Below are 144,179 nucleotides of genomic sequence, written 5' to 3' on the forward strand. Positions count from 1 at the left end.
CTAACTGGAAACATAGTAGCTGCTACTTTGTTCTTGCATTTGGTGGAGGTTACGGGCATCATTGGTGTGAAATCTCAGCATTATGCCACCAATAGTTATGCTGCTACAACCCATTTAAGTAAATTCCAAATGTTTTTGCAAATCCTACACATTAATATAGTGATTCTTGTCCTTGTGATCTACATTATCCATTATATTAGACAGTTTACACAGAACATCCTCCAGCCCTCTGCACAAAGCCTGGACTGTCTGAGATCTGTCAGCAAATATTCAGCCCCTGTCACTCCAAGATGAATGGAATTGTCACAGGTGAGAAGTTACATCTAAAAGGGTACATTTAACATCAAAGTGAGCAGGGAAGTTTTCTGTGTTATCGCGTCAATCATGTTTACCAATGAATTCCATGAAATGGACACTGGGTTCTGACACAGATAAATATGGGACTAGAGGACATAATCACAGGACCAAGGGTTAACAGCTACACTCAGTGTGAGCACTCTATTATAGAATGGTAGAGTTGGAAGGGACCTATAGGGTCATCGGGTCCAACCCCCTGCCTTTTAGTTCCATCTTATTGCTTCCAGTTTTTCCTTCTGCAAATGAAAATAGGGCTGATCCCTCTACACTGTGACAGCCCTTCAGATATTTGTAGACCGCTATTAAGTCTCCTGTCAGCCTTCTTTTTTGCAAGCTAAACATTCCCAGATCCTTTAACCGTTCGTCATAGGACATGATTTGCAAACCGCTCACCATCTTGGTAACTCTTCTCTGAACTTGCTCCAGTTTGTCGATTTATTTTTTGAATTGGGGTGCCCAGAACTGGACCCAGTATTCCAGATGAGGTCTGACTAAGGAAGAATAGAGGGAGATAATTAAAGGGGTTGTCCCGCGGCAGCAAGTGGGTCTATACACTTCTGTATGGCCATATTAATGCACTTTGTAATGTACATTGTGCATTAATTATGAGCCATACAGAAGTTATAAAAAGTTTTATACTTACCTGCTCCGTTGCTGGCGTCCTCGTCTCCATGGTGCCGACTAATTTTCGGCCTCCGATGGCCAAATTAGCCGCGCTTGCGCAGTCCGGGTCTTCTGCGGTCTTCAATGGGGCCGCTCGTGCAGAATGCCGGCTCCGTGTAGCTCCGCCCCGTCATGTGCCGATTCCAGCCAATGAGGAGGCTGGAATCGGCAATGGACCGCACAGAAGAGCTGCGGTCCACGGAGGGAGCAGACCCCGGCGCCCATCTTCAGCAGGTGAGTATGAAGACGCCGGACCGCCGGGATTCAGGTAAGCACTCTCTGGTTTGTTTTTTTAACCCCTGCATCGGGGTTGTCTCGCGCCGAACGGGGGGGGGGGGGGTTAAAAAAAACAAAAACCCCTTTCGGCGCGGGACAACCCCTTTAACTCATGTGATCTAGACTCTATGCTTCTCTTAATACATCCTAGAATTGTGTTTGCCTTTTTGGCTGCTTCATCACATTTTTGACTCATGTTCAGTCTATGATCTATTAGCATACCCAAGTCTTTTTCAAATGTGCTCCCATTGTGTTCTAGAGTGCAGTAGAGTGTAGGTGAGAGCAGTGGAATGCAGTACAGTTGAATAGGAACTACTACACTGCAGTAAGGAATAAAAGAATGCAGTATGAATTAGCAGAATGTAGTAGAGAGTAGACGAATGTAGTAGAGTGCTGTACGGTGTAATAGAGTAAAGTAGGAAGTAATAAGGTGTAGAAGAGTGTAGTAGAGTGCAGAAAAGAGTAGTAGACATATTTGTAGTAGAGTATAGTAGGAAATTGTTGTGAGTAGAAGAGTGCAGTAAGGAGTAGTTGGGAATAATAGAGTGTAGTAGGAAATGGTTGGAAGTACTGGAGTTTAGTAGGGAAGGTGGGATAGTACTACAATGCAGTAGAGAGTGGTTGGGGGTAGTGAAGTGTAGGAGAAAATGGTTGGTAGTAATGGAGTGTAGTAGGGAGTGGTTGGAAGTAGTGGAGTGTAATAGGATGTGGTTGGGAGTAGTACATTGTAGCAGGAAGTGGTTGGGAGTAGTGGAGTATAGTATGGAGTAGATTGTACAAAAGTATAGTGGGGATCATTAGAAAGTAGTAAAGTGTTGTAGGGAGTAATACATAGTGTAGTAGATTGTAAGGAATAGTTGAGTGTATTAGGGAGTAATAGAGATTCGTAAACAGTAGTAGAGAGTAGTAAAGAGGAGACAACAGTAGAGTGCAGTATGGTGCAGGTCTTGACCTAGAATAACCACTTACTCAAGGAAGCTCAATAAAGGATGTCATCTGTAATGCAAATCAATGGTATCATGACTGAGATACTTGTAATCGTGGCTCTGAGGAAAGAATAAAGATTGGTTTCCCGTGAAGTGAGTAGAATACATAACATCAGAAATACACTAAAATCAATAGGACTTACTGGATTTCAGGGGTCCACCGAAAGGCATGTAATGTATTAGTCAGACTTACTTTATAATGGGATTCACATACTTTAATCAGACATAACATTAAATCCAGCTGCTTTATATATTGTAGCTCCCCCTTGTGCAGGCAAAACAACTCTGACGCCTCGAGGCCTGGACTCCAGAAGGACTCTGTGTCCTGTGGTATCTGTCACAAGACATTAAAATCACAGAGGTGAGAGAAATAAACATACAAATACATAACTCACAGAAAAGAAGCCAAATCTGCATCCCCTGATACGTGGCAGGACAGGCTCAATCACCGTGTTCCTTGATAGCATGCAGAGGGCCAGATTGCAATAAGAGGCAGCAATTGGTCAGTGCAGACTAAAATGCAGCCACACATCTCCAACCAAATTGGAGGAGGGGTGACTGCGGACAAAACAGTCTGTACATGTGAACCAATACCAAAGATGTCAGCCATAGATAAGTGCGCCACATTATACAGGATTACAACCCCTACTGGCAAAACAGTGGATTGCTGCTTCTACTCATTGAACTTGGTTTTCCAGCACACCCCACAGGCAATCGGATGAGATCTGGGGATTTGAAGGACAGGTCATCACCTCCATCTCTTTGTCCTGTTCCTGAACAGTTCCTGCCACGCAGCTGGACACATTATCCTTCTGAGGGGGCTGCCATTAGGGAGTATCGCTGCCACAAAGAGGGTACTTGTCTATATAATGTTAGGTAGGTGGGACGTGTCACATCCACATGATGCCAGGACCGGAATGCCCAACAAAACACTGCCCATCACGATGCCTCCACTTGATTATCTTTTCCCATAGTGCATCCTGGTACATTTTCTTTCCCAGGTAAGCGATGCACCCGATGTGAAATGTGATCCATCAGACCAGGCACTTCCTACTTTGTTCCAGTTCTGAAGCTCATATGCCCACTGTAGGCACTTCTAGGGTTGGACAGAGGTCACATGGGCACTCTGACCGATCTGTAACTCCACCACCCCATAGGCAGCGAGCTGCAATGTCCTGTGTGATCGGACACCTTTCTATCACCAACAGGACCTTCATCAGTAATTTGTTGCTCTTCTGTTGGATTGGCCATGATGGGATCATACTTCATGTCCATCACCAGGAGAATGAATGGGCCGGCATCCTCAGCAGCGGAGGACCGGATGGTGCTTGTTGGTTTAAGGAATTTCATTTAGGGGGTGAAAGGTGCAGGAGGGGCGTATAAACAAGATGACAGATTTGTAGTATAGGGGAGCTGCAAATAAACAGATCTCTGTGAAATATGGCTTCCACATTCCATCAGCTATTGCTCGGTGCCATCAACCAGTGCTTGTATAGCATTCATCTTACTCGCTGAATGTTAATTAGTGTTGTCCCTGCCTGAATACAGATGATGTTAACATAATTTGTACACAACAGGTACTAGATCTTGAAACTGATTGCCACTACAGATATATCAGAGCTGAGCTTCTTAGTTAACTCTATAATGCTGCTTGATAACATGGAAGGTTTTCATTTAAAACCATTGATAAGACATAATTACATCACATGACAAACTCAGATCTATCTATCTCATATCTATCTATTTATCTATCTCATATCTATCTATCTCATATCTATCTATCTATTTATCTATCTATCTATCTATCTCATATCTATCTATCTATCTATCTATCTATCTATCTATCTATCTATCTATCTATCTATCTATCTACCACATATCTATCTATCTATCTATCTATCTATCTATCTCATATCTATGTATCTATCTATCTATCTATCTATCTCATATCTATGTATCTATCTATCTATCTCGTATCTATGTATCTATCTATCTCATATCTATGTATCTATCTATCTATCTCATATCTATCTATCTATCTATCTATCTATCATCTATCTATCTATCTCATATCTATCTATCTCATATCTATCTATCTATCTCCTATCTATCTATCTATCTATCTATCTATCTATCTATCTATCTATCTATCTATCTATCTATCTATCTATCTCTATCTACTTATCTATCTATCTCATATCTATCTATCTGTCCACCTCCTATCTATGTATCTATCAATCTATCTATCTCCTATCTATCTATCTGTCCATCTCCTATCTATGTATCTATCTATCTCATATCTATCTATCTCTCTAGCTATCTCTCTATCTATCTATCTATCTCACATCGCTCTCTCTCTCATATCTATCTATCTATCTCCTATCTATCTCTCTATCTATCTATCTATCTCACATCGCTCTCTCTCTCTCATATCTATCTATCTATCTCCTATCTATCTATCTATCTATCTATCTATCTATCTATCTATCTATCTATCTCATATCTATCCCATATCTATCTATCTATCTATCTATCTATCTATTTATCTATCTATCAGCATAAACAGAATTCTGTTGGCCCCAGTGTTTCCACCCTCCCCCAACAAAGTATGGAAAATAATATATACATATATAAGTATATATAATTTACAAAATGTCTAAGTAATTATAGAATCATAGACTGGTAGAGTTGGAAGGGACCTCCAGGGTCATTGGGTCCAGCCCCCTGCTCAGTGCAGGATTCACTAAGTCGTCCCAGACAGATATCTGTCCAGCTTCTGTTTGAAGACTTCCATTGAAGGAGAACTCGCCACCTCCTGTGGTAACCTGTTCCATTCATTGATCCCTCTCCCTGTCTAATATATAATTTGTGTCTCCTCCCTTTCAGCTTCATCCCATTGCGTCTAGCTTTTCCTTGTGCAGATGAGAATAGTACTGATCCCTCTGCACTGTGACAGGCCTTCAGATATTTGTACAATTAAATTGAAAGGCCACAGGTATATTCTCTATGACTGTGGTCAATAACTTTCATTTTTCTTCACCATCTGGCCTAGACCACCATAACGACTTCTTTCAACCACAACTGATCTCTAAAGAGTTAAATATACAGACATTTTTGGATCCTCTTTATTTCAGCGCATCTCTACCTTTACACAAGTACTTAGTGTCCCAGACTGTAACAATATCCCCTTTGGTGCCTCATAGAGTAACAGTATTCCCTCAATAGTGTTCCCCTTGTGTCTCCATATAGTACTACTTCTCCCTTTGTGCCCCCATAAAGTTACCACTGCTCCATTTGTATCCCCATAGAGTAATAGTGTCTTCTTTGTGCCCCTATAGAATAATAGTGCACCCTTTGTGCCCTCATATAGTAAGAATGCCCCCTGTCTGTCTACATACAGTGATATTTCCCTTTTTGTTCCCCCATACAGTATTATTGCCATTTTTATGACTCCGTAAATTAACAGTGCCCCCGTTATGCCACCATATAGTAATAGTGTCCTCCTTGTGCCATCATATAATAGTGCCCTCATAGAACAATACTGCCCAAATATATTAATAGTGTTCCCATTGTGCCACCTCATAATAGTAATATACCTGTATAGAAATAGTCCCCTATAAAGTATTACCTCTGCCAACTAAAATAAAGAACTGAAGCTCACCTACTCCATTCCTCTGCAGCCACACATACAAGGCACAATACAGCAATGTCAATCCACCCAGAAAAGACTGCTCCAAGTTCTGGTGCAGGAAGCCAATGACTAGCTACACGGCCTTAATTTTCAAGTAGATCTGAGTGCTAAGCGCATAGATCCAGTTGCAAGCTCAGCTCAATCAGGTAAGCCCACATCCCCTCCGCACACCCACATATTATGCCCCTATATGTATCTGTCTATAGTATCTATCTTTCTATATATCTATCTAATATCTATTTATGTATCGATTTAAGGCATAAAAGTCCATTCATGTTATAGAAACTCGATTGATGCATGATTATCAGTGTAGAGTACACTGGATACAATTGTATCCACTCCTCAGCTGAGAGCAGGACTAGCTATGTACAATGTATCAGTCTGGAGTCTGGGCTGTTTAGCTCACAGAGCATTGTCTACACTGGATACAATTGTATCCACTTCTCAGCTGAGAGCAGGACTAGCTATGTACAATGTATCAGTCTGGAGTCCGGGCTGTTTAGCTCACAGAGCATTGTCTACACTGGATACAATTGTACCCACTTCTCAGCTGAGAGCAGGACTAGCTATGTACAATGTATCAGTCTGGAGTCCAGCTGTTTAGCTCACAGAGCATTGTCTACACTGGATACAATTGTATCCACTTCTCAGCTGAGAGCAGGTCTAGTTATTTACAATGTATCAGTCTGGAGTCCGGGCTGTTTAGCTCACAGAGCATTGTTTACAATGGATACAATTGTATCCACTTCTCAGCTGAGAGCAGGACAAGCTATGTACAGGCTTACTGTCTCTGAATGGAAATACCAGTGTTCTAATTTACTGACAGCAAACACAGATCTTGGAAATGGTGAGGACTTCCATTCCATTTTTCATTGGTATGGTGATTACACTTTATGTATACAACTCTAAGGCTGGGTTCACACACACCGGAATCCCCGCGGAAATCTCGCGGTTTGGCCACAGCACTTAGCCGCGGGTTTTTAAGCGGCCTGGCCACTCACTCTTCTGCTGCGGCTGAATCTTCCATAGAGAAGAGCGCAGCCGCAGCCGAAAAAGAAAAAAAATGAACATGCTGTGGCCGGCGAATCCGCGCTGCTGCGCCAGCTTCTGCCGCCGCAGATTCGCCGTCCCGTGTGGACGAGATTTCTGAGAAATCTCGTCTACATGGCTGGCTAATCCTGGAATTAGCGGCCGCAGGCGGACTTGCTGCGGCGAAACTCCAGACGGACTTTCCCGGGCAAATCCGCCCAGTGTAAACCCAGCCTAAACCCCATCTCTCCATTATCTTATCATCTGTGTCTTGGTGTACATACTAGTGAGGCATCCACTGATCATAAATCAGATAGACAGTGCCAGGTCAAGGGAGATGGAAGCCCCTCACAAAAAAAAACCAAAATCGTGATGAAAGGGCAGCTCCCCAGGAATTGTCATATAATGTACAGCTAATTTATTAAGTAATTGTGAGTAGACTCCTTCAATGCTTTCAGGATCTGCCAATAACCCAACATGTATGCAGATGGAATCACTGGACTCCCAGGTTGGAGAATTAAAAAAATTAATTAAATCTTGTTATTTGTATAGTGCCAACTTATTCTGCAGCGCTTTCAGGTAATTTCTTCATTTATTACCCCCTACCAAGCTGGGTACTCATTTTACTGACCTCGGAAGAATGGAAGGCTGAGTTGACCTTGAGCTGCCTAAACCATTCGGGGATTGAACTTGCAAGCTTCAGGAGAAAGCATGGAATGGATATGGCCAGAAAGCAGAGCAATAGAGTAGAGGAAAGACTGTCTCCCCAATAAGTCATTGTTGTCAGAAACCCCCCCTCTATGATATTTTTAGGATTGTAAGGGCATATTGAAAGGGGTTGTCTTCATAAAATATTCCCTTTAACAGTATCATGTACAGAAGTCCGTGAGGTGCACTTTCAGCCAATAGCTGCGGAGCAGGAAGTACTGTCAAAAAAGGGGCAGGCAGAGCAGGAAGTGTGTGAGGTGCACTTTCAGCCAATAGCTGCGGAGCAGGAAGTGATGTCAGAGAAGGGGTGTGGTCATGACAATTTCTGTTGTACAGTCCTGCAACATGCCGCGGTAGCTGTTATTCCCTGTGATGTTAAAGACAAGAACCTTGCAGAGTGGAGAAATTATTGGCCCTGATATATCACATGACCCTTCTAGTCCTGCTTTACTAAATCTGACCAGCAGAACTATGTGTGCCCCTTCAGTGCTCTGCAGGACCTGTGTCTGAGCAGACTGAGGCAGATAAGTGTGATAGACACACCGAATTCATAAGCCAAGCAATTACAGAACTAATTAGCATGCCTGATGCAATATGTAAATGTGTGGAGTACACCTGTCAGCTGGGGCCCCAAGGGCTCAGGAGAAACCGTCGCTGAAGAGCGCGATCCTGCACTAATATTCCAGAATGACTTCATGAAATGCTAATGCTCTGAAGGATCCTCCAGCTGCCTCTGTGTACAAAATGTAACCAGCTCCGATTGATGTTCTTCTCTTTAATTATCAAAGAAAAGAACAAAAGAAATATTTTTTATTATTTTGGCCAATGAAAATTAAAAACTAATCATCTATCTCATATCTACCGGTATCTCCAGTGTCTATCTCATATCTATTTACAGAATATCTATCGATAATCTATGAACATATCTATTGCAGGGGAATTAGCTTGGGACATGCACACCGCAGGTCACACCGTCGAGGCAAACAGCCCGAATCTGGGCTTGCTAACTCAAAAATGATATTTTATTCTCTTTAACTCAAGGTGAAGCTTTACAGACATCAACCACATCAGGCCATATACAAAATACCCGCTGCCTGCCGGCCTCTAACTTTACATGACTCGGTCCTAACTACTGACTGGTGGAATAGCCCTCCCAGCCTAACTAAATAAACAGAAGTCCACATATGAAGCCTGTACTCCCAGAGAGCAGAGCAGCCAGCGCACATTTACATCCACCCACTAGAACAAATAATTAGTTACCTGGCCGTTGAGACTGCTGCCTGACAGAATGATAGCAGTCAGGGACAAGTATACCTCCAATCCACTCCCTGTCCTGTTATCCTGTAATACTATCTATCTATCTATCTATCTATCTATCTATCTATCTATCTATCTATCTATCTATCTATCTAGTTCATATCCGTCATATCTCTCTCTCATATCTATTTATCTATCTATCTATCTAATATCTATTTATATCACATCTATCTTCTATCTATCTATCTATCTATCTATCTATCTATCTATCTATCTATCTATCTATCTATCTCATATTTATCTATCTATCTCATATTTATCTATCTCATATCTATTAATCTCATGTCTATCTATCTCATATCTATCTATCTATTTCATATCTCTCCTATCTATCTATCTATCTATCTATCTATCTATCTATCTATCTATCTATCTATCTATCTATCTATCACTCTCTCATATCTATCTATCTATCTATCTATCTATCTAATATCTATCTCATATCTTTTTTATATCACATCTATCTTCTATCTATCTATCTCATATTTATCTATCTAATATTTATCTATCTCATGTCTATCTATCAATCTCATGTCTATCTATCTACTCATATCTATCTCATATCTATCTATCAATCTCATGTCTATCTATCTACTCATATCTATCTATCTATTTCATATATCTCCTATCTCTCTCTCTCATATCTATCTATCTATCTATCTATCTATCTATCTATCTATCTATCTATCTATCTATCTCTCTCTCATATCTATTTATCTATCTATCTAATATCTATTTATATCACATCTATCTTCTTTCTATCTATCTATCTCATATCTATCTATCTATCTATCTATCTATCTATCTATCTCATATCTATCTATCTATTTATCTATCTCATATCTATCTATCTATCTCCTATGTATCTATCTATCTCATATCTATCTATCACTCACATATCTATCTATCTATCTCATATCTATCTATCGCTCACATATCTATCTATCTATCTCATGTCTATCTTTCTATCTCATATCTATCTATCTATCTATCTCATATCTATCTATCTATTAGAGATGAGCGAACGTACTCGTAATGAGTACTTACGCACCCGAGTACCGCCATTTTCGAGTACTTCAGTACTCGGGCGTAAAGATTCGGGGGGCGCCGGGGGGCGGGGAGAGGCGCGGCGGTGCGGAGGGGAGCAGCGGGGAACAGGGGGGAGCCCTCTCTCTCTCCCTCTCCCCCCCACTTCCCACTGCAACCCCCCGTGCCGCCACGGCGCCCCCCGAATCTTTACGCGCGAGTACTGCTGTACTCGAAAATGGCGGTGCTCGGGTGCGTAAGTACTCGTAACGAGTACGTTCGCTCATCTCTACTATCTGTCTATCTCATATCTATCTATCTATCTATCTATCTATCTATCTATCTATCTATCTATCTATCTCATATCTATCTATCTCCTATCTATCTATCTCTCACCTATCTATCTATCTATCTATCTATCTATCTATCTATCTATCTATCTATCTATCTATCTATCTATCTATCTATCTATCTATCTATCTCATATCTATCTATCTCCTATCTATCTATCTCTCACCTATCTATCTATCTATCTATCTATCTATCTATCTATCTATCTATCTCATATCTATCTATCTCCTATCTATCTATCTCTCACCTATCTATCTATCTATCTATCTATCTATCTATCTCCTATCTATCTATCTGATATTTATCTATCTAATATTTATCTATCTCATATCTATCTATCTATCTATCTATCTATCTATCTATCTATCTATCTATCTATCTATCTATCTATCTATCTATCTATCTATCTATCTATCTATCTATCTATCTATCTATCCATCATCAATCTATCTATCTTTATCAACCAAACCTAATTGACGCTAGTTTGACACTGAAGGGCCATTTACCCAGGAAGAATATTGTGCAAAATTGGTTCAAACGCAAAAATGCCATAATCGTCACATCTAAATGCCATTGTTTACGATTCGCTTACTTTTCGTTTGTCGCTCACTTTCAACCAGCATAAAAATCATCGCTGGTTCGCTCACTTCACGCCCCTCCAAATGCTTCCCACTCAGCAAGAAGTGAGCGGTACTCAGTGGTGATCTGCCTTGCCTAAATGCTCTGCGCGTGTGCAAACAACCTTAGTGGTGATGTCAGCGCTCATGCGGTCGTGTAACCGACAGTCCCCCTGTGTTAACGGGGCATAAGAAGAGCAGTGTAAGCATACCTATCACTTTACTGCTGTCATGTGCTAGAAATTGTCCGCACATGCTGTATATTAATGACCTGCAAACCATCCGATGGACATTTCAATCGCTCATTCTGGTCCCGGGTTTCTCCTCTCATTCCTCCCAGACTCCTCCCCATTGCCTACCGGTTGGCACCTTCAGTATTGCTGCCGTATTAATTACATTTTTGTACTTTATGTGGAGAATTTCTTGAATTTTAGCGAATGTGAAGGTGATATTTCTGTGCAAGTATTATACATATTGTGATAGGGGGAAAATGACAATAATTGCATTTCTTCTAGAGATGAGGGAACGTACTCGTCCGAGCTTGATACTCGTTCGAGTATTAGCGTGTTCGAGATGCTCGTTACTAGAGGCGAGCACCACGCGATGTTTGAGTTACTTTCACTTTCATCTCTGAGACGTTAGCGCGCTTTTCTGGCCAATAGAAAGACAGGGAAGGCATTACAACTTCCCCCTGCGACGTTCAAGCCCTATACCACCCCCCTGCAGTGAGTGGCTGGCGAGATCAGGTGTCACCCGAGTATATAAATCGGCCCCTCCCGCGGCTCGCCACAGATGCATTCTGACATAGCTCAGGGAAAGTGCTGCTGGTGCCGGAGCTGCTATAGGGAGAGCGTTAGGAGTTATTTTAGGCTTCAAGAGCCCCAACGGTCCTTCTTAGGGCCACATCTGACCGTGTGCAGTACTGTTGAGGCTGCTTTTAGCAGTGTTGCACAATTTTTTTTTTTGTATATCGGCCGTGCAGAGCATTGCGTCCGCAGTCTGCAGTCATTGTACAGAGTATAGGGCCAGTACTGGTGAGGCAGGGACAGTGGGAAAGGTGAAAGAGATATACTGTCTATATAGGCAGTGGGCTTTTTCCAAACAATTGGGGAAAAATACTATATTTGGGCTGCCTGTGACCGTCTTCAGTTTACTGCGTGTCTGCTGGGGGTAGTAGTCCTAATTAATAAGCAGCTAAGCGTTACAGCAGGCTTGCGCAAAATTGTTTCCTGGATCTGCTGTCTCTGTTACATCAGCGCTGTCATCCCGCCAGAGGGAAAGAGTATACATAATATTATACGCTGCCTACAGTATCTATCTGCTGGGGGTAGTAGTCCTAATTAATACGCAGCTAAGCGTTACAGCAGGCTTGCGCTAAATTGTTTCCTGGATCTGCTGTCTCTGTTACATGATCACCGTCATCCCGCCAGAGGGAAACAGTATACATAATATTATACGCTGCCTACAGTATCTATCTGCTGGGGGTAGTAGTCCTAATTAATACGCAGCTAAGCGTTACAGCAGGCTTGCGCAAAATTGTTTCCTGGATCTGCTGTCTCTGTTACATGATCGCCGTCATCCCGCCAGACGGAAAGAGTATACATAATATTATACGCTGCCTACAGTATCTATCTGCTGGGGGTAGTAGTCCTAATTAATACGCAGCTAAGCGTTACAGCAGGCTTGCGCAAAATTGTTTCCTGGATCTGCTGTCTCTGTTACATGATCGCCGTCATCCCGCCAGACGGAAAGAGTATACATAATATTATACGCTGCCTACAGTATCTATCTGCTGGGGGTAGTAGTCCTAATTAATACGCAGCTAAGCGTTACAGCAGGCTTGCGCAAAATTGTTTCCTGGATCTGCTGTCTCTGTTACATGATCGCCGTCATCCCGCCAGACGGAAAGAGTATACATAATATTATACGCTGCCTACAGTATCTATCTGCTGGGGGTAGTAGTCCTAATTAATACGCAGCTAAGCGTTACAGCAGGCTTGCGCAAAATTGTTTCCTGGATCTGCTGTCTCTGTTACATGATCGCCGTCTTCCCGCCAGAGGCAAAGAGTATACATAATATTATACGCTGCCTACAGTATCTATCTGCTGGGGGTAGTAGTCGTAATTAATACGCAGCTAAGCGTTACAGCAGGCTTGCGCAAAATTGTTTCCTGGATCTGCTGTCTCTGTTACATCAGCGCTGTCATCCCGCCAGAGTGAAAGAGTATACATAATATTATACGCTGCCTACAGTATCTATCTGCTGGGGGTAGTAGTCCTAATTAATACGCAGCTAAGCGTTACAGCAGGCTTGCGCAAAATTGTTTCCTGGATCTGCTGTCTCTGTTACATCAACGCTGTCATCCCGCCAGAGGGAAACAGTATACATAATATTATACGCTGCCTACAGTATCTATCTGCTGTATCAGCTCAGCATTTTTAAAAAAATAGAAGCAAAATACTTAAAGCCTACTACTGGCCTTTGGCAACTTGACTGCTTCTGCGCTGTGAACTCCACTAGCACAGTCATACGCACCTACGTCTCACTACAGGCGTGCGCAAAATTTTTTCCTGGCTCTGCTGTGCGTTCCGTAAGGGAAGTCAGCCTCCAACCACAGGCCAATAAGCGGCACATTTAATTACAGCGTTCTGTTTCTGCACTACTGGTAATACAGCTTGCTGAGGGGTAGGGGTAGGCCTAGAGGACGTGGACGCGGGCGAGGACGCGGAGGCCCAAGTCAGGGTGTGGGCACAGGCCGAGCTCCTGATCCAGGTGTATCGCAGCCGACTGCTGCGGGATTAGGAGAGAGGCACGTTTCTGGCGTCCCCACATTCATCTCACAATTAATGGGTCCACGCAGTAGACCTTTATTAGAAAATGAGCAGTGTAAGCAGGTCCTGTCGTGGATGGCAGAAAGTGCATCCAGCAATCTATCGACCACCCAGAGTTCTACGCCGTCCACTGCTGCAACTCTGAATCCTCTGGCTGCTGCTCCTCCTTCCTTCCAGCCTCCTCACTCCATTACAATGACACATTCTGAGGAGCAGGCAGACTCCCAGGAACTGTTCTCGGGCCCCGGCCCAGAATGGGCAGCAATGGTTCCGAATCCTCTCGCACTGGAGGAGTTTGTCGCGACCGATGCCCAACCTTTGGAAAGTTCCCGGGGTCCGGGGGATGAGGCTGGGGACTTCCGGCAACTGTCTCAAGAGCTTTCAGTGGGTGAGGAGGACGATGACGATGAGACACGGTTGTCTATCACTCAGGTAGTAGTAATTGGAGTAAGTACGAGGGAGGAGCGGACAGAGGATTCGGAGGAAGAGCAGCAGGACGATGAGGTGACTGACCCCACCTGGTTTGCTACGCCTACTGAGGACACGTCTTCAGAGGAGGAGGCAAGTGCAGCAGCAGGGCAGGTTGGAAGAGGCAGTGCGGTGGCCAGGGGTAGAGGCAGGGCCAGACCGAATAATCCACCAACTGTTTCCTAAAGCGCCCGCTCGCGCCATGCCACCCTGCAGAGGCCGAGGTGTTCAAAGGTGTGGCAGTTTTTCACTGAGAGTGCAGACGACCGACGAACAGTGGTGTGCAACCTTTGTCGCGCCAAGATCAGCCGGGGAGCCACCACCACCAGCCTCACCACCACCAGCATGCGCAGACATATGATGGCCAAGCACCCCACAAGGTGGGACGAAGGCTGTTCACCGCCTCCGGTTTGCACCACTGCCTCTCCCCCTGTGCCCCAACCTGCCACTGAGATCCAACCCCCCTCTCAGGACACAGGCACTACCGGCTCCTGGCCTGCACCCACACCCTCACCTCCGCTGTGCTCGGCCCCATCCAGCAATGTCTCTCAGCGCACCGTCCAGCCGTCGCTAGCGCAAGTGTTGGAGCGCAAGCGCAAGTACGCCGCCACGCACCCGCACGCTCAAGAGTTAAACGTGCACATAGCCAAATTTATCAGCCTGGAGATGCTGCCGTATAGGCTTGTGGAAACGGAGGCTTTCAAAGGTATGATGGCGGCGGCGGCCCCGCGCTACTCAGCTCCCAGTCGCCACTACTTTTCCCGATGTGCCGTCCCAGCCCTGCTCGACCACGTCTCCCGCAACATTGTACGCGCCCTCACCAACGCGGTTACTGCCAAGGTTCACTTAACAACGGACACGTGGACAAGCACAGGCGGGCAGGGCCACTATATCTCCCTGACGGCACATTGGGTGAATTTAGTGGAGGCTGGGAAAGAGTCAGAGCCTTGGACCGCTCACGTCCTACCCACCCCCAGAATTGCGGGCCCCAGCTCGGTGGTGGTATCTGCGGCGGTGTATGCTTCCTCCACTAAACCACCCTCCTCCTCCTCCTACGCAACCTCTGTCTCGCAATCAAGATGTGTCAGCAGCAGCACGTTGCCAGCAGTCGGTGTCGCGCGGCACGGCAGCACAGCGGTGGGCAAGCGTCAGCAGGCCGTGCTGAAACTACGCAGCTTAGGAGAGAAGAGGCACATGGCCCACGAACTGCTGCAGGGTCTGACAGAGCAGACCGACCGCTGGCTTGCGCCGCGGAGCCTCCAACCGGGCATGGTCGTGTGTGACAACGGCCGTAACCTGGTGGTGGCTCTGCAGCTCGGCAGCCTCACGCACGTGCCATGCCTGGCCCACGTCTTTAATTTGGTGGTTCAGCGCTTTCTGAAAAGCTACCCACGCTTGTCAGACCTGCTTGGAAAGGTGCGCCGGCTCTGCGCACATTTCCACAAGTCCCACACGGACGCTGCCACCCTGCGCACCCTGCAACATCGGTTTCATCTGCCAGTGCACTGACTGCTGTGCGACGTGCCCACATGGTGGAACTCTACGCTCCACATGTTGGCCAGGCTCTATGAGCAGCGTAGAGCTATAGTGGAATACCAACTCCAACATGGGCGGCGCAGTGGGAGTCAGCCTCCTCAATTCTTTACAGAAGAGTGGGCCTGGTTGGCAGACATCTGCCAGGTCCTTGGAAACTTTGAGGAGTCTACCCAGATGGTGAGCGGCGATGCTGCAATCATTAGCGTCACCACTCCTCTGCTATGCCTCTTGAGAAGTTCCCTGCAAAGCGTAATTGCTGTTTGCCTGTCATCCTTTTAGCGTGTATGGCCTGAGGAGGAGGAGGAGGAGGAGGAGGAGGAGGATCCTGAAAGTGATCTTCCTAGTGAGGACAGCCATGTGTTGCGTACAGGTACCCTGGGACACATGGCTGACTTCATGTTAGGATGCCTTTCTCGTGACCCTCGCGTTACACGCATTCTGGCCACTACGGATTACTGGGTGTACACACTGCTCGACCCACGGTATAAGGAGAACCTTTCCACTCTCATACCCGAAGAGGAAAGGGGTTCGAGAGTGATGCTATACCACAGGACCCTGGCGGACAAACTGATGGTAAAGTTCCCATCCGACAGCGCTAGTGGTCGAAGGCGCAGTTCCGAGTGCCAGGTAGCAGGGGAGGCGCAGAGATCAGGCAGCATGTACAGCACAGGCAGGGGAACACTCTCTAAGGCCTTTGACAGCTTTCTGGCTCCCCAGCAAGACTGTGTCACCACTCCCCAGTCAAGGCTGAGTCGGCGGGAGCACTGTAAAAGGATGGTGAGGGAGTACGTAGCCGATCGCACGACCATCCTCCGTGACACCTCTGCCCCCTACAACTACTGGGTGTCGAAGCTGGACACGTGGCCTGAACTCGCGCTGTATGCCCTGGAGGTGCTTGCTTGTCCTGCGGCTAGCGTCTTGTCAGAGAGGGTGTTTAGTGCGGCTGGGGGAATCATCACAGATAAGCGTACCCGCCTGTCAACCGACAGTGCCGACAGGCTTACACTCATCAAGATGAACAAAGCCTGGATTTCCCCAGACTTCTCTTCTCCACCAGCGGACAGCAGCGATACCTAAACAATACGTAGGCTGCACCCGCGGATGGAAGCATCGTTCTCTATCACCATCAAAAACGGGGACCTTTTCGCTTCATCAATCTGTGTATAATATTCATCCTCCTCCTCCTGCTCCTCCTCCTGAAACCTGACGTAATCACGCCGAACGGGCAATTTTTCTTAGGCCCACAAGGCTCAGTCATATAATTTTTGTAAACAATGTTTATACGTTTCAATGCTCATTAAAGCGTTGAAACTTGCACCTGAACCAATTTTTATTTTAACTGGGCTGCCTCCAGGCCTAGTTACAAATTAAACCACATTAACCAAAGCGATTAATGGGTTTCACCTGCTCTCTTGGTTGGGCATGGGCAATTTTTCTGACGTACATTAGTACTGTTGGTACACCAATTTTTGTGGGCCCTCGCCTACAGTGTAATCCAATTAATTTTTTGCCCACCTGCATTAAAGCTGACGTTACATCAGCTGTGCTGGGCACTGCAATGGGATATATTTATGTACCGCCGGTGGGTTCCAGGGAGCCACCCATGCTGTGGGTCCACAGGGAGTTGTAACTGCATGTGTCCACTTCTAAAGAACCCCAGTCTGACTGGGGCATGCAGTGTGGGCCGAAGCCCACCTGCATTTAATTGGACGTTTCCTCAGCTGTGATGGGCACTGCAATGGGATACATTTATGTACAGCCGGTGGGTTCCAGGGAGCCACCCATGCTGTGGGTCCACAGGGAGTTGTAACTGCATGTGTCCACTTCTAAAGAACCCCAGTCTGACTGGGCCATGCAGTGTGGGCCGAAGCCCACCTGCATTAAACATGACATTACCTCAGCTGTGATGGGCAATGCAATGGGATATATTTATGTACCGCCGGTGGCTTCCTGGCACCCACCCATGCTGTGGGTCCACACGGACTTCACAATAGGGAGTTGTACCTGCCTGTGTCTATGAATTAAAAACCCCGGTCAGGTTGGGGCATGCAGTGTGGGCCGAAGCCCACCTGCATTTAATCGGACGTTACATCAGCTGTGATGGGCACTGCAATGGGATACATTAATGTACAGCCGGTGGGTTCCAGGGAGCCACCCATGCTGTGGGTGCACACGGAATTCCCATTGCGGAGTTGTACCTGCCTGTAACTATTTATAAAAAACTGGGGCATGCAGACACCTTGACAGAATGAATAGTGTGTGGCACATAGGTTCCCCATTGCTATGCCCACGTGTGCAGCTCCAGATGGAGGTGGCACAGGATTGGATTTCTCATTGCTTCTGTACAGCATTGTGGGCTATCGCCCCGCCCCTTTTAAAGAGGGTCGCTGCCTGGCCGTGCCAACCCTCTGCAGTGTGTGCCTGCAGTTCCTCCTCATGGCAGACGCACTTATAAATAGACATGAGGGTGGCGTGGCATGAGGGCAGCTGAAGGCTGCGCAAGGACACTTTGGTGTGCGCTGTGGACACTGCGTCGTGCGGGGGGGGGGGGTTGGGCAGCATGTAACCCAGGAGAAGTGGCAGCGGAGTGTCATGCAGGCAGTGATTGTGCTTTGTTGGAGGTAGTGTGGTGCTTAGCTAAGGTATGCCTTGCTAATGAGGGCTTTTCAGAAGTAAAAGTTGTTAGGGGGGGGCCACTCTTGCCGCTATTGTGGCTTAATAGTGGGACCTGGGAACTTGAGATGCAGCCCAACATGTAGCCCCTCGCCTGCCCTATCCGTTGCTGTGTCGTTCCCATCACTTGAATTGCCCAGATTTTCACAAATGGAAACCTTAGCGAGCATCGGCGATATACAAAAATGCTCGAGTCGCCCATTGACTTCAATGGGGTTCGTTACTCGAAACGAACCCTCGAGCATCGCGATAATTTTGTCCTGAGTAACGAGCACCCGAGCATTTTGGTGCTCGCTCATCTCTAATTTCTTCACTTCTTCCATCCATATTCCGGTCATGCACGATCCGCCACCTGCTGCGCCATTCAGAGGATTCCTGATTTCTCACAAGACTTGGGTTACATTGATTTATGTAGCTCAGTCTTGTTGAGTGCATTTTCCTTCCGTCTTTGCTCATAAAATGGAAATCTCTCCTTTATCCATTGATGACAAACAAGTGAATATATTGCTGCATAGAGGAGGACTGCGGAGCGCGCCGGACCACATCAATCCTCTATAATTGATTAGTAAGGCCTGGAAGACGATAGTTAAAAGTGCATTATATTCTTAAATGGATTTGACTGACTTATACGATATTCCTCTTATGTGGATTTCCTTTTTGGCCTCAGATTTTCTGACAAATTGCTTGTTTTGCATTTTATGAAATCCTCATTCCCAAAGGATATGATGATGATGGAGGCCGCCATGAGCGTATTAAGCAGACCACAGGTCACAATGTTACCATTCCTCAAGAATACTGCAATTTTGTTTCATGTTCTGTAAACATAAGCAAGAAACGTGCACTGAATATACATCACATATATACAGCATATACAGTGTATTCAAATCATACATGTACGACATATAAGATATATACATCCATCACATCTACCATTTATAAATACTATATATACACACATCAGATATCTTTCCTATAAACTTATACAATGCTGTAGAAAAATATCACATACACTCTTTGTCAAAAAAAAGTCAAGCTCCTAAAAAAAGTTGTTATTTTGCTGCAAATCCCGTCCGCAGATCCATCTCAGGCAGATATACAAATGATAAGAGTTGTGGTGATTAGATGAATGGTCTTGTCACCGGAGGCCCTAAAAGTGGTTCCCCCCTTGGCCTATAAGAGGCTCTCGGAGGCTCCTTGTGTGTAGTGACCTCTTCTTCCGCTTGTGTAGAGCTTGTTGACCACTAGACGCCTCTACGACGCAGAGAAGAGATTTCACCCCGCTACCAGAGTCTGAGAGGGGCGCATTATTGGGATGTGAGAAGCTGGATGGTCGCAAGGTGACCAGGTTCAGGACGTCCTCGAAAGACCACCAGTAGAGAGGAGCATCTGACCAGACTGTTAGGAGGTGATGGGTCCAGTGGATGTGTGAGGGCACACAAGGTGACCGGGCTCAGGACCCCCTGACAGACCACCAGTAGAGAGGAGCGTCTGACCAGACTGTTAGGAGGTGATGGGTCCAGTGGATGTGTGAGGGCACACAAGGTGACCGGGCTCAGGACCCCCTGACAGACCACCAGTAGAGAGGAGCGTCTGACCAGACTGTTAGGAGGTGATGGGTCCAGTGGATGTGTGGGGGCACACAAGGTGACAGGGCTCAGGACCCCCTGACAGACCACCAGTAGAGAGGAGCATCTGACCAGACTGTTAGGAGGTGTTTGGACCAGTGGGTGTGTGGGGGCACACAAGGTGACCGGGCTCAGGACCCCCTGACAGACCACCAGTAGAGAGGAGCATCTGACCAGACTGTTAGGAGGTGATGGGTCCAGTGGATGTGTGAGGGCACACAAGGTGACCGGGCTCAGGACCCCCTGACAGACCACCAGTAGAGAGGAGCATCTGACCAGACTGTTAGGAGGTGATGGGTCCAGTGGATGTGTGAGGGCACACAAGGTGACAGGGCTCAGGACCCCCCGACAGACCACCAGTAGAGAGGAGCATCTGACCAGACTGTTAGGAGGTGTTTGGACCAGTGGGTGTGTGGGGGCACACAAGGTGACCGGGCTCAGGACCCCCCGACAGACCACCAGTAGAGAGGAGCATCTGATCATCCGACAAGTACAAACAACTCTAACTGTTTCACTGTCCATCATCCAGAGACAGGTGGTGTAATCATTACACTCCCGTGTCTGTCAGAGCCATTTCCAGGCGAGTGGCAGAAGAACATTTGGTCTCATGCCACCCATTACATGTACGGCCTTTGTCACCTACCTACCGTCACCTCGTTTGCAATGGTATCGTGAATGACAACACTGGACTGCTGCGGAGTGGAGCCCGGTTGTCTTCAGTGATGAATCCAGGTTTAGTTTGGACACTGATGACGTCCGTGTTCAGGTCTGGAGACCTCGGGGTGAGCGTCTCAATCCTGCCTTTCCGTGGAGCGGCTCACTGCCCCCTGCTGGTGTGATGGTCTGGGGGGCTTCCAAAGAGGCATCCAGCAGAATAATGCTCAACCGCACACACATGGGGGTCACAGGAAGCCCTTACAACATTGTCACACTTCCATGGCTGCCCGATCACCAGATTTATCACCAATAGAACATGTATGGGACCATCTTGGACGCCAACTTCCACAACCTATGAGTTTGTACGATCCAGAGGCTCAGTTACAGCATATATGGAGCGATATGCAGCAGGATACCATAGACAACCCGTATACTTACATGCTCACCCGTATCATATCTTGTATCCGAACTAGAAGTGGTACAACAGGGTACTAGAGCCTTCATGCCCATCCGTATCACATCCAGTATCCAAGCTAGAGGAGGTACAACAGGGGACTAGAACCTGCATACCAGCCCGTATCACATCTTTTATCCAAGCTGGAGATTATCCAACAGGATATTAGAGCCTCCATGCCCACCCATATCACATCTCGAATAAAAACTAGAGGCAGTACAACAGGGTACTAGAGCCTTTATGCCCATCCTTATCACATCTTGTATCCAAGCTAGAAGTGGTAAAACAGGGTACTAGAGCCTTCATGCCCACCCTTATCAAATCTTGTATCCAAGCTACAGGCGGTACAACAGGGTGTTAGGGAGGTGTGGAGATAAGACTGGGAGTCCCTACAAACCACCCACTCCTCTGACCGTACCTACTTGCCTCGCCCTGGCTAAACCCGGGGGAACAACTAGGCGGCAGTCCCTATACTGTCTGGGGATAACCTGATACTATAGGGGGAAAACGGAGCACAAAACTAAGAAAGAAATTACCACGGAGAAACACAAAAGGCTCAATGAAACTACAGCAAAGGAAGGCAAGGATTAAAGCACAAGGACTAAGAGGACCAGAGAGACCTAGTTAACCTCACCAGATACAAACAAACACTGGCAATGAAACTTGCCAGCTGTTGCCTCTTTTCAAAGAGGGGTGGAGCCAATGACATGCTGGTGGGTTGAGGAAGAAGACTCACCACCCACTCACATCCGAAAAGGCTCCCAGACCACGCGGCTGCCCTAAGGGAAACAGCGCCGGACCCGGAAGGAAGAACGCTGTGCCTGCACCCCCGCAGCTGGACTGGCGTGCTGCAGAGACCCGACCGCGCTCCTGGTAAGTTTCCTCCTAACACAGGGTACTAGAGCCTCCATGTCCCCCGTATCACATCTTGTATCCAAGCTAGAGGCAGTTCAACAGGATACTAGTGCCTCCATGTCCACCCGTATCACATCTTGTATCCAAGCTAGAAGTGGTACAACAGGGTACTAGAGCCTTTATGCCCACCATTATCACATCTTGTATCCAAGCTAGAGGCAGTACAGCAGGGTACTAGAGCCTCCATGTCCACCCTTATCACATCTTTTATCCAAACTAGAGGGGGTATCACAGGTTACTAGAGCCTCTATGTCCACCGTATCACATCTTGTATACAAGCTAGAGGTGGTACAACAGGGTACTAGAGCCTCCATGCCCACCTGTATCACATCTCGTATCCAAACTAGAAGTAGTACAACAGGGTACTAGAGCCTTTATGCCCACCCTTATCACATCTTGTATCCAAGCTAGAGGCAGTACAACAGGGTACTAGAGCCTCCATGCCCACCTGTATCACATCTTATATCCAAGCTAGAGGCGGTTCAACAGGATACAAGATGTGATATTTCCACCCGTATCAAATCTTGTATCCAAGCTAGAGGCAGTGCAACAGGGTAATAGATCCTCCATGCCCACCCGTATCACATCTTGTATCCAAGCTAGAAGTAGTACAAAAGGGTACTAGAGCCTCCATGCCCGCCTGTATCACATCTTGTATCCAAGCTAGAGGCAGTACAACCGTTTACTAGAGCCTCCATGTCCCCCGTATCACACCTTGTATACAACCTCTTCACAGAGGCAGTAAGGTCCCAATTACTTAATTAAGCTCACTTTTAGGACCCAAAAATATAAATTCATAAAAATTAACTTTTAATAAATATTGCTTAAAAACCTTATGGACACACAAACAACAAAAAAAAAATCAAAAAAAAAAAAATCCACTATCCGGTAGGGAATGTGAAATTGTATCATACAGTAACACTTCAAGATCAGTATCGATCTTGGACGTTTTCTTTATTATGTCTTTTACGTCCAAAAGATAGCTCTTTTTTTGGGGGGGTTTCTTGGTTTTAATGTTCCAAAAAACCTATGCATTTTTTCCGAACCTGAACATGATGTCGTAATCAGCCGGAATCTACATGCAACTCATATAGTCCAATGTATAATAGACATGAGATGTTTTTATGTACAGAATAGACCTTGTAATTGCCCAGATGTTTTTATGTACAAAATAGACCTTGTAATTGCCCTACGCGTTTCGCCCACTGCGTGGGCTCCTCAGGGGCTCAAGTATCTCCTGGGATGATTCCCTGGAGAAAGGGTCTAATAGACAGCGATGTATTACCTGGGGAACTTTTTTTAGTGCGCAGACTATCTGGGTATTGACCAAGACATCACTCTAAGTGATAACTGGGCACTGTTCCTCTAGGAGATATTATTAGGCTATCAAGTACCGCATATCAGCTTAGGAGGAATTATTGCAGCGATCACTCCTCATAGTGGGGTGCTAATTCAATACAGTACCTTACCTATACTTACTCATTGCTTCTAATGGATTATAGTCCTAATCTATAAACAATTTTCTATACTCAGTTGATGACTGATAACCCTTTCTCCAGGGAATCATCCCAGGAGATACTTGAGCCCCTGAGGAGCCCACGCAGTGGGCGAAACGCGTAGGGAAATTACAAGGTCTATTTTGTACATAAAAACATCTGGGCAATTACAAGGTCTATTCTGTACATAAAAACATCTCATGTCTATTATACATTGGACTATATGAGTTGCATGTAGATTCCGGCTGATTACGACATCATGTTCAGGTTCGGAAAAAATGCATAGGTTTTTTGGAACATTAAAACCAAGAAACCCCCCCAAAAAAAGAGCTATCTTTTGGACGTAAAAGACATAATAAAGAAAACGTCCAAGATCGATACTGATCTTGAAGTGTTACTGTATGATACAATTTCACATTCCCTACCGGATAGTGGATTTTTTTTTTTTTGATTTTTTTTTTTTTGTTGTTGTTTGTGTGTCCATAAGGTTTTTAAGCAATATTTATTAAAAGTTAATTTTTATGAATTTATATTTTTGGGTCCTAAAAGTGAGCTTGTATACAACCTAGAGGAGATACAACAGGGTACTAGAGCCTCCCTGCCTGATTGTATCACATCTTATATGCAAGCTAGAGGCAGTACAACAGGGTACTAGAGCCTTTATGCCCACCTGTATTACATCTTATATCCAAGCTAGAGGCAGTACAACAGGGTACTAGAGCCTCCATGCCCACCCGTATCACATCTTGTATCCAAGCTAGAGGCGGTGCAACAGGGTAATAGATCCTCCATGCCCACCCGTATCACATCTTGTATCCAAGCTAGAAGTAGTACAACAGGGTACTAGAGCCTTTATGCCCACTCCTATCACATCTTGTATCCAAGCTACAGGCGGTACAACAGGGTACTAGAGCCTCCATGCCTGCCTGTATCACATCTTGTATCCAAGCTAGAGCTGGTACAACAGGGTACTAGAGCCTCCATGTCCACCTGTATCACATCTTATATTCAAACTAGAGGTGGTACAACAGGGTACTAGATCCTCCATGCCTGCCCGTATCACATCTTGTATCACAACTAGAAGCGATACAACAGCGTACTAAAGCCTCCATGTTCACCTGTATCACATCTTGTATCCAAGCTAGAGGCAGTACAACAGGGTACTAGAGCCTCCATGCCCACCCGTATCACATCTTGTATCCAAGCTAGAAGTAGTACAACAGGGTACTAGAGCCTTTATGCCCACTCCTATCACATCTTGTATCCAAGCTACAGGCGGTACAACAGGGTACTAGAGCCTCCATGCCCATCTGTATCACATCTTGTATCCAAGCTAGAGCCGGTACAGCAGGGTACTAGAGCCTCCATGTTCACCTGTATCACATCTTGTATCCAAGCTAGAGGCAGTACAACAGGGTACTAGAGCCTCCATGCCCACCCGTATCACATCTTGTATCCAAGCTAGAAGTAGTACAACAGGGTACTAGAGCCTTTATGCTCACTCCTATCACATCTTGTATCCAAGCTACAGGCGGTACAACAGGGTACTAGAGCCTCCATGCCTGCCTGTATCACATCTTGTATCCAAGCTAGAGCCGGTACAACAGGGTACTAGAGCCTCCATGTCCACCTGTATCACATCTTATATTCAAACTAGAGGTGGTACAACAGGGTACTAGATCCTCCATGCCCGCCCGTATCACATCTTGTATACAAACTAGAGGCAGTACAACAGGGTAGTAGAGTCTCTATGCCGCCCGTATCACATCTTGTACACAAGCTAGAGGCGGTACAACAGGGTACTAGAGCCTCCATGCCTCCCACATGACATCTTGTATCCAAGCTAGAGGCGGTACAACAGTGTACTAGATCCTCCATGCCTGCCCGTATCACATCTTGTATCACAACTAGAAGCGATACAACAGCGTACTAAAGCCTCCATGTTCACCTGTATCACATCTTGTATCCAAGCTAGAGGCAGTACAGCAGGGTACTAGAGCCTCCATGTCCACCTGTATCACATCTTTTATCCAAACAAGAGGTGGTATCACAGGTTACTAGAGCCTTTAGTCCCCCGTATCACATCTTGCATCCAAGCTAGAGGCAGTACAACAGGGTACTAGAGCCTCCATGCCCACCCGTATCACATCTTATATCCAAGCTAGAGGCGGTACAACAGGGTACTAGAGCCTCCATGTCCCCCGTATCACATCTTGTATACAACCTAGAGGAGATACAACAGGGTACTAGAGCCTCCATGCCCCCTGTATCACATCTTATATCCAAGCTAGAGGTGGTACAACAGGGTACTAGAGCCTCCATGCCCACCTGTATCACATCTTAAATCCAAGCTAGAGGCGGTTTAACAGGATACTAGAGCCTCCATGTCCATCCGTATCACATCTTGTATCCAAGTTAGAAGTGTTACTACAGAGTACTAGAGCCTCCATGCCTGCCTGTATCACATCTTGTATCTAAGCTAGAGGCGGTACAACAGGGTACTAGAGCCTCCATGCCAACCCTTATTACATCTTGTATCCAAGCTAGAGGCGGTACAACAGGGTACTAGAGCCTCCATGCCTGCCTGTATCACATCTTGTATCCAAGCTAGAGGCAGTACAACAGGGTACTAGAGCCTCCATGCCTGCCTGTATCACATCTTGTATCCAAGCTAGAGGCGGTACAACAGGGTACTAGAGCCTCCATGGCTGCCTGTATCACATCTTGTATCCAAGCTAGAGGCGGTACAACAGGGTACTAGAGCCTCCCTACAGGGGGTCGGTTTTCCATAATAAATGATGCTTGTGCTCTGATATTGTAACCCCTTATATGAAAGTTACAATCACGCAAAGTTTCATGCAATCCCGGCAAATCCTTCTAAGGCCTCCTTCCCACGAACGGATTTCCGCCGCGTAATTCGCGGCGAAAATCCGCTGCGTTGCCCGCAGCTATTAGGTTCTATTGAACCTAATAGCACAATGCTCACGATGCGTAATTCCAGTGCGGAATTACGCACCGCGATTTCTCCCGTCCTCACCCGCAGCATGCTCTATTTTCTGCGGGTGAGGACGGGCTGTACGCACTGACGGCTTCCATTGCAGTCAATGGAAGCCGTCCGTTCACGCTATCTCCCGCTGTAACCAGCGGGAGATAGCGTGAAAAAACGCTTTCCCGCCCACCGCCGCGCGTCATCTGACGCCAAATGACGCGGCCGGCCGCGTCACGTGACACGCTCGGTGACGCGGCGGTGGTGGGCGGTGACGGGCGGTGACGCGGCGGTGGTGGGCGGGGAAGCGATTTCACGCTATCTCCCGCAGGTAAGTATAGGGGCTCTGGGGGGCGCCGTGACGGGCTTCACTGCGTAATATTACGCGGCGGACCCCGTCACGCTCGTGGGAAGGAGGCCTTAGGCAGTGATGGCGAATCTTTTAGAGACCAAGTGCCCAAACTGCAACCCAAACCCTACTTATTTATCGCAAAGTGCCAACACATCAGGGGGCGGGGCTTATCACTACGTATGATTTTACCCCCATCATTTTAAAAAGGACAGGTTCATTTCTAAATTGACAGTGAGGAACGCCCTGTGGTTGTTACTTAGCTGGAGCACTGGAGTAGTTTTGGTACGAATTGGTGGAAATCAGCCACGTATTCGCAGCTCATTTCATAACATGCGTCACTCCCCCTCATCTCCTCCGAAGACTTCCCGCTATCAGCACATCTCGACTTCTGTTTCCTAGCGGTCTTTAGTGTCCTCACCTGACCAGCATCACATGACCAGTGACGCAGGACCGGAGGCCTGGGAGCACTGACAGCGGGAATCCTTCAGAGGAGGTGAGGGAGAGCGCCGCATAGTATGAAATCAGCTGCGGATATGCTGTTGATTTCCAGTCAAAATCCGCACCAATGCTTTTTTCGATGCAGAATTTTCCCACAGAAATCTCCGCTGAGGATGTTCCACTGCATTTCCACCATGTGTAAACACACCCTAAATCAGCTTGAGGTACGCTGCCATGTGAAGACTTGCCTTAATAGTAATAGTGTCCCCTATATTTGCCCTAGTAGTAATAGCATCCACTATATTGGCCTCAGTAGTAATAGTATCCCCTATAAAAGCCCCAGTACAAATAGTGACCCCCACAGTGGCCTCAGTAGTAATAGTGTCCCCTATATTGGCCCCAGTATTAATAGTGTACCCGCAAATTAGAGTGCTGTGGCATGACCTAAAGAGGGATGTGCACACAGGACATCCCAGAAATATTGATTTACTGAAACACATTCGCAGGCAGGAAGGGTCCAAAATTCTTCCTCAATGTTGTACAAATCATATTTGCAGCTACAGAAACATTTGGTGGAGATGATTGATGCTAGAGGGAGATCTACTACAGGTTATAACATTTAATGGTTCACTTACTTTTTTTTCCCAGCTCTGTAAATGTTGCTCAATGTGCTCAATGAAAGACATGAATGGTACACTTGACTGCATATTATTAGTTTTATTGTGTTCATCTATAATTGTGACTTAGACAACAATCAGACCACATTTTATTAGTAATCAATGAAATCCAGGGAATTTCAAAGGGTTCACTTATTTTTTCTTGCAATTATACCTCATTTTACACAGACTGTTCCCTATGCCTCCTCTCTCACAGACATCTTCATTGGCTGATCTGTATGCTTCCATACTCCCGCTATCCTCCAGGATAGCTTCTGTATGGAGCAGGAAGCTGCACTTTGATAGTTCAGCTTCCTGTTTCCTCTCTATCTTTCCGTTAGTGCAGGGAGGATAGAGAGGACTGTATGGCCACTATTGGACTGGGATTGCCTGCAAAACGGGTCATATAGTGGGCAGACTGTCTCTAAATTTGCATAAAAATAGGCACTTCTATCATTTTGTATAGATGTTCTGTGTCCCATGAATCAGGTTGAAAATGTTGGGTGATGCGGTTCTTGCTATGATCAGGCATAGTGATTCAGGAACACTCTGCCCGATCATTAAGGGGGCTGTAGACTTTCGCTCATTGGGAAGAGTTATTTTAGCGTTGCTTCCACGCGCCTTAACCACTTCAGGACCACATAGTACCGTATATTGTTTGGAAAAACGTTTACAAATTTTGAAAAAAATTGTGCAATTGCGCCATTTTTTGTGGGTTTAGTGTTTACAGTTCAGTAAGAATGACATATGAACTTTATTGTATGGGTTCGTACGATTACGGGGGATACCAAAGTTATAGTTTTGTAATAGTAAGTACATTTTTTTCTTAAACAAAAGTTGCTATCCGTCATATTCTGAGACCCCTAACTTTTTTACATTTTTTAAAATCGGGCTGGGGTACATTATTTTTTTTGATACTTTTTAGTCAAAGCTGGGATACTAATGCAATTCTGGTATTCTGTTTTTCATTTTGTGGGATAAATATTTTGATATTTTAATAGTTCGGACTTTTATGTACTTGGTGATACTAAATATGAGGTTTTTTTTCATTTAGTCTTTAATGGAAAAAGGTTGTTTTTTAAATTTTTAATATTTTGTAACTTAAAATAAACTATATAAACCTAATTCTACACTTTGATTTGATCACTTGTACTATATGCTGCAGTACTTCAGTATTGCAGTATATAACGATTTTTGATGTTGCTTTTCAAGGCCTGCCACAGACAGAACTTGAAAGCCATCTATGCAGGGCAGTCCTGGGCGGCTTAAGTAGGCTATAGGCTGCCATGCTAGCCTATCAGCAGCCCCCAATCATTCTGCAAAGGATGCCTATGTGGTGGGAGGGAGTCCTCCTGCTGACTGCTTAGATGCGCAATCAGTTTTAAACAGTTTACTGTCACAATCAGAGCTTACTCTGATCATGGCAGTTACTGGCTGCTGTCAGCTGTCAGAAACAGTTGATAGCCACCGGGTATGGAGCGGACGGCAGGATGTTTATATGCATTTGGTGCTCCTGAAGTGGTTAAAGGGGACGTTGATTGGTCAGAGACTGAGGATGCCTACCCACTAGCGTTTTTTTCTCTAGCGATGAGATATCGAGTGCCTCGCAGCACAGAGAAAATGCTGCAATATCGCAGCGATATCGCTCATTGGCAGCAGCGCCAGCCCCATTAAAAACATAGGGAGTACATTGCGGACGTCTGCCACAGCTGTGCAAAAAGTCCATGATGCTATCCCATTTCTTTCAATGGAGCCGGCACTGCTGCGGCTCCATTGAAAGCAGTGGATTGCAGGCAACCACCGCAGCAATGATTTTTCACGGAAGGGCTTGAAATATAAGCCCTTTCCTGAAAATCAGCCCTAGCTGTAAAAAAAAGTTATATATATATATATATATATATATATATATATACTCACCTAGAAGAGCTGTCCCGCTCTTCTCTCCTGCCCCGGGGGTTCTCTTCTGTGTTCTGGAGGCCGGGGATTGAAAAATTCATTGAAAAAAAATTGATGAATAGATAAATAAATTAGGGCAGCGCTCCTCTACATTGGATGCAATAGAATATAAAATAAATAAAGTAATTGGAAGGGACTAGTGGAGTAGCGACAAAAGACTCCACTAGCACCTCCACATCCCGGTGTGCATGTAATAATTTTAGGAGGAATCCTTCTGGTCGTCCCTCTATCCTGCCGAACAGGAGGCCTGTCGAATTGCTGTGTCCTCTAGTACAGAAGACCCAGTATACGAAATAGACTGACTGAGAAAAAAAACTTCCGCGCTCCCAGGAACAGACCCGAATATCCTCCGTAGTTGTAAATACAACCCTTTTATTCCAGTGCAACGCGTTTCGACGCCCAAAATCGTGACTTTATCAAGCATCAAGTGATTTTGGGCGACGCAACGCTTCGCACTGGAATAAAAGAGTTGTATTTACAACTACAGAGGATATTTGGGCCTGTTCTTGAGAGCGCAGACGCTTTTTTTCCTGTTAGTCTAATTCATTGATGAATGGCTGAGGGCTGCCTGTGATTGGCTGAGTGCTGTGACCAATCACAAGCAGCCCTCGGCTGTCATTCAATGGCTGAGGGCTGTCTGTGATTGGCTGAGGGCTAAGCCAATGAGACTAGCGCTTTCTGGAGGCGGGGATTTTTCAATCCCGGGCCTCCAGAACACAGAAGACAACTGTCGGGGCAGGAGAGAAGAGCCGGATGGGGAGTATATATATATATATATATATATATATAATTTTAATTTTTTTTTACAGCTAGGGCTGATTTTCAAGGAAGTGCTTAGAGTTCAACCCCTGCCCCGAAAATCATTGCTGCATGGGCTGCCTGCAACCCACTGCTTTCAATGGGGCTGCAGCAGTGCCGGCCCCATTGAAAGAAATGGGATAGCATCACGGACTTCTGCCATAGCTGTTGCAGCTGTGGCAGAAGTCCGCAATGCACTCCGTATGTTTTCAATGGGGCTGGCGCTCGTAGAACATGTATGGTGTAATATTTCATCGCTTCGTAACTTGGTTGGACATGTGACTTTGTTTTTGTTTTCGCACCAGTAGCGACGTATGGACAGGGAGTGATAGAATAACTGATCATCTGCTGCTTGCTGCTAACGTGTAAACAGATGGCTGATTTTCTGGCTTAAAGATGAAGGTCCCAGCACTTGCTGACAATGAACTGGCAGACTCCAGAAAACAGCAGAGTAATCATGAACGCGGCACATGTTCTGGGTGCTGGAGTATTGGACGTGGAGTCAGATTGAGGTCTGTGTCTATGTTTATGGCTAATTTGCTCCTCTGATCAAGCATCAAGGGTTGCAGAGTAGTGCTGGAAGAAAACCCCCTCCAAGGAGATCTTATAGCACACAAGGAAGCGGTTCTCCGCTCCAAGTCTGCGCTCTCTTCTACTAAACAGGACAACTTCACTACAGCCACATCTTCTCAATCTCTTCTCCATCCCCAGGACTCCCTTCCACAACTATCCTCTCAGTCGAGGGCTTTGCGACACAAGATCGACATCAGGGATGCTCTGTCCTCCATCACCAACTTCTCCACCATTGCTGAAGAAAGGCTTTCCAAATTAGACCTTGCCACCTGTGCACCTGACCTAATCCCATCCCACCTCATACACAGCCTTACTATTGTATCTCTCCTGGCCCCAGTAGCAAATGGGCCCACAGGATAAGGGGGCCTGCCCGGATGTCTGGGCAAGCAATGCTTTTCAACAGAATCGTTATCTCAAGTTAAACTTTGCTACCTTTGTAGCTAGCCCTGTTGTCAGCTGAGAAGTGGATAGACGATGCTCTGTGAGCTAAACAGCCGAACTCCAGACTGATACTTTATAGCAAGCTAGCAAAGAGATTTGTGCAACTGCTGTTGATGTGTTTAGCTCACAGAGCACAGTGTAGACTGGATACAATTGTAGCAGGACTAGCCATGTACAATGTATCAGTCTGCAGTCTGGGCTGTTTAGCTCACAGAGCATTGCCTACACTGGATACAATTGTGTCTACTGTTCAGCTGAGAGCAGGACTAGCTATGTACAATATATCACTCTGGAGTTTGGGCTGTTTAGCTCACAGAGCATTGTCTACACTGGATACAATTGTATCTACTTCTCAGCTGAGAGCAGGACTAGCTATGTACAATGTATCAGTCTGGAGTCTGGGCTGTTTAGCTCACAGAGCATTGTCTACACTAGATACAACTGTATCCACTTCTCAGCTGAGAGCAGGACGTTTTTATTACTATTCTGTAGAAGCAGAATGAACAGAATATGGCTATTTTGGCATTTTCTTGTTTAAGTTGTTTCTATGGACTCAAAAGGAGGAATTTTTTATTTTTTATTTTTTGTAAAAACATGTAGATGTCACAGTCAGCAATGACTGTTGTATCTGAAGGGAGAAATGACCCCCATATGTGACAGGCAGCAACGAAGAATTATTGATGGTCCTCTGCTGCCAATACCCCTCTGCTCTGCACACAGGGCACATGCCCAATCTGCCCCCCTATAGCTACACCCCTGGTTAAGAATTTCAACATATGGGGTAGCGTTAAGCAAACACAAACAACACTTTTTGGATTGAACTTTGCCAAAAGTAAGGGTTCGCCGCAAACCCGAACCTCAAGCAGTTCAGCTCAGCTGAACCCGCTAAAATTCTTCTTCTTTTCCCTTCTTTTTCTTCTATTTCCTTCTACTTCTTTTTCTTTTTAAAAAAGAGAAAGAAAGACAATCTTTTTCCTTCTTTTTTTTCCCTTCTTTTTTCCTCTTTTTGTTCATTAACTTTATCTTTTAAGCAGCTCTAAAGTCCTTAGATACCCTTCTAGGTGACTTATGACTGCTATACAGGGCTTTTATGGCTCTTAGATAGCTTTATACACCAATTTTAGGGCTATTGGTGAAATTTTGGTTCAGTTCGAAGTAATTCAGATCGAACAAAACCTTTACCCGCAATTTGGCAAACTGGTCAAATCAAACTTTTCAAAAGCTTCCTCATCACTAATATTGTGACATATTTACTTAGACTAGCATTTCATATGCTCAAGCCTCTTAATCCATTTGTAGCATCAGCCAGCACCTCTGCGCAGTCAGCCAAAAACTGTAAGCTACGAGTTGGAGTAAGTTTCAACTATAATTTACACCAGCTTCTGTCATAAATTATAGTAAGTGTGATGGGCCATGTGCATACACACTACCTAATGCAAGATCCACTTACTTTTTCAAAACGTATGGCTATCTGGCATAATCCCCCAAAATGTTGCAATTTTTTGTTGCCCGAATTGTAGTGTAGGCTCATCTTCCTGTCCAGTCGCTACTCGGACGCCTCTGCCCTGTGCCAGTCATTGCACTGGCTGCCCGTTAAATACAGAATTTAATTTAAACTCGCTACCTTCATCCACAAAGCCCTCAGCAGTGCAGCGCCCCCCTATTGCCTCCCTCATCTCAATCCATCACCCAGCCCGGGCTCTCCGCTCTGCTAACGAAACCAGACTGAGAGCCCCTTTAATTCGAACTTCTCATTCCCGCCGTTTCCCGCCTCAAGACTTCTCCAGAGCAGCACCGGTCCTCTGGAACGCACTACCAAAGACTATCCGGGCAATCCAGGACTCGCAGAACTTCATGCGTGCTCTAAAAACGCACCTTTTCAGGGAGGCATACCGCATTCCCTAAACAAACCCCTCTGTACTCTGCCTGATAACATGCTCCCTGACCTACTGACTGCAATCCCTGCTAGCCATCATAAACCGCTCCTGCAGTCATACTGTTTCTGCCGTCACACGGCTAAATGTCTGACCATTGTCTATGTGTATATCACCCCTCACTCTCCACCTCGCCACACTGTGCACATCTCCAGCCCCTTTACCTTCTGTATCACCCCATTACTTGTATGTAAGCTCGTTGGAGCAGGACCCTCACCCCTATTGTTTCCATCAACTGATTACTATATGTAACCGTGGTTCTGTAATGTTTGTATTTTGTCTTTCTGTATCCCCCCTGTCTATGTAATCGCTGCGGAATATGTTGGCGCTATACAAATAAAGTTTATTATTAGTGTAATGGGTTTTCTACATATGTCCCAAGATTTATGAAAAAGTTGTAAAACTTTTCATTTATACAGGGAGTGATTACACTTTATTTACATAAAACTGCATTATTTACATATATATCTACATACATACATGTATTGCTTGAAAGTTTGTGAACTCTTCAGAATTTTTCACATTTCTGCTTTTATTTACCTTAAACTACATATGATTTTCACAGAAATCCTAAAAGTAAAAAAGGAGAACGAAATCAAACAAATATAAGACTTGATTATTTATTAATTGAGGAATATGATCCAATATCACATGTCTGTGAATGCCAAAAGTATGTGAACCCCTGGTTTCAGTATCTGGTGGGACCACCTTGTAAACATTTCTGGTAATTATTGATTAGTCATGCACATCGGCTTGGAGCAATTTTAGCCCATTCCTCTGACCAAAAAAACTTCATCTCTGTTATATTGGTGGGTTTCCTCCCATTAATGCTAACTTCAGGTCTCTCTACCACATTTCTGTAGGATTAGGGCCAGGACTTTGACTTGGCCATTCCAGAACTTCACTATTATTCCGTCAATGATAGCAAGCTGTCCTGGCCCAAATGTTGGTTCAAATTATGATACTTCCATCATCGTGTTTCACGCATGGGATGAGTTTTTTATGATGTAATAGAATTTTTTTTCTACAAATATGACACTTATTTAAGCCAAAAAGCTCTATTTTGGTCTTATCCATTCACAAAATGTTGTTCCGATAGTCCTCTTGCTTGTCCAGGTGATCTTTAGCAAACTGCAATCGGGTAGCAATATTCCTTTTGGAGAGCAATAGCTATCCCATTGCAATCCTGCCATGCACACCATTGTTGTTCAGTGTCCTCGGGATGATAGAATCATCAACATTAACATTAGCTAATGTGAGAAAGGCTTCAAGATGCATAGAGGTTACCTTGGGTTGCTTCCTAGCAGACTATTAAATGCCTTGCTTTTGCCATGATATTTGTTTGTTGACCATTCCTAGGGAGGGTAACAATGATTTTGCAACCGTTTCCAGCCTGATGAGCATCCACAACAATTTTTTTTCTGAGATCCTCAGAAATCTCTTTGTTCTTACCATGATACACTTCCACAAATGTATTGTGAGGATCAGCCTTTGATAGTTCCATGCTCTATGAATATTCAAACTTTCCTATAGGCTCACATGCTTTTGTCACTCACAGGCATGTGCAATTAGATCACTTTCCTCAATAAATACATAGTATGCAAGGCTGAAAAAAGACAAATATCCATCCAGTTCAGCCTGTTTCCTGATTTAGCTTACAGTTTTACCCATTTCCGGAATCCCTTTGGTTTACTAATGAAAGGGCATTTTCTAATCAAACACATTATCATTGGCGCAGAGTATCACTTACTAATACAAACACGGGACTCTCAATAGGGGATATGCCCCGGTTGTACAGTGAATGAGCTGCACTCCTCATCCTCATTGTGCATGAATGAAACATAAGCCATATAATATATATTACAAGCCAGAAGCCATTGTTCTCCTCATGAATGTAGAACTGCAATGTCAGCCATTGTGTCGGTACAATACATTAAATGAAGCACCATCCGTGGTTCTGATAGTGGCAGGAGCTCCACAAACACAACCGGCATCTCCATTTATTGGTTTCTCGCTTAGAGAAAATTTTAACAGTTAAAATCAGGACTTTTTATTTTGGGGCTCGGCAGAATTTTCTATTATTTTCATCTTTTTACTATAATTTATGCCATTGGAAAATCTCAAATTATATCACTTATTAAAAAAAAACATGAACAAGAGACTCTCCATTGTCTCCTTTGTATGATCATCGGTGTGTCCAAGCAGTAAAGCGCCCGGATCACATTCAATGAGGAAACTGAATGAAATATACACGGCCAATCAATAATCTACCTGCATTTAAAAGAGCACAGTGATGATCATATAAAGAAGACAAAGGAGAATCTCTCGCTCAGTCCATCAGGGTAGATGGTTTGGAGATGGAAGATTCAGGACGTCTTTTTCTGGAGAAATTTCCTATCATAAGACTGTTTGTGTCTTTTCTTGAGAAAAATCCATAGTGCGGGGAGAAAATGTAAATGGACCTCTGTGTTAATGACTTCTCCAAGAGCTAACTGGTAAAAGGCGTTTTGGTCAAGAAGAAAGATTGGAAGTGCGGGTTCACAGGTGCCTTGCCCATTAAATAAAAGTGCACATAGCCTGGTTACTGACAAATCTGCTCTTCTCAAGAAAGATTGATTAATGTGAGTCATGCCTTGATACAAACATCTTTTAGAAGACCCCAGAAGATATGCTTTAAAGGCGCATCAAGCTGAAAAAGCTACAGACCTTGGTGTACATAAATCCGTGGTTATTATCTATAGATGGAGGACATTCTGGACTTATCTACTCTTTCTAGAGAAGAGCACAACAAGTAATCCTGAAAGAGGTGAGAAAAAAATCGAAGAGAAACAGCAAAAGAGCTACAGAAGACTCTTCAAACTGCAAAACCCTCTGTTCACATTTCCACTATTAAAGAACACGGACCAAGAATGGTGATAATGAAAGGACACCACAAAGGAAGATGCTATTGGCCAGAAAAAAAAAACATTGCAGCCTGTAAAAGTTTGCCTGAGACAACCTGGATATTCCACTCTTCTAGAAAGATAAGACAAAAGTTGCACAAATGAAAAATGCTATGTTTGGAAGAAAAACAGCACAGCACATCAACATCAACTCCTCATCCAACTATGAAGCCTAGTGGAGGGGAATCATGGTTTGGGGCTATGACGGTTAGGACAGCATGGTTTGGGGCTTTGTTGGAGGGTGCATCATGGTTTAGGGCTATAGTGCAGGATCCATCATGCATTAGGGCTATGTTCGAGGGGTATCAGGTTTTTAGACTATGGTGAAGTGGACATCATGGTTTGTGGCTATAATGGAGGGGCATCATGGTTTGGGGCTATGCTGGAAAGAACATCATGGTTTGAGGCTATATCAAAGAGGCAGCAAGGTTTGAAGTTATGGTGGAGGGGGTCAATATAGTTTTTGACTATGTTTAAGGAGCAGCAAGGTTTACGACTTAAGGGGAGGGGACATCATGGTTTGGGGCTATGGTGGAGGGGACATCATGGTTTGGGGCTATGGTGGAGGGGAAATCATGATTTAGGACTGTAGTGCAGGGAACATCATGGTGTTGGGCTGTGTTGGAGGGCACATCATGGGTTAGAGCTATGGTAGAGGGGCCATCATGATTTGTGATTATACTGGAGTGGGCATCATGGTTTGAGGCTATATCGAAGAGGCAGCAAGGTTTGAGGCTATAGTGGAAGGGACATCATGGTTTTGGGCTATGGTGGAGGGAACATAATGGTTTGGGTTTATGATGGAGGGGCATCATGGATTGTGGCTATGGTGGGGGAGGCATCATGGCTTGAGGCTGTTTAAGATACATTATGTATTAAGGCTATGGTGGAGACATCATGGTTTGGGGCTATGGTGGAGGGGACATCATGGTTTGAGGCTATAGTGTAGGAGACATCCTGGTTTGATGCTATAGTGAAGGAGACATTATAGTTTGCGGCTATAGTGGAGGGGAAATCAGGGTGTGGGTTTATGGTGAAGGGGCATCATGGACTAGGGCTGTGGTGAAGAGGGCATCATAGTTTGGAGCTGCTTTGCTCCACAGGGTCTGGACACCTTGTGATCACTGAGGAAACAAGGAATTCTAAGGTGGATCAGAACATCTTACAAGAGAATGCAGAGGTGGCAGTCCATGACCTCAAGCTGAAGAGATGCTGGCTGATGCAACAAGACAATGGTCCAAAGCACACGAGTAGTAAACTAAAGAATGGAGGAAAACAATTTATATTTTGGAATGACATTTTTCTGTTCATTGACCCCCATTCATTACAGCTGCTGTAAAACGCGCACATCCTGCTGCTGTATATATACAGATGATGGACGTATGTCTCCACTATGGCCGCCATCAGGTAGGTTTTTAATAATACAGAAAAAATAGCTACAAGTAAGCCACGCTCTAATGTCGGTGCTAAAAATTTGTGCACATCTCTTAGGCCTCCTGTCCACGGGCAATTTTTCACTGTGTTTCCCACAGGGATAATCCGGCCGCGGGAAACGCAGAGAACGCTCTCCATAGACTTACTATGGAAAGCGCAGCCCTGCTGTCCACGAGCGGAGAATCATACCGATTCGCCGCTCGCGGGATTTAAATCGCAGCATGCTGCGACTTGCCAATATTCTCCGCGGTGAGATATTTGTCAGATAGGCTTAGCGCGGAGAGCTATCAGCTCCCCCTGCTCCCCAGTGGTGGCCCCCCGCAGCGGAGATCTGCCGCAGGATATCGCTACGCCGTGGACAGGATGCCTTCAGGGATTGTGCCAAGTTATAAAGTTATCACCTATCGACAGAACAGTGGATAATATAATGATTAAGGGCTCCGCCTGCTGGGATCCCCACTGATCCCAAGAAAAGGGATGCTGAAGGTACCCACATAAATGGAGTGGAGGTCACACATGTGCACTGCTACTCCATTCATTTCAGTGGGAACACTGGAGATTGCCAAACGCTTGTACTTGGCAATTTCAGATGCTCCCATTGAAATGAATGGAGCAGCAGTGGAATGGGGATTACTTTATACCTTGGCACAACCCCTTTAAAATCATCAACAATCATAAAATCGCAACTTTGGACAAAATTGTAACTTTTTGGTGCCAGAAATCTGCTGAAAGTAATAAAATAGATACCCCCTGCTGTTCCTCTTCTACAAACTGAAATGTAATAAATGAAACTAAAACTCGACTCATGAGACGTCCATTCTAAGGGATGCATCCTCATTCAAAAAACAAATCAGAGTGTTAAGGCAGCAGTATGCAGTCCTAAGCTCTCGCTCACAACCTGAAGGTTGCAGGTTCAATCCCCGCGTGGTTCAGGTGGCCGGTTCAAGGTTGACTCAGCCTTCCATCCTTCCGAGGTCGGTAAAATGAGAACCCAGCTTGGTGGCGGTAATAAATAAAATTACTGGAATAAATTGGCGCTATACAGATAACAAGTCCCTTTCCTCTTTAACCCCCGAACCACCCTAAAAACTCAAGGACACATCCCTCCCGTATTTGGTTGACCAATGACTGAGGAGTTGCGCTGATAGAGGTGAGGCTTAGCATCCCTCCTACAACATACAGTAAGTAATTAGGATGAGCGGACATCTGTAAAAGCCGTGGCACTGTGATCCTTACAATATATAAGTAAGTTAAATATGGGGGGTAAATGTGCATTAGATGAACAGGAGCCACCTAGTGGCTGCAATTGTCACTACACTATGTGTTCTTATTTCCCCCTTCCCCCACCTTTTCCTATTATACTGCAAAAGCCATAGCTCAATGATACCTAAAGATAACTATCTATAGTGTGTTCACAGTTCACCTCTTCGAAATGGGGATTCCTTGCTGTTCAGTGATTATATCCATCATTCTGCCCTAGTACAGCCTACAAATACTACACTGTGTGTTATAATACACTGTAGATGCCGAGTCAGTCAGTGGGTTCTACATCGCCCTCTTGTGGTTATACAGTAATTGCTGTATTTCTGAAGAACTTTCATCTAGTTGGTTGTGAGGTTTAACATCTACTTGAATTTTACCTTTTATTGGGACAACACCTTTGATATTGATGAAAATCATGGGAGTGTCAGAAACACTTCCCAATAACAGCTCGACTACACATTATAAGCAAACCAACTCTTCTGCATCTAGGTTTACATTATTGAAAAGATAGATAGATAGATAGATATAAGATAGATAGATATAAGATAGATAGATAGATATAAGATAGATAGATAGATAGATAGATAGATAGATAGATAGATAGATAGATAGATAGATAGGAGATAGATAGATAGATAGATAGATAGATAGATAGATAGATATGAGATAGATTTATATGAGATAGATAGATATGAAATAGATAGATATGAGATAGATAGATAGATAGATACATAGATAGATATGAGATAGAAGAGATATTAGATAGATAGATAGATAGATAGATAGATAGATAGATATTAGATAGATAGATAGATAGATAGATATGAGATAGAAGAGATATTAGATAGATAGATAGATAGATAGATAGATAGATAGATAGATATTAGATAGATATGAGATAGAAGAGATATTAGATAGATAGATAGATAGATAGATAGATAGATAGATAGATAGATAGATAGATAGATAGACAGATAGATAGGAGAGATAGATACATAATAGATAGATAGATAGATAGATAGATAGATATGAGATAGATAGATAGATAGCTATGAGATAGACAAGATATTAGATATTAGATAGATATATAGATAGATATGAGATAGATGGATAGATAGATATGAGATAAAAGAGATATTAGATAGATAGATATGAGAGATAGATAGATAGATAGATATAAGATAGAAGAGATATTAGATAGATAGATAGATAGATAGATAGATAGATAGATAGATATTAGATAGATAGATAGATATTAGATAGATGGATAGATAGATATGAGATAGAAGAGATATTAGATAGATAGATAGATAGATAGATAGATAGATAGATAGATAGATAAATAGATAAATAGATAGATATGAGATAGATGGATAGATAGATATGAGATAGAAGAGATATTAGATAGATAGATAGATATGAGAGATAGATAGCTATTAGATAGATAGATATGAGATAGATAGATAGATATTAGATGGATAGATAGATATGAGATAGAAGAGATATTAGACAGATAGATATGAGATAGATAGATATTAGATGGATAGATAGATATGAGATAGAAGAGATATTAGATAGATAGATATGAAATAGCTAGATAGGAGATAGATAGATAGGAGAGATAGATAGATATTAGATAGATAGATATGAGATAGATATTAGATGAATAGATAGATATGAGATAGAAGAGATATTAGATAGATAGATAGATAGATAGATAGATAGATAGATAGATAGATAGATAGATAGATGGATAGGAGAGATAGCTAGATAGATATTAGATAGTTAGATAATTGATAGATAGATAGATAGATAGATAGATAGATAGATAGATAGATAGAAGAGAGATAGATAGATAGGAGAGAGATAGATATTAGATAGATAGATAGATAGATAGATAGATAGGAGAGAGATAGATAGATAGGAGAGAGATAGATATTAGATAGATAGATAGATAAATATGAGATAGATAGATATTAAATGGATAGATAAATATGAGATAGATATTAGACTGATAGACAAACAGATAGATATGAAATAGGTCCCACCAACCACACGCCAAAAAACACCAAAATTAAAAAAGATGATTCTTGTAGAAAAAATTATGCTCTTTCCAGCGGTATAACAAAAAGTTAATTTGGAGCGGTCCCACATTGATATTTGACTTTGAAATTGGGTTAGATTTGGCTTTTAAGCGTTTTGCACCATGTTTGTGTGTTAATATCTCCACAAACATGCGAGGCTTTGTTCTGATGTTGCAGCCATATATTGTCATGCAGATGGTTAGTAGACTGGTAAAAGCAGAACCTACCAACTGCTTTTGTTTTTGAGTTGTACACTGTCAAAATTTGGCCTGCGCATTACACAACGTGATTTTGAAGCCACTTTGAGGTTAAATTGCGAGTCCCATATTGTTATGTGAGTGTTGATAGTACATTTTTCGTGTTTACAGGCACAAGTTGGGCTCGTATGTTGAATTTCAGCATCACAGCTACCGTGGTTCTGCAATGGCCATATGTCAAACTTTGGAAAATCTTTGCTGCTGATGCGGTGTGGTTGGTGGGACCTCCACGCTAAGGGCTGTGGGGCTACATGATATCTGGAGCTAAAAGTTTACAGAACCTCGTTTCAAACCTATATGTACACCCATGTAAATTTCCAGCAAAATTGGAGATGGTTGAGTGGGGACCCCTGGTCCAGGTGACATGGGATGATCCCTATTTTATACACCTATTTATCTTTCTCATATTAATCTGTCACATATCTATCCATCTATCTCCTATCTATCTATCTATCCATCTATCTCATATCTATCTATCTCATATCCATCTATCCATCTAATATCTATCCATCTATCTCCTATCTATCTATCTATCTATCTATCTATCTATCTATCTATCTATCTATCTATCTATCTATCCATCTATCTCATATCTATCTCATAACTATCTATCTTACATCTATCTATCTATTCGTTTATCCATCCCATGTCTATCTATCTCATATCTATCTATCTATCTATTTATCTATCTATCTATCTATCTATCTCATATCTATCTATCCATCTTATATCTATCTTTCTATCTATCTACCTATCTATCCATCTATCTCCTATCTATCTATCTATCTATCTATCTCATATCTATCTATCTATCTATCTATCTATCTCATATCTATCTATCTATCTATTTAATATCTATCTATCTCATATCTATCTATCTATCTCTATCTATCTATCTATCTATCTATTTCATATCTATCTCATATCTATCTCATATCTATCTATCTATCTATCTCATATCTATCTATCTATCTATCTCATATCTATCTATCTATCTCATATCTATCTATCTATCTATCTATCTGATATCTATCTATCTATCTATCTCATATCTATCTATCTATTTAATATCTATCTATCTCATATCTATCTATCTCTATCTATCTATCTATCTATCTATCTATCTATCTATCTATCTATCTATTTCATATCTATCTCATATCTATCTCATATCTATCTATCTATCTATCTATCTATCTATCTATCTATCTATCTATCTCATATCTATCTATCTATCTATCTCATATCTATCTATCTATCTATCTCATATCTATCTATCTATCTATCTTCTATCTATCTATCTATCTATCTATCTATCTATCTATCTCATATCTATCTATCTATCTCATATCTATCTATCTCGTATCTATCTATCTATCTATCTATCTATCTATCTATCTCCTATCTATCTATCCATCTATCTCCTATCTATCTATCTATCTATCTATCTATCTATCTATCTCGTATCTATCTATCTATCTATTTATCTATCTATCTATCTATCTCATATCTATCTATCTCGTATCTATCTATCTATCTATCTATCTATCTATCTATCTATCTCATATCTATCTATCTATCTATTTGATTTCTTCATTTAACAAATCAAAGCGCTTTCTCCTGTACATGAGTGGAAATCAATTGTGATTTTCCGGTTGCGAAGGAAAAATCACAGCATGCTCTATTTTAGTGCGGTGTCCGCACGGGACGGCTTCCATTGAAGTAAATGGAAGCAGTCAGGTTCTGCGTAATCGCCTAGCAACGGCGCTAGAAAAACTGTACTGTGCATGCTCAGCGGTGAGACATCCTACCATACGCAGCACAGATAAAGAAGACAGCTGACAGGTGTGCAGAGTCACCGGCCGGGCACAGGGTCAGCTTCCGCCGTGGGATCCCGTATCTAGAATCCGACCTGGTCGTGTGCAGCCAGCCTAAGTAATAGTGAGTGCAGCTCTGGAGTATAATACAGGATGTAACTCAGGATCAGTACAGGATAAGTAATGTACATACACAGTTATTCCACCAGCAGAATAGTGAGTGCAGCTCTGGAGTATAATACACGATGTAACTCAGGATCAGTACAGGATAAGTAATGTATGTACACAGTGACTCCACCAACAGATTAGTGAGTGCAGCTCTGGGGTATAATACAAGATGTAACTCAGGATCAGTACAGGATAAGGAATGTAAGTACACACTGACTCCACCAGCAGAATAGTGAGTGCAGCTCTGGAGTATAATAAAGGATGTAACTCAGGATCAGTACAGGATAAGTAATGTATGTACACAGTGACTCCACCAGCAGAATAGTGTGTGCAGCTCTGGAGTATAATAAAGGATGTAAATCAGGATCAGTACAGCATAAGTAATGTATGTACACAGTGACTCCACCAACAGATTAGTGAGTGCAGCTCTGGAGCATAATAAAGGATGTAACAGGATCAGTACAGGATAAGTAATGTATGTACACAGTGACTCCACCAGCAGAATAGTGAGTGCAGCTCTGGAGTATAATAAAGGATGTAACTCAGGATCAGTGCAGAATAAGTAATGTACGTACACAGTTATTCCACCAGCAGAATAGTGAGTGCCGCTCTGGAGTATAATACAGGATGTAACTCAGGATCAGTACAGAATAAGTAATGTATGTACACAGTGACTCCACTAGCAGAATAGTGAGTGCAGCTCTGGGGTATAATACAGGATGTAACTCAGGATCAGTACAGGATAAGTAATGTATGTACACAGTGACTCCACCAGCAGAATAGTGAGTACAGCTCTGCAGTATAATACAGGATGTAACTCAGGATCAGTGTAGGATAAGTAATGTATGTACGCAGTGACACCACCAGCAGAATAGTGAGTGCAGCTCTGGAGTATAAGACAGGATGTAACACAGGAGCAGTACAGGATAAGTAATGAATATACACAAGGACAACACCAGCAGAATAGTGAAATGCAGCTCTGGAGTATAATACAGGATGTAACTCAGGAGCAGTAAAGGATAAGTAATGTGTGTACACAGTGACTCCACCAGCAGAATAGTGAGTACAGCTCTGAGTTTATTACAAAAGTAATGTATGTACACAGTGAATCTACCTGCAGAATAATGAGTGCAGCTCTGGAGTATAAAACAGGATGTAACTCAGGATCAGTACAGGATAAATGATGTATGTACACACTGACTCCACCAGCAGAATAGTGAGTGCAGCTCTGAGTTTATTACATAAGTAATGTATGTACACAGTGAATCTACCTGCAGAATAATGAATGCAGCTCTGGAGTATAATACAGGATGTAACTCAGGATCAGTACAGGATAAGTAATGTATGTTCTCAGTGACTCCACCAGCAGAATAGTGAGTGCAGCGCCAAAGTAGAATTAGATAGATATATAGATATGAGAACCAACAAAGCTTAAAGAGTTTCCTACTGAATAATTAGAAGGGAAACTGTGATCCTTGCCTCACTTCCCCTTTAATACACCACTGATAACACAGTAGTTTGCACTGTGTTCAGTAACAGAAAACTGACTTGTCTGGGGTCCTGCTGGACATTACAGGGATTTCCTACAACATCTGTATGAACATTTTACACAGCCTCAGATTCGTCCAAGTGACACTCACATTGGTATTTGTGTACAATAACCTGAGTAGGGAAATGCCCCTGAGGTCAGTGCAGAGTAGATGCCACCCTTGTACGATGCCCTGCATGCATCCAGCGCTGCATGGTTTTAGAGCCTGACTTCACCCAGCAGATATTCAGAAACTCTGTGGAGAGGTCCTGGATGTGCAGGAGAACCAATCAGAAGAGGGCTGGATGAGTAGTCACACCCAGGGAGCCTATAAATCCATTCCCCCTGCTTCTTGTCTTGGCAAATATTCCCTTTCATGTGTGGAGTGCAGCACATCTGCCCTCCAGCTTGTGAGTGCATTGTGCAGGTAGAGCCAACCTCTACAGCTTAGGACCTTGCAGGATTAGGAGTCATCTACTTCTTTTTCTTCTTCACACTGGAAGGAGTTTGCATTACAGAAGTCATCCATCTCTACACATTCCACTTGGATCTTACCCTGCAGAAAGTCTTGTTTTGCGCCAATCTAGAGTCCTTGTGGAGACCAAGCTCCCTGTGAACCCCTCAGCTGTCTGTTGGCCCCCTCTGTGGTTATCTTTGGACCAGCTGCTGTTACAGGAGCCCCCATGTCTTCATTTGACTCCCCACAGTTGTTGATGGTGTGTGATCCTTGGATTCCTCAGCAGGATTGTAGCATCCACATCTACACTGTGCAGAATTGCTGCTGTGTTTTCTCCTACTGATCACTGGAGTGAAGGAGAACAGAGCAGCTGGAGCATTTCAGGGACAGGTCTGCTGAACCTGGTAGGCAGACCACCTGCCCAAAATTGTGATTTGGTTTTTGCTCTCCTCCAAGACCAGTTTTAAGTTCTCTGGACTCCTAGCAGGTCACCACTCATCCTCAGGAGGTCGGATTAATGTCCTTCTTAGGGCTAGAGAGGCCAGACAAACGGTAGGTGTCTTGTGGAGTGTAGCCTTTCACCTCTACACCCAGCCATCAACTAATATGCAACAATGTTTTCATAAGTAAAAGTGCAACAATGTATCACATTCCATATGAAAATGTACAATGTATCAACTGCAATATGAAACAATGTATCAAGAACTACAAGCAGTTATGTATCAAAAAATTACATAAAGCACTGTCAAACCAGAATGGGAAAACAAACCTAGATGTGACAATGTGTCAAGTAGTAACATGCTACAATGTATTAATTAACATGTAACCAGCTTAATGTGTAAGGCTGTATCAAGTACTAACATGAAACAGTGTATCAAATGTGAACAAGTAACAATCCGAACATGAAATAATCTATCAACTGCTCACTTGTACCAAGCCTAACACACAGCAATGTATCATATTCTGACATTTAACAAGCCTACCGTGAAGCAGTGCATCAAATCTAAACAAATAACAACCCTGACATGAAATAATGTAACAATTACCCACAAGTAACACGAATAACATGTAACAATGTATCCAAAAGTCATATTAACAAGCCTAACATGAAAGACTTCATCACATATGAACAAGAAACAACTGTATCATGTGATAATGTATCAGGTATTCCCATTTAGCAAGAAACAGTGTATCATATCCTCACATGTAACAATGTATCAAGTTCTAATAATGTAGCGGAAACCATAATGTAAAACAAAGACACAAAGCATCAAAGCAAACTTTTTCCTTGTTTCATGTATATATGGCTGTTTTTTCCCCTTCTAACAATACTAGATATATAAAAAAATATCAAGTATCCCGTAAATATAATTTTTTGACTAAAAGTAAAATAACAAGATCTAGAATAGCTCAAGATGAGAGAAGAATAAGGCCGGTTTTGGATGAGTATATTACGGGCGCGTAATACGGACGTGCATCCAAGCCTGACCTTGGGTTTTACTGACCCAAATTCAGAGCATCATAGGCCCCTATGATGCTCTGAGTTTGGGTCAGTAAACATTGTGGTCTGGCCAGGACACGCATCCGTATTATCAATGTGTATCCGTATTATGAATGCGCGTAATACGCTTGTGTGAAACCTACCTAATAGAGAGACTTTATATGGACAATGTGTGGTTATATACAGGCACTACACTAGAAGGTCCAGCAAGAAAGCTCCTTAAAACACCAATCAACAGATGTAGGGGTGGTCAGTTTGTAATGACTTTTAGGTAGGATTATAGGACTTACATAGGACTATAATACAGAGTCTTACATAGGACTTACATAGGACTACAGCACTTACATAGGACTGCAGGAACACGTACTATATGATCTAAATGTAGCCTGGATACATCTATATGTAAATGATTGTATGGTGTTTATTTCTGATTTTATCAGGTTTTGTACTGATCTGTGGATGGCAAGGGCGTCTCTCTAGGGCCACTTTCAGATGAGCGTATTTTAGCCCCGTATTTGTCCATGTTTTGTGGACCGTCATACTGAGCTAATATGAATCTATGTAGCTATTCACATGGCAACATTTTTCATTGACGTTTTTTTAAAACGCAGCATGACCTATTTTTTGCGTTTCTGTCTCCGTATTGCTATTATTTATATTGGATGGAAACGGAATAGTATTTGCCCAATAGAAAATAAGACATATGGGGACAAATACTGATGACATATGGCGTAATGTCATCTGGAACGCATCCCTAATATGGATTCATATTACAAACATAGTTGCATGCATTTTGTTTGAAACTGGCCTATATAACATGCCAATTAGTCATCTGTGCGGTCAGTTTAGTAGTAAAAGTCTACATCTTTTTGCCTTACTGACATGGCAATACAATATGTTTACCTGCAGTCCCATGTAAACCCCCAAAGACGTGCCAGGTGACATACTCAGTTTTTCTGCATATGAACAGCTCACTGTGCATTGTTTCACATGTGCCATCTACAGTGTTTTCTTCTGCGGACATGCTGAGGTCCTTTGATCAGCAGCCACTCCATTACAGTATATTCACATAAGTTAATTCTTTTTTACGGTTTTCCCCATATTTGTCTTCACTGCAAAGTAGTTGCAGTTTTTTCAAAAAAATGGCACAGATTACAAAAATCTTGGCAAAAAAGGTAGAAGCTGAAACTGTCTTTTTCTAGAAGTCAACCAGTATTAAAATCAAGTGATGATGCATCAATGGGGGGATTATCCATAGTTGTCCCGGTGATTACATCCGATGACGGGAGATCCGAATAGAAACAAACCCTCCGATCAGCAAGAAATTCATATCTACACGGTAGAAGAAATCCTCATTATCTACTAAAAGATTTTGATTGGTGTTGTAGTCATCATAGACATTGTTCTCTCCTGCCCTCTAGTGGTCAGTTTGTGGAAGTACACTTATCGGATAACTACCTTCAATATCGTGGATGATACAGTCAATTTTTCCCCAGTTTTGCGACAGTCAAAGCTAAATAATATAGGGTAGCTATGTCAGCCCCCCACCCTTTATTCCACAAGCCCCCAAATAACTAATTACTAATTAATTAAGTTAATTGCTGTTACTGCACAATGTATCTGCTTCCTGTTCTGTACAGGATAACAGCAGGCCAGCGAATAGCTGATCAGCCAGGGTTCCAGGTGGCGGACCCCATTGATTAGCTAACGATGACCTTCCCTGTGGACCGCTCATCACAGTTTCATAGCTGGAAAACTCCTAAATTAAGTTATTTTATGACAGCTATGATACTTTAACCCCTTAGTGACACGGCCTATTTTGGCATAAGGGCGCAACAATGTTTGGGGCATTTTTGGAAGGCGAAATGAACAAAAACAGCATTTTGCCTTCATCTCTTGCCTTTTTTTAATAGCATTCGCGATGCAGGATAAAAAGTGTGTTCTATTCACTGTACAGTACATTATGGATGCGCCGATACCAAACATGGTTTTTAACTTTTTTTTTTAAGCAAGAGAGAGGAAAGTGCACAAAAAGTTTGTTTTTAAACTATATTTTACGTTTTGTTTTACTATTTTTTTAAGTTTTGTATGTCCTCGTAGGGGACTTGAACCTGTGATGTTATGATCACTCTGATAATACTCTGCAGTACTTCTATACTGCAATGCATTATTGCTTTTCATAGTGATCACCGGCCATGATGGCACACCCGGACACCATTGACTGGCGTCATTGACTGGAGAGGCAATGACATCACACAAGCAGCACCCTCCCTCTGAAAAACCATTATCATGCTGTAATGAACATTGGTAGCTACATGTAAGGGGTTAACAGTGGAGATTGGTTTTCTCCCCAATTCCCATTGTTGTAGCAGGAGGCTGGCTGTCAGTCACATTTGGCTCCTGCTTCAGATGACGCTGTAGATCCATTCGCAGGAACCCCTTCTTACCCAAGGCCTATATATACATCCTGCAGTGAGATGGGGTTAAAGGGGTTGTTTATTTGTAAGTTACTGATATCTATCCACCGGAATCGAATCGAAAGGGGTCCATCTCCAGTGATGGCCACCAATCTGCAGTTTTCTGTATCGCTGCGCTCATGCAGTGAACTGATTTCTATAGGAAGCAGACAGAGCTGTTTGCACTGTATGGCGGGGCTTGGTATTGCAGGCCAAGCTTCCATTAATTTCAGTAGTTTACAACCCGATAACCCCTATAAATTGGGGGCTGATGAGCACAAGAACTGCAGGGGGTATATCCAATCCTTATCTTACTCCTTATTGGCTAATCTTCCTAGTCATTAAGCCCTTCTTCTTTAACTAGTCAGATTGGACTCTCGACACATTAAGAAATTGGGCAACAACTGCTACAGGAATTCCTATACTGCCCGTATTGGCTGACACCCAACTTTCCCAAGAGTAGATAAATATAACTTAAACAGCCGATAGAATGTTTAACAGCTTGATAGAACTTAATTTCTATATTGATACAGCTTATTAATTAGATTGTTCTGTTCTATCGCTTCATTTATCGCCACCACGCGTTTCGGTCTCTCGACTGTAATCACATATATAAATATTATAAGTTCTTACCGCCAAACCGTGCAACATAGATCAGGGAGGAGGCAGCACAAGTGGCTTTTATTAAAGTATAGTGTTTCAAAACACCAAAATATACACACCCCGCTCCCTCCAGAGCTCACGCACATGTGGTTCTTTTTTCTCAATAACCAGACGCAGATTTGGGGATAAGAAAAGAATATGCGATAGAATCAAAGTGATATGGTGAGATCTACATAAGGCAGGTCGGACAGATGAAGCAGAGCTGAACTTGTAACTCAACTTTGTTGTATCACTTACCGCCATAACTCTGCTGCAGTCCTATGTAAATCTCAGATAATTTATCAGTAAGGGAGGGGGGGGCATTCCATAATGTCACAAAATGCATCAGTTTATGGCGGTGGATGATAAAAATGATACAAGCTGAGAAAATGTATCAAAATGGCCTATACGTAATGGTACAGTTTGCTAAACATGTCAGATGGTTTCCTCTTCCCTGTGGCACCTCATGGCTAGTACTGTGTACTGCAATACAGATTTGCACCAACTCCCAGCCCCAGTCATTGTTACAAGGCTTGATAAATGGTCTGACACTGCCTTCCAATAGGTGGCGCTGCCAAGGTATTGTTCCATCTTTTCATTTACATATTTCCCAGAGGAGCATGCATGACTTATAAGTCTGCTCACACCTGCTAGTTGCTCTCCCTAAGGAGAAACCATAGCGGTCCTGACCCTTAAAAAAGCATGGCTGCTTTCTCCCTGAAACAGCGCCACAGCTTTCCACAGGTCGTGTGTGGTATTTCACCTTAGCTCTATTGAAGTATGTCTGAAAAATAAGTGACTCTACTTCATTGGTATGTGCATATATGGAGTATTCATACTTCTATATAGAAAGTGATGGCTACAAAGAAATCATCTTGTATTTGAGGGTAATGCAAAATCTGTAACAGGACCCCCACCTACCCTGTACTATTTATAATATTGGACCCTCTTGCACCCCTACAGCTATCACCCCAGCTCTGTTTTCTCTCCGATCACCTACTGAACCCAAATGACACCAAAAGCAGAACCAGTGCTACAGCCGGTTTAGGAACACTAAATTTACACCTGTCATCTTCTATTGTGTGTGCAGAGGAGAGAGGGGGAGACCAGGGGCAGCAGAGAAGATCTGTGATTCTCCTGTATTCTAGGGATAGGGGGAAATAAAGTTTGTTTATGTTATCACCAACTCACCCCCCACCCCTCCCACCATCAATCAGAACACAAAAGGGGATGCAATTTACTGGCTCTAAAGGCTAAAATCAGTTATGACACTAAAGGGTTAAAAATGCAATTAAGCCGACTGAGTTCTGCATCAAATCTATTAACATGAGACATAAATTCAAAATCTACAATAAAAAAGTGACATTTTCAGGAGGGGTTTTCCAGTTTTAATGTAACTGTTGGTGGTTTAACCAGCACTAGAAGGGGGCCCATTACTGATTTTTGCATAATGTGATTATTCCCAGTGAGAGAAACCAGGTGATCTTGTAGATATGATACCTTTTAATGGCTAACAAAAATACATCATGTTATAGCGAGCTTTCAAATCTCTCAGGGTTCTTCCTCAGGCATAATGAAATAGATCCGAAGAGGAATATATATATATATACATACTTATGACAAGGCACAGACATGGATCTGATTAATTTGCACTTAAAAGAATACCCCAACAGGATGAGTAGAGGAATAAATACTTAAATAGTCCACTAACAAAGATGTAAAGGTTTTACGGTCCCTTAATTAGTGTTAGGAGATCGCCAGGCCAGCAGTGTTATCTGTGCTATAGATGTCTTGCATTGCAGCCCCTTCTCTTCTGCACACACCCCTGATCCATCATGGACGCTATACCCTTTCCATACCCACTGCACAATGTTCAGTGCCCAATTGCTTTCCTATGGGGGTCATGTAGATTTAACTGAAATTGAGTTTTGGTACTTGGAGAAGGGGAAGCAAGACTTGAGGTTTGTGCTCGGAGGGCACAGAGATCATTTGCTCTGGGGTTGGTTTGGCTCATTTTTCTGCACTGTGTCATCCTTCGGCCATTCTGTTTAACCAGAGATGCTGACAGCATGTCATTAGTCGTAGTAGTGTTGGAAGCTTAGGGCTGGTCTGTACTTTACTAGTCATTAGCCTTAGGGCTCACTCACACAGGTGTATTCAGTTTCGGTCCGTAAGATACTCAAAACTGTGTGTATTCCCAGATATTGCGGGTTTATTTGTGCGTTCATGCATTATGTTTTTCATGGATCCGAAAGGGTATCATTTCTACTTAAGGAGAGCACCTAGGTGTGAGGAGACTTACATCCATGCTCCTCTGGGAAATATGCAAATAGGAGGATGGAACAATGTCTCTACAGAGCCACCTATTGGAAGGCGGCATTCCTGCAAGTCAATGCCAGACCTTTTTAACAAATCTTGGAACAATGACTGGCTCATAATTCCCAGTCATTGTTAAAAGGCTTGTTAAAATGTCTGACATTGACTTGCAGGAATCATGACTTCCAATGGGTGGCGCTGTAGAGGTATTGTTCAATCTTCCCATTTGCGTTTTTCACGCGTGCAAAAAAAATGTATTGATTTGATGTATATTCACTGCATATTTACATAGGCCCATTGACTTGAATTGACTATTTTGGTTCGTAACAGGGACCAAAGTACGACACGTTGTGTTTTTTTGTCATGCGTAAATACGCACATAGGTAAAAAAGTGGTTTATATATCTGTTTTCCCCTATTTTGTAAGCGCTGCAGAATATGTTGGCGCTATATAAATAAAGATTATTAGTATTATACCCCAATGTAAATAAATAAGCCTTAGTGAAAGATGCCTCTACCTTAGTAACTATGGGGGTCCTATAGATCAGTCCACCCAGTACGTCAGTCAGTTGGTCAATCCCTGTCGTTTATGACCATTTTTATGATGGCGGTTCGTAAGACTTACAGATGGCTGGTTCTGTTTTCTCCCCAAAAAATGTAAAAAGTTCCCCAATTTTTTTTACCGGACACGTTTTTTTATGCACCCCATTATTGGGATAGTAGCATAGTAACAAAGTTCATAAGGCTGAATGAAGACAATGTCCATCTAGTCCAGCCTGTCTAGCCTCCTGTGTTGTTGATCCAGAGGAAGGCAAAAAAAACCAAGAGCAGAAGCCAATTAGCCCTTTTAGGGGAAAAATTCCTTCCCGACTCCCTAATGGCAATCAGACTAATCCCTGGATCAACCCCTAATAGTTCCTACCTGCCTATATACCAGGATTGACAATTAACCTAAGATTTATATCCTATAATATCCTTCCCCTCCAGAAAGACATCAAGTCCCCTTTTAAACTCCTCTATGGATTTTGCCATCACCACGTCCTCAGGCAGAGAGTTCCACAGTCTAACTGCTCTTACAGTAAAGAATCCCCTTTCTATGTTGGTGATGAAACCTGCTTTCCTCTAAACGTAGCGGATGTCCTCTTGTTACTGTCGCAGTCCTGGGTATAAACAGATCCTGGGAGAGATCCTTGTATTGTCCCCTGAAATCCACATCATTTTGTGCAGTTTTTGACGTATATTTTAACGCCGATTTGGGTGTAAAATTCTCGCCCTCATTTAAAGAGGTGGATTTCGCACCTCAAATCCGCTGCAGCCAATGGACATGGTGCAGATTTAAATTCTGCACCGCATGTCAAGTTGCGCAAGGATTATTATAAGCGGAGGTTCTCTGCAGCGGGAGATTTTGAACATTTCACTCATATTGCTGCTACCGTAAATTCTGTAGATTTTTCGCTCGGAAAATCCACAGCCATTCTGCCCCGCGCGGGCGAACCCTAAAGCAGCCCAAAACTCAGTAAATGCCTCCTAGAACAGAAGGTAATTACATAGCCTATGCCAAAAACATGATGGGGAAAGTCTAGTATTCTTTATAGGTCAGATTTCTGGTGTATAAAAGTTGCTATTATGAAGCCTGCGCCAAAATTGCAACTTTTCATGCTTTGCCACTTATTCAAAAAGTGGGCATGTCCTAGCTTTTATGGGGCACAGCTCGCATGTTATGTCAGATTTACTATAATGCATGCCAGAAACTGGATCCCAACTGGCATAGGTTTCATGGAAGCGCCATCAGATGGGACAAGTGTATTTAGAGGCTTGCAATTCTTAACACATTGGTCACAATTAGTCCGGCACATAATTTACTTAGACTGGCGTAAGAAATGGCGGTCTAAGTAAATATCCCCAGATATATTTAAGTCTTTTCTAGTAAGGGATATCACGGACGATACCTTCTGATTCCCACTTTTTGAAGTGGTTTATCAAAATGACAAGTACAGGATAGGGTATAACTTGTTGATCAGTGGAGGACCCTCGCTGATCCCAGAGGACTCCTGTGCCCCCCTCTCCTGTCACTGCAGGGATCGTTTCTCCCACCCGCAGAGACATCAGTACAGAAGGAGCGCTGGTTGAGCATGAGCAGTCAGCACTCCATTCATTTCAATGGGCTTACAGAAATACCCGATTGGATGCCGCTCAGTCCTATTGACAGTGAATGGAGCAGTAGTGCACATCCAGTGTTCTATTCAGTGGGTACAATAGCTCCACGGTGCGGAGTACAGGGAACACAGGACTGCCAATCTCGAGATTGTCAATGAGACCCCCAGTGATCACCAAATTATCCCCTGTCCTGTGGATAGGTGATAGCTTTCGATTCTGTTATAACCCCTTTAGTGAAGAGTTGGGAGCATTTGCTGAAATTAGCCGTCAAGACTTGCTTCCATCTCCTGAAACCAGAAGTTGGTTGTCAGTCCCTTAGGGACCTTTCACATGGGAAGGAATTAGTCCGCATGGACATTTCTGGACCACAATGTTATCCCTATGAGGCTTCAATTCTGCACCTGTTAAAATCCGCACGTCTTTACTTCAAATGCGCCAGATTACATTCTGGAGCAGAAAAGCTTTCTGTTGCAGAATTAAGGACGTCTTGTGGAATTCTTGGAGATTTCTAACATACAGGAGATGGAGTTCTGTAATTAAAGTCTGCAAGACGTTCCGCAGAACACAACAAAATCCCAACTAATTGACAAAATCCGCACGTGCGCTGCCTCCTGTGACAATTCCAACCCGTGGAAAGGTCCCTTAAAGGGGTTTCCAGTATTCCCAAATCTTCCACACATCTTCTGGCATTACAAGTCAGCTGTATTGAAGTGAATGGACCTGAGTTGCAATACCACACACAACCTGTGAGCAGTAGTGGAGCTGTTTTCTAGAGAAAGCAGCCACGTTTTTCTCCTCCGGGACTTTGATCCAGGACCAGACTGGTAGGTCCCAGTGCCCCCATGGACTGCACGTTGCTGTTGTATATCTGGTCATATATCATCCAGTATGTTTCCTTAGTCCCATGCTTATAAATAGTAGCAGTAAAATGCATATTGCGCTCATCAGTCCCGGCAGGAAGGTATAGGACTTGTATAAACACGAGGCGAGGCGCTGTGCAATCTCCATGTGTGACATGTTCTGCTGAGATTAACTCCACAGCTCCAGTTACAAACCACAAGCAGAAGGATCTGCAATACCAGCAAGATGGGTGAAATGGGAAGACGTGAAACCTGTCCACCCGCTGCCCGCAACCCCCTCACACGCTAATCCCATACAAGATGCACATTGTTTACAACCCAGCACACTATAAGCAAAATGGTTAACATCCATGCAACACTCAGAGGTGTAGCAGAGTTGTGTTTGTCATTTGGCACAACTCTAATCTGTAATCAAACCTCCTTCATTATCTTGGAGAGATATAGCAGTGCATATAGAGTTAAATGACATAGTCAGCTTCACCCGGGTAGCAGATATTTGCTACCTAAAGGGGTCAGAGAGGAAGCCCCCCCATGTAGCGACCGGTGCTCATAATTGCAGGTGCAGCTTTCATTGAAATCAATGGGAGCTGCACTTGTAATTGAAGGCTGGGGTCCAATTGATTTCAATGACGGCTGCACCTGCTATTATGAGCGCCAGCCACTACACAGGGGTTGGAGACCCCAATATATTCCGTCACTGATAGCAGGTGCTGCCTGGAAAACCCCTTTAAGAGGTTGTCTGGTGTATCAGTTTTCCCTCCTTCATACCCACCATCAATAACTCACAGCGGGGATTAGCTGCAAAGGGCGTCTCTCTCTGGAGGACCCAGGATGTCCATGCATTGCACAGACATCCCATTAATTTCCATAGACACCATGTAATACCTCATTTCTCCTGTGAAAGCACTGTAGGGGAATTGAACACTTATAACTGGGCTCTCCTACTGAGTAGAGCGGATTGCTTCGCGTCTTAGCAGCCGGGCTGAAGAGATCTAGAGAGGAACTGGCCAAGAGGGGCCTTAGGGATACTATTTCAATAGTACCTTGCCATTGTTATTGGCTGCGGCTCTAGACCGAGCAGCATGTCCCCACACCGCTACAGGTTCCACTTTCTGGGTGGCAGGGAATGGTATCCAATAAGGGAGAAAAACTGAGGCTCCTTGATTACCATGCTAAAGCCCTTCCAGCCCCAGGACGCAAACTTATGCCCTGGGTGGGAAGCAGCTCCTGCAAATGGATGTACCCGTACGTCCTATGGATGGCACGGGCTCAGAAGCTGAGCCCGCGCCATCCACAGCGGGAGTCGGCTGTGACTGACAGCTGGCCTCCCGCTGTTATATCCTTACATGCCACAATCTGGCTTGATCACGGCATGTAAAGGGTTCACAGAGGAAGGCCGTTCTCTGTGTGATGTCATCAGCCTGGCGCAGAGGGCCGATGGGTTGCCATGTTCTGGGACTGCCATGGCCTATGATTGCTATGAGAAGCAATAATGCATTGCAGAAGAACATGTTCTAAGAATCATACCAGAATAGGACATGCTGCTATTTTTTTTTGCACTGACCATAGGTTCATGAACAAAATTGCACGTGTCGATACGCACATTGACTTTCATGGGTCCGAGTTCTGGCAGTTTCAAGCTTGGACAGAACTCGGACATTAAAGTCATCTGTGTGGTGTGAACGAGCCTTAATTGTTTAATAATCAATTGGTTCCATGCTTCCACGGCAATGCGATGTCTTCAAGGGTCTTCTTCTGACTGTGCTCCTCTCGGTGTGATATGGTTAATCATCCGCTTCTGTTTAGAGCAGACAGAAGAGAACAATTGTGGATATTGCACTGCAGTGAACATAGAAAACCAACTGAGTACCCAGATGAATGGAGGGGGTCATTGGGTGACCGGGGGAAGGAGCACAGAACCTGTGTGACTCCCAGGAACTGTTACATGCCTGGGAATGATGGGCAGTGGGGTACATAACCATAGAAGACTATGTCCCATAGGTTCACTTACATAGTTTGGTAAGATTATTCAGCCCATGTGCTGCAGGGATCGAAGGGGTAAAGACAACAGGAGCAAGCATCTATTTTTACTTTGCATATCCTGGGCTCAAGTGTTTCCCAACCAGAGTATTTTCGTAGTGTAAACTTTGCTTTCACTGCATTCTTCTGGACATGCGATCACTTTGTGAACTGACTGCTAGAGTTTCCCAACAGTTCAGAGTGACACCATGTTGTAAGCGGCTCACCACCGTGCACAGTCACCCAGTTACTAATTGCCTCGTGGCTACAAGACCATCACAAGCAAACCTCATCAAGTTTTAGAACATGACCTAAACTACAAATATGGTGGTCACATAGGCAGGAAGTAAGTGGTCTCTGGGTAATCCCAGGTCTTGTGTCCTGCAGGAGACACTGGAGCGTACTGGACAATGCTTCCAGAATGTTTAGGAGGTTTCAAGAAATGGGGAGACCTTCTGGACTACCAGAATGGCTGTCAAATGTCCTGGGTGCAGCGTCCTGACTCGTCTCACCATTCCTGCAGGTCCTTTCTATTCCAGGTGTTATTGACAGAGAACATCCTGGCATCTAAGCCAATATCAGAACATTGTCTATGGCAGACCCCGGGACTGATCTAGGGTCTATATTCATTTAGGGGTCTGGTCTGGGGTCCATCTTTGTTTAGGGGGTCTGTCTGGGGTCTTGGTCTAGCAAGTCTGATTTGGGTCTCCATTTATTTACGGGTCTGTATTTGTTTTGATGGGGGTCTGTTTTGGGGCCTGTATTTGATTAGGGGTCTAGTCTGTGGTCTATATTTGTTTAGGGAGTCTAGGGTCTGTATTAGTTTAGAGGGTTTGGTCTGGGGTCTGTATTAGTGTGGGGCTTTGGTTTATGGTTTGTATTAGTTTATGGGGTCTGGGGTCTGTATTAGTTTAGAGGGTCTGCAGTCTGTATTAGTTTAGGAGGTGTAGTCTGGAGGACTGTAATGGTTTAGAAGTCTCTTCTTCTGGGGTCTTCATTAGTTTGGGGGTCTGATCTGCAGTCTGTATTAATTTAGAGGTTTTGGGGTCTGTGTTAGTATACAGGGTCTGGTACGGGGTCTCTTTTTAGGGGGTACATATTAGTTTAGAGGTCTGGTCTGTGGTCTGCATTAGTTTAGAGGTTCTGGGGTCTCTATTAGTTTAGATGGTCTGTGGTCTAAATTAGTTTAGGGGGTCTGTGTTAGTTTACAAGGTCTGGTACGGGCTCTCTTTTTAGGGGGTACATATTAGTTTACAGGTCTGTTCTGGGTCTGTATTTGTTTCAAGAGTCTGTGGTCTGCATTAGTTTAGGGGGTCTCTTATGGGGTCTGTGGTCTGTATTTGTATAGAGGGTCTTCAGTCTGTATTAGTTTAGAGGGTCTGGAGTCTGTAATAGTTTAGTGTGTCTGGTTTGGGGTCTGTATTAGTTTAGAGGGTCTGGTCTTGGGTCTATATTACTTCAGAGGGTTTGATATGGGGTCTCTTTTTAAGAGTATATATCAATATATAGGTCTGGTCTGAGACTATTTATTTCAAGAGTTTGTGTTCTGCATTAGTTTAGGGGGTCTAATATGGGCCTTGTATTTGTTTAAGGCAGTCTATTATGGAGTCTCTAGAGGCTCTGGTCTGGGTCTGCATTTATTTAGGGGGTCTGAGGTCTATATTTTTGGTGGGGTCTCTTCTAACGTTTATATGTATTAAGGAGGTCTGGATTTTTTCAGAAAGGGTCTGAGGTCTGTATTAAGTCAGAAGGGCTGGAAATATTTAGAATGTCTGAATTGGGGTCTCTATTTGTGTTGGAGATCTGTTATTGGTTCTGTATTTGTTTAGGGGATCTGGTCTGGAGTCTCTAGTTATTTAGGGGGTCTTTATATAGGGGGTCTGGTCTGACTCTACATTTATTTAGGGGGTCTGGTTTGGAGTCTCTGGTTATTTAGGGGGTCTGTATTTGTATAGGGGTCTGAGTCTGCATTTGTGTAGGGGGTCTCGTCTCGGTTATATTTGTTTAGGGGGCTGTATGGCCATGCAGAGGTTCAGTATGACTTATGAATCTTGACTTCTAGGCTGCACTCTGTGCATAGACATCGCAGTATGATGAGAATAGCAATGAAAGTAAATACTGACTTCATCTGAAGAAACAGCTTAATGACAAATTTAGCTCTGCTACTTCTCCCAGATTTCACATTTATAAAAGGAAATGAAAACATTTTAGAAGTCATTCGATATCTTGATCCATAACAATCCAATCTTGGATAAGCAAATAGCTACTAACACACATCAGCTAAAATAATCACTCATTTCCAAATGTTTATCTAAGCCATTAGCTTGCAGATGTAGCAGAGCTGAGTGGATCTGATGTGGAAAAATTGTATTTGCACGACTCATCATTGTATTCTGTAACTCAGCCCCAAGAATTAAGTAACAAACTCATCTCTGCTACATCTATGCATGCAACCAGTTTATAGCACTAACTGATAGGTTGTTTCCAACGTATCAATTTCAGCGGATTTGGGCTGCGTCCTGTGGCGTAATTCCGCCTGGTGTGAAAGATCCCTATTGGCATTTTAATGGGGTTTTGCCATTACTTTATGATCAGTCGGGATCACCACTGATCATCAGGATGATGGTACAATGTGACCTCTTTGCAGTTGTTCCCTTCACATTGGGGTTTCTGGTTACTTGCTGTACACAGAATAAGCCAAACAGACTTTGGCCCCTGGAACGTTGGGGGTCTCGGAGGTCATACCACCACCAATCACAATGTTTGGCTATATCATTGGGATCTGGCGTAATATTAGAAAATAGTAATACCGCATAAATAGGTGAAACCGAGATACCAACAGTTGTAACCCACATGGTAAGAGAATGATGAGATGTAAGAAAGCCGTAATAGATACATTGTACCTAAAATGTATGCTCCCTCAGAAATACTAAGAAGTTCTCTTCTTCTTGTCTCCTGGAAGGTCCCTTTCTTGGAAGCCTTTCTAAGATGAAGTTATGGGCTATCTTGGCTGTCTCCATTTTGCTGTTGAGATCCGTGTCCAATACTCCGTTGCCTTCAAGCTGGTTAGCTGGTAAAAAGAGATCAAGTCAAGAATCCTTGTTGGAAGACGAGAACAGAGTTTTGGGGATGTATGAAGCTGATTCTGAGCGTCCTACTATCGTGCAGGGGCAACGAGATGTCCAACATTATTGTAAGTATCATACGCTGTGGGGGGAATTCATGAAGCATTTTGTACAAGAATTTCGGTTTTCAAGAAGTTGCAAGAACGTGTGATTTGTTTTTTTGCCACTTTTCTGAAAGGGGGGCATGACTTGTCAGGAGGGGGAGTGGGCACCCCAGACCAAAAGATTTCTGTAAAATTTATGCCAGGGTGTTTAGTTTAGAGTATTATGTAGACTGGATACAATTGTATCCACTTCTTAGCTGAGAGCAGGACTAGCTATGTACAATGTATCAGTCTGGAGTCCGGGCTGTTTAGCTCACAGAGCATTGTCTACACTGGATACAATTGTATCCACTTCTCAGCTGAGAGCAGGACTAGCTATGTACAATGTATCAGTCTGGAGTCCGGGCTGTTTAGCTCACAGAGCATTATCTACACTGGATACAATTGTATCCACTTCTCAGCTGAGATCAGGACTAGCTATATACAATGTATCAGTCTGGAGTCCAGGCTGTAGAGCTCACAGAGCATTGTCTACACTAGATACAATTGTAACCACTTTTCAGCTGTGAGCTGGACTATGTATACACAGATTAACTACCTCTGAATGGAAATAGGAGTATTCTCATTCACTGAAATCAAATTGTGTTTCAGATTTTCACTTTTATCATGATATCTGTTTTGTGTCAGTGAATGAGAATACTGCTGTTGATATTCAGAGGCATTAACCTTATGCTAGCCCTGCTCTCAAATGACAAGTGGATACAATTGTATCCAGTGTAGACAATGTTCTGTGAGCTAAACAGCCCAGACTCCAGACTGATACATTGTACATAGCTAGTCCTGCTCTCAGCTGAGAAGTGAAGACAATGCTCTGTGAGCTAAACAGCCTGGACTTCAGGCTGATACATTGTACATAGCTAGTCCTGCTCTTAGCTGAGAAGTGGATACAATTGTATCCAGTGTAGACAATGCTCTGTGAGCTAAACAGCCCGGACTCCAGACTGATACATTGTACATAGCCAGTCCTGCTCTCAGCTGAGAAGTGCATACAATTATGTCCAGTGCAGAAAATGCTCTGTGAGCTAAACAGCCCGGACTCCAGGCTGATACATTGTACACAGCTAGTCCTGCTCTCAGCTGAGAAGTGGATACAATTATGTCCAGTGCAGAAAATGCTCTGTGAGCTAAACACATCAGCTGCACAAGTCTCTCTGCTAGTTTGCTACTATGTATCAGTCTGGAGTTAAGACTTTTAGCTCACAGATCATTGTCTGAAAACAATTGTATCGACTTCTCAGCTGAGAGCTGGACTAGCTATGTACATGTTGACTGCCACTAAATGAAAACAAGGGTCTTTTCATTCACTGTTAGCGAACACATATCATGATAGAAGTGAGGAATTAATATTAAAAAGCTGTAGAAATGTTAGGAACGCCACAATGTATCCCTGTTTGAACGAGGCCTCACTGTTGGGGTAAGTGGATGTGAATGAGCTTGGACAGGGCAGAGACACTGTTACTTAATCTGGGGACAGGTGATACCGTGAGCCGGGTCAGTTTAAGCAGGACTTTCGAGCTGTAGGAGGAGGAATCCTGTGTCATTTTGCACTTGAAGAATGAGTGAATGAGCTGGAGAATGAAGCCATTATTAATCACTAAGAATGAGGCTTTGACCTCGGCACCTTTCATGTCATATTCCCTCACTGCGCACAAATGGCGGGGCTCAGCGCTGCTCGGGATTCGCCTCTGGCATGTTCTCCATTATTATGTAGGAGGCCTTTGATGCCTGTGTGGACATGGGTGTAACAAAGACATATATGTATCTATATACATGACTGCAGGCAGAGTGTGCCACTCCTGACAACGTGCAAATAAAGGACAGAATCCAGTGATTATACAGAGTTGTTTGGCAGATGATGACATTGTGTGCAGAAAGTCTTCAGATCCTTTCACTTTTTTTACATTTTGTTATGTTGTGGCCTTCTGCAAATTAAAACAAAATTCTAGTTTTCCTCCTCATTCTGTACTCGGTACCCCATAACAACAAGGTGACAACAGAATGTTAGAGATCTTTGTCAATTTTTCTTTAAATGTACAACTACCATTACGCACTGACATAAGTATTCACACCCTGTACTCAGTACTTAGTTGAAGCACTTTGGCAGTCATTCCAGCCTCCAGTCTTCTTGGGTATGATGCCACAAGGTTTGCACACCTGGATTTGGGGATTTTCTAACATTCTTCTCCACAGATCCTCTCAAGCTCTATCAGGTTGGATGGGGGCACTCTGGCTGGGCCACTCAAGGACATTCACAGAGCTGTCCCTCAGCCCCTCCTGTGATGTCTTGGCTGTGTGTTTAGGGTCAATGTCTTGTTGGAAGGTGAACCTTCTGCCTAGTCTGGCGTCCCTTGTGCTCTGCATCAGGTTTTTGTTAATACCCCTTGTACTTTGCTCCATTCAGCTTTCCATCCACCCTGACCGGTCTCCCTGACCCCCAGCATGACGTTGCCACCACCAGGCATCACTGTAGGGATGGTATTGGGCAGGTGATGAGCGGCGCCTGGTTTCCTTCAGACATAATGCTTAGAATTGAGGTCGAAAAGTTCCATCTTGGTTTCATCAGACCAAAGAATCTTGTTTCTCACAGTCTGAGGGTCCTTTAGGTGCTTTTTGGTAACTCCTCGCGGCTTTCATGTGTCTTTTACTGAGGGGGCTTCTTTCTGCCCCTCTGTCATAAAGCCCAGATTGGTGGAGGCTGCAGTGATGGTTGACCTTCTGGAAGTTTCTCCCATCTGCACACTGGATCTTTGTAGCTCAGCTAGAGTGACCATTGAGTTCTTGGTCACCTCTCATACCATACCAACGCCCTTCTCCCCCGATTACTTAGTTTGGGGCAGCTCTGGGAAGAGTCCTGGTTGTTTCAAACTTCTTCCATGTAAGAATTATTGAGGCCACTGAGCTCTTGGAAGCTTTCAGGGCAGCAGAAATCTGCGCCTCCACACAATCCTGTCTCTGAGCTCTACAGGCAGTTCTTTCCTCTCCTGGCTTGGTTTTGGCTCTGATATGCATTGCGAGCTGTGAGACCTTATATAGACAGGGGGGTATCTTTTAAAATGAAGTCCAATCAACTGAATGCCCCACAGGTGACTCCAATCAAGGTGCAGAAACATCTGAAAGATGATCAAAAAAAAATGGAAGGCCTCCAGAGCTAAATTTCAAGAGTCATACCCACAAGGGTGTAAATACTTAAGTCAATGCAAAATGTTAGTTTTTCATTATTAACATATTTACAGAGATTTCTAACATTCTGTTCTCGTTTTGTCATTATGGGGCACTGAGTGCTGAATGATGGGGGGAAATGGTAGGAAAGCAAGATCATATGCAGAGTTGTTCCATATTTTGTGTTAGACGCTTTGGTGCACTGAAAAATGTGTATTGGTGCATATGGCCTTAAAATACAATGTAGTGTTGTGATCCAACACAATAGCTTTTGAAGGGGAAACTCACATTCCCTGAGCTCCCCACCCATCAGCAGTCTATAGTCTTCATGCCAATTGTAGCAGGGATGCAGGGATGATGGAAGACCTTCCAACTGTATACAGTTAATGGGGTGGGTGTCTGTCATTCATGAGAAGCTGATTGGGGGGGCCGTTACAAGAAGTCGCTGATGGCGGCGGCAGTAAGTGTCGCTGTGCAGTAGTTTAGGTGAGAGGCCACAATTTGCTAGCCATGTGCCGTCTCTAGACATCTGCGGAGCCGTACAGCTGCCGGCCAGATGTTCCCTGCAGTAACCGCACTCCCACCGAGCTCTACTGCTTGATAGAGCTTATCGCATGCTGGATGAACTTCCTAACGTGTCGATGGTGAACCATACAAGGAAAATAGAACCGTATTGCACTCAGTACAACACATACCGCCTGAACTCACATTCCTGTGTCTTTGGAACCATCAGCGCCAGCATATTCTGCAGCACGGTACGCAGATTGCGATTACCCACAACATGGTATATCATTATGTCATATCACTAGAAATGGTCATGACATTCTGATTGTTGGGGGTCTCAACTCTGAGACCACCACTGATCCCAGGAATTATGTTTTTGGAGATCTCTCCATAGCGATGCTGCTGTCCACCCATTGGGTAGGGGACTGCTGCAAGGAAAGGACATAACTAGAGCTGTGGCCCCTTTATTCTCAGGACTGGTATTGGATTTGACTTGCATGATGAAATGAGATAGAGAGATACAAGAGAGATAAATATGACCATGGCCGGCCTTAGTAATGCCATCAGGGTGCCAGCCGCCAGCTTGTGGGGGGGCATTGGAAGATTTAGGGTGGGGGCGATCCTGGTCAGATGATTTTGTGCCTCCATGCAGCATCTTGTGGAACTACATGAATCATTGTCCTCCCAGGTCTGCCTCCTCCACTTTGACACCTTGGGATATCAGAAGGGAGGAGACTGTCAGGAGGAGGAGGATTCATGTAACTGCACAAGATGATGCCATGGGGCACTATTATATAAGGTCAGAAAGTGGGCACTCTTACATTATGGGGACACAAAAAAGAGCAATATCACCTTACGGAGACACAAAGGCAGCAGTGTTACCTTGTGGAAGCTCTATAACTGTGGGGTACAGATGGGTTTTATAGGGGCAAAAATGACAAATGGGCACCAAGGGGACACTGAAGAGAAGGGCACTACAAGAGCAATAAATAGCAAAGGGGCACATAATTTAGTCACCCTTTGCAATTCATTACCTCTTTAAATCCTGTTCACATTACATTAAAGGGGTTATCCAGCTCTGAACTATTGATGGCCTATCCTCAGGACAGGTAATTAATAGTAGATCATGGGGTGAGTCGCTCAGGACCTCCGCCAAACAGTTGTGTACCAAGGCCAGCACACTCGTACACTGAGCTGATTTCTGCTGGAGGCAGACAGCATCATTCTTACCACAGCGCCCAGGTTTATATTTGCAGGCCAAGTTCCCATTCATATCCATGTCTGTAATACCAAGCCTGGCCACTGCAGTAAGAACAGAGCTGTCTGCTTCCTGCCAAAATCAGCTCAGCCTGTGAGTGCACAGACCTGGGGAACAGCTGTTTGGCAGCGGTCCGGGGTGACAGACCCCATTGATCTACTATTTTGCTAAAATCTACTACGATTATGCATCATGAGGACAGGCCATCTATAGTTTACAACTGGACAATCCCTTTAATGGCCTATACTTAGCCGTACGCCAGTAAAAGCTCCTGATGTACATACTAAGCATATGCATAGAGCTCCATTCACCCAAAGGAAGCCAAAAAAGTGTCCTTTTGGAGACATATGCCAATGTACCTTGATATGAGTTTAGTTCTGGTGCTTAATTTATGTTATGGGCTTGGTTCTAGTGGCATATGTATGTCCTGATCTTCGTTCTGGTGCTGTATGTAAGCACTGAGCTTGGCTCTGGTAACATATATATATATATATATATATGTTATGAGTTTGATTGTGGTACTGTATTTATGTGATTGCTTTAATTCTGATGCTGTATTTATGTAATGAGCTTGGTTCTGGTGCTGTATTTATGTACTCCTCCTGCTTCTGGTTCTGTATTTATGTTATGAGCTTACTTCTTATACTGTATTTTTTGTACGGAGTTTGGTTCTGGTACTATATTTATGTACTGAGGTTTGTTCTGGTGCTGTATCTATGTACTGAGGTTGGTTCTGGTTCTGGATTAATGTACTGAGCTTGGTTCTGGTACTATATTCATGTACTGAGGTTGGTTCTGGTTCTGGATTAATGTACTGAGCTTGGTTCTGGTTCTGTATTTATGTACTGAGCTTAGTTCTATCATAAAGCTGGCCCCGGATATGAGTGGCTGAGACTGATAAACATGAGATAAAGTAGATAGATAAAGAGATACGAGATGATAGAGCTATATGAGACAGATGGAGATATTGGAGAACTAAAACTAGACCCAGAACACTCATACCTTGGATGAGTGGACTATGTGAGCGGTCTGTTGGTTCTTTATATCTATTTCCCAGTAGCAGACAACGCTCATCAGTCCCTGTTTTTGAAGGTTGATTGTTATTTTCTAGTACATAGATTGCTGCAAAGTAGTCAGGACTGTATAGAAGCTTCTCTTCTGGCGAGTCCCTATAGATCTGAGTGCTGGATCGGCTTCTCTTTACTGTCAGGGGTATTATAATTCTTCATTCTGTGGCCCCCTCCAATGCTGCAGCTTTGGCAAGAAGGGGGCTGCTCATATTATGACTTAGTATAAAATGAGCCAATTTTAGAAAATTTGATGAAAGAAAAATAACGTATCTAATTCTCCATGGAAGAAAGCGCAGCCCCGGCTGGTATTCCCAAGCCCAGGCGCCAATGATTTCCCTTGATGGCTGACTCATTGGTGATGTCTTATGTTACTGCTGGAGAACTCTGACATAGTTGCTTTAAGTCAAATAGTTTAGGTGACTCAGATGAGAGTAATAGTAATAGCATGACATTCAATACGGACACACGCCATTCCAGTGAATGTACGTCTCTCTGTGTCACTGTGAGGAAGCGTTACACTTTGTGTAGATTAGATAGTTCACTATGTAACCCACAAATCACTCAGCTATAAGCAGGAAACATAGTACTAAATATAAAATGTGGGCAATAAGTCATCCTGCAAACAGGTGGTAGAGGCCCCCAAGCTGGATGGCGCCCTGCTTGGTACCTTCCATCATCGCTCCCTCACAATACAGTGTTGAAATAACTGCACCAAATGGTGCTAAGCATAATTGCCATATACTATGATGCTCATATAGTGCCAAACTTGGTTGCCACTGGTCTGATGGGTATTTCAGTTGCAGGACTGGTCTGGGCTTTCTTCCCCACCATCAGCTCAAAACACCCCGCTTGGCTCTTGGTTGATGTCTCCAGCTTCATTGAACTGGAGATACAGTGTGTTCCACCTACCACTTTGGTGCCTGCATCTGATGTTAGGGAGCTGATGGCTGCAGCAAGGGATGTCAATTTCAGAAGTGTGGCACCAAAGATCTTAAGATCCCACTCTATGACCTAGAATGCAGAGCCACTCAGTAAGAGCAGCTCCCGATCTGGCAGACCTTCTACCATCCTGGTATTACAGGGCGGACATTCATATGAATGGCCATCCTGTAGTACTACAATTCTCCTGCAGCAATCACCCCAGCTTCCTCTGGCAAAATCAGCTCCAGTTGTTATGGGTGCCAAGAGGAAGACTTAAGAAGATCAGCTGTTCACTCCGGACCCAGCATTCTGTGTTGTGCATCTTGGCATGATCCCTTTAAAGATTTTTGATGGGACTTACAAATTGATTGTAGGGTAGGCCCATAATGTTCAGATGGTGGGGGTCGGACCTTCACGGGTCATGAAGGGGCCATGACACTCTTGTGGCCACTGTGTCCCCTTCATTGTTTAGACAGACAGATGTGCTGATCCATATGGGCAGATGAGCCTGGTACTGCTGCTCAACCCCATTCAGTTCTGTTTAAGCGAATTAAATGAATTGCAGAAGCATATGTAGCCACCCCAGTGGAATATCCATAGGAGTTGCAGAGGTCGCACTTATGACCGGGCCTCAAAGCTAGGGGGGCCTACAGGCCCCTCTTGCTGCATTGACAATACCTGCACTGTAATTTTTTAATTGCAACTTCATTGAATCCTTACAACTTGCAAAGCTCGTGCCATGCAGCTGCCACTGTTTGGTATCTTCATTTAACTTCTTCTGTGTGCTTCACTAGAGCACAATGCAGCAGTTCGATATCTTAATGTATTCGATTCTGTCTGCAGTGCTAGCGTAGAACAGACAGAGAAGTCAAATGAAGATGCCAGACTATTGCACTCACACCCCTCGGAGGCTGTAAGGATTCAGTAGAGTTGCTATAAAAAAAAAATAATTAATAATGCTTCATGTACTTCTGAAGGTATGGCTGAGTGTGGGGATAATGGGGGAGGGAGAATTACTTTGTGTCTGGTGGGACAAAGGGCCAATTATTACACTGAGGGGGCATGAAAGGGGCATTATTACTTCATGAAGGTGTAAAATGAGCAGTAAGGGGGCATTATTTGTGGGGATACAAAGAGAGTATTACATAAATGAGGGGTACTAAGGGCGAATTATTTGTAGGGTGTATGAAAAGGTTATTGCTACTTTGTAGGGGACACAAATAGGGCACTATTACCTTGCGGGGGCACAAAGGCGGTACCAGTGCACTATTATCTTCTGTAAGGCACAAAGAGGACATTAATACTTCATGGAGGACTGAAATGGAACACTTTTGCCTTGCGGAAGACACAATGGAGGCATTATTATTTTATGGTGGAATATAGGGGGTAACATTACCTTATGGGGGCGCAACAGAAGAGGTACAAAGGGTGTACTATTACTTTGTGGGTGACATGAAGACAACAATATAACTGTGACTTACAAAGTGGGCATTATCAGCTTGTGAGTACAAAAAAGGACAATATAACTGTGAGGCACTATTATTGTGTGGTGGGCACAATGAGAAAATTATTATTGTCTGGAGACACCATTACTTTGTGGGGCACAAACATGGGCCCTAGTACTGTGTATGGGGCACTGAGAGGGCAGATGGTAGCAGAAGGACAGGGAGAGCGCGTAGAGACAAGCTGTGACTGGAAAAATTTGCCACGGCCATCTTGGCCCAGATAAAAAACATGAAAATGGACATCAATCAGGGTAAATGGGGAAATGTCGCCTATGATCACTGGAGGCAACTGTACTGCAATCACTATCATTGAGTATTATTAGATGATTGCATTATTTAGGGATATACTTGAACTGTGTCATCAAACTTCCCTCATGTTGTCACTGATGCGTGTGTATAATTTATATATATACGAGGGGCTGCTGATAGGTCTTTGGCTTTACCCAGAAAGAAACGAAATAGGAAGATGAAACTTTACATGTATTCCACATACTCTCCACTGATGCCAACACGCTTCTTACATTGGTATTCCAAGTTCTGTAAGCCTTGCAAAAAGAAGGATTTCGGTTGTGCCTCAAACCAGTCATCCGTAGCAGCCATGGCATCAGAAATGGTGTTAAATTTGGTCCCCTTGAGGTGTTTCTTCGGGTTTGGAAACAGATGATAGTCGGAGGGAGCTACCGTAGATCTGGTGAATAAGGTGGGTGGTCAACCATCTGGAAGCCTAGCTCCACCAGTTTTGCCGTGGTCGCTTGTGCAGTGTGAGTGGAGGCGTTGTCTTGCAGGAACAAGATTCCTTTGGACAACTTGCCGCGCCTTTTGGCCTTCATAGCTGCCTTCCATTGGTCTAAAAGCTCAATGTAATACCTTGTATTGATGGTGGAACCATTTTGAAGGTAGTCCACCAGCAGCACGCCCTCCTTATTCCAGAACACAGACGCCATCCCCTTAGTGGCTGAACTTCTTTGGGCGAGGAGAACCACTGTGCCTCCACTCTTTTGACTGCTCCTTGGTTTCAGGGTCATACAAATAAATCCAGGTCTCATCCATAGTGACAGGTCAATCCAGAAAGTTCTTATCAGTCCGGAAACGCTGACAAATGGACCGGGAAGTTTTCACTCGATGCTTTTCTGATCTGTTGTCAAACATTTGGGGACCCACTTTGCAGATCGCTTCTTCATGATCAAATGTTCATGGATGATGACACAAACACGTTCATGAGAAATCTCCATGATGTCTGCTATTCCTGCAGCTGAAATTGGCCGATTCTCCAGTATGAGGTTGTGCACAGCATCGACAATCCCCGGAACAACAACCTCTCTCAGTCGTCCAGGACGTTCCTCATCATTGGTGCTGAAGTGGCCCCTTTTAAATTTGGCAACCCAGTTCTTAACTGTAGAATATGAAGGGTATTGATCCCCCAATGTCTGCGACATATCACCATAAATATCCTTCGCGGACTTTACTTGCAGAAACAAGAATGTTATCACTACTCTGCTCTCATTTGCTGTGAATATCGCCTTAGACTCCGCCATTTTGTTTTCCCGCGTGCCCAGATCACTGTTGCCATAAGCTACAAACACAAAATTTTGAAAACATATATTAGACACATAAGGCTTTCATGTGATGTAACATTCATTACCATAGAAACAAAAAAAGAACACAAAGCCAAAGACTTATCAGCAGCCCCCTCGTATATATATATATATATATATTTATTTATTTTTTTTTATTTTTTTTTTGCTTTTTTAATTGGTGGGTAGCAAACATATTTGAGTCTTGAGACTCTCATCGTGTAGTGACGCCTCTGGCTACTAGTGATTCTTTGATGGGTCACTTAAGAGACCCAGTGATGCAGCTAAAAGTCAGCATGTGCCATGGGCAGTAGCCTAAAGCGACAGAGGTGCACACTTGCTGGGGGAATGGACAAGCTAAACTTTCACACCAAGGGTCATGAGAGTCTAGCTACATCCCTGAGCCACCTATATGTGGTGCTCAAGGTTAGGGCATCAATGTTTTAATTCAGTAGACCCCTTTCAAGGAGGCATATGGTAAAGGGTAGCACAAATTGCCCTTAATGGCAGTCACAAGCTTAAACTATGGAGAGATACCTTGGACATAACCAGATAACTGGACTCGGTAAGCAGATCACACTTGTTCTGGGTGCATTCTCCTACAAAGGACTCTGAGATTGACGACTCGTGTACATTAGTACATTATAATCCCAAGGCTTAAAATACCCGAAAGAGCGGAGCTACGGAGGCATCTATATGGATGTCAGCAGGTGCACGCTCTCCCCTTCCCCCAGGCAACAATGAACGCAGAGCTCTGGTATATATGCATGTATATTTACTCAGGCACGCTCTGTTTAGCTACATGGATCAGGCAGTCGTCATTAGTCAAATGTTAGAATTTGAATGCTGTAGAACATTCCTGCAATAATGGCAATAGGATGGCATGGAATTGGCATCAGAATGACAGTAAAGTAGTCATTTATAGGGTAATATGGGTGGGCATGGAGCACAACTGGGGGAAGCCGTGCTCTGACAAATAGATACGTTTGTATGAAGGCAAGAGGTCCTATAACAATATATGACCCTACATGAACAAAAAGTTGATATCTTGCCATGTCAAAACCCCTTGCCTTGCCCCTTGTTACCCTTGTATGTGTTAGGCAGCTCTATACAGTCCCAAATTGCAGATCGAAAGAAGAGCAACCAAACTGGTTTGATTTTTCCTTTACCTAAACCTGCAGGGGTGGGCTTAAGGTGCTGGGTGCCAGTAAGTGCACCAATAGGCTACATCCCCTGGGCCAGATAATTAAGATACTGATCTAGGGCAGCAGATGGAATCCTTCCCTGGATTACAATCCAATTTTTTTTGCCAGTCATGTTTCAAAGGGTCAGTACTTTTCCTTTTCCTATTTTCACTGTTACCTCCTACTGAGTTGTGGGAGAAAGAAGGTGACAACTATCCAAAGCATATTATAAGTACAGGAAAATTGGTTGTCACTTTCAAAATCAGTTTAACTATTAAACTTTCAAAATAAATGGATTATATTTACTATACCAGTATCATAATACTGCCTGCTATATACAAAAATATAACTACTATAATACTGCCCCCTATGTACAAGAATATAACTACTATAATACTGCTCATATGTACAAGAATATAACTACTATAATACTGCTCCCTATGTACAAGAATATAACTACTATAATACTGTTCCCTATGTACAAGAATATAACCACTATAAGGCTGCCCCCTATGTACAAGAATATAACTACTATAATACTGCCCCCTATATACAAGAATATAACTACTATAATACTGCCCCCTATGTACAAGAATATAACTACTATAATACTGCTCCCTATATACAAGAATATAACTACTATAATACTGCCCCTATGTACAAGAATATAACTACTATAAGGCTGCCTGCTATGTACAAGAATATAACTACTATAATACTGCCCCCTATGTACAAGAATATAACTACTATAATACTGCTCTTATGTACAAGAATATAACTACTATAATACCTCCCACTATGTACAAGAATATAACTACTATAATACTGCCCCCTATGTACAGGAATATAACTACTATAATACTGCCCCCTATGTACAAGAATATAAATACTACAATACTGTCCCCTATCTGGAAGAATATAACTACTATAATACTGCCCCATATGTATATGAATATAACTACTATAATACTGCCCCCTACGTACAAGAATATAACTACTATAATACTGCCCCCTATGTACAAGAATATAACTACTATAATGCTGCCCAATATATACAAGAATATAACTACTATAACACTGCCCCCTATATACAAGAATATAACTACTATAATACTGCTCCCTATGTACAAGAATATAACTACTATAATACTGCCTCCTATGTACAAGAATATAACTACTATAATACTGCCTCCTATGTACAAGTATATACCTACTATAATACTGCTCCCTATGTACAAGAATATAACTACTATAATACTGCCTGCTATATACAAAAATATAACTACTATAATACTGCCCCCTATGTACAAGAATATAACTACTATAATACTGCTCATATGTACAAGAATATAACTACTATAATACTGCTCCCTATGTACAAGAATATAACTACTATAATACTGTTCCCTATGTACAAGAATATAACCACTATAAGGCTGCCCCCTATGTACAAGAATATAACTACTATAATACTGCCCCCTATATACAAGAATATAACTACTATAATACTGCCCCCTATGTACAAGAATATAACTACTATAATACTGCTCCCTATATACAAGAATATAACTACTATAATACTGCCCCTATGTACAAGAATATAACTACTATAAGGCTGCCTGCTATGTACAAGAATATAACTACTATAATACTGCCCCCTATGTACAAGAATATAACTACTATAATACTGCTCTTATGTACAAGAATATAACTACTATAATACCTCCCACTATGTACAAGAATATAACTACTATAATACTGCCCCCTATGTACAGGAATATAACTACTATAATACTGCCCCCTATGTACAAGAATATAAATACTACAATACTGTCCCCTATCTGGAAGAATATAACTACTATAATACTGCCCCATATGTATATGAATATAACTACTATAATACTGCCCCCTACGTACAAGAATATAACTACTATAATACTGCCCCCTATGTACAAGAATATAACTACTATAATGCTGCCCAATATATACAAGAATATAACTACTATAATACTGCCCCCTATATACAAGAATATAACTACTATAATACTGCTCCCTATGTACAAGAATATAACTACTATAATACTGCCTCCTATGTACAAGAATATAACTACTATAATACTGCCTCCTATGTACAAGTATATACCTACTATAATACTGCTCCCTATGTACAAGAATATAACTACTATAATACTGCCCCTATGTACAAGAATATAACTACTATAATACTGCCCCTTATGTACAAGAATATAACTACTATAATACTGCCCCCTATGTACAAGAATATACTATAATACTGCCCCCTATGTACAAGAATATAACTGCTATAATACTGCTCTCTATGTACAAGAATATAACTACTATAATATGGCCCTCTATGTACATGAATATAACTACTATAATACTGCCCCCTATGTACAAGAATATAACTGCTATAATACTGCCCCCTATGTACAAGAATATAACTACTATAATACTGCCCCCTACGTACAAGAATATAACTACTATAATACTGCCCCCTATGTACAAGAATATAACTACTATAATACTGCCCCCTATATACAAGAATATAACTACTATAATACTGCCCCCTATATACAAGAATATAACTACTATAATACTGCTCCCTATGTACAAGAATATAACTACTATAATACTGCCTCCTATGTACAAGAATATAACTACTATAATACTGCCACCTGTGTACAAGAATATACTATAATACTGACCCCTATGTACAAGAATATAACTGCTATAATACTGCTCTCTATGTACAAGAATATAACTACTATAATACTGCCCCCTATGTACAAGACAATAACTACTATAATACTGCTCTTATGTACAAGAATATAACTACTATAATACTGCCCCCTATTTACAAGAATATAACTACTATAATACTGCCCCCTATTTACAAGAATATAACTACTATAATACTGCCCCCTATGTACAAGAATATAACTACTATAATACTGCCCCCTGTGTACAAGAATTTACTATAATACTGACCCCTATGTACAAGAATATAACTGCTATAATACCGCCCCTATATACAAGAATATAACTACTATAATACTGCTCCTATGTACAAGAATATAACTACTATAATAGTGCCCCCTATGTACAAGAATATAACTACTATAATACTGCCTCCTATGTACAAGAATATAACTACTATAATACTGTCCCCTATGTACAAGAATATAACTACTATAATACTGCTCTCTATGTACAAGAATATAACTACTATAATACTGCCCCCTATGTACATGAATATAACTACTATAATACTGCCTCCTATGTACAAGAATATAACTACTATAATACTGCTCTCTATGTACAAGAATATAACTACTATAATACTGCCCCCTATGTACATGAATATAACTACTATAATACTGCTCCTATGTACAAGAATATAACTACTATAATACTGTCCCCTATGTACAAGAATATAACTACTATAATACTGCCTCCTATGTACAAGAATATAACTACTATAATACTGCCCCCTATGTACAAGAATATAACTACTATAATACTGCTCTCTATGTACAAGAATATAACTACTATAATACTGCCCCCTATGTACATGAATATAACTACTATAATACTGCCTCCTATGTACAAGAATATAACTGCTATAATACTGCCCCCTATGTACAAGAATATAACTGCTATAATACTGCCTCCTATGTTCAAGAATATAACTACTATAATACTGCCCCCTATGTACAAGAATATAACTACTATAATACTGCTCCTATATACAAGAATATAACTACTATAATACTGCCCTCTAAGTACAAGAATATAACTGCTATAATACTGCCCTCTATGTGCCAGACTATAACTGCTATAATATTAGGCATGAACCTGAAACCCAGAAATGTGCAATAATAGAAAGTGCATGACAAGTGAAAGTTGTTTTTCCTTTTTCTCAGGACTCTTTGACTCATAGAAGACCAAATTACTGTACCAGCCAGGGGCACAGATTTCCCCGTAATGTATATGCTATTCAGGGCCGGCAGTGGATAAGTTAACATGGTGGATTCATTATTTCAGTAATTACAGACAAAACATTTTCTTCTGCGCATTCCTGAGATTCTGCATGCTACCTCTCCATCACATATGGAATTGGGAAACTGATGAACATGTTTCTCATTTACCAAAAGTTTACTGTTTATGAAATGGAAGATTTGTACGGTACGAACAATGAAATTGTTTTCATATTAATACCGCCCTGTAATTCTTACTGACCTCAAGCACTTGGAAACAACGTTACTTATTTTGTATAACAGTAAAAGGGTCATTTACCCTTACACCATTGACTCGACAACGTAGCCCAATGGAATGGAATTCTCAAGACAACTGCGTTGCTACAGACTCTAATTTTCGTAAAGGTGGTTGTCCAGGTTTAAAAACTAAGGCTGCTATTTTCTAAAAACCGCGCCACACCTGTACACAGGTAATGTGCGGTATTGCAGCTCAACTCCATTCACTTCAAGCAGGTACAACCCAAATGTTTTTCTACTCTTGGACTAACACTTTAAGTTTTCAGCCTTGCTAGCACAGGGTTGTTCTTTGAGGAGAAACAGTGAACTTGCGCCTAAGGGAGCAAACATTGAAAGGTGGCTCCTTTCCTGTAAGCATGCCTGGATATGATTTGCAAAGAAACATTAACAGATTATTAGATATGTTGGGTTGAAACATGTTGGGTGATAGGGCTGGTTTTATAGAAAGTTTGGCCCTCGTAGGATCCCCCCACTTGAAACTTTTAGAAAGTTTTCTGTTAATTTAAGACCAAATGATACCGCTATATTGTGAATAGGTGCTTTCTAGGACTAGAAGTGGCATGGGTCTACACAGTCCATAAAAGAAGAAAGGAATGGCCAAGCACCTTCACAGCAAAGATCAAAGACTCTCGAGTGACCAGTCATAGACCAACAGTCAGGTTTGCTGCTTCTGATATCGATTTGCTTGCCTTTGGGAAATACAGGGCCATAGTGACATTTTTGAGGTTGACCCATTTTATTCTGTGGGATGGCAAGAGTGAATAAGTGGTTTGTTTGTCTTTATTGCTTGCCCAGTTTTGCCCCATCCAATAATTGCATTATGGGCTTTGTGATGCAGTGGAAAATGATTACTATTGGACGATTTATTTGGCAGTGGTGGCGTATTTTTATACCCATTCCCTCATCTTTAGTATTAGGTGGCATTTTATAAGGCTGTATAATATACGGTTTCTGTCTTCCTCTCCAGCAGTTCATCTGAAGTTACACTTGGTCTATGACAGACAGATTTACAGTGTCACGCACATATCTTTCCCTCAAGACTGATATGTGATCAAATTATTTCTAGCCGTCTACTGTCTGGATTAGCCGCCTTCTCTGTTTCACTATAAGTCAAGAAAAAATATCAGAAAGGATTGAGGGACCCAAAGTATGTCGTGACCTGAGCTGCTGGTGCTGGGTGTTACTGCTGCCATGGTACTTCACCATTCTGTTAATACTTTTCGATGTCCAGTTTGGTTTCTTATTGAGTTGAACAGGTCAAGGACACATCATGAAATGTAGAGTAACTGAGCTCCATTGTGCACCATTATGTCTTCAGAACCTGTCATCGGGACCTGTCATGGTCGTAAATTGGTATTGGTGTTGTCCCCACTGACTGATAGAGCATAGGGGCTCAGAGTGCTTGTTTCCTTTCGGCACTTTTGGCCATTCGAGGATTCTTCTGTGGGAAAAAGTTTGGAGGCCACTAGGGTTCTTTTTATAGAAGTGATATACAGTATATATTGTTGAGCGAACTGAAACAATCCAACTTTGTGTTGAGTCAAACTTTGCTAGAACTTTGGCTTGGTGAGGACCCAAGCCTCTCAACTGAATCCGCTAGAGGAAGAAGGAGATGGTTCGGTTCAAACTAATTAAGACTGATTTGGTGAACCTGCTCAACTGAACTCTTCAAAAGTTCACTTATTACTAGTGGTAGGCATGGAAGCACCGACTATAATCTTGGGATCTGAAGTGACCCAATGAGGTTTCTTAAAGGGGTTGTCCAGTTACCAGACAACCTCTTTTCAATAGCACTGTCAGCATTAAAATAAAAAACTCAAAAACACTTTCCCCTTTGCAGCTGCCAGGATCCAGTGCTGCAGCCCCGCTATATACATGGTGGTTGTTGCGATCGTGGATGTTACAGGAACTCAGGGGACTGCTGCGCTTACATGCTGAGCACCATGATTCCAGAACTTTAAGAATGTGACACTTCAAGAGTGGTCATGTAATTTCCTGTGACATCACATGTCACAACATTCATCAAGCACAGGAACACAGCGGCCACGAGGGGTAGGGGGTTGGGAGAGGCGGTAAGTATATCCCTGTTTGTTATTTTAATCCAGGCAGTGCTATTGAAAAGGGGTTGTCCAGTAACCGGACAACCCCTTAAAAAATATATAGAATTAAGAAAACTTTCTCATCCTTTATTCATTTCACTCATATTGCCACCATAATCAGGATCTGGAACCCCCTCTTTCTTCTGAAGCCAATTTTGTGATATATTTGATTGTTTTATGATGTGCCTAATGGACTGACCATCAGTGGAAGGCCGAATATCCCTATGCTTTGCCACCTGTTACCCTGTGCTATGTATAAAGCTGGCCAATACATTTAAGATGTGTCCAATCAATCTTACCAGCAACAGTAACGGGGGTTATCCAGGCTCAGATCCACAGTAAAATAGCATAAAAGAGGTACTATTTACCTGTCCCGCTTCCCTGCCGGTTTCCATTCCTCCAGTGGCTGGTCCCCCACTTATCTTTACTTCCAGGTGCATATCCTGATGGTCCAGTCACTGGATCTTCTGCAGCATGTCCCTATGTTAGGACATGCGTCCAGAAGTGACCTGAGGAGGACTGTTCACCAAAAGAACAGGAGTGGTGAAGGAGTGGGGGCAGGTGAGTATTTCTACTTCTATGTTATAGATTTGAGCAGTTTGGTAAATGATCACCAAGGCTTCGTCAGATCCTGCCATACACTTTCAATCTTGGCCTAAATTTTCCAACAGGATGGGTCAGGTCTTTGGCAGACTGTGGTTCCCCATCGTCCACCGCCAATGATTATTTGCATTACTTTTCAAATGTTGGTCACTTGAAATGGCCAAAATTGGCTATTTCGGGCCACCATTATCTCATATGTATGGCCAATTTAAGGCATATACAACTAATACACTAAACTGTACAATGGAAATTTAGGTAAGGCAAAGTTTCTACAAAATTCAGCAATGTGGGAATCAAAGAGTTAGAATTCGACCAATCGTTTGCTCTGGCCTGTTGCGGTAGAAGACCCATCTAGTAATCTATATCTTGTAAAACTGGCAATGCCCATTTTATCAATCATGATCCTGTGCTTTGCTCTGGATGACAACGTCTCCATTATATGTTACTATTAACTACTATGAGATCCTCCAACTCTGGAACGTGAGCCACAGAACAGAAGTGCCATAGTGTCCTCTGAATCAGGATATTAGCAGGCCCTTAGCACCGCGGTCTGGCACAGTACCTAAACTTTTTGGAATCTTCTGTAACATACCTCACTCAGCTACATTCGGTATGGACTCGCATTGTGCACTGATGATACGTGATATCCTGGTATTCTGAGTTATTTTGGGCTTAGGGCCTTCATTTACATACTGTATCTATGTGTGCTTCTCTGACAGGGGACTGATGCCTCTTTATTACAATAATATTCACTTCAAGCTTTTTGGCATCGGTATTATCACTGTTTTTGACCAAACATAATCATTGACAAGGTCAGAGCTGGCTACAGGTTTATGCGGGCCCTTGGGCATCAAAGTCTCATTGGGCCCCTTTACAATGTTTCATGAGACATACGACAATAAATCTGTAACTGTGCATACAGTTAAGGGTGTAACTATAAGAAATGCAGGGGGTGCGGTTGCACCCGGGCCCACAAGCCTTAAGGGGTCTTAAGGCCTCTCTTCTCCATATAGAGAGTCCAGTACTTTGAATAAAGCATTATAGTTGGGGGCCCTGTTACAGATTTTGCATTGTGGCCCAGAAACATCAAGTTACGCCTCTGCATACAGGGACCACATAACGGCAGTTACCAGCTCTACACAGCTGCTTTGCAGACCATGTAAGTGATTATAGTACCATTATATCCAGTGATCACAGGTGACGTCCTCTCTGACTGGAATCATTCAGTTTCCCTTTTCTTCTGCATCCGGCCCAGACCGCCATGACAACTTCTCTCGGCCACAATATGGCACACTGGCATCTTTGGCTCTTTGCTTTTCCAACACCCTCCCTACATTATGTGCACCTTTAAACAATTCCCTCTTTTATAATACCCAAGATAGTAATAATGCCTCCTGTGGTACCCCACACAACCCACACAGTAGAACGGTCCTAATTTTTTAATTCCCTGTAGGCCCCTCTCAGTAACTGCTGTTTATTGTGACCCTTATACCATAAAAGTTCCCCCACTTAGCAATAATGCCTTCTTTATGTCCTCAATTTGCAATAATACCACTAATAGCCTACACTTGGTAATACTGTCCTTTTTTTGTCTCCATTCACTAATAAAAGCCTTTAGAAATAATGCCCCCTTTTAGAAATAATGCCCCCATTTGTGCCCTTTTGGAAATAATTTCCCCAATGTCCCTTTTAGAAATAATGTCCCCATTTTAGAATTAATGCCCTCTTTGCGCTATCTGAAAAATGATGCCCTCATTTGCCTCCTTAACAAATAATGCCCTCCTTTGAAAAACATCACCCCCAACACCACCTTGTATGTGATAACATTAAAAAAAAGTACATACCTTCATTGCCACAATGTTGTGTGATCATGTGACAATCAAATAGTCGCTGTAGACATTCCTGGCTCTCTAATGCTGAAATCAGTTATTGACTGCAGCAATCATGTGATTGTCACATTGCAGAAGTTAGCGGGGGGCAGAGGGAAGTAATCCTATTACGGCTGCCGGTGGGATGAGTATGTACTTTTTTTAAATTAAACAAATAAAATCAGGGGGGCCTGACTGCTGTGCCTGACCCAGTAGCCTGGGCCCCTCTGTGGCCCATCTCTGGTCAGGAATTAAAGCGGACACCTCCCTGGTTCAGTAGGACGCAGCATCTGCCCGATTTGCCGGGTCCTGACGCTGGGGTTGAACAAGCTCTCCATTTACGTCACAATGATTAGAGGCATGATCTACCTTAGCCAGGGGCGTAACTATAGAGGGTGCAGGGGATGCGGTTGCACCCGGGCCCAGGAGCCTTAGGGGGCCCATAAGGCCTCTCTTCTCCATACAGTGAGCCACGTACTATGAGTTATGCATTATAGTTGGGGGCCCCGTTACAGGTTTTGCATTTGGGCCCGGGAGGTTCAAGTTACGCCTCTGACCAAATACTCAATAGATAGAAAATCTAGTTTGATGTTGTGAAAAGCCTTTTTTGGCGTTTTTAAGTCAAATTTTGCTTTGTTCAGTTTAGAAAAAAATCTTGCAGACTGGTCAGTGACTACCTAAGCCTGCACAGGAGTAAGGAGGTCTCATGTAGTCACCTCCTCTTCTATGTCTGGCACAGACCTGAATATGTTGAGAAATGTCTTGTAGTTATATATTCTGTGGTCAGCCATATTGGAGACATAGGATAGGGAATAACTTGCTGATCAGTGGGGGTCCGACTAATCCCAGGAACGCTGGTCTGTTGCATCATGGGAACAGCTAGATGGGATTGCTAGAGATAGCTGATTTCAAGCACTTCCAGCAGTGAGACCCCCACCAATCAGCAAGGTATTCCGCATCCTGTGGATATAGGATAACCTTCTTTTATGGGACTATCCCTTATTGGTCAAAGAAATGTCAGTAGACTAGACTTTGCTCCCATCTGCACTCATGTTTTTCATAGTTTCCATAAAGAATGGAAATGACCAAAATGCTGGGTCCAGCACTTCACTGGCACAAACGGCATCTGACAGACCCCTTTTACTATAATGGGACCTGTTAGGATTCTAGCATGCCACCAAGCATTTTACCAGGCAAAATAGTGCAGCATGCTGGGATACTGTATTTGGGATTTCGTGCCAGATCTGTGCCTCAGCCTCCGATGGAGATGTGAATATAACCTAATGGAGTCACCAAAGTAAAGGACTGGGATCAGGAGTGACCCTGACGGAAAAAGGCATAATTGGAGCCCAAGAAGTGTAGCTTAATTTCTCTTGTTATATCCAATAAATAACACGTTTCAAGGCAAGATAGCCTCTTCTTCAGATAACTGGGGATGTATACAAGAGTCTGTGAAGACATCTTGTACTAGCATGGATAGGACTCCATGTTCTATCTTATACATAGACATTTTGTAAGCCTGTAGACATCTTCTGCGTCTCTTTTCGCTTTGTCTGTAAGATTTATGGATATTAAATCGTTATTTAGTAAGCCCTGAGTGAATCACTAAGGTTTTTGCTCCAGAGAGATAGCTATATGGCCTTTAGACTGGCGGGTCAAGCTGACGTGTTCCTAAACATTCTCTCTAAACAGCTAAATGTTTAGATTTATTGTTCCAAGAAGTTAATCACGTATGGTAAACTCTGCGCCTGCGTGGGTTAGGATGGCACCTGAGTGTAACTACAGCACGTTTTTCACGGACACCCACAGCTTTCTGAAGAAGAGGCTATCTTGCCTCGAAACGCGTTATTCAGCACATTTAATAAAGAGATATTTAGCTTCACTCTTTGCCCTCCAGTTTGGCCTTTTTCCAGTTTTCTAGACCCCAGTGCTTTCCTTCGGACCCGGTTACATCTTCATGACATTGACATCGCTATAGCTCCTGGCTGCGATCTTGGGTTGCCAGCACCTTTTTCACCTTATGTGCCATAAGTGTCTGCACTTGTTACACCTAAATCTAAAATGAGCATATTTAAGAGGGTGCTACAGTAGCCACGATGAACTCTGCCCCCATGCAGGGACTAATGCTGGAGGAAGAGTTCAGTCTAAACAGGCATACAGTAGGGCTGATGAGGGCAAGAGCATTGACAAGCACTATTCTGAGGCATACCATTTGGAGCTCACCTAACCTTTTGTACATTGACATTGTTGGCTACCTACTGTCTTATGAGCTCTTGCTCTCCTATACTACACCAGTTAATACAGCTCCTCTCCCTAGAGACCAGGGAGTGGCAGGGGAGCTGCATACATAGATATATATCTGCCTTGTCTAGGCCTCCAGCAGTATATTAGATCTGTCAGTAACTCTTCCACCTTTTAATGATAATGAGATGACCCTGCTTAAGCTGTCCCAGTCTACACAGCCATGCCAAAACTGAGCTATAGGAAAAAGAACTTGTCAGATTATTGTGTGTTCTAGTGTGAAAAGTGGAATTTTACAAAGATTTCTTTATATGATTAGCATCCAATTTGCATAACAAATTTCCCAGAGAACATTGCATGGCCTATAAATCTCCTTACGCCTACTTGGCTCTCTTCACAAGGAGAATCAGCACCCCTCTCTAATATGATTAGTCACATAAGCAATAAAAACGTTTTTTAAAAAGTTTATAATGGAAACCTGATGTCCTTTTCTAATGATAGATTCCCTATAAGTGGCCTGCACCTCTACGGGGATCAACAATCCCTATTGTTATTAATGTTAGCGCTGCAGCAGACCACAATGCAGCTTGTGTAAGCCTCGGATACAGAAGAAGCCCTGTACTGACGCAGCCTAAGCCGAGCCTAATTTGCATCATCAAATAGAATATTCATTGGAGCAAGAACTGGTAATCAAGCAAACAAGACATCCTGAATGTCAATGGAACAAAGCAATAACTTGATCCACATTTGTATGCAGCGTATACACAGGAAAGCATCTGGGGACACCTGAGACGACTATTATTTGAACTATCAGCGAGCGGTCTTTTGACTTGCAAACTTAACATCTGGTGATTATACTTGTCTCCAACAGTGACTGTGATTTCACTGGGTTATACATGATAAGAGAAACATGGCTCCTTTTTCTAGAAACAACTCCACACCTGTCCATGGGTGGTGTGTGGTCCTGCAGCTCAGCCTCATTCACTTCAATGGAGCTAAGCTGCAATACCAGATACAACCTGTGCACTGACATGGCACTCTTTTTGGAAGAAATCCACCATGTTTTTTTTTTATTCTATACATTGAGATTAACACAACTAGTGAACCTAAAGTCAATATGTAATGTGATGAAGTATATTTAACTTCTAGGGTAGTAGGTTTGAGAAGTCAAAGTAACCAAAACACATATCTGTGTAATGTTAACTGGAATTGAAGTTTTTTTTCCATGAAATATATACAGGTGAGTCACATTATTATGATCACCAGCTAATATCCAGAGTAACGGCTGTGTGCCACACGGACGGCAGCTAGACGGACTGGGAGTGACTCAATAAGGTGCTAGTAGGTTGTCTCGGGTATCTGAAGCCATTCCACAATTACTGGAGGGTACATGGGTGCGTAGAGCAAGAATGATGATCGAGGTGGTCCCACAGATGGTCAATTGGGTTCAAGTCTGGGGAATTAGGGGTCCGGGGAAGTACTTTGAAGTCTTGGTCATACTCTTCCAACCACTGTTGGACATTTCTAGCTGTCTGACATGTCGCTTTGTCTTGCTGGAAGACGCCATCTGCCTCAGGAAAGACACACAGTATGTATGGGTGGATGGGATGTGCAAGGATGGATTCATAACCCAATGGGTTCAGAATGCCTTCCACATGGATGAGCAGCCCAGAGAATACCCTAGACCATAATGCTGCCACCACCGGCTTGTGTTCTTCCAGCAATGGTTGCAGGGTGTCTGTTCTCTGATGTTTCGCACCTTACATGCCAACGTCTATCTGTTTAATGAAGCAGAAAACGTGACTCATCGGAGAAGACAACCCTTTGCCAATCAACCGCAGTCCACTTTCAATAACGCCGTGTAAATTGAAGCCTTCTCTTCTGATGCACCTTTCTTATCATAAATGCAGTGACCGCCCGTCTGCTTCGGAGCCCCATACACAGTAGGGTTCGCTGTAGATATACGTCTGTTAGCCCCTGGTTCATTCTAATGGAGAGCTGATCTACTGTAACATATCGGTCAGCCCTCGAGCACCTTCATAGCCAATGTTCACCTCTCTTATCACTGGCACCTGGTGCTCTGCAGTTTCCACATTGATTATTCCCAATGGTGCCACTTGTCCCCTTATGATACACTTTCACCACAGCAGCAGGCAAACATTTCACAAACTGCGCTGTTTGAGAAATACTGCTGCCCTTGGCCTGAAACCCAATATTCATCCCTTTTTGCAACTTGCCCCTTTTACCCATGACAACAACAGCCTATTGCACAACTTTTATACCCAGCAAGCCGGCTCACAACACGTCACTTCCTTCATGTGCTGCTGACATCGAAAGTAAGAAGTGCTCATAATAATGTGACTCGACTAAATGGTTCCTATTACAGATGAGCGAACTTACTCGGTTCGGGTTTTTTTACACTCGAGCACCGCTTTTTCCGAGTAACTAACTACTCGGACGAAAAGATTCGGGGGGCGCCGGGGGGCGGCGTGGTGGAGCCGGAGGTAGCAGTGGGGAACAGGGGGGAGCTCTCTCTCTCTCCCCCCACTCCCCTCTGCAACCCCCCGCTCACCCCCGGCGCCCCCCGAATCTTTTCGCCCGAGTAGTCGGTTACTCGGAAAAAGCGGTGCTCGAGTGCAAAAACACCCTAAAGCTAGGGTCACACAGGGCGGATTTGTTGCGGTTTTGCTGCGGTTTTTCCGTTGCGGTTTTGATGCAGCAGAACTGCTTCTGCGCCAAAACCGCTTCAAAGGTTAATTTTGGCTTGCGGATTTTGCTGCGGATTTTCGTGCGGAAAAATCCGCAAGCGTTTTTTTCCGCAGCGTTTTTTTACTTTTGTCGCGTATTTGGTGCGGTTTTGGCTGCGTCCATAGAGGTCTATGGACAAAAAAGCGCTGCGGAAACGACCTAAGAATGAACATGCTGCATCTTTTAAAACCGCGCCGCAGTTGCATTTCCGCACTGCGGCTGTGCGGAAAAAATCCGTCCTGTGAGAACAGCTTTTTGGCAAATCTCATTTGTGCTGCATTGCACTGCAAACGCAGCGGTTTTGCCGCAGTGCGGATATGCAACGGCAATCCGCGGCAAAACCGCGGCAAATCCGCCCTGTGTGAACCCAGCCTAAACGAGTAAGTTCGCTCATCTCTATACCCTATCCACAAGATTCATGGATAAACAACTCATTGCTGGGGGTCCGACTGCTTGGGCCCTCTACAATCCAGAGACTGCTGGGATGGTAATATTCCTTGAAGTTACAACTGTAATGAGCGTGTCCAAGCAATAAAACTCTAATAAAAACATAAAACTCATATTTCCATTCTTTAGTTCTGTCTAAAACGTTTCCCATAAGTCAATTTGTTGACTGTTAGTACAGAGTTGTGTTATTTGCTGATGGATTGTATACATATAACGACTGACCCGTGTCACTAATAGTGCAGATCCGCATTCAAACAGATGGCTGTCATGTGGTCTACATTATATGGTTTGGACCTAACACAGATCTTTTAAATAATCCAGCTAGTCTTGCATATGGTATACTGAATAGTCTTGTGCAATGGATGGATACTTTATTAGAGATCCCATCTAATGGCGTGTTGGACCTCCTTTGGCCTTTAACCCTTTCCAATCTACTGTCTGACCTCTGAAGACATTATGATTTAAGGCTGTACAGCTCTGATGTTGGAAGACGTCCATCTGGGTTCTCTTACTGTATATTGCCAGCCTCTCTGCTGTCGGAGCCTATCCAATGTGTCACCTCATGCAGTATTGACTTTGGCCAGCAGATAGTGGCGTTGTATAATGGCAGAGAAAGAGTAAGCCCCTAGGAAACCCAGGATACAAATTGAATTGGAAAGGGTTAAAGCTGCAGAGATTTGTTGTGGCGCAGATTCCGCTAGGTGCTGGAATTGTTTGGCAGGAATATTGGCTCCTGTGGACAGGAAGCTTCTTGTTGCCGTTGATTAGATGGAGGTGCCGACATGTTCTAACCAGCTGACAGGAAGGGGTCATCGGTTCATGCTGCTTGTACCAAATTCTGACCTCCCATCAGCACGGGGCAACAGAAATCTGGATCCATCTGACCAGGAGATGTTTCTCCGCTGCTCAGTGATACAATTTTTGCGTTCTTTTGCCCCCTGGAGTCTCATCGTCCTGTTTCTCTCAGACAGAATGGCGCTGGAACTGGTCGTGTGCTGGAATGGCAAGTTGTGCAGTGAGACACGTTACCTGAAGCGCCAGCGTTGTATTTGGCTGCTTCTGACGGCAGCACCTGTTTGTCAGAACAATTCCTAACATCCTCCTCTGACCCCTTTTACCTGTGGGTTGTTTCCATCTACAGAAATCACAATACCAACAATTCTGTATTAATGCTCCTCCTTAAACTTTGCCCTGTTTAGTTTCCAATTACCACTACACATTTCATTGCATCTTCCATAAAGCTTTTGGGTAGAATCACTTTAGATGCATATCTATTGAAAACATTTTTACTTTAAATTGAATATTTACCCCAAAATTTACAATTCTACACTCGATTACCCACAAGATTCCTGTGAACCATCTGGATGGAAACTCAGTGATGACTTTTGAGATTACTCACAATAACTATATAGCAAATGCTGGAATAATCTAAGTATCTCCTATTGTAAAATTTGGGAACTGCAATGGGTTCTACAGTAACCCAAAGACAATGCACAGCCCAATTCCAATACTTCATTTGATATTCATACACTGTTCACTGGTGGTAGAATGTATTTTAATGTACTCTGTATGACACATTTCATTGTTATTAGCCAATGTTACAAAATAACTGATTGCGTTATAGTGAGAAATCTGATACTTCAGATCAGAAACGTAAAGGGGTCTTCCCATTACTAAAACTGTTCCACAACCACTCTTTACTTCCTGGTTGCTGCTAACCAGGACCTGTGACAGCTGCAGCCAATCACTGACTACAGCAGTGACCTTCTATAGCCAGTGATTGGATGCAGCAATCACATGTCCTGGTCATTAGCAACCAGGAACTACAAAGTGGCAATGGAACAGTTTTAAGTAAAGGGAAAACCCCTTTAAAATTTTGATAATTATTATGATCCTGTTGCAAAATGTAGGCATAGTGAAATCCTTTATATAGAGTTTTCCAAAAGAACAAAGCGTTTTATAGTTGTACAAAAATTATACAAAATAAAGGGAAATTTTGTATTTTAGCATGAAAGACTTATAAAAAGAAGTCTTTCATGCTGATTGTTCCCCATAAACCTACAGCATGCTAAGTTACCAAGTCAACCAATTTCCATATGCCCTAATGAGTTGTAAGAGGGATCTCCTGCTCGGGACCACCCCTTGACTAGTCACAGTATAGAGCCGCTTTTTGATAGTCCCACTCTGGTAGACCCAGCCCATCCATGAATGACATGGTCCACCATTCAGTTAAATAGTCAACATGTAATACTACTTGTCTCCTGCAGTGGCCACTGTTTTGAAGCAAGACTTGCTTTGATCAGCAGATCACTGGTCCAGCGCCAATCAGCTGAGGAGTTGTCTTGATTGTGCCTGTTTTTATAGGTTTTTGTCTTGCTAGTGTGCTCAGGCTATCAGTATAATAACATTTCACAGAATACACATGGACAAACTTTTTGCCAATGTGATGAAATCTTTGATTAAGGAATGTGGAATGTGTGTTTATTCTACAGTCACGAAAAACAAAGAATTAGTAGAATGTCTCATTTACACATCTAAAAAGAACCAACTTGCTTTACGAGCTGTTGTGGTCTGGTGGTTTAATAATGTCTCTTTCTTTTTTTTTCCCCTTAAAAATGCAGCTGAAGTATCTGAAGACTATCCGGATCAGTTTGATGTGTTGGAGTTTATTCAAGACACCATAAAAAGACTTCGGAGGTCATCCAACAAGCAATCCCTCTCCAGACGAGACAGAGGGAGACTAGCTGCTACAACAGACACTCAGAATTCCAGTAAAAGGACAGTCAAGGAGACTAGAAAAAGGAAAAACAAAGGATGTGTCCTTCGGGAGATACACTTGAATGTGACTGACTTGGGTTTGGGCTATGAAGCCAAGGAAGAACTAAAGTTCCGGTACTGTAGTGGGTCCTGCAATAACCCAGAGACGACTTATGACCAAATTCTAAAAAACTTGACCATCAAGAAAAAGTTGGTTAATGACAAGGTAAAGCAAGCATGTTGCAGACCCATTGCCTTCGATGACGATGTTTCATTTTTGGATGACAATCTAGTTTACCACACCTTGAGGCACCATTCCGCTAAGAAATGTGGATGTATATGATTTCGTTTTTGGATAGCCATGCGGCGGTGTGTATTGCATTCCTGAAATAAGGCAAAGGAAGGGATCAAAGATTCCCCCCTGTAGAGGTCTTCCAGGAGACAGAGATGGAGAAGAGGACCAAGGATGGTTCGGCATGGAGCTATCATGGAAACCTGTTGTGGCATTTATCCATTGAGTGCCAGGATAAAAATACAAAAAAACTCCTCCGCAAGAGAGATGCAGACAGCAGACACTGCTCTTGTACGGTGGATGGATTTTCACCAGTTTTTCTATACATGACTCACCAACAGTGTTGACTGGAAAAATCGATATCCAGCTTTTAAACACCGGCATTTATACATCGTGCATGTCAGGTTTTTCCTGTATATCTTTTTTGTTACATCGAAAAAACAAGTGTATTACATAATCCGTTAGTTCTGTATTTTTAGGGTTTCATTAAAATTTTTGCTACTTTAGTACATATTACTTTACTCCATTGACATACTGTACCAAATACTGTCATCCTCCTGTACGATCTACAGGTAATTGTAATAACGTCACTTCCATTTGATGCTTTTTAGTTCTTTTTATTTTACCCCGAAATTGTAGAAAAGTGGAACTTCCCGAGGCCTGTATAGAGTAAAGCGATCCTCTGGTTTCAGGACAAAATTCTGTCCCAGGAACGGAGGGTGGAGGGGTATTTTACCTACACTTTATCTTCTCTTCTTGGCCCTTTGCTCCATTTTTAGGCAGCCAAGACTGCCACCACTATCTTTAGATTACTAGAGCATCTACAGTACATTGCTAGTGTTAGGACTACCAGTGGACTATAGCTGCTCTGCGATTGGCTAGCTCTGCTCACATGATCAGCATGGAGAAAATGGTGGCCATCTTGGCTGCCTGAAAACCTAGTACCAGACTAGCACAAGGGATGGGCCAGGAAGATAAAAGCAAGTACAGATAAGATACCCCCTCCACTCTCCAGTCCCAGGGCAGAATTTCATCTGGCAACCGGAGGGTCAATTTATTGTGCACAATAGACTATATCATCTTATGGACAATCAAACCAAACTAAGGGAGATCCGGTGGACTACAGCCCTTAGTAAAAGATCAGACCCTCCAAAGCCAAGCTTACATGGGTCATTAATTTTTGTTGGCTATTCGTAGAATCAGTTAAGGATTGGGCTGTATCCAGAGTTAGTAATGAGTACCTCTGACTACACAAAAAGGGAGGGAATAGAACCCTTATTCATGACAGTACATTGGGACATGTGTAAGGGCAGCCAAAACCTAATGCCCAGATTTTTCTTTAAAAGGGTTTTCCAGCTCTGAAAGATTGTTGACTTGCCCTCAGGATTGGTTATCAATAGCTGATTCTGCCACCCCGGACTCTGTACATTGGGCAGTGGCCTGGGATGATATTGTAGGCACAGCTACAATTCACTTCAATGGGATCTGTGCCCGCAATACCGTGCCGCACCATTGCATAATGTATGGAGTTGTCTGCTTCCTGTTCTATACACTCTGACAGTGGCCTGGTGAACAGCTTATCGGTGGGGGTCAAGGATGATGGACCACGTCAATCAGCTATTGATAATCTAACCCAAGGATAGGTCATCAATCTTTCAGAGCTGAACAACCCCTTTAAATTATTTTGGCTGAAGTTGGTCACAACTGTCTGCACAACATATTATACAGGTCTAATAGAATTAGGAAATATATAACACATAGGACCCATGGGTATAGCCATATATCTAGTGTAAAAGGTGGGATCTGATCCCAACCTATGAAATTGGGGAAGCCTATCCCAAAAGATTGGATCTCGTCATTGGCACTGAATATGTGGCTCATGAACAGATCAATCATCCAATGTGCATGAAGTCCAGTGTGAAAAGAATTGGCCATTGTATCTTGTCCATACAAGTCCCTGAGTAGCAGTCGCAGGGTATGCCAGAAGTTGCCTTCAGATTTTCCCACTCGAGTCCTCAGGAAACTACTTTGAAAACCCACCGTATGGTTGTACCCTGCTGAGGACTTCTACTTAAAGGGCTTGTCCACGGTTAGAAAACAACATAGCACCACCCTTGACCATGGGGTTTTGTTTGGTATTTCAGCTCAGCTCTATTGAAGTGAATTGCAGCGGAGCTGCAATACCAACACAAGCCATGGTGGCGCTGTATTTGGAAGAAAGCAGCCATGTTTAACTAACCCTGGTCAACCTCTTTTACTTAGATGGGGTTCAAAAACAACAAAAAAGCCATAAAGGCCTCTATTGGGAGCCACATTGACAACCACAACACCAAATCTATATACAGGACATATTTGGGGGGTTATGTTTTTGGTTTTGTTTTTTGACAGTACGTTGGTAATTGGTCCAAGAGACCGAGCAGACTACTTGATGCCATGCATCCACTCAAATACATGAAGATATAGAATATATTTATTGATTATTAAGTTATTGCTATTTATTACAGTCCAGTTATGAATGTCTCTTTTTTTTCCTATTTATTGCAATTTCTTCTTTGATGGTGCCAAAGCGAAGCATGCTCTCAAGACTACAATGAGACGGATGCAAGCAAGTGTACGTTGGTAGTTGTAGAATCACAGACTTTACCTTTTTTTTTTTTGTTTGTTTCTGGTCTTGCAAGGGTTTGGTCATCTTGAATAAGAGAAATACTCCAGAAAACAGCGCCACCCCTGTCTACAGGTTATATGTGGTATTCATCAATGGAGCTGCAATACCACATACAAACTGTGGGTGCTGTTGCTGGATGAAAGCAGACATGTTTTTTTAATCCGGGACCACCCTTCAAAGCGATCCCATTAGTGGAGAGTCTAAATGCTCATGTGGCATTGTCCATTGGAACGTCTACGCAATGTAATACAAAAATGCTTAATTTTAGCTAACATATCCATGAATTATAGTAGATCAGTAATGGGTTTCAATATTAGAGAAAATGTGTGATATCTATATTATAACTATCAAGAATGAAGAGTTACTGTTCAGGATGGCAGAACTCTGGCCTGACTAACTTTGAAGGGGTTGTCCGCTTTGGACAATAGCTATTTGTTAGAAGAACTCCCAATGATAAGATGATCACATGATGTCCTGCTGATTGGACCTCCAGTGATCAGCTATAATCTATGGAAAAACTTGGCAGGAGTTCAACTTCCCTGCAGTGCCACCACAGGGGTAATGAAGTATTGCACTGTTATGGAAGGGAATAGCCTGTCCATGTAATGCATGGATGTGCCAAGTCCCCTAGAGCAAGAAACATTCTTTATAACCACTCTTTTCTCTGGCTAATAGAAGAATGTTGCAAATAGGGGACTCCTTGTATTAAAGGGGTTCTCCAGTTGTAAAGAATTGATGTCTTATTTGCAAAATAGGTTATTAATACTAATTGACAGGGGTCCGTCAAACAGGACTCTCACTTATCAGCTCTTTGTCAGGCTGATGCTCCTATGCACTGAGCTGATATCTACAGGAAACAGAGAGCTCCGTTCCCACTGCAGTGGCCAGGCTTGGCATTGCAGGCCATTCACTTGAATAGGAACTATGCCTGTAATACAAAGACTGGCTACTGCAGAAAATTGGCTCAGTGCACAAGTGCACCAGCCTGGCAAATAGCTGATCAGCGGGGAACCCAAATGGCAGACTCTCACTGATCTACTATTGATAGCCTTTCCTAAGGATAGGCCATCAATGGCTTACAAATGGAGAACCTCTTTATCTTAGAAGTCCACCATATGGTTGGTCTTACTGGGTTTTCTAAAGCATACATCCCCTAAAATAAGGGTAGAAAATTATTTCTTAGTGCCTTAAAGGAGTTGTCCAGCCACTTAATTTTTTTTTCAAAACCACTCAGAATAATTTAAAATAAGAAAAGTAATGACTCGCCTTATCAATAATCCATCACTCTCTTTCCAACACGTTCCAGCGGTCCCCCACTGGTCTACTGTACTTCCTGGTTCCTGTTGACATAGACATGTGACTGCTGCAGCCAATCACTGTTCATTCTGGTCCCTGAAGACTCAGACATGTGATGACTGCAGCCAATCACTGGCAGTAGCAGATCACTGTTGTGGCCAGAAATTGGTCGCTACAGTCATATATTCATATCAACAGGAAGTACAGAGACTGGGGATGGCCTGGAAAGTGTCAGAGAGAGAGCGGCAGATGAACAGCAGACCAATAGTATGGTTGCACATTAACTGGTACTATTGAGGGGTTGGCTCTCAGTCTTGCAGGGGGGGCTGTGTACCTGCCTTCTGAGGTGTATAGCATTTCTGGGCAGCAAGATTGTAATGTTATGAATGGAGGCAGGAATCCGGAAGAAATTTCCAGCACGTTCTGGCTCTGCTCTGTGTAATGGTACCTTGAGGCGATAACTGCAAATATAATCTTGTAACTGGATGAATGCGGAGTATGTGCAGCCCTCAGTCAGGCAGTTTCAGGATCATGAGGGATAATGGCAACATAGGCATGTACGGATACAAAGCAGGGGGTGCATACTAATGGAAACATGTGAGAGAAAATCTACAGTGTTCCATATGTACAACAATGTTATGGTTCTGATGCACCTAGACTAAAATCAAAGCAGATTTGCAGATGATTTTGATGAAAAATCTCCTACTGTTTTGTGTTTCCAGTTTCTAAGTAGACCTATGTGTCTCCATGGTTACAGACTACAAACAAAACCTGTGTAGTCTGATCTTGCAGTCATACCCCCTTCCACCTATCCTCCTTTTCTTAGTATCCACAAGGTTGTATAGCCCATTCTAAAATTCTGATTTCACATTTAATAGCATCCCCTGCTGGTTCAGTGTCTTGTCAGAGAAGGCTCTGCTATTTTGCACACAGGGAGGTGAAGACTTTAAACCAGACCTGCAGTCCCAATTCTGCTGATTGCTATTGGAAACTGTGAGCAGGCTTGTCAAAAGACACATACTTCTAAGGCTATGTTCACACGGTGGATTTCGCTGCAGAGTTGATGCAGAATCCATGCTGATACCGGGCAAACATCATAGCATATCCACGTCATTAAAGGGGTGTTCCAATGATGAGACCTTTTTTTTCAGTTTTCACCCATCCACTGTGCACTGATTGCTGCACACTTTCTAGAATGAAAAAGACATTGAACCAGCAGGGAATGCTGGGAGATTTCAGCTCTGAAGTCTTCAGAATGTGCTGTATGTTAGAGATTTTTATGGTTTCTTCTGTGGCTTTAATCTTTTTGCTGGATTTATGCTTTGTTTCAATTAGATTTTTATTCTTTTTGATCACTTTATGTCCTAAGAAAAAAAGGGGTAAAGTCTGTGATGTCGTATATATTCTTCCCCAACGGTATGAAGCTATAACTATTTGCTTATCTGAAAGTTTAAATTTCACCTATGAGTTATGTCTTGTTGATTTGTGTTACTCAACCAAAGTTCTCTACAAACTTTATTTTTGTACAATATTCATTTTTTAACTTTTTACAAAATAAAACTCATTTCTATCGTCCTTTGAAGTTTGTGTTTTGCCTCTTTGCAGACCTGTATAAACTGTAGATTACATAGGGGGAGGCAGTCTGTATACAGGGATGTAGCTACACAAATAGCAGTCACACTCAGGCCCTGGTGACTATGGGGTCCAAAGGCACATGATAGGTGGGAGCTTGTTACAAATTTTGCATTAGTACCCGTGAGCATTAGTTACACCACTGACAATAGGTGATAGTCACAGCTCACCTCCTCCTCCCTGAACAGGTAACTAAGTATGCCTACAACATTCTCTCATAGAAGTCTATAGGTGACGGTTACAACTCATCTTCTCCCCTCCCTGCACATTGACAAAGCATGTCAACAGCCTCCCATAGAAGTATACAGGTGAGGGTCACAGCTCACCTCCTCTCCTCCCTCAGCAGGTCACAAAGCATGCCCGCAACACTCTCCAGTAAAAGTCCTCCCCCTCCCTGCACAATCACCTCTGGTTTCTAAGGGAATTAACTAATGTGATAGATAGACCATTTTAAAAAAATATTTAAGAACTCTATAGTGACGGGGTCTCTTCCACTGGATTGGCACATTATTACCAATTTGGTGCCAATATTCAAGTGGAGGTCAAAAAGTGAACCTGGAAACTACAGGCCGGTAAGTCTTACTTCCATTGTGGGTAAAATGCATGCAACAAAAGTAATAAATGGAATAGGCGGACTACAATACCCAGAGAGGGTATCAAAATTAGGGTTATTTAGTTTGGGGAAAAAAACTGCAGAGGGGCGACCTAATAAATATGTGTAATTATATCGGGACAATACAGAGATCTCTCCCATCATCTATTGATACCCAGGCCGATGTAATGAGCATTGATGGACAAGCATGTCAATTGGTTCTCGTTGGGGAACTGCTAGGGGACAAACGATCATTATTACAATCATTCGACCCCATTGGCCGGCTATTCATCTCCCTGTTCGCACGGCTCGGTTCACACTACTTTCATCGGCAGTTCCCTCACATTTATCGGCAGTGCTACTCTCCCCGTCAACATGATGGACACCCAAACAGAACTCCTTGTGACCTATTCTTCTATGAGACTATTCTATAAACCCCCCATCGCTGCGGCTTCCCCTCCTCTGCACTCCGCTGTGTTTGTAAATTCTGCAAATATGTGGCACTTGAGAGATGGCCGAATGCACAGAGAGAGATATTCCAAAGCCATGTCCAGGTCTCGCTGCAGCTATTGACGTCTCTATAAACACAAGTGATGGAGGACAGAGACGTTGGGATTTCAGGCCTTGTGCCTCCATCGTCGCTGCAGAAGATTTACTCTCTGGACTGAGTGGGGCGGATTACATGGATGATAGGGGCCCACGCTAAGGTGTGATCATCAGGGAAACATATCACATGTAGCAGAGCTGACTCTACCATTGTGCATGAAGTGTTGCCTGTGGTTTTACATGGGACTGCAGGAAAGGGCTTGGAGATCAATAATTTTTTTCTACATTCTATCTGTAAATGAAAACGTCAGGCGGTCGTTACGGTGTGCGCCGAGCTTGTCGCCAAGTCTTCCTAAACTACTGAAAAGCAAATGTATTCTACAGATGGGGTTCACAAACTATTTAAGGAGAAGAGATCTTAAAAATGCTGCTGAACATAACACTTGTCCCAGAAGTAGTCGCACTGACACTGTCAGAGGGGTAACATGAAGCTCCTGGTACCGAATGCCAAATTTGCACCAATGCTTCCACTTACTAGACGCCATTTATAAAACTGGTGACTCCTTATTTGACAGAGAAGCCTTTGGGGCTCCTCAGGTACCAGGGCCCGGGAACATCTCAGTTCTCCTTCCATGAGTCTACCTGAGAAGTAAGTGGTCTCTGCTGTGACGTGAACAGAGGACGGCTCCATGTGTTGCGGCTTCACCACCAGCTAAGTGTGGTGTTTCATTTGTGTTTCCTTTTGGCACTTGCTTTGTCCTTTATTTTGTTGGCCAAGTAGTGTTACTTAGGTCCCAGGAACGAGTGCAGGCCCGCATCTATCGAATCGATTAGTCTGCCGTGCTAGCAGGGCCCTCTCCCTCGTCGTCACGCATTTAGGGAAAGACTTCCTGTTTATTTTGTGTTGTTTATTTAGGATGCTGCACTGTGGGCTATAATCGTGCATAATCGCAGGTGCTGCTCCAGCATGTCATTTGCAGATGTAACAAAATTTTAATTGTCACCTACACTAGCTCATAGCTGATGTAGATTTTAGTCTTGCAAATAAAGGTGCCACAGTAAACTTTAATTGGCGCGTGAAAAGCTGTCCTCAATGCTGGCCTTAAGTTAGATGGTGCCAAACATAAGTACGGCATCAGAACCAAGTTCATAACATAAATACAGCACCAGAAGCAAGCTCAGTATAAATCAGCACCAGAAACAAATCCATAACATAAATACAGCACTGGATCCAACCTAAGATCACAGATACAACACCAGAACCAAGTGCAGTCCATAAATACAGCACCAGAAGCAAACTCAGTACATAAATACAGCAGCAGAACAGTTCATAGCATAAATACAGCAATAGAACCAAGGCAGTAACATAAATTCAGTAGCAGAACTGAGTACATCAGAGGGGAGAAGACAGAACTAGGAGGACAGTGTTTCATGTTGCTCCACAAAATGCTGCTGCTTAGAAGAAGATCATCTGGCCCGGAATCTGCCACCCCCCCCCCCCCCCCCCCACACACACACACACATTGGTCACACGTTGCTAATGCCGCCATGACTGTCCTAAGTAAAAATGCCCCAATATTTATTTTTACTTTTTGCCATGCCACCGCTGCCTCCCTAAGCACTGGACTCCATCTCCTGACCTAGGGCAAAATATGGCAGATAGATAGATAGATAGATAGATAGATAGATAGATAGATAGATATGAGATAGATATGAGAGAGAGCGAGAGATAGATATGAGAGAGAGCGAGAGATAGAATGAGAGAGAGCTATGAGAGAGAGAGAGCGAGAGATACATATGAGATAGAAAGCGAGAGAGATATGAGAGAGAGTGATAGATAGATATGAGAGAGATAGAGATATAAGAGAGAGAGAGCCATAGATAGATATGAGAGAGAGAGAGCGATAGAAATATGAGAGAGAGAGAGATATATGAGAGAGAGAGCAATAGATAGATATATGAGACAGAGAGAGAGAGAGATATGAGAGAGAGAGAGATATGAGAGAGAGATATGAGAGAGCGAGAGCTATGAGAGAGAGAGCGAAAGAGAGAGATATGAGAGAGAGAGCGAGAGAGATAGATATAAGAGAGAGAGCGAGAGAGATAGATATGAGAGAGATAGATATGAGAGAGAGAGAAATATGAGAGAGCGATAGATAGATATGAGAGAGAGAGCGAGAGAGATAGATATAAGAGAGAGATATAAGAGAGAGAGCGAGAGAGATAGATATGAGAGAGAGAGATATGAGAGAGAGAGAAATATAAGAGAGCGATAGATATGAGAGAGAGAGATGAGAGAGAGAGCAAGAGATAGATATGAGAGAGAGATATGAGAGAGCGATTTGTAGATATATGAGAGTAAGAGATATGAGAGCGCAATAGATAGATATATGAGAGAGAGAGCGGTAGATAGATATGAGAGAGTGATAGATATATGAGAGAGAGATAGAGAGAGATAGATGTGAGAGAGAGAGAGATATGTGAGAGAGCGATATATATAAGAGAGAGCGATAGATAGATATGAGAGAGTGATAGATATATGAGAGAGAGATAGATGTGAGATAGATAGATAGATATGAAAGAGAGCGATAGATAGATATGAGAGAGAGAGATGAGAGAGAGAGCGATAGATAGATAGATATTAGAGAGAGCAATAGACATGAGAGAGATATGAGGGAGAGAGAGATATGAGAGAGAGCGATTGATATGAGAGAAAGAGGTAGATATGAGAGAGAGAGCGATAGATAGATAGATATTAGAGAGAGCAATAGACATGAGAGAGATATGAGGGAGAGAGATATGAGAGAGAGCGATTGATATGAGAGAAAGAGGTAGATATGAGAGAGAGAGCGATAGATAGATATGAGAGAGAGATAGACATGAGAGAGAGCGATAGATAGATATAAGAGAGATAGATATGAGAGAGAGAGCGATAGATAGAGAGAGAGAGATATGTGATAGATATGAGACAGATATTAGATAGATATGAGAGAGAGATTTTAGATAGATAGATATGAGATTGAGCGATAGATATGAGAGAGAGAGGTAGATATGAAAGAGATAGGTAGATATGAGAGAGAGAAATAGATATGAGAGAGAGAGGTAGATATGAGAGAGATAGATATGAGAGAGAGAGGTAGATATGAGAGAGAGGGGGCGATAGATATGAGAGAGAGAGAGATATGAGAGAGAAAGATATGAAAGAGATAGATATGAGAGAGAGAGCGATAGATATGAGAGAGAGAGCGATAGATAGATATGAGAGAGCGATAGATAGATATGAGAGAGCAATAGATAGATATGAGAGAAAGAGAGAGAGAGTGAGATATGAGAGAGAGGGAGATAGATAGATATGTGATAGATAGATAGATAGATAGATAGATAGATAGATATGAGATAGATAGATATGAGATAGATAGATAGATAGATAGATAGATATGAGATAGATAGATAGATAGATAGATAGATATGAGATAGATAGATAGATAGATAGATAGATAGATAGATGGATAGATATGAGATAGATAGAGAGATAGATAGATAGATAGATAGATAGATAGATAGATAGATAGATAGGAGATAGACAGATAGATAGATATAGATAGATAGATAGATAATTTGCATCGGGTAAAAATCTAATTTTCATTTTTGCTGCTGCTTGATAAACATCTCGCTGCTTTTTCTTATCTTCCCTTCTTATATCGGGGGTTTCTTCAGACCTGCATCCTCCCGGTCACATCTTCATCTTATTTTTAGAGGTGCCAATACACAGGACAGCGTTTTGCTTTTAGATCTGTCTTTCTACAATTGTTTTCCTATCCGCTGCATTAAACTGTCAGGTGCCATAAACAGATCAGCGGCACGCACATCACAAATGACATGAAGCTTCATATCCAAGGCGGAGATCTTCCCGCTGTCAGGGATCTCATTTATAACCTTAGTCTTAAGGACACTCCAGGAAATCATCACTTTTGAACGTGCCCTCGATCACCAATAAATGTTAATCCCTTTACAACTGAGCCAATCTGAGGGCCTTTTTTGTAGGATGAGTTGCACATTCTTCAGGTCTTATGTTTTATTTTATTATTTATGGTAGAATTTAAAGAGGACCTGCACTTTCACCTTCGGAGCGCTTCTGCTCCGTGCGCCGTTTTCAGCTGCTTCCGACAGCTGAAGACGGCCCCATACAGCGCTATATAAGTGCTATATATGGGACCAACTGCAAAAAAGGCCAACAGAGCAGAAGCGCTCCAAAGGTGAAAGTGCAGACCACACATCATCTTCAATTGGTCTAACTTTGGTTCTGTTGCTCACGTGGCCATTGTAGGTATTGTAGGTACTATCAGTGGTGCACAGAGGTCTCCTGGTCACTCTGACCAGTCTGTGTCTCCACACCCCATATCCAGCAAGCTGCAATGTCATGCGATCTGATATCCTTCTATCATCACCGGTGGGGACTTTATCAGTAACTTGTCATACAGTTGCTTTTCTGTGAGATTGGACAAGACCTTCACTTCCCACACACATCATTGCATTTTGGGCGTCCATGACCCTGTCACCAGTCACCGCTTGCCCTTCCTTAGAATGCTTTTGGTAGGTACTGACCACTATATACTGGGAACACACCATAAGACCGAACGTTCTGCAGATACCCCAACCAGTCGTCTACACATCACAATTCGACCCTTGTCACAATCGCTCAAGTGTTTTCACTTCTTCTTTTTTCTTGCTTCAATATCAACTTCAAGAACTGCCCGATCACTTGTGATTAGTGATAATCTGGCACTGCTGTCACCACAATATCACTAATATATTCAATTCACCTGTGGAATTAATGTTAGGGTTGATTGGTATATTCAGAGGCGCCTCTACCATAAGGCGGCAGTCTGCTGGACCTCAGATGGGCGGCACAAGGTTTGCCACCAGGCCAGTAATTAAGCTATTTTTTATTAAGGTTTTTGAGGTGTGTTTTTCCGCCAACATTTAACTCACCCTGTTTGCTGTTCTGCGGTACTCAGCCTGTGACCCCTGACCTATGTAGTGCAAATATCGGCAGTAGAGGTCAGGGTTCACAGACTGATCACAGCAATGGCGGCCACTGTTGGACTGGAGCTACAGCCAGTGTTATTTTTCCGCCCCAAAAAACGGAAACCTGACGTAACGGACGCAAACTGAAGCCTCTGCGTTTGCTTTCTATTATTTGAAACCCCATTGAAATCAATAGGGAAAAAACGGGTCAGATTTTTTTCAGTTTTTTTTATCGGTCTCCAAAAATTGAGGAGAGAGACAGAAATCCCAAACTGACCCTAACGCCGGTGTGAACGCAGCCTCAAGCCTTCATATGATGCAATACGGATGTGATACTGTACAATGATTGATACCAGAGATTGTAATCCATTTCTGTCATATTTTCCATCCTTTGTATCGGTTCGCTGTTAGCACATTACATAGATGAAGCTTCCAATAGAATCACACAGAAACTGAGTTTTCAGAAGTTTCTGCAAAACAAGACATTATGTAGAAGGGGCGCAGTAATGGAAAACATTTAGCCCAAGCATCTATAAAAGGCAAATGCCAGCGTTTCTAGGATTTCGTCTGGATATCAAAGCCAATGAGGTTGAGCGTGAAAAATGCCACTTCCAGCCGACCAATATTAACACATACATGGCATGCAGATAGGAGCTGTGGAGATACGGATGTAGCAGAGCTGGTTGTGTCCCTTCAGCCTTCTTAAATGACGCCTTTCATGAATCTACGGCAATATGCTGTGATATCACTATGTTACCAGCAGTCAGTAGTCTCCAAATATTGCAAAACTACAACTCCCAGCATGCCTTGCAGCCTTTGGCTTTATGAACTACATGTACGGTAATCCACATAAAGTGTTGTGTAACTCTGCTTCGTATATATTAGGCCAGGTTTACATCTGCATTGGAGGTTCCAGCATAAGATCCGGAATGAAATAGTGCAACATGCTGTGCTATTTCATCTGGGACAAAGCTGATCAGATAAGACTTCCTGACGGGGACTTTATTTTTTCGGTGTCTTTCGCTAGGTTACCCCATCCTTCATATGTGACAACTGCTGGTTTTATTCTGGAATTTGCTCCATTCTGCATTAGTCTTTCCCAGCAGCGCCAATGGCTGGCCACTTACAGTAGGTTGCATGGGAGTATTCACTTCAGCCAACACTGGGTAATCCAGGGTCAGGGATGGAGGTCAGGTCTACCTCTGGATTGAGAACAGTAGAGGAATCTTACGAGGCTTCCAAAGCTGACCCTATTGGCAGCCTATGGTCTAAGGCAGGTGGGTAACTGGAAGCACTTGGGCCCAATGCAGAATTTGTAGTATGGGCCCTCAAACTAACATGTTGCCTTATAATACTAGTTTCTTCCCATATGGTAGAGCAGTGTTCCCCAACTCCAGTCCTCAGGGACCCCCAACAGGTGATGTTTTCAGGATTTCCTCAGTATTGCACAGGTGATGTAATTATTGTCGGTGCCTCAGACATTGCCACAGGTGTTCTTACCATAGGAGATCCTGAAAACATGACCTGTTGGTGGTCCCTGAGGGCTGGAGTTGGGGACCCCTGTGGTAGAGGGTCCTTTGGGTGCTGGGATGACTGCTACTTCTACAGACCTGGTCAAAGGGGAGCTCATGCCATGAGTCAGGGAGAGCCTCCTCTCTATCCATCACCCACAGCTTGACTTTCTAGGATTCATGCAGAACATTTTGGATTTTTTTATGCGATGACTCATTTTCTAAACAATTTACAGTAAAAACCTCACTGTTAATCTCCTTGAAATCAGCCGCCGTTTAGCAGAGGATTTCCTCAAGTGGTTGGTTAACCCGTTCTCTACTGATAAACCTTTTCTTAAGGAACATGATGGTGGTGTGAGAAGTTTCAAAGTTTGACAGGTGCTATTACTCATACATAGAGGTTGTAGATTCATGTCGTCCAAGGATAAAGCCCCATGATGGGTCTCACTCATCATTTTTGGTCCAACCTAAGACAACATCTGCATGGAGTAGTAAGAGGGGAATAAGGGTTGCTTATACTCTAGATATAAGATGTAATACAATTATTGCCAGCACCAATCCTTCCCCTAGAAGTTGTCAGAATCAGATGACATTTTCTCTGTGTGATTGTAATGTTGTTTTAAATAAGTGGTTACAATATCAGAGCAAAAGCATCATATATTGGCTGTCATGGAGGTTCTAGTACCCTCTTGTATGCAATATGTGATACAGGCGGGCATGGAGGCTCTAATACCTTGTTGTACCGCCTCTAGCTTGGATACAAGATGTGATACGGGCAGGCATGGAGGTTCTAGTACCTTGTTGTATCACCTCTAGCTTGGATACAAGATGTGATACGGGCAGGCATGGAGGCTCTAGTACTCTGTTGTACCGCCTCTAGCTTGTATGCAAGATGTGATATGGATGGGTATGGAGGCTCTAGTACCCTGTTGTATCACCTCTAGCTTGGATACAAGATGTGATACGGACTGGCATGAAGGCTCTTGTACCCTGTTGTATCTAGCTTGAATAGAAGATGTTATATGGGCACTCATGATGGGCAGTCACCCAAAAACAGCTGTCTGTGCATGTTTCTTTTCCTTCTGGAGAAAAAAATTCCGCCTTTGGCTCAAGTCTTCTAGTCATTGTTAGCGAAAGGTTGGATGAAAGGTATGGAATTGACTTGCAGGAATGCTGCCTTCCAGTAGGTGGCAATGTAGAGGCATTGTTCCATCTTCCTATTTCCATATTTCTCCTCACACTTTCTAGGTGCTATCCCTAAGGAGAAACAATAGCCTTCTCGACCCTTGATATGGGTGGGCATATCGCTTCACATTTGCTGTAACTGAGTCTCCAGATTGTGCAAACCCCGTAGGCTGTGGAAGTTGGTGTCCCAGATGGCCCCATATATGTTCAATTGGTGATACATCTGGTGACCGGGCAGCCACGGAAGTGTGACAATGTTGTGGGGGCTTCCTGTGACCCCCTTGTGTGTGCGGCCGAGCATTATCCTGCTGGAAGCCGCTATGAGAGGAACACAAGTGGCTGCAGGATGTCCTGATCATATCGCTGAGCTGTCATTGTCCCTCGTACCACTACTAGGGGAGACTAACTGTCGTATGCGATGCCCTCCAGACCATCACACCAGCAGGGGGCAGTGTGCCACTCCACAGCAAAGGCAAGACAGAGGCGCTCATAAGAGTCAGAAGCATTAAATGGCAGCTGATTTGCTGCCTGGGTGTGGCAGATTTGAGTTTCATTGCCATTTGCAGGGTCCGTGTGATCGGGTCCATTTTGCAGGCAGAGGAGCCCAATCCATGATGCAAGTCAAGAAGTGAGCAGCAACCACTATGTGCCGATTTCTGATACCTATTACCCCCCTCCCTGCACCTAGGGGGTTCAGGAGTTCGTGTATACATATTGGGGTTTCCCTTTAAATCCGACTCCACTAACTAGTAATTCATTCCTATTATCACAGATCAGATGGGTTTGGAGGCTCAGAGTAAAAGAATAATCCTCTTGTTTTCAGGGGATTGAAGGGGGGGGGAATTATGTAACGCTGTAAAAGGAGTATAAATATCGCAACGGTTTATTTATAGCATGTATTAAAAATAAGGATGAGCCATAAGATGGTTGAGAGAACTTGTCACCCGGCGGAAACGTCCTGGACAAAGTGATATTCTTATCTCCCAGAAGTGCACAAGAAGAATATTCTCTGCTCCGTGCGGAGGCTAAACTCGCCCGTGAGGTCACCCATGTGCATTGTGTCCATGACTAAACGTTACTGCAAACCACAGTGACCTCACCAGAAGCGTGATCTTATAACGTGTGACTGCTATTTATAACGCGTGTTGTCTGGCTAGTGTATATTACAACATACTACAACATAATCATGGGGTTCCGTAACGAAGTATCTACAAGCTCTGGGATTTAATGCAAAATCTGTGCCAGGCCTTCCCCACCTTCCATCTGGAGCATCCGGATCACTGGACTCTAAATTGTGGTTCTCCTGCCTATAATGGGACTTGCAGCACATGCCGTGGGGCAAATCATCATGTGTTTGACACATTTTCTTGTCCCTCAATATTTTAACACCCTAAAGATCATCTGTCAGCATTCCTGTTGTTACTATAGTGGTAGGACAGCAGAGCCGCTGACATATGAGACAGGTTATATATACTGTCCCACCCCCCCCACCCCAAATTGCTTAACTTGCCTCAAATGCCCAGGAATCCCCTTTCACCATATGTACATTAGATTGGAGAGGTCCAATGGATGGATCTCTGCTGCAGAGATGTACTGTGCTTTCTTCAATATGCAATTGTCTACCCTTTCCCGTGGCTCTTTATTGGTGGTTAGCGTGTCAATCATGACCTAGGGCATGGTTCATGATCGTCCAATGTAGAAAGCCCATGACATTATCTAGTCACAGTCATAGCTTTCATCCAACCAGGCCTCAGTTATTCCTGCTATGTCATAGCCTCAGGCATTATTACTTCCAGTTCGTCTACACTTTAGTAGGTTTTGGTTATTTTTTGTATTATGTGTATCCTTACTATCTGTTGTGCCAGTTCTAACTGTGCTAATCCCACCCACCGCTCCACCCCCATTTTTATTACTTAGTCCCAGGTCACTGTCTACACTGTCTTCCACCTAGCTCTCTAGTTGCCCTCCCCTCCAGTCCCTAGTTTTAACACTCCTCCAAACTTCTAGCCGTCTTCTACCCCAGGACAGCTGCCCCCTCCCCATTAAGATGAAGCCTGTAACTATGGTCGAACCTGCAGCCAACAGCAAAATCAGCCCAGTTCTCCAGGCACCCAAACCCTTCCTTCCTACACCAACTCTGGAGCCACTTGTTTACCTGCCTAATCTTCCGCTGGCTTTCTGGTGTGGCACGAGGTACAGGTAGTATTTCAGAAAACACTACTTTGGAGGCCCTTGCCCTAAGCTTCCACCTACCTCACTTGGTGCCAATGGATCATCATCGGCCCCTCCCATGAATAATGCCCATGAATGTCCTCTTAAAAAGTGATTTTGCCCCCAGTCTCCCTCTTTAGAGGTAAAATATTGCCACCAGTGTGCCTCTTTAAATGCAATAATGTCCCCCTAGTGCCCCACTCAGTAATGATGCCCATTAGTTCCCTCGACTCAGAAATGGTGCTTTTTAAAATGTTTCATTGGCACATTCTGAAAGCTATAACTTTTTTTATTTTCCACCCATATTGTGCAGTATTTTTCCGTGCCACCATTTGGGGATCCCTCGAACTTCAATGAACTTTTATTAACTCTTTTTTGGAAGGGAAAGAGGAAAAAGAACAACTATCCCTCCATTGCTTCTTTAGATTTTAAAGTTTTGTGTTTTTCACTGTACAGCCAAAATAGCGCCCCCCTTATTCCGCATGTGGGCAGTGTGATGCCGATACCATTTTTATATAATTTTATATTTTAAAACTTTTGCAGAATTAATATACTTTCCTAAAAAGTGAACCTCATTTGCTTCGTCTGCCATATTCTGAAAGCCATGGCTTTTTACCTTTCCAGTAACAGAACTGTGTGAGGGCGTTCGCTGTTATTATTGGCACTATTTGGGGTACACACGACTTTTTGATCACTTTTTAACTCATATTGGTGGGCGGGAAGAACAAAAAAACAGGAATTCTGGCTCTTTTTTGTTTTACGACGCTCACTGTGTGGGTTAAACACTGTGATAACTTTTAGTCTGGATTCACATACACAGCAACGCCGATTCTGAGCACTCATTTCTTCATATTTTTTATGTCATAATAGAGGGGGAAACTTTAGTTTTTTAAAAATATTTTAATAAACATTCTATTTCAGTATTTTCAGACTTACTGTGGGATTTGATTGTCTTGATTGTTTATATAATATACTGCAATACTTCTGTAGGTGTAAAGGTTCATTCATATGGGCATATGCAGAGTTCAGTCTGTGAATTCGCATCCTATTATGTGCATATTGCATTTTTTAACACGCATAAGCATTAAGTTTTTCATTTGCGCAAAAAAACCACAATAGGCCCCATTGACGTGCCGTGCAACTATGCAGTGAATACGCATGTATCGTGTGTTTTCACCGCGTATTTAGGTGGGCCAAATGACTTTAATAGCCTATTTCAGTCTGTAATACAGATAGGGCATGCTGCTTGTAAAAAATGCAGGTCTGAGTGCGTCCATGCAAATCAATGGGGATTCAGTGCTCCATATTAACCCTTTCCAATCCACTGTCTGACTTCTTAAGACATTATGATTTAAAGCTGTACAGCTCCGATGTTGGAAGACTTCCATCGGGGTTCTCTTACTGCGTATTGCCAGCCTCTCTGCTGTCAGAACCTATCTAACGTGACACCTCATGCAGTACTGGCTTTAGCCAGCAGATAGCGCCATTGTATAACGGCAGAAAAAGAGTAAGCCCCCTAGGAAAGCCAGGATACAAATTGGATTGGAAAGGGTTAAATGCGTAAAAATACCGCACATAACACGGAGCGTATTTATCCCCGTATGAATGAGCTGTTAGGCTGACCCTATAAGAAAACACAGATCACCTCTGACCAACCAATTGCATTCTGGGATCTGCACTGCCATTAATGCTCCCCTTCTGGTGAGTTTGCCCAGCCACCAAGCTTGTGTCTTGTTCCCCATAGCTCTCCAGTCAATCAACCTATTGCAATGGAGTGGAGCAATGCAATCAACCTTAGAGGTACGGTCACACGTAGTGGAAAATGTAGTGGAGTGTCTGCAACGGTCATTCCGCACCATGACCACGGGAGAAAACCGGTCAAAATCCGCCCCATTGGTGTGAATGTTGACGCAACCTTTGTTGTGGATCCACAGCAGATTATAACCCTCCATGCGGACCCATCTTTTCCATCAGGAGGAGGATTGGGACCTCGTAGTTTGCAGAGTGCAAACCTCAGGGGCTCCTACGTTCCTCAGGGTGTGGCCACCAATATATACATGGATTATCTCCTCTTCTAGAAGGGTATTGACTAAAAAACAGACAAAAAAAGAGTTTTGGCTGTTGTAACAATGCGGTGATACTGGGAAGCTCCACAATGTGCTGCCGGCCTCCTCCGAGCTGCAGATTCCTGTCCTCATTATCTGGAGAGTAGCTTCCATTCAGCACCTTGACACCAGATGGGAGATCTGGCAGGCGGCTCCTTCCCCTTGTGTAATCCTAACCCGCGCCTCATTTCACAGATATGCTCAAATATTGCTGGCTCCTGCTCAGCCTTCTGATCTACCACTCAGCCACCCTGCAAGTTCCAGCCACATCCCTGGCACACAGCGTAATCTTTCTTTTCCTAAAAGGAAGCCAAACTGCTGGAACAAAGCAGAAAGAGGAATTTCTGGACAATATAATCCTCATTCCAGGGCGACTGCACATGAGAGTCTTCACGGTTCACATTGGAGTAGGCTACTAATACAAAAACATCTATCACCAAGGACTTACACTGAATGACCCCCTTTATTAGCGCCCCGGCTCTATCATGATTGGTGCTTCCCTGTATGGAAATTATCACCGTGACCATAAACCACGTGACAAGTTTTCCGTGGATCGGTTTCAGTGTGAATCCACATTAGATGGGAGAATCCAGCGATCTGAGTGATTTCCAATGAGGCCGGGTCATCGGTGCTAGACTAGCCGGGCCGGGATGTCACTGCCAACTGTGTAGAGAGTATATAGAGAATGGGGTGATGGTGGAAAACATCCAGCGAAAGGGGGTCTTGTGGATGGAAACAACTCATTACCAAAAGGGGTCAGAGGAGGATGTCAGGAATCATGCAAATGCTGCACTGTCAAGGAAACTGAAGCAGAGTACAACGCTGGTGCTCCAGCTAACATGTCCAAATGCACAACTCATCATCCCTTAGCATTGATGGGATATAACAGCAGACAACCAGTTCCAGCACCATTGTGTCTAAGAGAAAAAGAAAGATCAGACTCCAGAGGGAGAAAGAGCGCAAAAATTGTATCACTGAGCAGCAGAAAAACATCTCTTGGTCAGATTGATCCAGATTTCTGTTGCCCCGTGCCGATGGGAGGTCAGAATTTGGTGCAAGCGGCACAAATCGATGACCCTTTCCTGTCAGCAGGTCAGAACATGTCAGCACCTCCATCTAGTCTGCGGCAACTACAAGAAGCTTCCGGTCCGCATGAAATCTACGCCATGACGAATTGCTACAGTTTTGATAACCAAAAGACATCCATCACACTACTTGATGGGGGTCTCCAATACAGTGGCCATTCTGTGTATATTTGGACCCTTGAGCAGTAGTAGGTCTCTTCTTTAGCCTATGCTTGATAAGCATAGAGAATTTTAATACAGATGGGCGGGCCCTTACATTTGCCTAGGTTTGCCTGGTACTATCCCCATCCCAGCTGATTGGCAATAAGTGTGATATACAACCATCTGTTGCAGGTGCCAAGAAGAACTTTATGACAATAATCAGTTAATATCACATTAGGTCATGGACCCATGCAGCACTATTGTTTCTTATTAGTTTGTTTTGCAGTTGTGATGGTGGTCCCAAGTGGTGTCTAAGTCACTTTAACCAATCTATCGATTTACCACCCTATTAAGGAGCATATCACCGATTACTCAAAAAGTTTTTGAAAGTATGTCAAAACAGTTTGCTCAATCAGCTATTACTAATAATGTGCACAGCACTACATAGTCACCTTTCCAATACTTTTCGGCTGCTTTTCTCAGCCTGTGGGAGGGTCAGCTTGCCTGTCTGCTTGTTTCTAACTCTTTATAAAGATTGAATGTAAACATGATAAGTTTGTCTTTAAAGCTCTCTGCATATAGTTGGAAGATCAGAGTCCAGAACAGCAGGAGCCCCCTTAGTTTGTGAGTTCTGGGGTCTGTGCACTTGTTTACATGTCATCTGTGAGTTTTTAGAGGAATATCCCTTTAATATGAAGACAAAGTGCAATAGGAAGTACTGGGGAATTCTGTATTTTGGTAGCATTCAGCTTCTTTGTGCTCTGATTGCATTCTGTCCATTTAACAAGCTGTGGTTATGTGAACAATGTTCCGTGGTAATCGTCAGCAGGTGCAGACCTTGTGCTAGAGTCAGATTTGTCACGCTGGAATGGTAAAAACGGAGATTTAAATGTGGATTTTATCCATGGAGCCAACATGCACTGAAGCAGATCCTACGTCTCCCTCGGTCTTGAATTGAATAAGACTGTGTACAGACTGTGCCCATGGATTATTACCCAGGGAACATTGCTCTAGAGACTCCCTACTAGATCTTTACAAGGAGAATCAATACTTTCCAGGAGGGCTATCAAAAACTGATCTAACCAGATCGAATCCTGTTTATGGTGACACAAGGGAGGAGAGATTCATCAAAAGCAGACAGAATGTGGTTTAACATGGCCGGCCATAGATACATGCGACCTATTTGGCTGCACAGGGCTCCAGGTTATAAGGAGGCCACAGGGTGAGGGCTGGGGCAGTGTGTTGTTGAGGTTTATGAATCACCTTCCTCCTGGCTCTGCCTCCTACCTTCTGTTGTTGCGAGATGCTGCTGTTAGCCTTCAAGCGCTCCAACAACCCCTGTCGCAGAGATTGGGGGACAAAGTTTTGTACATGTCATCATCAACTCCCCCCTACCGCTTCAGAGGGCATATTTGCTCTCTGATTGTAACATATGGGGGTTTTTCCCAGAAAGTTATGGAATGATGAGGACTTGCTCATGTTTTCGCACCTCTAACCACGCACAGAAAATTCCATTAACATTTTTTTAAAAATCCCACGGTCGTCTGAATAAGCCCCCAAGTTGGTTTGGGCATAATTGTAATGACTGAAAGAATATAAGGTAATAAAATGTTTATATCTCACTGTGAACGTCATAAAAATAATTCTACCTTGTCTGTTTTTTTTTGCCTTCCTCTGGACCAACAGGTGGGGGGGTTGAAACAGGCTCAACTCGGTGGAGATTATCTTCCTTTAGCCTAGCATACTATGTTACAAAAAAAAGAAACAATTGCTTAGTTCTGCTACTGTATCCATGTTATGAGCTTGGCTTTGTTGCTGTATTTATGGTATGAGCCTAATTCTTGAGCTGTATTTATGTAGTCAGCTTGGTTCTGGCATTGTATCTATCTACTGAGGTTGCATCATACTAAATTTATGTCACAAGTTTAGATCTGGTGTACTTATGTGTGGAGCTTGGCTTTTGTTCTTTATTTATGTAGTGAGCTTGGTCCCGGTATTATTTCTGTATAAGGAGGTTGAATTATGCTGTATTTATGTACTGAGCTTGATTCTGGCATTGTATTTATGTACTGAGGTTGCATCAAACTGAATTTGTGTAACAAGTTTATTCTGGGTTACCTATGTGCGAAGCTTGGCTGTCATGCTGTAATTATGCACTGATCTTGGTTCTGGTACTTTATTTATTCACTGAGCTGTTCTGGTGTTAGTACACTGCTGTCTTGCTGCAGGCTGCCTATCGGGGGAATGTTTATCATTTTTTTCTTATGACAGAGAGCGCCAAAAGAAATTTCGCTCAGGGTACCATCTAACCTAAGGCTACTACTGTGGTCTATACATGGTGTCCTGAATTGAGATCTGACCAAGAACAACATCTGGATGGAGTTTGTACGCTCTTCACTGGGTTTTCTAGTTTCCTCCCACACTTTAAAAACATCCTGATCCAGAGAGCAGTGGTCTCTTGTCCCCTTTTCTCATCACTCCAGGCTCGCTGCATCCCCCGCAGTGACATGGAGAGTGAATGGAGCAGCAGCCGAGCATTCATTTAGTAGGGCTGATGGAAATAGCTGATTACAAACACTGCGCTATCTCCAGCACTCCCTTTGAACATGAATAGGGTAACACCACGTATGCTTAACCATTCATACTCCTCCTCACAGTGAGCCAGCAGTGAGAAGAAGGATTATGGGATCCCCATTCTCAGGATTGGTGAGGGTCTCAGTAGTGAGACCCCCACGAATCAGACTTGCTCAGCTTGAAAACATCTTTTGTCTTGGAAAACCCCTTTAAGGCTGAAGTACAGAAGTGACCTTTATCTTGTATCATTCCTGGTATCTTCTGGAGAAGAAGATCATAAATAATATGTAGCAGTAGCTATGGTTTATATCACTTTTGTAAAATGTGCGATTTACTGTGTTTATGCAGGCAAGCTCTGAAGTGACAGCATCGCTGCGCTCCTGCTTCTCCGCACATGGACATTTACAGGCATCTTCACAGCAATTTTCCTTGGCTAAAATAGTGGAAAACTCTGTCTATTTCTATGGAAATTAAAATTGTTCTGAGCTCTATTAAAGGAACTTTCTGGTTTTATGGAAATAAACTTTAATCTGCATAGAAATGAAAAGTTCTACAACTTTTTTATTTTACGATCCTAGTATCTGCTTGCTGCCATTGAGTAAGAACACTCTTGTTTACATGTAAATCTGTACATTACTAGTCCTGCTCTCAGCTGAGAAATGGACACAGTTCTATCTGGTGCATTAGTACATTACCTACACTGGATATAATTGTATCCATGTCTCAGCTGAGAGTAGGACTAGCTATGTACAATGTATCAGTCTGGAGTCCGGGCTGTTTAGCTCACAGGGCATTGTCTACACTGGATACAACTGTATCCACTTCTCAGCTGAGAGCAGGAAAAGCTATGGGTATTCTTGTATCTTGTCACCACCGGAAGTGTGGGTGGTGACAAGATACTTGGTGCTTAACAGGGGGTGATACCCCCTGTTCCTGATGGGCTGTAATTTGGATGCCTCACAGCAGGTCCTGGCAATCAGCACAGCACTGCGGTATCCTCATGTAAGTATACCGCCTGTGCTGCTGGACCTGCAGTCACTGTAGTCGGCAGCGCCCTCCCCACAGCAGCGATACACTGGCTCTCACTGGGGCCGCTGTCACTCTCCCGGCTGCACTGTTCTCAGCGGCGGCAGACTCCCGGCTGCCACCGGGAACAGTGCAGGCACGGATGGTGACAGCGGTCCCCTTACCGGGTCCGCTGTCGCTATGCCCTGCGCCTATGCTCGGCAGCAGTCCCCTTACCAGGTCCGCTCTCGCTATGCCAGGCAGCTCAGTCACCACCAGCTGCAGTGCGAACATCATCGGCTCAGCTCCCTTGTAGCGGAGGCCAAGGAGGGAGGCGACAGGCGTTGGTGCGCACATCTAAGCGCAGAAGAACGCCTGTGGGGCAGACAGTGATCTCTTTGCGGCCTGCACTGTAAGTCCCTCGAAAAGCATAATCAGCCTGTGCTCCGGCAAAAGTGTCTGCTGTTTTATTAACGTTGCCAGGAGGTTGAGGGTTAGGGATGCTTTGGGGTTAGGCTTAAATTTTTTTCACTCACATGCAAATCTTTACAACAAATAATGTACACCAAATTAATACACTAATCCCTAACCGTCCAGCCAAGGAAAAAACACTCAATACTGTCATGCTAGGACCTTTGAGAAGTCACCAATCAGGGTGTGACAGGGGCGTTCCTGCATGCATGCCCTGTCAAACCCCTAGCTTCCTGGTGGTGACAAGATACAATAATACCCTAGCTTTGTAAAATGTATCAGTCTGACATCTGGGCTGTTTAGCTGACAGAGCATTGTCTACACTGGATACAATTGTATCTACTTCTCAATTGAAAGCAGGAGTAGCTACGTACAATGTATCAGTCTGGAGAACAGGCTGTTTAACTGACAGAGCATTGTCTACACTGGATACAATTGTATCCACTTCTAAGGAGAGAGCAGGACTAGATATGTACAATGTATCAGTCTGTAGTCCGGGCTGTTTAGCTCACAGAACATTGTCTAAACTGGATACAATTGTAACCACTTTTTAGCTGAGAGCAGGATTAGCTCTGTACAATGTATCAGTCTGGAGTCCGGGCTGTTTAGCTCACAGAGCATTGTCTACACTGGATAGAATTGTATCCATTTCTCAGATGAGAGCTGGACTAAATATGTACAATGTATCAGTCTAGAGTCTGAGCCATTTAGCTCACAGAGCATTGTCCACACTGGATACATTTGTATCTACTTCTCAACTGAGAGTGGAACTATCTATGTATAATGTATCAGTCTGGAGTCCAGGCTGTTTAGCTCACAGAGCATTGTCTACACTGGATACAATTGTACCCACTTCTCAACCAAGAACAGGGCTAGCTAGACAGATACAATTGTATCCAGTCTAGACAATGCTCTATGAGCTAAGCATATCAGCAGCTGCACAATTTTCAATGATAGTTAATTGCAATCTGGGCCAGTGAGAGCACCTGGGAAATCTAGATAGGTGCAAGGGCCCACTGAACCTTGGGCATCAACCGAGGGTTGGGATCAATCTGGTCCTCATTCTTTAAAATTACTTGTAACTGTGTCTTTAAGATGCAGATACAACTAGCTATTACATCGGCAATATAGTCAGCCAACCTTTTCCGGTGCCTGACACATTCTCTGTCTAGCAGGTTGCACAATGATCTAATTACGCCACCTGCATCATTCCACATGATCCTTGGCCAGAAGAGGTCGAAGCAGGTGATGGAGGACGCTGTGGGACTGTGATAGAGGTAAGCTAATTTATATTTTGACTTTATTGATAGGGCACATTGGAGCTTAAGTACTCAGGAAGCACAGTCGGGCCTATAAATGCCTCTGAGAAAGTAGTGGGTCCTATAAATGACTTGGGGGCACAAGACCCATAAATTACTAGGGAGGTACAGTGGGGCTTATATATTACTAAGGAGACAGAAGGGTGCATGCAAATTAATTAAAGGGCAGAGGGGATCTATGAATTACTGAGGGAACCCACTGTAACTCTGTTGCCGAAGGGCCCATGTAAACCTAGAGCCTATCCTGGTGGCAATGTATCAGTCTGCAGTTAAGGTAGCTTAGCTCACAGAGCATTGTCTATGCTGGATGCACTTCAAATCGTGCCAAATAGTAATGCCAGGCAATATCATGGACAGATGTGGTGGTTTCTGGAAAAAAGCAGCCATGTTTTTCTAAACCTAGACCTTTAAATTCCCACACTCTCCATTCCAACCCAGAAATCAATTTGGAAATTAAAGCCCTGCATTCTTCTCATTTGTTTTCACAGTATTTGCAGAATTTGGAGATGCCCCTTTAATCTTCCACTATGTTCTTGGCTTCCACCACACCAGCATGTGTTGCGTTTACTATAATCGGTTTCAGAAGCCCGGAGAACGCAGGGAGGCCAAGTAGGATTTTTTGTCTGTCAGAGCTTGTAAACTACGCAGATACAGTAAACCATATGGAGGGTGGAAGGCTTGTAGATGAATGTGGAGTTTATCCTCTCGTTACACTTGACCGGTTCGGAGTTCTGCAATCGGCTATACATGCCTGGAGACGGATATCAATTGTCTCATGTTTAATTGTATTTCTACAAGGGGAATGTTGTCCTGAAGTTTTCCCACTCCTATCCTGACTGTCCAGCCATTGTCACTGAAGTGAGGAGGGAACATCCCCTCCCCGCGGCTTTTTTTAGGCTTCCTCGGCTACATATTGTACCGTCAGCATGTGTTCTTGAAGGGAAAAGAGTAAAACATTCGCCGGCGCTGCTGTTAGGTATCACATGAAGGTAAACAGTTTCTAAGCATTGTATAACTTATGCGTTTGATCCTATACAGAAATCCACATGAATCGTGAAATCGTGCAAACAAAATCATGAATTACTTTACGAGGAATTAGACGCCTCTTCTGGCTTTATTTTTAGATCTTTGCATAAAGAGAAACAAAAAGCGCAAAGAATGAAAGGAAAAGCGAAATATAATAAGGCCCTTGTTAGTAGCCATATTGACTGTGGCCCAGCTTTCCCAGGAACAGATAGAGGAGCTCTTCGCCACTGAGTGCTGCCATGATGAAGCCCGGCCCGTGAGAGGTCGTTGGAAGAAGAATGCAGATGGTTGAGTATGGACTGGTGGCGCTGGCCAAGCGGCTCTGCCCCTGCAGAGATGCTGGCAGTGGCATGCCACCAATAGAAGAAAACCATACGACTGCTATGGGGCCTACAGGGCAGAGGGGCCCGGAGCCAAATGGCCCTCCCTCCTTTCTGAACCTTTATCCCCCAAACCAACTGACAGTAAAATCTTCTTACATACAATGTTACACTGATGCCGCCGCCGCAGCATTTAGTGCGCCGTAAGACTCCTCCCTTTCCTGCTGTCAGAGTACAGTGCGCAGGAGACTGGGGGAGGGTGTTGAAAAGTGCACCGAGGGCTCCAGCAGTACCAGTGAAACTGAGTTTGTCAGAAGATTTTATACTGTTGGCTGGTGGTTCAGCAAGTGTAGCGAAGGGGGGGGGGGGGCAGAAGTCTAAAAGGAGGGAGACACTCTTAGCAACCATGCCCCTTTGTGGCCGCCACTTAGTAGGAACTATTATATAATCAAAGAATGGTAGAGTTGGAAGGGACCTCCAGGATCATTGGGTCCAACCCCCTGCTTAATGCAGGATCAATAAATTATCTGTTTGAACACGTCCATTGAAGGAGAACCCACCACTTCCTGTGGCAATCTGTTCTACTCATTGATCCCCCTCACTGTCAGAGAGTTTTTTTCTAATATCTAATCTGTGTCTCCTCCCTTTCAGTTTTATCCCATTGCTTCTGGTCTTTCCTTGTGCAGATGAGAATAGGGCTGATCCCTCTGCACTGTGACAGCCCTTCAGATATGTGTAGACAGCTATTAAGTCTCCTCTCAGCCTTCTTTTTTGCAAGTTAAACATTCCCAGATCCTTTAACCGTTCCTCATAGGACATGATTTGTAGACCGCTCACCATCCTGGTAACTCTTCTTTGACCTTGCTCCAGTTTGTCTGTCTTTTTTTTAAAGTGGGGTGCCCAGAACTGGACACAGTATTCCAGATGAGGTTTGACTATAGAAGAGTAGAGGGGGATAATTACCTCACATGATCTAAACTCTATGCTTCTCTTAATACATCCAAGAACTAAGTTTGCCTTTTTGGCTGCTGCATCACATTGTTGACTCATGTTCAGTCTGTGAGCTATTAGTATACCGAAGTCTTTTTCACATGTGCTGCTGCTTAGCCCACTTCCTCCCATTCTGTATGTTTTTTTTTTTTCTTTCCCAAATGTAGGACTTTGCATTTCTCCTTGTTAAATACCATTCTGTTAGTCGCTCTCCACTATTCAAGCTTTTCTAGATCTTTTTGAATACTCTCTCTCTCTTCCCTAGTGTTAGCTATCCCTCCTAGCTTTGTGTCATCAGCAAATTTCATCAGTTTCCCTTCAATTCCCTCCTCCAGATCATTTATAGAAATGTTGAAGAACACTGGGCCCAGGACAGAGCCTTGTGGTACCCCACTTGATACATCCTTCCACTTGGATGTGCAGCCATTTATGACCACTCTTTGATCACTCAGCCAATTGTGAATCCACCTAAAAGCTGCCTTGTCAATCCCACATTTGGTCATTTTTTTTCAATAAGTATGGTATGAGATACTTTGTCAAATGCTTTACTAAAGTCAAGATATACTATATCCACCACATTTCCCTGATCAACCTAGTCGGTGATACGATCATAGAAGGAAATTAGATTAGTCTGGTATGACTTGTTTGTTACAAACCAATGCTGGCTCTGGTTAATTACTCTATTTTCATCCAAGTACTTGCATACATGTTGTTTAATAATCTGTTCAAAGATCTTTCCCGGTATAGAAGTCAGGCTCACAGGTCTGCAGTTTCCTGGATCCACCTTCTTCCCTTTTTTGAAGATAGGGACATTTGCCCTTTTCCAATCTTCTGGGAATTCTCCTGTTGATGTTACATCTACTTTCTGAGAGAAAACAGATATAAAATAGGAATTTAAAAGTTTGGGCTTTTCAACATCATTCTTAACCAATTCGCCATTTTCATCCTGTAAGCATCCAATAGCATCTATTTGCACTATTAATAGCACTATTAATAAGTGGGAGCTACAGAGGGGAGATGTTGCTAAGTGAGGGCCACAGAGAAGGTACTATTACTATTGAAGGCATTGCGTGCAGCATGATTAATAAGTGGGGACCATAGAGGGGTACTATTAGTAAATGCAGGCCAGAGGGGCACTGTTACCAAGAAGTGGGGTGCACAAAGGTGACAATATTACTATAGAGGCCATTGAGAGGGGCATTGTTACTTAGTTTGGGCCACAGAGGGGCACTGCTACTAAGTGGGAGCCATTGCGGAGCACTGTTATTAAGTGGGGCCACAAAGGTGACGCCATTATTATGGAGAGTATTGAGAAGGGCACTATTACTAAGTAGGGGTCACAGAGGGTCACTATTACTGAATGGGGTCACAGAGGTACTGTTACTAAGTGGGGGCTACAGGGGAGCACTGTTACTAAGTGGGGACCACCGAGGCTGCATTGTTACTATGGAGAATATTAAGAGCATTGGGGTAGCAGCAGGATGGGAAGAGTATACAAAGACCAGTCGTAGCGGAAATAATCTTCATGATGGCCTAGAGCTGGAGAGAGAAGAAAAAGAAAAGTGGACCTCAGCAGAGCAATCATCAGGGCAAATGTCACCTGTGATCACTGGAGGTAACTGCACTGCAATCACCATCCCTCTGTAGAGCTGGTAACTGTGATATGGGGACTGCAATATTTAGAGGTATACCAGAGCTGAGCCATTGTATCTAAGTCACTGTTATAAATGTTGCCTAATAGAACATATATATTTTTTTTCTCTCTTGAATGGCTGGGGGGGTCAATTCTGAGTTTTGTTATGGGATCCCATGAGTTCTGTGCACACCCATGGATGTGTGACCTAGCCAGTGAGTCATGGGCTGAGTGACACTAGAAATATGAGATCTAGCCTTCTCTGGTGACACACACACACATATATATATATATATATATATATATATATATCAACAATGGATACCAAATTGAGAGACCTTATATCCATATCCACATTCTGGGGGTATGGCAAGAGGCAGGAGACAACGCCCAAGGAGAAAGGTCCAGTCAGTGACTTGCACAGCTAGTGAAGACCCAAGATGAAAGGCATGCTACAACAGCCGAAAGTGGTCAAGTAGACAGCAAGGCAAGGAAAGCAGAGAACTTAGATGACTATCCGGGCCAAAGTGTACAGGGGCCCTGAAGAAGCCTGGATGTGACCAGAGGGGCTAGGTGTAAAGACTGATGTACTCTACTGCATACTGTGTTATTATAGAGTACAATGTATATACAGTATTCTCCTGTGCTCCCCCTAGTGGTGGCTGCAGGCAGTAGAATGTTATCATGTAGGTCTAGGATTATACAGGAGATTACTGTATACTGTGTTATTATAGAGTACAATGTATATACAGTAATCTCCTGAGCTCCCCCTAGTGGTGACTGCAGGTAGTAGAATGTCATCATGTAACTCTATGACTATCCAGGCGATCACTGTATACTGTTATATATTTTATAAGGGTGACTCCCCCTAGTGGTGGCAGCAGGTAGTAGAATGCGATCATGTATCTTTATGACTATACCAAATCTTACTGTATACTATAATACAGAGTACAGTGTATATACAGTAATCTCCTGAGCTCCCCCTAGTGGTGGTTGCAGGTAGTAGAATGCGATCATGTATCTTTATGACTATACCAAATCTTACTGTATACTATAATACAGAGTACAGTGTATATACAGTAATCTCCTGAGCTCCCCCTAGTGGTGGTTGCAGGTAGTAGAATGCGATCATGTAACTTTATGACTATACCAAATCTTACTGTATACTATAATACAGAGTACAGTGTATATACAGTAATCTCCTGAGCTCCCCCTAGTGGTGACTGCAGGTAGTAGAATGTCATCATGTAACTCTATGACTATCCAGGCGATCACTGTATACTGTTATATATTTAATAAGGGTGACTCCCCCTAGTGGTGGCTGCAGGTAGTAGAATGCGATCATGTATCTATATGACTATACCAAATCTTACTGTATACTATAATACAGAGTACAGTGTATATACAGTAATCTCCTGAGCTCCCCCTAGTGGTGGTTGCAGGTAGTAGAATGCGATCATGTAACTTTATGACTATACCAAATCTTACTGTATACTATAATACAGAGTACAGTGTATATACAGTAATCTCCTGAGCTCCCCCTAGTGGTGGCTGCAGGTAGTAGATTATCAGGTAACTCTGACTATACAGGAGATTACTGGATTATTATAGAGTACAATGTATATACAGTAATCTCTTGAGCTCCCCCTACTGGTGGCTGCAGGTAGTAGAATGCGATCATGTAACTCTATGACTATACCAAATCTTACTGTATACTATAATACAGAGTACGGTGTATATACAGTAATCTCCTGAGCTCCCCCTAGTGGTGGCTGCAGGCTGACAGAATGCTATCATTTAATTATGCTTATGCAGGAGGTCTGTATCTGAAAGGCATAGTTCTGAATGCTTCAAAGATATACATGATAACTTATTGAGCAGATATATATTTTACCCCAATGTATTATAGAAAGAAAAAAATTAAATGACAGATATAAATGTGCTCCATCATTAATCTGCAGAGCATCGGTGCTCACACTGCTCCCTGTTCTTACGTTTCTTCAGTATGGAACACAGAAATATAGGGAGAACCCACAAACACCCTGCGGACGTTATATGCTGTGAATCAGTACTGTAAACCACTGAGCAGCAGCGCCCACTACAGGAAGCCCTGGAAAAGACGCTTTACTCTCATCTCTTCCTTATTGTCGACCATTACTGGACCATTTGCTGCTGCGGAATGTTATGGAGACACATCAGAGTTGACAAATCCAGAATGCCAGAAGGTCTGGCAGGGGATGGAGACCTCTATGTGAGTAGGGCTTGTCCAGGATTAGGAAGACATGGCTGCTTTATAGCGTCACACTGGTCCACAGATGGTGTGTTGTACTGCAACTCCGCTCTCATTTACTTCAATGGATCTGAGCTGGAACACAGGACACAACCTGTGGATAAAGGCTTGTTCACATGAACGTATTTGCGCAGCATATTACATGGGCAAATTTTGCCCCTGTAATACGCAGTAAATAGAACCCAATGATTTAAAGGGGTTCATTCAAATGAGCGTCTTTTGTCACACAATGTCCGACCGTGTGAAAAAATAAGTGTCATGTCCTCTTTTGGTGCGTATTATGCAACGCAATATGCCATTGGGTGCAAATACATAGTTAAAGTAACCAGATTTTTCTGAGGGTCAAAGCGGGACAGAAGGGTGTGGTCAGGGGCGGGGCTTATCGCGACATATGATTTTACCTCCATTGTTATAAAACGTGCAGGGCCGTTTCAAAAAAAAAGACAAGGAGCAAATTGCGCAGCATTTCTGCACCATTTGTGTGGATTTTGACTGGAAATCATCTATGTACCCGCAGCTGTTATACTATGTGGCGCTCCCCTCACCTCCTCTGTAGACGTCCCGCTGTCAGCACTCCTGCCTTCTGGTTCCCAGCAGCCTGTAGTAGCCTCACCTGACTAGCACCGCCACAGCTGACCAGGCCACAGGGAACTGGAAGCTGGTAAGCGCTGACAGCGGGAAGCCCTCAGAGGAGGTGCGGGAGAGTGGCGCTGCATGTCTGCAGCTGATTGCTAGTCAAAATCCGCACCGATGGTACAGATTTTGACTGTCCTTTTAGATGCAGAATTTGCTGCGGAAATTTCCACTGCAGACATTATGCAGCATTTCTGCCACGTGTAAACATACTGTAAGTCAGCTTAAAGGGGTTGTCCCGAGGCAGCAAGTGGGTCTATACACTTCTGTATGGCCATAATAATGCACTTTGTAATATACATTGTGCATTAATTATGAGCCATACAGAAGTTATAAAAAGTTTTTTACTTACCTGCTCCGTTGCTAGCGTCCTCGTCTCCATGGTGCCGACTAATTTTTGGCCTCCGATGGCCAAATTAGCCGCGCTTGCGCAGTCCGGGTCTTCAGCAGTCTTCTATGGAGCCGCTCGTGCCAGAGAGCGGCTCCGTGTAGCTCCGCCCCGTCACGTGCCGATTCCAGCCAATCAGGAGGCTGGAATCGGCAGTGGACCGCACAGAAGAGCTGCGGTCCACGAAGACAGAGGATCCCGGCGGCCATCTTCAGCGGTAAGTATTGAAGTCACCGGAGCGCGGGGATTAAGGTAAGCGCTCCGGTAAACTTTCTTTACTTCCCTGCATCGGGGTTGTCTCGCGCCGAACGGGGGGGGGGGGGTTGAAAAAAAAACAAACCTGTTTCGGAGCGGGACAACCCCTTTAAGGTATGCTGCCACATGTAGAGTGGCCTCAGTAGTAATAGTGTCCCTTACACCAGCCCCAGCAATAGTAATGACACCCCACAGAAACACCAACAATAACAGTGACCCCAATAGTATTAGTGCTCCCCTATACCAGCCCCAGCAATAATAGGGACCCCAACAGTAGCCCAGTAGTATTAGTGCTCCCCCATACCAGACCCAACAGTAATAGTGACCCCCACAGAAGCCCCAGCAATAACAGTGACCCCAGTAGTATTAGCGCTCCTGTATACCCGCCCCAGCAATAATAGTGACCCCCATGGTGAACCTAGTAGTATTAGTGTTCCCCTATACTATCACCAGCAATAATAGTGACCCCCAAAGTACTGCAGTAGTATTAGTGCTCCCTTATACCAGACCCAGCAGTAATAGTGACCCCCACAGAAGCCCCGGCAGTAACAGTGACACCAGTAGTATTAGCGCTCCTCTATACCCGCCCCAGAAATAATAGTGACCCCCATGGTGAACCTAGTAGTATTAGAGCTCCCCTATACTATCACCAGCAATAATAGTGATCCCTAAAGTACTGCAGTAGTATTAGTGCTCCCTTATACCAGACCCAGCAGTAATAGTGACCCCCACAGAAGCCCCGGCAGTAACAGTGACACCAGTAGTATTAGCGCTCCTCTATACCCGCCCCAGAAATAATAGTGACCCCCATGGTGAACCTAGTAGTATTAGAGCTCCCCTATACTATCACCAGCAATAATAGTGATCCCCAAAGTACTGCAGTAGTATTAGTGCTCCCTTATACCAGACCCAGCAGTAATAGTGACCCCCACAGTACCCTAGTAGTATTAGCACTCCCCTATACCAGCCCCAGCAATAATAGTGACCTCCACAGAAGCCCCAGAAATAATAGTGACCCCACTAGTATTATCACTCCCCTATACCAGCCCCAGCAATAATAGTGACCCCCACAGAAGCCCCAGCAATAATAGTGACCCCCACAGTGACCCCACTAATATTATCGCTCCTCTATACCAGCCCTAAGTGTGGAGCTGTTTTTGTTACAGGACAGTGAAATGTGATTGTTCCCAGCAAGAGAAACCAAGTCATCTTGTAGATATGATACCTTTTAATGGCTAACAAAAATATATGATGTTATAAGTGAACTTTCCAACCTACTTAGGGCTCTTCCAGTAAATACACACTGTACGACCACTTTAGTAGAGACCCCCATCTAGTACTGCATTGAACTTCCTTTGGCCTTCATCATGGCGTCCATCCACAGGTATCAAAGGACTCAGGGTGTGCCAAGAAAACCTTCCCAGCACCATTACTGCACCTCCACCAACCTGACAGGAAGGGGTCATCGATTCATGCTGCTTGCATCAATTTCTGACCTCCCATCAACACGGTGCAACAGAAATCTGTTTCACACAGCATTTTCACGGACACACACTGCGCATATGACCCTGCTTGCAGTTTTCATATGTGCAAAAAATGTATTTCACAGGACTCTGTAATGCGCTGCGTAATGAGGCCTTAGACACAGCGGGATCTGGTCTTCTACTGCTAAAGTCCATCTGTTCTAAGAAAAAAACAGTTGTGCATTTCAACATGTTAGTTGGAGCACCAGCGTTGTATTCAGCTGCTCCTGACTGTGCAGAGCCTGTTGGTTAGAACGGTTCCTGACATCGTATACGCGCGGGCATGGAGGCTCTAGTACTCTGTTGTACCACCTCTAGCTTGGATACAAGATGTGATATGGGGGGGCATGGAGGCTCTAGTACCCTGTTGTACCACCTCTAGCTTGGATACAAGATGTAATACGGGCGGGCATGGAGGCTTTAGTACCCTGTCGTACCGCCTTAAGCTTGGATACAAGATGTGATACGGGTAGCATGGAGGCTCTAGTACCCTGTTGTACCACATTTAGCTTGGATACAAGATGTGATATGGTGGGCATGGAAGCTGTAGTGCCTCTAGCTTGATACAGGCAGGCATGGATCCATACAAGTTCTGTATGGTATCCTGTGACATATTCCTCCACATTTGCTGTAACTGAGCCGCTAGATCATAGAAACTCCTAGGCTGTGAAAGTTGGTGTCCCAGATGGTCCCATGCATGTTCTATTGGCAATAAATCTGGCGACCGGTCAGCCACAGAAGTGTGACAATGTTGTGGGGACATTCCTGTGACCCCCTTGTTTGTGCGGCCGAGCATTATCCTGCTGGAAGACTCTTGGAAGCCGCCATGAGAGGAACACATGTGGCTGCAGGATGTCCTGAACATATCGCTGAGCTGTCATTGTCCCTCTTTCCAATACTAGGGGGACCAACTGTCGTATGTAATAGCTCCCCTCCCCCAGACCATCACACCAACAGGGGGCAGTGTACTGCTCAACAGCAAAAGCAGGATTGAGGCGCTCACCCCGAAGCCTTCAGACATGTACATGGCCATCGTCAGCACCTAAACTAAACCTGGATTTGCTGCTGAAGACAACCTGGTTCCACTCCATAGAGATCCTGTTTCGTCGTTCATGACACCACTGCCAATGGAGGTGACAGGAATGGGTATAAAAGTATTACAAATAATGGGCGCGTGAGACAAATGTTCTACAGCCAAGTGCCTGGAAATGGTTCGAACAGACACAAGGGTGTAACAAAGGAGCCACCTGTCTCGGGAGGGTGGACATCGCAACAGTTTCAACTGCTTGTGCTTATCAGACGATCCTCTCTACTGGTGGTCTGTCAGGGGGCCCAGAGCCCGATCACCTTGTGTGCCCTCACACATCCACTGGTCCCAATGCCTCATAACAGTCTGCTCAGACGTTTCTCTCTACTGGTGGTCTGTCGGGGGGCCCAGAGCCCGATCACCTTGTGTGCCCTCACACATCCACTGTTCCCAATACCTCCTAACAGTCTGGTCAGACGTTCCTCTCTACTGGTGGTCTGTCGAGGGTCCTTAACCCCGTTACCTTGTGTGCCCTCACACATCCACTGGTCCCAACACTCCCTAAACGTCTGGTCAGATGTTCCTCTCTACTGGTGGTCTGTGGGGGGTCCTGAGCCCGGTCACCTTGTGTGCCCTCACACATCCACTGTTCCCAATACCTCCTAACAGTCTGGTCAGACGTTCCCCTCTACTGGTGGTCTGTCGAGGGTCCTTAACCCCGTTACCTTGTGTGCCCTCACACATCCACTGGTCCCAACACTCCCTAAACGTCTGGTCAGATGTTCCTCTCTACTGGTGGTCTGTGAGGGGTCCTGAGCCCGGTCACCTTGTGTGCCCTCACACATCCACTGGTCCCAACATCTCCTAACAGTCTGGTCATCGATACGACTATCCAGCATCTCACTTCCCAATAATGCGCCCCTCTCAGACTCTGGTAACGGGGTGAAATCTCTTCTCTGCGTCGTAGAGGCGTCAAGTGGTCAACAAGGTCTACACAAGCGGAAGAAGAGGTCACTACACACAAGGAGCCTCCGAGAGCCTCTTATAGGCCAAGGGGGGAACCACTTTTAGTGCCTCACGTAACAAAACCGTTCATCTAATCACTACAACTCTCATCATTTGTAGATCTGCCTGAGATGGAACTGCTAGACGAGATCTGCAGCAAAACGACAACTTCTTTTAGGGGACAGATTTTTTTAACAAAGTGTTTTTTTTAACAAGGACGAAATAATTCGATATAAGGTGCAATCAGAGCCTTCAGTGCCCCCAGACAGTAGTGTCTGCTTGTATTTGGTCATGTCCTACATCTATTATTACAAGATATTTTAAAATAAGATGCAATGCAATCCAAGCACAAGTATTATTATTCAGATATTTCAGTTATCTTGATTGGTGGCCATTTTGCCTTTTTGAAGGAAGCTGCAAAGTATTGTAGTCATAGAAATGGAACAAACAGAGAACATTTAGGAGGTGACAGAAGGTCCCGTCCAGGAGAGAAGAGTGTAAAGTAGGAACATTTCTGAGAATGACATGAAGAATGCTGAGAAAATGAAGGCAAAAATGTGACTGATTCCTACAGACACTGCAGATTATATATGTATAACGCTGGTCCAGTATATAGAAGTTAAATGATTATCTAGTGACAATGGCGCATGTCAGGGTGGATATCGGGTAACAAGTCACCAGTCAGTTCTTGAAGTTAATGTTGGAAGGAGGAAAATTTGAGAAGTGTGTGGATCTGAGCGACTGTGACAAGGGCTGAACTGTGTTGTGTAGACAACTGGTTGGAGCATCTCCAAAGCGGTCGGTCTTGTGGGGTGTTCACAATATATAGTAGTTAGTGTGATATATTGATATTGGTAAAGTATCACCCCGATTTCCATGTTCACTTTCCATCGTTCTGGACCATGGGAAAGTTGAGTGGACTCAATATTTTTTTTTCTCCCTCCCTCACATCTGAGAGGTCTCTGATAGGCATTTGGCCTCAGGAAGTCCTTGATCATGATGGCAATCACATTAGCCAGTGACATAGGGATGTTAATTACCCTCCTGCAAGCCAGGTTTGACACCTCTGGTATTTCTCACAGACACCCTGGCTCCGAGAGTCAGATTAAGCGGAAAATCTCTTAATAAGGATTATTGGTCATGTGAAGGTCCTAGCCCGGTATGAATTATATTTTCTGAATTGTCCATGCCAGCTGATTAAAACGCATCTAAACTTATGGTGGTGCAGGCCATGGAACACACCCAAAATTGCATATCCGGCTATAATTTCCGGGTCAGTCTTAGTATCACTGAGTAGATAAAAATCATGACCAGTAATATGTCAGGCATGTATTCCCAATCGGTGTATCTCCTGTGGTGATATGGCCGAAATGGGGAATTACGTTTTGTTCACAGGTACGTACGCATCTACCCCCCCCCCCCTACCACAAATGACCTCAGAGGGGGCAGGGGGAGATGTGCTCTGGGGAAACCTTAACAACTGGGGGGTCAGACCTTTGGAGGTGCGCTACAGCATATGGACTTTCCCGTTTGCTTCCTGTGACTCAGCAAAATCAGAACCTTGGGCTGAACATCACAAAACTAGTATCTTTCTGTATTTCCTCATTTTATTTTAACTACTGTCTGTTGTGTAAACCTTATCTCCACTGTAACATCCTTTTCTGTATACATATAAATATTTAGCACTGCTAGTCTTTTTCTAGAATAATCTGCAATTTATTAGTCAAATCTTGTCCATTTTAAAACGAACCATAACTCTAAAGATTGTGTTAATAACTCCTACTCCGGGTTCAAGTTTACCTGGGAAACAACATGCTGGTGGTGGCAGCGAGTGTGTGTAGATATTGTAGAGTGCGGAAGCCATTAGACCGGATCAGGGGGTGATTTGAGCTTTCATTCTACATGCATGCAGGGGCCTGGGAAAGTTGGGTACAAATCCGCCTGTATTCTAATGACTAGAGTGATCGATTGAGGCTCTGCCGTGACACGGTCATAGCGGTAAAAGCAATCGGAGTAGTCAGTCTGTGAGAAATCTGTGATAGAGGCGTGATTGATTGGTCCCCCCCATCCCTTACAGTTAGTACCTACCAAAAGTGCCCCTTGAAAGGACAACCAGTGGCTAGTGATTGGGTGATGGTCGCCCAAGGCTCACTGATGTGTGTGGGGGATGGAGAACGTCTACCTTCTCTGATCCCACAGAAGAGCTAATGTAGGACAAGTGACTGATAAAGTTCCTGTTGGATCTGATAGAAAGGTGACAGATCACACAGTAGTTACGTGGTGTAGTTACAGGCTAGTTAGAATGCTCATGCTGACCCCTGTCCACCACCAGAAGTGTGTACAATGGTCACGTCAGCATCAGAATTGGACCCTGAAGCCATGGAAAAAGGCATCTGGGTTGATGAATCATGTAGACGGCTGGTTGTGTCATTTACCTGGGGAGGACATGACACCAGATGCACTATGGGAAGAAGACCAGCTTTTTTTAAGATCCATAACACTTATTTTTCTATCTGCGGAGCTTTGTGAGGACTCAATATTTGTGGGAGGACTCTTAGATTTTATTCATATCATTGTGGGTTAGATACAACTTTTAGCCCACTTTTTATTCTCAGTTTGGCAAGTAACTGTAACCATTTTGAGCTGTGTACCTGTGCGTCTATCACATGTCCCAGACAGGCTGTAGGGTTCTATTTAATGACAGCAAGCAGAGATCTTTAAACCCTTTAAGGACACAGGCTTTTTTTTTGTTTCTCACTCTCACTTTCAAAAAAATCATCACTCTCTTAGGATGCATTCACACGGACGAGAGCCGACATTCTTGCATCCCACAGAAACCCTGTCCGTGTGTTGTGCGGGAGATCGCACATGTGCAGGTTCTATTCTCCTAAATACACCCAATACAAATAACGAGTTGTATTTTGGGATGAGCTTTGTGTGTCTGGCAAGGCACAAAACTTGCACAATTTTCTCACCCAAGTGAATGCACCCTTATTTTGCCATTGACGTAGCTATCTGAGGGCTTGTTTTTTGCGGGACGAGTTGTATTTTTTTATGGTACCATTTAATTACCATATAATGTACAGAAAAACTTTTACAAATTCCTAAGTGGAGTGAAAGGAAGATATACAGGAAGTGTGAATAATGGCAACTATTAAAACATAACTTTTAATCAGATAATAATTAAAATACTGGTACTTCTGTTTGTAAGAAGGCATTAATTATAAAGCTAGCCTGCAGGCACTAAACTGATGTCACCCATAGAAAAAGAGAAAGTAACAACAAAACAATCTTACCATCTCCGGATGTGGTGTGGTAGATTTCCATAAATCACCTTTATTCTCTTCCCCACACTGTCCGCCAGGAGTTGTTACGGTAAAGGTATAAACAAGTATACAGGAAAAAAGCGACCGATTCTACCCTTATAGATCCCTATCAGTCTAGTCAGCCCTAAAAGCAAAAGACGGAGCTACCGCCCTGACAAGAGTGATCCTGCATTATTACCCTACTGTCACCCTACAGAGAAATGGTTTGTCCAGTTTATAATTTCAACGCAATTTGCTCTACTGATTTAAGTGCTGGCGCATCAGGGGACTGTATATAGCACTTTCATGGCGGGGGTCAATGATTTAACAAGAGAAGCAACTGCCCTAGTTTGGAAATAACAGCAATGGCTATTTTACAAAAATCACTATAGGGGTCACTATTACTACATGGACCACTATGGGGGACCCTATTATTACTGAGGTTATTATGGGGGTTCGTATTATTACTTGAATCACAATTACTACTGAGGTGACTATAGGGGCAATATTACTACTGGGGTAGACGCTATTACAACCAGAGCCACTATGGAGGACAATATTATTACTGAAGCCACTATGTAGTAAACTTACTATACATTTTTACAATTACAATCATCTCTTTGAAGGTAACCATATGGATGATGTGTCCCTTGGTGAAAATGAGTTGGACATCCCTGCTCTCTACTATGGATAGAAGTGAATTTTGTGGGATAACCATTTACATTTTTTCTCAGATGTAGAAACACCTTAGCACAGAGAGGTATAGTGGGGTTTTTAGTTTCTGGGTGTGAATGAGGCCACTTTCACATCTGCATCAGAACCAATAACCGGAGGTTCAGTTGGAGATCCATCTGAAAACACCAGAAGAAAAAGCCCTGCTTGCAGTGCTTTTTCTTCCGACTAAAAGCCGGACAGCTGAGCGGAAATTGGGGCGGGCACCATTATAGTCATTGGCGTCTGTCCAGTGCCAGAACCCTTTGACCACTGCAGTTCCCCTTTCCTGTTCCCCAAACTAAGCAGACAAACAGAATCCACAGCGCAGACGTGAAACCCCCCTAAAAGTATTTCCATCCACCAATAACAAACAGAGACAGTGAAATGGAGAGAAAGTGAAACAAAGTATATTAGGAAGTTGCATTTTTTTTTTAAAATACAGACATTAAGCTTAATTTGCATAAAACATTTGGGAAGCAGCTTGCTGCAGCAGAAATCTCCTTCATCCCAACTGGTTTTCTCTTTAGATTTAGTCTCCCTTTAATAGGGAAGCCCAGGTCCACTGAGAGGTAATGCACAACTTACATACTCCGGGGGAACGCAGTTACTTTATTTATAGAAAAATACGTTTGGTAATAAAATATTGGCATCCACAAGGGCTCATTACTGTTCAGTTACACAATTCTGGTGCTGCCTTTTCAGATTTTACGCTTTTTCCATTCTGGTTCATTGTCTGGTTCGTCTTCTTCAGAATCCACTTCAGCAAAAACGGCCTGGGGCTGCGTCCTGCAACATATGGTAAGCATTGGGGGAAATGAAGTGAACAAACGTCAAATAACTTTTAGATCTCTTCTGGAGAAGAACACAACAAAGACTGGAGGCGGAAGAATCCCGAGCTCTGGAAGTGCGTTGGCTGCAAGGCGTCTACTTCACCAAATTACTCGGAGATGGATTCTTACACATATCACCTCTCTGGCGGCTCTGTGTGAGCAGATTTGGAAGTGGGATAGTCAAACATTGTCGGGGATTCTCTGTGCAGATCTGGCACTGAAAAATCACAACAATTTGCAATGCTTATAGGTGGCATATTTCAGGGCATGCAGCGGATTTTCAAATCAGAAGCATATGCCCATCATGCTGCAAAGTTTCACATCAGAAGCGTGCCCTCTATGTTGCAAAGTTTCAAATCAGAAGTGTGCCCTCTATGCTGCAAAGTTTCAAATCAGAAGTGTGCCCTCTATGTTGCAAAGTTTCAAATCAGAAGCATGCCCTCTATGCCCATAAAGTTGCAGAGTTTCAAATCAGAAGCACGTCTTCTACGTTGCAAAGAATCATGACCGCTATGCTGCAAAGTTTCAAATCAGAAGTATGCCCACGAAGTAGTAAACTTTCCCCACTGATTTTGCCAAAAAGTGTTACATAGTAGGTGTCTGTATAGTAGGTGGCAGTGGTATACCGTGTCTGTATAGTAGGTGCCAGTGGTATACCGTGTCTGTATAGTGAGTGGCAGTGGTATACCGTGTCTGTATAGTAGGTGGCAGTGGTATACCGTGTCTGTATAGTAGGTGCCAGTGGTATACCGTGTCTGTATAGTGAGTGGCAGTGGTATACCGTGTCTGTATAGTAGGTGGCAGTGGTATACCGTGTCTGTATAGTAGGTGGCAGTGGTATACCGTGTCTGTATAGTAGGTGGCAGTGGTATACCGTGTCTGTATAGTAGGTGGCAGTGGTATACCGTGTCTGTATAGTAGGTGGCAGTGGTATACCGTGTCTGTATAGTAGGTGGCAGTGGTATACCGTGTCTGTATAGTGAGTGGCAGTGGTATACCATGTCTGCATAGTAGGTTGCAGTGATATACTGGATCCCTGCAGTCCGGCCACTGGGAAACTCTGAGGTCACGAGTAGTGCATACCCCGAGCCCCTAAGATGAATGGAACAGTAATGCACATATGTGAGCATCGCTCTATTCACTGCCTATGGCTATAGCCAAGTGGATCACTAGATTATCTAACTCCCATAGGAGTGAATGAAACCAGTGGTTACGTATGCACACCATCGCTCTATCCACCCTGGAAACTTGGCTGCATCATTCTTGTGATCCCTGGATGATCGGGGGGGGGGGGGGGGGGGGGGGGTCAGACCCCCTGCAATATGTGTTACTTGGAATCCATAATTGATAAAGGCATCTTTGATTCCAAGTCCCACTGCAGTTGTGCAGTCAAATTCTATACTTGGATGCCTCGAATCTATCACAGTGCCATAAACTATTCATGCCGAGCCCTCCATACACATACATCCCAGGTTTGGCTAAGCATGCATATGTTTTGGGTCAGGAAACCCCTTTCCTAAGGATGAGCGAGTATACTCGCTAAGGCACTACTCGTCTGAGTAATGTGCCTTAGACTAGTATCTCCCTGCTTGTCCTTAAAGATTCAGGGGCCGCCGCGGATCTGTCCCTCTCTCCCGCCCGCTCTCCCCTGCTCCCCGCCGTGAGTCACCTGTCAGCTGCGGCGGCCCCCGAATCTTTATGGACGAGCAGGGAGATACTCGTCTAAGGCACATTACTCGGACGAGTAGTGCCTTAGCGAGTATACTCGCTCATCCTCACCCTTTACACATTAGATGGCTAACTGGTCCTGCAGATATAGGCTGGTTTGGGCTGACTGTCTTCTAAGGAGTATGGGCACCTTAAGTCGTCGTACAATACTTGTCGACTCCTCCAGCTTGATGCATCGCCAATGAATCAGAGCAGACACTGCTGCGAATACGATTAGAAATCACATAAAAGTCACGGATCAATTACAAGAGGATAAACTGCAGTTCCTGAGTCACGGAGCCAAGGATTTAACATGGAAAAAAGCAGAAAATCCATGAGAGCGGTGACATCTGAGCCCTCGCTGGAGATACAGAGTCCAGAACAAGATAGACATCAGGAATGTGGCTCATCAGAAACCCTCCGTCCTCGCGGGATAACTGATGCATTTCATGGGAAGGGGCCCATATAGAAGGATTCTCTATAACCCGGGGTCAACGCAACAACACAAAGTCATCCGTGGCACATAGATGTCAATGAAGAATACCCACTAAAGTCTCGGGGTATTCATATTACACAGGCAGCGTATACCACCACCTAGTATACAATATACGCAGGGATGCTTTATCCATAGGAGGGGGTGAATATACAAGGCAGGTCAGCCTCAGAAACACTCCCAGCATCACAGGAGGTAAGTGCTGGCTGGGTATTGGGGTTAGGGGGGGGGGGGGGCATTTCTGGCAGGCAGTCTAGTGGAAAGAGACATCTGCGGAGAGCACTCTGGGGAGGACACCTCTCTGGATGGGGGGCGGACACAAATATGTGGCAGGATATAGGGCCAAGGGGGAAAGAAATGTTTGTGGGGGCAATAGGGGTAGGGGGACTGGGGCTGGGACTCCAGAGGAGGAGGCATAAGTAGTTGGCTGCTGGCACAGTATACCACTGCTACCTACTATACAGTTACAATATACCATAACCACCTACGATATGGGCATGATATACCACTGCTACATACTATACAGCCATAATATACCACTGCTACCAACTATACGAGCATGGTATATCATAACCACCTACGATACGGGTACATTATGCCACTGTCACTTACCATATGGGCCGAGTATACCACAGCCACCCACTAAACAGACTTAGAATACCACAGCCACCTACTATATAGACACGGTATACCACTGCCACCTGCTATACAGACACGGTATACCACTGCCACCTGCTATACAGACACGGTATACCACTGCCACATACTATACAGACACGGTATACCACTGCCACCTACCATACAGACACGGTATACCACTGCCACCTGCTATACAGACACGGTATACCACTGCCACCTACTATACAGACGCGGTATACCACTGCCACCTACTATACAGACACGGTATACCACTGCCACCTACTATACAGACACGGTATACCACTGCCACCTACCATACAGACACGGTATACCACTGCCACCTACCATACAGACACGGTATACCACTGCCACCTACCATACAGACGCGGTATACCACTGCCACCTACCATACAGACACGGTATACCACTGCCACCTACTAAACAGACTTAGAATACCACTGCCACCTACTATACAGACACGGTATACCACTGCCACCTACTATACAGACACGGTATACCACTGCCACCTACTATACAGACACGGTATACCACTGCCACCTACTATACAGACATGGTATACCACTGCCACCTGTTATGCAGACACGGTATACCACTGCCACCTGCTATACAGACACGGTATACCACTGCCACCTGCTATACAGACACGGTATACCACTGCCACCTGCTATACAGACACGGTACACCACTGCCACCTACTATACAGACACGGTATACCACTGTCACCTACTATACAGACACGGTATACCACTACCACCTACTATACAGACACGGTATACCACTGCCACCTACTATACAGACACGGTATACCACTGCCACCTGCTATACAGACACGGTATACCACTGCCACATACTATACAGACACGGTATACCACTGCCACCTACTATACAGACACGGTATACCACTGCCACCTACCATACAGACGCGGTATACCACTGCCACCTACCATACAGACGCGGTATACCACTGCAACGATACCATCTTGCACATATACACACACATATACCGCTGGGTAATCTCCTTGGTCCCACCTCTCACACTACACTCAGGCCCCCTCCTTCCCAGAAGCAAGGACACAAAGGTAATTTGGTAGCGACTGCATCCTCCACCTATCACGTTACATCCATGACACCTGCAATGTTAGGGACATGAAAGATTGATGAGACAGTGATCCCGGGAGGGCCGCCATGCCACACGTGGGCTGATTGCATTACAGGCTCTTATAAAGAGCAGTAGCCGGGGGGCAAGGGGGAGCCGACCTGGAAGTGGACAGGATGGAGGCGATGGCCGCTATTAGCTTACACGGGAGGGGATACATATATTCATGTGCGCGCTTGTCAGACCGGCTGAACAATAGCTGGAAGCATGTGAACTTGACAGCTATTGTCAGACACGCTAAATGCGGCTCAATAATTGCCCATCAATTCTACATGAACGGCCAGGTTAACCCTTGCTGGGCTGCAAAGAGCGGAAAAGATGGGCTTCGAATTGAGCAACATAACTGGCAATTTCTTTTTACATGGAACTTTACATTATTCTATTGTAGAACATTTGGCATATTTGTCCCCACAAATCGAGTGTGAATGCACTAGACATGGGTAGGGTCTGGCGTATAGTATCTAACCAGGCGTGCCGTCCAGAGAGGTACGACTACATTGGTCTGTAAAGCCTGATGACCAGCAGCCACAAGGCAGCACTATGACCGCGGCGGCGACCACATCTCCGAACCTTGTCCTTTTGTAATGGTAATGCTGAAGGCCAGCAGTGCCAACAAAACTCTATACCACTATAGTCACACTCATTCAGCCATCGCCACTGGGACTGGGAGCCCTATTTACCAAATCCAAAATATAGTCCCAGGTCTAGAACAGCTTATACTGAACTATAAGGCAAAAATGCCAGGAAAATGTGCCACACCGGTAGAGAAAACATTGGAGGAGGCCATTAAAGAGGGTCCTAATGTCCAGAAATTCTCCTTTTTGTTTTTTCATTTCCACTTTTCAGGAGCGAAGACTTTTTTTAAAATTTTTCTGTCAACACTAAATGGGTGTCTTGAACTGCAGATCTTCTGCGCGGGTGGACATCGGGCCTTACTTTTACTGTGTTTTTCAGTCCCCATATGAGACTTGAACTTGCAATATTTTGATTGTTTCTACAATATACTGCAATACTTCAATATTGCGGTATATTGTATTTTGAATGGCAGTCTTTTAAGCTCTGCCTGTGGTGTGTTAGTACAATGTGGCGATACCAAATTTATTCAGTTTATTGTAGTATTAAAAAATTGCTTCCGTCACCATATTCTAAGACAGAACTTAATAGACTGCAATACATGGCAGCCCTAGGTGCCTTCCCTGGGCTCCAGGCTGCCATGTGAACCCAAAGGGATCCTGCAATCATGGTGCAATGGGGCGCTGAAGGGGCTCTCTCCCCGCCAGGTGGCTGCTTAGATGGCAGCGGCATCTAAACAGTTAAAAGGGAATTCCCATCTCGGCTTTTCATAGTTGAGATGGGAAACCGCTGCCACCGAGCCCATGCAAAGAACGACGCAGATTTCCGTAGCTCTTGCTAAAGTGAATAGGAGCAAAGGAAACAGTGTAGCACAGCGCAACACTTTTCTGGAACCTCTGAGGCACGGAAACAGCGTTGCCTGCTGCGCTACACTATTTCTGTAGCTTCCATTTACTTCAATGCACACTACGCAAACAGCGCTGTGCTCTCTCTGACAGGTGGTTGGAACAGAGCGCGGGGATAGGATAGGTCATCAGTAGTTGATGGACAGGGGTCCACAGCTTTTGACCCCCCCGTCCATCAGCTGGTTGTCCGACCCGTTCTCCAGTGCAGCAAGCTGGACGTCGTCACCAGTGGTCAGAGAAGGAAGTCGGAGTGCTAGCTTCGCTCCCATTGAAATCAATGGGAGCATCACGCTGCTCCTACACTTCCTGCTCAGGACCATGGTCAGGATGTCATGTTCTGTCCCAGACGATCAGCTGATGGATAGGGGTCCTGACTGACAGACCTCTTTTCATCAACTACTGATGGGTTACCCAGGGCATAGGTCATCAGTTAAAAAATCCTGGGATACCTCCTAATGACTAATGATGCCACGAGTGTGTGCACGATCACCAACAGTAGCTCAGTGTCTACACTGTTGAAGACATTTTTCAAAGAGTGTCTGTTTTTTAAAAAGCAAGGCTTGTGTCAAAATTTCCATTTTTTTAAATGCCAGTATTGTGATAAATGCCCCAATAGTATAGAAATGTAGACAAACACTCACGTGGAATATGCTGGTGCCACCCAGTACGGGTTGTCTGCTGCATCCTTTGCATGACGAAGAATAGCTTCCCGGGGATTACTATCATCAGTCTTATCCAGGGCAATGTTTTTCACGATGAAAGAAGACAAGGTACCCCCATGGGTGCCAACACGCCCACCACGACCTGCAACATCACAGCATGGACTCATTAGTGAATGCAGAAGGAAACAGAGACATTAGGTCAACAGAGACATCAGATTAACCCAAAAACGGTGATGAACAGAGAATTATATCACAATGTCCAAGTAGCTCATTATCAAACTACTAACGACCACTTGACCGTGAGTATGTATGTTTATGTGTGGGTGCTTCTCATGCTCTGCCCCTGGTGACATCATCGCTTCATCGCTGGTGACATCATCACAGGTCCTACAACATATATAAAACACAGAGCCTGACCGACAGAAGAACAACAAAGTTAGGTCTTTTGGAAGGGGGACAAAAAAAAAACAAAAAACAAAATGAGAAAACAACTAAGCCAATATTATCTCAGACACAACTCAGTAGTCCTGATAGAAGACACCGACCTACCGCCACGACAGAGATCCAGTGGGCTGATGGACCTGCGATGATGTCACTGCTGTGGGAGGAGCCATTGTGCAGTTTGGTAAAAGAGATCCGGTAAGCTGAAGGCCCTGCGGTGACGTCACTGCCGCGGGATGAAGCTATTTTGTAGTGTGGTAGAGAGTACTGTATACTGGATAAGCCAAAAGCAGCCACCAGGAAATGTGATGACATCACCGTCATGTGATCACCTACGTGGGTGGAGTCAGTGATCACATGACCAGGGGCTGTATCCAGGAGTCTGCTGAGCTGGTGATGTCCAGAAATCAGAATGGATGTACCACAGCTGTGTGTGTGTGTAAATCAGGATGCATGTAATAGAGCTGTGTGTGTGATGTGTGGGAATCAGGATGGATGTAGTAGGGCTGTGTGTGTGATGTGTGAGAATTAGGATGCATGTAGTAGAGTTGTGTGTGTGATGTGTGGGGATCATAATGGATTTACCAGGTAACACAGCTGTGTGGCGCATTGCACTACAATAAACACTGGTGCTATTATTTCCTAATAATTACTTGTCTAACTACTAACTGCTGGTGTTACTCTATTTAAAGGGGTGATGTCCCATGAAGAGAACATATCCATATGTCCTATTTGCCGATATGGACACCAAAGAGGGGGTTTGCTATTTGGGACCTTCCTCTTTGAGAATGAATGGAGGACCTGGCGTGTCTACATTCATTGTTAGTAATTTCAATAGCAGAAATGCAATTCTGTATTGCACCTGCAGGGGGAGCTACAGAGGAAATGGCTGACCAGATGCAGTGAGAAGACCCTGCCCATAACAGCTGACACTCTACAGGAGAGAGGTTCCCAGCGCTTAAGAGTTGACACTACATAGGAGAGAGGGCCCTGCTCTTAAGAGCTGATACTATACGGGAGTGAGGTCCCTGCTCTTAAGAGCGGACACTCACGCCTCAAACACGTTTCATCTGGTGGTTCTCTAGATGTGCCGAACGGCTGTGGAGAAAGTTGCAAATGTTCGTGGACTTTCTCAATTACAAATTCATGCTCAGAACCTCAAACCTCGCCCTCCACCATGCCAAACAAGTCTACTTCACCTCTCTTGTCTCCTCACTATCCCACAACCCTAAACGACTCTTTGATACCTTACACTCCCTTCTCAGCCATAGCCGCAGCCCCCAGTGACGGATCTCAGTGCCAAAGAGCTGGCTGCTTACTTCGAAAAGAAAAATCGACGACATCCGGCAGGAAATAATTTTTTCCTATCTCGGACTAGCCCAGACCCTAGTCTTGTCAGTAACAGCCCCTGCTCTGAGAAGAAGTCTCCAGATTGCTTTCCTCTGCTCGCCCCACCACCTGTCCTAGCGACCCTTTCCCCTTACGCCTCCTCCGGTCCCTCTCCCTGGTGGTTATCTTCCATCTCACCACTATTTTCAATCTCTCTCTGACCTCTGGCATTTTCCCTTCCCCTTTCAAACATGCCATCATATCCCCACTGCTAAAGAAATCGACTCTGAACTCGACTGTTGCTGCCAACTACCGACCCATCTCCAACCTCCCCTTTATAAGCCATCTATCAGAGAACTCTCTTCTCGACCCCCTACAGTCTGGCTTCTGCCCCCAACATTTAACAGAAACCGCTCTTACAAAGGTGGCAAACGACCTCCTGACAGCCAAATTGAGGGGTGACTACTCTCTACTGATCCTCCTCGATCTCTCCGCAGCATTTGACATTCTTGACCACAAACTCCTCCTCAACATGCTTTGCTCCATTGGACTGAAGGACACTGCTCTCGCCTAGTTCTCCTCCTATCTGACCAATCATTCAGTGTCTCCTTTGCTGGCTCTACCTCCCCCCCTTTTCCATTTTGTTGTTGGGGTCCCCGAGCGCTCGGTCCTCGGCCCCCTCCTTTTCTCTATCTACACAGCCCCTATTGGAAAAGCCATCAGGAGTTTTGGCCTCCAATACCACCTCTATGCTGACGACACCCAGCTATACACCTCTACCTGTGACATCTCTGCACATTTCCTCCAAAACACCACCGACTGTCTGTCTACTGTCTCTAACACTATGTCCTCTCTCTACCTAAAACTAAACCTCTCAAACTGACTTATTGGTATTTCCACCCTCCACTAACCGACCTCCTCCTGACATCTCCATCTCAGTGTGTGGTGCCACCATAACTCCTAGACAACATGCCCGCTGCCTTGGAGTCATCTTTGTCTCTGATCTCTCCTTTACCCCCTACATCCAATCTGTGGCCCAAACATGTCACCTGCGCCTTAAAAACATCGCAAGAATCTGCCCTTTCTCACCGTCGACACGCTAAAAATGCTTACTGTTGCCCTCATCCACTCTCGGCTCGATTATTGCAACTCGTTGCTGATCAGCCTCCTGACCCTGCTCCAGACTCTACCCTCTCCAATCCATCCTGAATGCGGCAGCCAGGCTCATATTCCTGTCCAGCCACTATTCGTACGCCTCTGCCCTGTGCCGGTCACTGCACTGGCTGCCCGTCAAATACAGAATTCAATTTAAACTCACTACCTTCATCCATAAAGCTCTCCATAGCACCACACTACCCTACACTGCCTCCCTCATCTCAATCCACCACCCAGCCAGGGCCCTACGCTCTGCTAATGAAATCAGACTGAGTGCCACTTTAATTCGAACCTCTCATTCTCGACTCCAAGACTTCTCCAGAGCAGCACCAGTCCTCTGGAATGCGCTACCCAAAACTATCCGCACAATCTCTGATTCGCAGAACTTCAGACATGCTCTAAAAAAAAAGCACCTCTTCAGGGAGGCATACCATATCTCCTAAACCAAACCCCTCGGTACTCCGCCTGATAACATGATCCCTGTCCTACTGACTGCAATCCCTGCTAGCCGCCATCAACCGCCCCCTGCAGTCACACAGACTCAGCCACCACACACTTAGTGTCTGTGTGTATAGCATCCCTCACTCCACCTCGCCATACCATGCACTTCTCCAGCCCTTTACCTTCTGTATCACCCCATTATCTGTAGCATGCAAGCTCGTTGGAGCAGGACCCTCACTCCTACTGTTTCCATCACCTGATTACTATGAAACTGTGGTTTTTGTATTTTTTGTGCTTTTGTCTTTCTGTATGCCCCTATTTTTGTAAGTGCTACGGAATATGTTTGGTGCTATATAAATAAAGATTATTATTATTATTACTACTACAGGAGAGAGGTCCCTGCCCATAAGAGCTGACACTCTACAGGAGAGAGGCCCCTGCCCATAAGAGCTGACACTCTACAGGAGAGAGGCTCCTGCCCATAAGAGCTGACACTCTACAGGAGAGAGGCTCCTGCCCATAAGAGCTGACACTCTACAGGATAGAGGCTCCTGCCCATAAGAGCTGACTCTCTACAGGAGAGAGGTCCCTGCCCATAAGAGCTGACTCTCTACAGGAGAGAGTTCCCTGCCCATAAGAGCTGACTCTCTACAGGAGAGAGGTCCCTGCCCATAAGAGCTGACTCTCTACAGGAGAGAGGTCCCTGCCCATAAGAGCTGACTCTCTACAGGAGAGAGGTCCCTGCCCATAAGAGCTGACTCTCTACAGGAGAGAGGTCCCTGCCCATAAGAGCTGACTCTCTACAGGAGAGAGGTCCCTGCCCATAAGAGCTGACTCTCTACAGGAGAGAGGTCCCTGCCCATAAGAGCTGACTCTCTACAGGAGAGAGGTCCCTGCCCATAAGAGCTGACTCTCTACAGGAGAGAGGTCCCTGCCCATAAGAGCTGACTCTCTACAGGGGAGAGGACTCTGCCCATAAGAGCTGACTCTCTACAGGGGAGAGGACTCTGCCCATAAGAGCTGACTCTCTACAGGGGAGAGGACTCTGCCCATAAGAGCTGACTCTCTACAGGGGAGAGGACTCTGCCCATAAGAGCTGACTCTCTACAGGGGAGAGGACTCTGCCCATAAGAGCTGACTCTCTACAGGGGAGAGGACTCTGCCCATAAGAGCTGACTCTCTACAGGGGAGAGGACTCTGCCCATAAGAGCTGACTCTCTACAGGGGAGAGGACTCTGCCCATAAGAGCTGACTCTCTACAGGGGAGAGGACTCTGCCCATAAGAGCTGACTCTCTACAGGGGAGAGGACTCTGCCCATAAGAGCTGACTCTCTACAGGGGAGAGGACTCTGCCCATAAGAGCTGACTCTCTACAGGGGAGAGGACTCTGCCCATAAGAGCTGACTCTCTACAGGGGAGAGGACTCTGCCCATAAGAGCTGACTCTCTACAGGGGAGAGGACTCTGCCCATAAGAGCTGACTCTCTACAGGGGAGAGGACTCTGCCCATAAGAGCTGACTCTCTACAGGGGAGAGGACTCTGCCCATAAGAGCTGACACTCTACAGGGGAGAGGACTCTGCCCATAAGAGCTGACACTCTACAGGGGAGAGGACTCTGCCCATAAGAGCAGACACTCTACAGGGGAGAGGACTCTGCCCATAAGAGCTGACACTCTACAGGGGAGAGGACTCTGCCCATAAGAGCTGACACTCTACAGGGGAGAGGACTCTGCCCATAAGAGCTGACACTCTACAGGGGAGAGGACTCTGCCCATAAGAGCTGACACTCTACAGGGGAGAGGACCCTGCCCACAAGAGCTGACACTCTACAGGAGAGAGGACCCTGCCCACAAGAGCTGACACTCTACAGGAGAGAGGACCCTGCCCACAAGAGCTGACACTCTACAGGAGAGAGGACTCTGCCCACAAGAGCTGACACTCTACAGGAGAGAGGTCCTTGCCCATAAGAGCTGACACTCTACAGGAGAGAGGTCCTTGCCCATAAGAGCTGACACTCTACAGGAGAGAGGTCCTTGCCCATAAGAGCTGACACTCTACAGGAGAGAGGACTCTGCCCACAAGAGTGGACACTCTACGGGAGAGAGGACTTCGTCCATAAGAGCTGACACTCTATGGGAGAGAGGACTCTGCCCATAAGAGCTGACTCTCTACAGGAGAGAAGACTCTGCCCATAAGAGCTGACACTCTACAGGAGAGAGGCCTCTGCCCATAAGGGTGGAGTGGAGACACCTGAGCAGGTCAGGTTGTATGTGGACCATGGACTATGATTATGTGACATTCGCTTCTTTGAAGGAATGCGTTTGAGGCAGAGCTTAAAAGGGGGTATATAAGGTGCAAGTGTAATGGTCCAGGGCAGTGATATCCATGGAATGGGTGCAGCACGGGAGAAGTCCTATGAAACTAATAAACAAGGCCACATTAGTAGAACAGATCTGCGGAAGAAGCTCGTCCACACACAGATACACCTGTACAGAGGGGACTATGCAAGTTATGTGCTTTGCCTTGGACTCCAGCCACAAAGAGGAGCAAGACGAGTCTCCAGGCCTCTACAACTTCCCGGTGACTTCGAGCAGTGAGCCCGTCTATTCATAGCCCAGTAATTACAGACATCTCTATTACGGCATTCTTTTGAACACTTGCTTCCTCTATGACACATTGGCACTTGGCATCAAAGCGTCTAGCAGATCTAGAATTACGTATCTGTTTTGGTAGGGCAAGCACTTCTCCCACACTGAGCGTGGCTGCCGGCTCTGAATTGCATAATTCAAGTTTCTCTAACCACAAATGTCAAAAAAATTATGTTAAAATAGACAATTCTATCAAGGGAAAGCCAGTTGATGACAGCGGCAGGGACTTAATAGTTGTGGTCACGGTTAATAGTTGTGGTCACGGTTATTTTCTGTCTGAATAAGTCATAAAAAGTTGTGAATAATAATGTTTTGTGCAGAAGATCGGAAAAACAAGCCGGAATGATCACTGAGATAGTGTCCAGCCGAGTCGAAAAGTTGAGATGGGTGAAAACTGTGACATTTCAGGGTGTGGACTTCTGTCCTGCATTGTAGTAGACCACAGCAATGTTCTGTCATACCAGTGGAGGGGTCAACCATGATGTGACTGGAGCGCTGTGGTCATCGTGTCCATGACGTACAGGAGTCGTGGGGTCATGCTATCGGAAATATTAGTAAAATGAAGGGTTTTGGAAAAATAAGATTCTATGGCAAGACAATGAGGGGCCCGGAACTCTGAGCAAACGTCTAGTCAGTCCACTCATAGAAAAATTGTGTACAGTGTTCAGCACCAGTTTACCAAAAAGTCATCGCATGGGAGGATTTTGGGGTGACTGTTTGGAAATAAAGACAGCTTAGGTGCAACCCAATAACTAAGTACGAATACATCACAGGTTACTGCAGACACCTGCATAAAGAAGGGATTCTCTACTGTAGAAGCAGCAAGATCTTGGAACTCTCTACTGTAAGAGCAGTGAGAGTGGGACTACTATGGAGTTCTCTACTGGAAGAGCAGTGGGACTATAAAACATACTTTCTACTAACGTCTGATACACTTCAGCTGGTATTTTCCTACATTCATCCTGCAAACGCCTGGTAAGTTCTCTGAAAGAAGATGCATCAGTCCATCTACAAAGCAGTGTTGGACAGTGTTGGACAATTAAGCAATGAAGAATGTTTTATGAAGTGACGAATCACGCTACTCCATCTTCACATCAGATGGATGTATCTGCTGTTGAGGATCCAACAGTTAAGTATGGCGGAGGTTCTGTTACGGTCTGGGGATGGTTTACGTGGCATGGTCTCAGTCCGTTGGTTGTAGTGACAAGGACCATGAACACGGAGGTGACCCTGACATTC

At 43.9% G+C, this 144,179-nt stretch overlaps 2 protein-coding genes across 4 annotated transcripts in view; one reads left to right on the forward strand and one right to left on the reverse strand.

Moving 5' to 3' along the window:
* The first annotated feature begins 45,725 nt into the window (after positions 1-45,725).
* GDNF (glial cell derived neurotrophic factor) lies at positions 45,726-94,995 on the forward strand. Its single transcript, XM_066602408.1, has 3 exons — positions 45,726-46,313; positions 60,674-60,904; positions 89,038-94,995. Exons 2-3 carry the CDS (start codon positions 60,700-60,702, stop codon positions 89,514-89,516), a joined length of 684 nt encoding a protein of 227 aa, XP_066458505.1. The 5' UTR covers positions 45,726-46,313; positions 60,674-60,699; the 3' UTR covers positions 89,517-94,995.
* Positions 94,996-130,331: 35,336 nt separating this feature from the next.
* The window catches only part of WDR70 (WD repeat domain 70), a 215,453-nt gene continuing 201,605 nt past the window's right edge, over positions 130,332-144,179 (reverse strand). For all 3 annotated transcript variants that reach the window (XM_066602410.1, XM_066602409.1, XM_066602411.1), the window contains exons 17-18: positions 136,906-137,068; positions 130,332-130,726 (exon numbers count right to left, since the gene is read on the reverse strand). In XM_066602410.1, coding sequence (XP_066458507.1) covers positions 130,639-130,726; positions 136,906-137,068 — 251 coding nt within the window. In that variant the 3' untranslated portion in view covers positions 130,332-130,638. The remainder of the gene's footprint in view (positions 130,727-136,905; positions 137,069-144,179) is intronic.

Source organism: Eleutherodactylus coqui, chromosome 5, assembly GCF_035609145.1.
Source record: "Eleutherodactylus coqui strain aEleCoq1 chromosome 5, aEleCoq1.hap1, whole genome shotgun sequence".
NCBI classification, from domain to species: domain Eukaryota; kingdom Metazoa; phylum Chordata; class Amphibia; order Anura; family Eleutherodactylidae; genus Eleutherodactylus; species Eleutherodactylus coqui.

Coding starts and splice junctions, on each gene's coding strand:
- GDNF (XM_066602408.1), top strand. CDS start 60,700: ATGAAGTTATGGGCTATCTTGGCTGTCTCCATTTTGCTGTTGAGATCC. Junction 60,905..89,037: donor ACGAGATGTCCAACATTATT/GTAAGTATCATA, acceptor TTAAAAATGCAG/CTGAAGTATCTGAAGACTAT.